The sequence below is a fragment of the Engraulis encrasicolus genome, chromosome 11 (genome assembly GCF_034702125.1).
Source record: "Engraulis encrasicolus isolate BLACKSEA-1 chromosome 11, IST_EnEncr_1.0, whole genome shotgun sequence".
In the NCBI taxonomy this organism is placed as follows: domain Eukaryota; kingdom Metazoa; phylum Chordata; class Actinopteri; order Clupeiformes; family Engraulidae; genus Engraulis; species Engraulis encrasicolus.
In genome coordinates, this window is record NC_085867.1 from 20,234,489 (window position 1) to 20,378,667 (window position 144,179).

At 42.4% G+C, this 144,179-nt stretch overlaps 8 protein-coding genes across 9 annotated transcripts in view; 4 read left to right on the forward strand and 4 right to left on the reverse strand.

Moving 5' to 3' along the window:
• LOC134458061 (sodium- and chloride-dependent GABA transporter ine-like) overlaps positions 1-3,838 on the forward strand; it is a 30,258-nt gene extending 26,420 nt beyond the window's left edge. The window contains exons 13-14 of the mRNA XM_063210164.1: positions 2,287-2,457; positions 3,366-3,838. Coding sequence (XP_063066234.1) covers positions 2,287-2,457; positions 3,366-3,419 — 225 coding nt within the window. The 3' untranslated portion in view covers positions 3,420-3,838. The remainder of the gene's footprint in view (positions 1-2,286; positions 2,458-3,365) is intronic.
• A 6,404-nt stretch (positions 3,839-10,242) lies between these two features.
• vsig8a (V-set and immunoglobulin domain containing 8a) lies at positions 10,243-23,249 on the reverse strand. Of its 2 annotated transcripts, XM_063211246.1 has the most exons (9): positions 23,101-23,242; positions 22,739-22,867; positions 21,591-21,675; positions 20,824-20,993; positions 19,872-20,076; positions 18,978-19,130; positions 17,969-18,091; positions 12,884-13,019; positions 10,243-11,475 (listed from the first exon to the last, which is right to left on the reverse strand). In XM_063211246.1, exons 3-9 carry the CDS (start codon positions 21,655-21,657, stop codon positions 11,307-11,309), a joined length of 1,023 nt encoding a protein of 340 aa, XP_063067316.1. In that variant the 5' UTR covers positions 21,658-21,675; positions 22,739-22,867; positions 23,101-23,242; the 3' UTR covers positions 10,243-11,306. The 2 variants fall into 2 exon arrangements, with proteins under 2 accessions (XP_063067316.1, XP_063067317.1); XM_063211247.1 differs by lacking the exon at positions 22,739-22,867 and having other exon boundaries at positions 23,189-23,249.
• Positions 23,250-23,832: 583 nt separating this feature from the next.
• On the forward strand, positions 23,833-33,198 carry prkab1a (protein kinase, AMP-activated, beta 1 non-catalytic subunit, a). The gene is made up of 8 exons (XM_063210165.1): positions 23,833-23,949; positions 25,092-25,402; positions 27,682-27,851; positions 29,245-29,338; positions 29,581-29,695; positions 30,088-30,221; positions 31,350-31,418; positions 31,807-33,198. The coding sequence occupies exons 2-8, from the start codon at positions 25,253-25,255 to the stop codon at positions 31,882-31,884; spliced, it is 810 nt and encodes a 269-aa protein (XP_063066235.1). The 5' UTR covers positions 23,833-23,949; positions 25,092-25,252; the 3' UTR covers positions 31,885-33,198.
• A 3,872-nt stretch (positions 33,199-37,070) lies between these two features.
• On the forward strand, positions 37,071-41,280 carry LOC134458080 (phospholipase A2, minor isoenzyme-like). Its single transcript, XM_063210188.1, has 4 exons — positions 37,071-37,119; positions 38,759-38,906; positions 39,679-39,812; positions 40,782-41,280. The coding sequence occupies exons 1-4, from the start codon at positions 37,071-37,073 to the stop codon at positions 40,901-40,903; spliced, it is 453 nt and encodes a 150-aa protein (XP_063066258.1). The 3' UTR covers positions 40,904-41,280.
• Positions 41,281-41,875: 595 nt separating this feature from the next.
• Positions 41,876-71,001, reverse strand: LOC134458063 (sodium- and chloride-dependent GABA transporter 2-like). The gene is made up of 13 exons (XM_063210166.1): positions 70,821-71,001; positions 57,612-57,746; positions 57,043-57,253; positions 55,018-55,150; positions 54,169-54,303; positions 53,510-53,610; positions 52,600-52,724; positions 52,165-52,277; positions 51,637-51,777; positions 51,174-51,273; positions 50,874-50,974; positions 43,011-43,181; positions 41,876-42,520 (listed from the first exon to the last, which is right to left on the reverse strand). Exons 1-13 carry the CDS (start codon positions 70,969-70,971, stop codon positions 42,434-42,436), a joined length of 1,704 nt encoding a protein of 567 aa, XP_063066236.1. The 5' UTR covers positions 70,972-71,001; the 3' UTR covers positions 41,876-42,433.
• A 964-nt stretch (positions 71,002-71,965) lies between these two features.
• LOC134458703 (sodium- and chloride-dependent GABA transporter 2-like) lies at positions 71,966-96,812 on the reverse strand. Its single transcript, XM_063211132.1, has 13 exons — positions 96,662-96,812; positions 92,973-93,107; positions 82,834-83,044; positions 82,088-82,220; positions 81,651-81,785; positions 80,096-80,196; positions 78,782-78,906; positions 77,080-77,192; positions 76,760-76,900; positions 76,274-76,373; positions 75,904-76,004; positions 74,675-74,845; positions 71,966-72,433 (listed from the first exon to the last, which is right to left on the reverse strand). Exons 1-13 carry the CDS (start codon positions 96,810-96,812, stop codon positions 72,347-72,349), a joined length of 1,704 nt encoding a protein of 567 aa, XP_063067202.1. The 3' UTR covers positions 71,966-72,346.
• Positions 96,813-105,589: 8,777 nt separating this feature from the next.
• Positions 105,590-132,470, forward strand: jmy (junction mediating and regulatory protein, p53 cofactor). The gene is made up of 11 exons (XM_063210168.1): positions 105,590-107,193; positions 113,512-113,685; positions 117,368-117,518; positions 119,236-119,405; positions 120,360-120,525; positions 121,687-121,874; positions 122,592-122,678; positions 123,190-123,276; positions 124,561-124,698; positions 125,269-125,641; positions 126,520-132,470. Exons 1-11 carry the CDS (start codon positions 106,330-106,332, stop codon positions 126,825-126,827), a joined length of 2,706 nt encoding a protein of 901 aa, XP_063066238.1. The 5' UTR covers positions 105,590-106,329; the 3' UTR covers positions 126,828-132,470.
• Positions 132,471-132,575: 105 nt separating this feature from the next.
• Positions 132,576-144,179, reverse strand: part of LOC134458704 (homer protein homolog 1-like) — a gene marked incomplete at its 5' end in the record, with an annotated part of 16,966 nt that continues 5,362 nt past the window's right edge. The window contains 4 exons of the mRNA XM_063211133.1: positions 132,576-135,112; positions 135,553-135,633; positions 136,151-136,261; positions 138,356-138,515. Coding sequence (XP_063067203.1) covers positions 134,921-135,112; positions 135,553-135,633; positions 136,151-136,261; positions 138,356-138,515 — 544 coding nt within the window. The remainder of the gene's footprint in view (positions 135,113-135,552; positions 135,634-136,150; positions 136,262-138,355; positions 138,516-144,179) is intronic.

Sequence of the window (144,179 nt, forward strand, 5' to 3'; positions counted from 1 at the left end):
AAGTTGGGACAGGGCCAATAAAATGCTTTTTATATTGGATAAGACTAAGCACAACACAAGGGATGAGACTGAACAGTTAAATACTTTGACTGATGGTATAATTTCATTCAAAAATGTGATATTTTGATGTGCGAGACATGATTTCAGCAGCTTAACTGTTAGGTGTGTTCTTCAACTCGTTTACCTTTTTGTGATGCTTAACATGTGGCATATCCTGACTGCAAGAAAACAATATTGTGACCTGTTTACTCTTATGATGGAACAACACTGTTGGAACATAGTAGAGATTGAAATTTGCCACCATTATGGGGCAATATCTAGAGGCGGTGCTCCAAAATATAATGCCTTGGTAGCTATGTATGCTGTTTAAAGTTTGTATATATCATTCAGCATTCATTTAAATGCTCTACATGAGCAAGCAGACCATAACCAAGGCACATCTGCAACTCCTTACCACTAAATCAAGCTGAAGTATTCATTTTCTATATAACCTGGAGGAGGGTGCATGACTCCATGATTTTAAAAAAGGATGACATATTTTCCATTCTGTAATCAGAGGACAGTTTCACATGTCTCCTAGGTCCATCTAGAATGAGCTTTTCCGCATGCAACACTGTTTAATGTCTGCATCATGTGCATTAATCAAGTGTTGTGTTTATGGTCATTTTTTTGAGAGCTGTCATTGTTGGAGTGTCATAGTTTGCTTATTGACGACGAGCATGTCATGATCTCATAACTTGTGCAATGATTACACAGAACTCTATATTACGGAAATAAGCTTATATCTCAGCAATTTTGATAATTCAATCTTTCTGTGTAATAGATAGGTAATAAGTCCCTCAAAATCTTCGCTGCTGAGTGCCACAGCATCTCTGTGATGGTATTTTATATGTGTATTCATATTGGCAGTCAATATAGTTCCTTTTAAAATATTCTTCCTTGTGTTATTTTGAGTTATCCAACTATCACAACATATTATGCCCTGTCCCAACTTTTTTGAGATTTGTTGCATGGGTCAAATTTTAAATGATCACATAATTACCACAAAACAAAAATTCTGCTTGACTGATATGCTGTCTGTACATAATGCTCTACCTTATTAACATATTGGATGTTTTAAAAAATACCAGCATTTTGATTTTATTCACAAAATACAAAGTGTCCCAACTTTTTTGGAATCCGCTTGTACACTGGCACTTTTAATGTGATTAATTGTATAAACCATTATTACTTTACCTGTTGTAAACAGTCAAGTAATCTCATGACATAGAAACGGCTTAAATATTTAAAATTACTATATTAGGTGGTTTAGAATGTGAATATAAACCAAAGTAGAAATGCAATCAGAGAGTGCAGACCTCCGCCAAGTAAGCTGTTTGATAAAACATTTACGTAACTTATGTTACACCTTGTTTTTGTGGAGTTAGAACCTGGAATGTCAAAATTCACCCTATTCAGCAATGGTATGCATTATATATTACTACTTCCGCCAAGAAGGTAATGTAAATGGGGACTTCAGATTTGAATAGTTTGTTTCTTTCTTATTTTTTTTCTTTTTTACTATTGTCCGTCTTTGTTGTTAAACCTATGTTTTGTTTATTGTATTGTTTTATTAAAAAAGAAAGGTAAATGCAAATATATTTAAAAGAAAGAAGAAGAAGTAAAAAATGAAAGACAAAAAATTAGGTCCCCCATAAGGGGGGGTGGTGGTTTGGGTTTAGAAAAAAAAAAAAAAAAAAAAGAAAAAAAAGAAAAAAAAAGAAGGTAATGTTTTCGGTTGCGTTGGTTTGTCTGTCTGTTTGTCTGTCTGTCACAAAAAACGTATGAATGGATTTGGATTAAACTTGGTGGAGTTGTTGGAAATGACCTAAGGAACAAGTGATTAAATTCTGGTGGTGATACGGATCACAAACCGGAACGAACCAGTACTTTCTAAATATTCTTCACCATTGCTAGCGTACAAATCTAGACGCCCCTACCCTAGTGACCGCAAATTGAACTGTGGTAGAGGGCGAATGTTGACATTCCAGTTTCCAACTCCACAAAAAGAAGGCAGAAAGACTTAAAACAAAAATCGGGTGTAACATAGTCAAATGTTCTAACACACAGCTTCCTTGGCGGAGGTCTGCACTCTCAGAGTGCGTTCCAGTTTGTATATATTATTAAGTTGTTATTGCCTGTCCTGTTATAACACATGTTCATTCACCTTGTGTATGTGTAGGTAGGTTTTTTTTAACTCATAACTCTGTGTGTGTTGTGTGGTTGTGCGTGTGTGTGTTCTTACAGATATCATTGGTGGTAACTTTGGCGTTTCACACCCCGTACTTTGGTACAGGAGAATATCCCTACTGGAGCAGGGCCGTGGGCTTGCTGCTCATTGTGCTCATGCTTATGTGGGTCCCCATCGCGTATATGCACGAACTCTGTTCCCCATCACATCCCCACGTCCCCATACATGTACGTATGTCTTGCACTTTTGTTACGATGTGCTTCGTGCTGCGGTATGTTGTGGTGTGGAGGAGAGCTGTAGTGTGCTGTGCTGTGCTGTGTTGTGTTGTGTGGTGAGTGCGATGTGTGTTCACCTGGTTGAATTGAGCAGGTAAAACCTCACCATTTGGAACATGTGGCACTGCACTGTATCAAAAATACTGGATAAGAGAAAGATAACGCAAACCACGCCCACTCAATGCAAAAGCGTGGGCTCAAGTTGGGTCTCCTAAGGGGGCGTGGTCCCCTCCTTCTTCTTCTATTTTTGAGGGGTTTGCTCAAGACGTCAAGTCAAGTCAAGTCAAGTCAAGACGTGCGCTACCGCCATCTACAGCGCTAAGGGGACTTGATTTATTCTCAACCTCAGGACTCCGAAGGTCTCCTAACCGAAGGTCTCCTAAAGGGGCGTTCACCCGACATAAAGTGGATACCGGAAAAGAAATAAAATGACGCTTCTTGTTAGATCCACTTTCTTTGACTGTATAACGCAGTTGTTCCCAAACTGGGGGTCGGGACCCTAAGGGGGGTCGCCAAGGTACTGAAGGGGGTTCGCGGACAAAAGGGACATTGCATAAAAGCGGGAAATCATTAACAGCTAACAGATGTATTTGCTGTTCTGTGGATTTCTAGTGACATTAACGGACAAATTATTAATGGAAAATGTAGCAATATTAATGGACAAAAAAAATTGCCTTGCAATCTAAATTTGCTAGGCGAAGACTATGGTGGGAGGATGGCAGTCGCGAAAATATTCTTTAGTCCAATAGGGGGTCCCCGGACTACTGAAAAGGTTTGAGAACCCCTGGTATAACTCATCAATGTAGTCCGCCCATCACTGCTGAACAGACAGGTATTCTCTACTCTCCCCTTTGCTATAGAGTGCAACGCCAGCTGAAGGTGAAAACCGAGTGGAGATGGAGGAGGTCAAATAACGACGCCAGGGGCCGCATGGCAGCCGGAGCTGATCATTCGAATCGTTCACCTGGGGACAGGGCTCAAGTGAGACCAAAAAAAAACAGCCCCAGCATTTTTGACATAGACCAGCTCCTCACACAGACACCCGTGCCAAATGCCACAAATACCTTAATTATTTTGGGCTCTGTCCAAAATATCCACATATGTACCTGTATAACCAAGACCTCTGACAACTATCAACTGACACACAAGATATTTAGGATGGACAGATTTATTTTTTTTACATAATCACACATTAACTTTTTGTAAGTGGCTGTGGAGAACGTATAGGCCCACTAAGTAGCAGTAGAAGTAATTCAACAGGTCACTATTCAACACTATTGCTTAGTTGGGTGTCCAAAAAAAGAATACACATCTTAAATCATTGAAAAGTAGGGTTTTTCGGTAACACTTTATTTTAGGGATACATCTATTAGCACTAATACATACAATATTAATGCCTGTGTAAGTAACTTGTAAGGCATGTACTAAGCAAAATAAGACAGTTGTTAAGCATGTATTCACAAATGTCTTGTTCATGCACAATTAGGGATTTATTACTAATATAACCTTAGTAAGGACCAGTAAGCCTATATTTCTATTTATTAGTAAGTAGTAAGTGGCAGAATACAATGTGTATAAGCTCCCGACACACTGTGTGAACAAACCCTGAACAGTGTGAAAACAGATGCGGAATAAGGGTCCCTATTCTAAAGTGATGCATTGGTCAGCCCAGATGGCTCAGGGCCTCCGCACTACCAAAGTCCCCCTCGTTACCTAGGGCCCCCACACCACCCAGGCCCGCACTACCTAGCACCCCCGATCTACAAAGTGTAAGGGTATATCAAATCTTTTATACCTGCCCAGTTGAGTCTTCTAGTTTAATTTTATTCATGACAATGTAAAGAAGGTAACAGGAGGTTTTATATAGCAAGGATTGAACGTACACTTGTCAATGGCGGTGGGTTGGTGAGATGTAATTTTCATTTCATGTACCACTGAGTTTTAATTGTAAAAACCCCCAAAATAAATGCAAAACATTAGAATAATAGTTTTGAAGCAAAACTAAACTATTATTTTGTGATAATTAAGTTAATGTTTGAGAACATTAGCTTCAAGAAGTGCAGTGCATGATGGGTACGCAATCTAGGCCAACAGACAACCTACTCAGCTCTGAGCCTACGTCCTTAGCTCCTCCCCTCAGTCGTGAAATTTAGTTGCTATCCAAACAATTTGCCATGTACGTAACAACAGAAATATTATCATTGCTGCATTGGCCATGCATTGCATTTCTCACTAAGGGCGTACCCATCATGCACTGCACTTCTTGGAGCTAAGTTTCTCAAACATTAACTTATCACAAAGGAATAGCTTAGTTTCGCTTCCAAACGATTACCCATCGTTATATTCTGCATTTATTGTAGGGTTTTTACAATTAAAACTAATTGGTGAATGAAAAAATGACATCTCACCACCCACCGTCATTGAGAAGTTTACGTCCAATCCTTGCTATATAACACTTCCAATTACACATTGGCAGCATATTGAGTGGAATAAGTGAGATCTACATGTCTGATGAGACATATGCAAAATTTGAAATATTCTTACACTTTGCTTCCCGGGGGGTGTGGGGGGTAGAGTCGGGGCCCTAGGTAGTGCGGGGGCCCTAAGCCATCTGGGCTGAGCAATGCATCACTTTAGAATAGGGACCCTTATTCCACATCTGTTTTCACTCTGTTCAGGGTTTGTTCACACAGTGTACCAGGACCTTATACACGTTGTATTCTGGCCCTCACTGCTTACTCATAAATAGAAATCTAGGTCTACTAGGTCCTTACTAAGGTTATATTGGTAATAAATCCCTTATTGTGCATGAACAAGACATTTGCGAATAAATGTCTAACAACTGTCTGATTTTGCTTAGTACATGCCTTACAAGTTACTTACTAAGGCATTAATATTGTATGTATTATTGCTAATAGATGTATCCCTAAAATAAAGTGTTACCGTTTTTGTTTACATTTGTGTAACTTTCTGAAGTCTATAGAATTTACAGACATCAATTTAATCTTTTGTCACCAATTATTCTCAAACTAATGTCTGAGGTCTATGGCGAATGCACAACTATCTGTCATGTGATATTACCATATAAAATGCAGTATTATGCAAAAGCAGCTGTAAAGTAAGCATACCTCAACGATGGTCTATCCACCACTTTCATGCTATTCTCATTCATAGCCAACATCAGGGGAAGGTACAACTATATGTCATGTGATATTACCATATAAAATGCAGTATTACGCAAAATCAGCTGTAAAGTAAGCATACCTCAGCAAAAAAAATCCTTCCACACCTAAATCTCATCTATTGCACATTTAGGTTTTTTTTTTACTCATAAAATGTTCTACTTATAAAATGAAATGAAGATTTTTTTCATAAAATGGAGTTTTTATTAACAAAACTAATATGTGTATTTTATATGATCGTTATTTTTTTAATGATGTACTCCATCTCCCAATGTTTTAAACCAGGGTTTTAAACCCACCCAGACATTTTGTAAACTGACCCCTCGCACATACACAAGTCATTTTTGAAGTATGCCATCTTTGTCCTTCAACTGTCTGTGTTGAAGGTGGACCAATGGGCCGCCCCCTCTAAACTGTGGGCGGGGCCTTCAGAAAAACAAACAGACAAACAAACAAAATGAATGCCGGCCCACCAGGAAAATGCCCAGTATGCCAGATTACCAGTCCAGCCCTGTTCTTAACAAAGTCTGGAGTCTATTCTATTTCAGCAGTTTGAAAGAAGGATGTCTCCGTGGATTTTGTGCGCAAAATCCAGACTTAACTACATGTAAGCAATTGCTTTAACCAATTTTGAAATGTTTGTCTTTGCATTATAATAAAGATACTATTTGCATTACTGCCTGTATCACTCATTCACAACTGTGTTGTTTGTCCTAACATTTGAAAGGTGTAGTACTTTCATGCATCTATCTTAAGAATCGTAACTACATCATAACAATGTTGCAATGACATTACCAATAGTCTTAGGTAACAGTGAAAGACATGGTTATTACCAGTTTGGTAACAATAAGGTAACAACAGAGGCTTTGCATGAAAGGGTTCTGACTTTCAATTAATCAATTGGCTTCAGAAGTCACTCCTTTAAAAGCCATAACCCTCCTAAATTAAATTGCATGTACAAAAATGAAGTTCTGTCGGGACCATTACAGTCAAGAAACTAAAAAGAAAAAAGACATTTAAAATGCAATTTCTTTATTGAATAGTTATGAATTAGATTTGGCGGTATGGCCAGTCCTCTGATTTCCATGAGCACCATGGAAAGGAGAGATTCAGGGGAGAGCAGCAGTGTAGTTAATGCTCTCCCAATGTACAGTTAGGAGATCAAACAATTTCCCCATGAACAGAGAGGGCAACATGACAAGAAGTAGCCCGTGCCATGTCATAGGCCTACACGACAAGGTGGAGTTGGGGAGGTGGTGGGTTACGAAGAAGCGAGCAGCCACAGTTGGAAACAAAACAGAGACCTTTTAAAAGGCGCCAAATTTGAAATGAGGAGGGACGGGAGGAGAGTTGATTAGCTGATCTAGAACACCTGAGACAGATAACAAAGAGCAGCTCTTGACTAAGGTGCTGTTTCCACGTAGCAGGATATTTTTTTAGCAGGGTGTTTTTTTCTCCTGCTACGTGGAAACGCAACATGTGGATAAAAAAAATCCTCCATTGTAACAAATGCGTTTCAGACCCCTAAACAGGATATTTTTTCTCCTGCTATTTTCTTCTCCTGCACCTGGATTTTTAAATATCTGCTACGTGGAAACGGAAGGCCAAAACCAATGCAAAACCAATACAAGCAGGAGAAAAAAATATCCACATATAAAAATATCCAGCTACGTGGAAACGGCACCTAAGGTGCTGTTTCCACGTAGCAGGATATTTTTTTAGCAGGGTATTTTTTTCTCCTGCTACGTGGAAATGCAACATGTGGATAAAAAAAATCCTCCATTGTAACAAATGCATTTCAGACCCCTAAACAGGATATTTTTTTCTCCTGCACCTGGATTTTTAAATATCTGCTACGTGGAAACGGAAGGCCAAAACCAATGCAAAACCAATACAAGCAGGAGAAAAAAATATCCACATATAAAAATATCCAGCTACGTGGAAACGGCACCTAACATGGCCTGGCTAGCACGCTCCATTTGTTGCACCCAAGAAAGATTCAATGAATCTTTCAGTCACTGAATGAATGCAGAAAGGGCACATTTTTGCAAGACAAAAGTTTTGTCGCCAGCAGAAAATAATGTCAAAAATAAGCAGATAATCACTTTAAAAACACAAATACCCAGATCCCTTCAAGTGCTGAATCACTTTCACCTCTTTACTAAATCAGAATTTACCATATAGGGTTTACTTATATAGGTTGGTCATTAAAGGGGCATACACAGTCATGAAAAAATGCTGTTTAAATAAACGCGCTGTGAGAATGCCAGCAGTTGACACAAATATGTGTACGGTATGTAAAACGATTTTTCATATGAGAAGTGTTGCCACCACACTCGTTGCGGACCGAGCTGTCAAAAGTTGCATTTTGGGTTTTTTTTTAACAATGGACCGTGGAAGGGGTCGCGAGAGTCATCGTTCACCTACTGATCACTCAAATAAGCATCGGCTGACTCAGGACAGTGATTAATTCAACTTTTAATCCTACCAAGAGCCCCTTTAAATCACCTTCCTCCAAAGTGCCTCAGCTCTGAACCAACCAAACACCAATGACACATTATAGTGTATAGGGTCATTAGGAAAATATTTGGAGGATATTTAGCACCCCCTGCTGTTTACCTCACATAAATACACTCAGTCACAGGAGAGGAACGGAAATACAAGTAGTGTACACAATATTCAGAAAAACTCTGACATTTTATTCAGTCGTGTAAAAGGCATTTACAATAAATGCAGCTATATACAAATAACGAAACATCACAAAAGATATCACAAAACATAACTAAATGACACACAAAAACATATTCACATAATGCATTCACAGCTACAAGTTTTCAGACACACGATTACAAACACAATGAGGTTGTCTTGTTCACAGCAAACTCACAACACCCCTTCCACATATTGTCATAAGCATACTCAACTGTGTGTAATTCTTCATTCGTGGTAATATTTTTCACAATCTCTTTCAAAGGCAGAAAGTGTGCCAAATACATAGGACCTTAGTTTTTGGTGTTCACAGTTCATAGTTATCTTGCAATAGGGTCTGCTAGTATTGTGTGTGTGTGTGTGTGTGTGTGTGTGTGTGTGTGTGTGCAGGCGCGGAGTGGCCGTCGGGAGATCGGGGACTTGTCCCGGTGGGCCGCGGCCGTGAAATGTAATAATGCGGCCGCACCGCGCTTTTGACCGGCCCTGAAGTCTAAATATTATACTTTTAAGCACTGACTTCCCACTTTCCACTTCTATGCATTTCAATGTAGCTGACTAGCCAGTATTTATACCGTATACCAGACGGCAATACCTCACTGACGGTGTCAAACAGTAAATTGGCCACACCCCTTCTCTACTGATAATTTTCATACACCGTAGATCGCGGAAGTTTACAAGATCTTAGTAACGCAGTTTCGTTTTCAGTATCTGAAGAACCTGTGATATGTATATTGGTTACCAAAGGATGGAAATATTAATAAATTATGATTTATTTTCCGATTTCCACACGACTGTTACAGTTTACAGTCTTTCCAGTCCACATTTACTTGCTCTGTGGTTATTGACTTGGGTTACGAACAGACTCCACCAAGTGGTAAGGAAGAGAACTGCACCTAACAGAAGCAATGGGTTTTGTTTTGATTTGTTAGACCTACCAGTATATCTCCTTATAGTCGAAATATTATTATTATCATACATATATTTATATGTGGTACATTTAGGATGTAGCCTATGTCTGAAGAAATGGAACCAAATAATTACCACACAAGATTCTGATGTGACCAGTGCTGGGTGTGTAGGATAAGCTGTGGATTAAAGTAGAGTGATTGCAAGAAACAAAGACATTTGCTGCGACGAAGACAGCGTTTTAAGGTAGGCCTACACCGTTTGGTTATACATTTTGTTGACTTATGGTTGTGGTTTAAAGTAGCTAGGTTTGGCTTATTTGCTGCATGGTGGGTTTATTTCACAATGTAGACAGACTTTTTGTAAGCTATAGGCTACTATACGAAGTTTATACCTATTTTGTAAGCCTACTCTTCTAAAAATCCCCACACTCAAAACTTTGTGCCCATGCTCATCCTGTCTTCCTTAAACGATATTTCAATTTCAAACTGTCAAAATGACATTGGAGTGCACATTTGCATGGAACAGTAGCGTGATGTAGCCTAACCTATAGGCCTATGAATGCTTTGGACTGTGATGATGGCTCCAGTGGTGTAGTCTACTTTTTGAAGTGGGTATACTGTATATTTGAGCATTTTTTGATGTGTGTATAGTCTACTGTATATATTTGTGCTATTGTAAATAATGGATCAATCAATTTTAAGTATACTGTAATCCCTGAAATTTTGAAATGGGTGCGTACCTGCGTTTTACATAGACTACACCACTGGCTGTGCATTTCATCAAGGTGTCTCCACTTCAGGTTGATATTTTGACAACACTAATGTCCACATGTAGTACGACTGCAGATTTCGTGGCTTTTGTCTTTTTGGTTAGGAAACCATGTTGTTCGCTTTGTTATTTTTTTATTTTTTTATTTTTTTTTTTAAAGAGGGCCGCCAAGGGGAAAATTCTCCCGGTGGGAAAAGGTGGGCCACTCCGCCCCTGTGTGTGTGTGTGTGTGTGTGTGTGTGTGTGTGTGTGTGTGTGTGTGTGTGTGTGTGTGTGTGTGTGTGTGTGTGTGTGTGTGTGTGTGTGTAAATAAACCCTCCAAGGACATGTATATTTTGCGTGTGTACATGCACATATGTGCATGTGTATCTTTGTTTGTGTACATGCACATATGACTGTATGCGTGTATGTGTATGTCTATGTGTGCACGTGTGTGCGTTTGTATGGGTGTGTGCATGTGTGTGTTTGTGTGTGTGCGCGCACGTGCGTGCGTGCGTGCCTGTGCATGTGTGCCTATCTGTGTGTGTGTGTCTTTCACTCCGACCTTCACTATGCCTGTAACAGGTGGCCTACTACTATGGCAAGCTGTGCTGTGGTACATGAGCTGTAGGTCTGACTGACACTGTGACTGTGAGGAGGCTGGAGTGATGCCCTTGAGCACACATACATCAATTATTGTTATACTGTACACCAGGGCTTACGTTTTTTGCTTGCCGGCCACTGCCGGTCACTAGCCATCCAGCTATTCTACTAGCCACATATTTTTTTATGTATTTTTACATATTTTTTTAAATCATGACCTCAGAAGATGAGGTGCTTAAAGCAAGAAGATGAGTGCATGGGTTTCTACATGGAAATAAAACAAACACATAGAAACTGAGTAACTGAGCTTTTTCTTGAACTTAGACACAAACAATTGACACAGAAGGGGCGAAATGCAGAATATACACTATTCTGATATGTCATACCATAGAATAAGCTACCTGCCAAATTGGCCAGTGACACTGAAATTGTACCTGCTGTACACGTATGCCTATTTGAAAAGTCTGAGATCCCATTCATTGGCCTGCAGTGTGTGGCATGGCCGATCCCACACGGCTCAGGCCAGAGACATTTACATTTATTTCTTTGTATAGAGGTTCAAGGGGCATGGCTCCACAAGCAATATGGTGGAGACGTTTACGTGTCAGAACAGTGGGCCAGTATGCATACTGTGTGCTGTATGTCTAAGGCTCAGACGGCGTAGCCAAAGCGGCTGTCGTACTCGTACTTGTTGGCCGAGTAGCTGGTGCTGGAGGAGGATGGGAACTGAGAGGCCCCCTCCACTGGACTGTAGCCCACGCCCCTGTTACGACTGGACATGCGGCTGGCTGGACGGCTCTCTGGGGGCGGGACATCCTCTCTGGAGCAGGAGAAATCATAGGCCACCATTATTAGTAATAGTTTTGGGGTTTTTTGGTCCTTTTGACTTTATTTATGATAGGACAGTGCAGGTGCTGACAGGAAGCGAGTAGGGAGAGAGAGACGGGGAAGAGCCGGCAAAGGATCCGGCCCGGGAAGCGAACCCGGGTCAGCCGCATGGCAGACGAGTGCCCTACTGTTTGGCCATGACAGGGCCCAGTAGTAATAGTTTAGTGCTATTGTTTGTTTGTCTGTGTGTGTGTGTTTTTCAGGACTTATTGGATTTAGTGTCAACATTATTGGCAATGATTGCTAAAACAAAGTGAAGCAATATACAAATTGTGGAGGGCCTATAGACCAATGATTCTTAACTGGTGGGTCGGGACCCAAAAGTGGGTCGCGGGGGGTCCTAGGTGGGTCATGGGGCTGTGGTGTAAAAATGTATGAATTGACCCTTTTATTGCCCGTCACAAAATTGAAACAAGATGCGGTATTGAATACATGACAGTGATGTTGAAGAGAGACTAAAACATAAATACTCCTCTCCACTAGGGTTCCATGCACAGCTCCAAGGTGCTGGTAGATGCAGGAATGTTCAATACTTCAAAGGAAAGAAGTCTACCGCACACATTCTTGACTTTATGCTCGTTTTATTAGAGCGAACAACGCGTTTCGCCTCAGTGCGTCATCAGGCTCGCTCAGGTATATGATATACCTGAGCGAGCCTGATGACGCACTGAGGCGAAACGCGTTGTTCGCTCTAATAAAACGAGCATAAAGTCAAGAATGTGTGCGGTAGACTTCTTTCCTTTGAAGACTCCTCTCCACTAGTTGATAGGCATGTTGTATAAAAGCATACAATGCAAATGCAGATGCATTTTATCAAATGCTTGGCTATATTGTTGATATTTATTTGAAGCTTCTGAGGGCGCGACAAAATATTGGGTCACAATGTAATAACGATGGAAAATTGTGGGTCCTCAGACTATTCCAGTTAAAAACCACTGCTAGAGACTATTCAGGCATGACCAGTTGCACAGAGTTAAAGGGGGTCGTGGATGAATAAAGTCTGGTATGTTTGTTAATTTATTGTTAAATGCCTATCTGTATTTTGGACCTGTCCCCACTAGCCTGGTGAACCAGCGCCACCCGCTGGACGGCAAAATGTTTTGTCTACGGGTGGGTCTGGCCTCGCATAATGATTCAATAAAGCCAGAATGCCATGAATCTGGCAAACCAATTACAACGCAAAGATGTGTTTTGAATCAAAGCGGGCAGGGTTTTGAGGGAAGGTTGTTCTCATCAACAATCTTCGGATGTATTATGCATCGAGGCCAGACTAAATTAGACATCCACATTTAGTCTGGTTTATCAGGCTATGTCCCCACCACTCTTCACCAATGCCTCACCTGATATCATTGGACACCTCCTTCTCGAATCTGGGCTGTCGCCTGAACACCAGCAGCCAGATGACGATGGCGATGATGATGACCAGCAGGAGGACCCCCACCACAGTCCCTGCCACCACGCCAGCCTTATTGGGAGCTGCAGAAAGAAACTGCGGTCAGGATTTACAGTCGGGGGGAACAGTTAAACCATTCAAACCAGAGGACAGCCCCCCTCCTCACTTTATTTAGCTTGAAGACTTAGCACCCAGTCGCTATTATACTTTTAGAGTCCAGCGTGTTATATGACATTTATCGAGTAATGAAATCATACAATCAGGTTGAAACTTGTCAGAAAAAGTAAGTGTGCTTGGAATGTTGTAGGGTGTGATATTTAATACTGCTCTTTGGTCTGGGGATCCCAGATTAATTAGAAGTGCAACGAATTTTAGGCATTTAAGATTGATGGATGGCAATGCATAATATTTGTTTTAAAAAGACAGTATCAGTATTATATCAGAGTATAACCAAGCCACAGTTGACAAGGCTATTGTAAGTCTGCAAACTGCTTAAAAGATGGGGGGTCAGGGAGCATTGTATTTGACATACAAACACCACCCCGCCCACCGGGAGGAGATAGGCATCAGACACTGTAGGTCGCAGACAAGGAGACTAACTGGCCACACAAGAGATAAGGGTGAGGCAGTTGACTACACAAAACAAACTCAGCCAGATGACAAGAAAGATGAGACTTTACAGTTCTGTATTAACAACAAATTCCCATGAAACATACTGAATGCTAGAGAGGGGAAGGATTGAGAGTATCTAGTATTAGTGGGTACTGTAGCATGAGTCAGTCAAACGTGTCATTTAATATTATGAGTCAATGTACTACTTGATATCATCTAGTAATAGCGACTACTATAGCAGTTAAAGGGACACTGTGTGAGATTTTTAGTTATTTATTTCCAGAATTCATGCTGCCCATTCACTAAAGTTACCTTTTTCATGAATACTTACCACCAGCATCAAATTCTAAGTATTCAATATGACTGGGAAAATTGCACTTTTCATACATGAAAAGGGGGATCTTCTCCATGGTCCGCCATTTTGAATTTCCAAAAATAGCCAATTTTAGCTGCAAAAATGACTGTACTTGGACCATACTAGAAAATATTTGTTTATTACTTAGTAAACTTTCATGTAAAGATCAAATTTGGCAATAGGCAGCCCAGTTTCAATGAGTAGCATAGTTGCAGTACCTTTTTTGACCATTTCCTGCACAGTGTCCCTTTAAACATGTCCTTTTGTCACACTTCAAGCACATGTAGAATTATGAGTCATTGGCCTACAGATTCTGAAATCAAATCAACTGGTGTACTAAATGGTCACCAAAATAATAGTAATAATCTCTGCCAAGGATATTATATTTTTGGTCGTTTTGATTTGTCTGTCTGTTTGCGTGTCTGTTTTTCAGCAAGGTAACTCAAAAAGTAATGAACGGATTTTGCTGAAACTTGGAGTTGTTGGAAATGACTAAAGGAACAAGTGATTAAATTTTGGTGGTTATCCGGATCACGGTCCCTTTCCAGGAATTAAAAAAAAAATCTTCACCATTGCGGGACAGGCCAAATTTTGACATTCCAGTTTCTACCTCCACAAAAATAAGGCAGAAAGACTTGAAAAAAAATAGGGTGTAACATAGTTAAATGTTCTTTCAAACAGATTCCTTGGTGGAGGTCTACAGTCTCTGAGTGAATTTATAGTTTTAGTTGTGTTCTTTTACTTTTATAAAATCGAACTATGCATCTCATATGTCATGTATGTCATATCTCAACAATCGAATCAACTCATTCACTTTTGGAAGCCAACATTACCAAGATTGACACTGAGGCATCGGAATCAACAGATTGGTATAGAGTTCTACATGTTTTCATTCAATCTACAATGAGTCATTTTTACTATACTGGAAATATTGAATCAGGCTGGCTTGCCAACCTCTGCAGAAAAGAAGACAGCTGTTACTGAATAGGCATATTGATGATTTCAATACAGATAGTCATCTTGAGTCAAAAAAGTGTACTGTATGTGCCACTGCGATGGGAGACTTTAAAACACCGTAAGATTAGTCAGCACTGCAATATGCAATGAGGTGAAACGCTAACACAAACACAGATATGATATCTTTGTAGCACACCATGTGACTACTGCTTGTGTGTACAGTAGACAGTAGGCGCGTACGAGTTCACGTCAACGCATACATGCGCATGTAGACAGCAATGCACCCTGGATGAAAATGCTGCATGACGGTTAGATTTCCTGTCAAACTTCGAAATTTCGTCGATGTTGCGTTGACGAGGTGACATATCACATGGTGTCAAACTATCGCGGGATGCATGCGACTGCAGTCAGATCTTGCAACCTCTGCAGTTGCTTATCCCCTTCAACGCTCGTCGGCGGACTGCCTCCGAGGTCACGCACCCATGAACTGGTTGGTCAACAACTCACTCACGTGTGTATATGGGTCTTGTCTCACACCTCTACACAAGTTTGCGCAGGTCCCCACTTCAGCTCCTCCTCACTACCTGTCCCCCCACTCCTCACACGTGGTGTGTTAGTAGAGCAAACCGGTGCGAGCTCATAGTCTCGTTCATATTTGTGGCCGACTGTAAATGCGCTGTATTTAATAACACCCACATCGTGACAACAAGTTCTCGCTCACGTGCCTTTCGCAACATCGACGCTCGCAACAAACTCGTACGCGCCTATTTGTTTGTTTTGGCACAGAGCCTCGCCCATTCACATCCTTGAAAACGTATCAGCATTGACATAAGAGTCTGTGATGTCTGTATGTGTGTTCTGATGCACGCTGTGTATTTCACAGGAGCACGTGCAAACCTATCAAGTGCAGCACACAGTATTTGTTTATGCCATGAATGTGTGTTGGTAGCCTGATTCTCGCCAGACTATTGTGTATTTCCGTTCCGCTTGGTGAGCTCACATGAGGGTCTGGAGAGTCTTCGGATTCACCCTGCTCTAGAATCAAAATGCTGTAGAACCGATCAGGATTTTCAGAGATTGAAACATAGTGGAGAATGGAAAAATAAGGGAAATGCTGCAATTGTTGCAGACAAGGAATGGATATCGACATAATACGAAGTTTGTATGCTTACAATTTGAAACGGTGATGACATTTAACCCCTTAGCGCAGCACTATGGCTCTCTGTAATGCCATAGCAATGTTGTTATGATGTACTTAAGCATTTTCAGCAAGTGAAAAGGGTCGCCGGCGACCCCTGCTGCAGTAAGAGGTTAAAACAGAGTCAAACGGCCATAAACAGCATTGTAATGAAGGGTGTCGTAATGGCAGCATGAAAGAGATGGAACTTTTCACGACGACATTCTGGCTAAAAACTCGCCCTGGCCGCTTCCCTGCTTTGCTTAAGGACCAAAATTATAATATAAAAATGGAAATAATATAAAAACACCAGAGGACTGGAATGTGGCAGTGTCCTTTAATTACTTTCAAGCGTGGGGAAACACATTAAAAATCGCAACAAAAATCGCACCTTTCACTTCATGCCGCAACAAAATCGCAACAACACAGTAAGAAGCTCTGCAACTTTTATCGCGATTTTCTGGAAATCCTCGTGCACCATCTGGCAATTCCGACCGCGATTTTTTGAGAAAATGCCCGCGATTTCCTGGTGGGACTGAACAATGGCCGCTCGCATGGACTCACTCATCATCATAGACAATGATTCTGTCATTTCGACTGTATTTTTGAATCTGTGAATAGTTATTACATTGAAAATGTCAGATAAGTGTTTCCCCAGTCACACACAAAGATTTATAAAATCATGCCTTCGCAAAGCTACGTCCATAAATAGTCAATGGGGCACCTAAGTCTCCGCCCCTTCCGGGCGGCTCATGGGGCTGGGAACGCAACAACTTTTGACTGTGCTGTAATGGACTGATCAAAGCTATTTTTCGATCCACCTCGCGGATCCCAGCCGATCACACATATGCTTTGCCTCAGAATTAATAACAACCAATGGTGTGCTTTTTGACTTCACTTGGCAAGCGATTTTTGAGTTGTGTGCGTGCAAAAATATGTAATTATTTGGACTGCACAACAGACGTCGCATGTCTGACGTGCAGCCACTTAAGCCGCGGTGCAGCGGTAGGGTTGACTGTGCCTCGGTTCACGTCAAATATGTGAGGCGCACGTGTAGTCTCGAACACAGTTTTGCACAAAAGCTAAAATAACGTTTCTTGCGTGTCGAAAATGAGTGGTCTTACGACGCAAATCCAAACCTTTCAAATCCACTGCCATCATATGTGAAATCCGGAGCACATGCCAAACGGGATGAGGATTTAGCTTGACTTGCTCCATTGACTCTCATTCAAAATGTTGAGAGCTCCAGCCCCACGGATCGGAAGTAGAAGGGCGTGACTTAGGTGCCCCATTAGAGAAAGACATATCGCAAACTCCGCCCACCCAATGCAAAAGAGTGTGCTCAAATTCGGTCTCCTATGGGGGCGTTGTCCCCTCCTTCTTCTTCTCTTTTTGTGGCTTTTGGTGGCAGCTTGCACAAGATGTGCACTACCGCCATCTACAGCGCTAAGGGAACTCCATTTATTCTCAACCTCAAGACTCCAAAGGTCTCCTAACCGTAGGTCTCCTAAAGGGGCGTTCACCTGACGTGAAATGGATCCGGAAATGAACGAGCCTGATGTATCTTTCTGTACTCAAGAACATCTTTGTCATGTCTATGGCGTACAGGTAGCTCCAGATGAACGTTTGTGGAAGGCGACTGGCGAGCGTCAGGTTAGTGTGTTGGTGGGTATGCTACGTCTGTGTGTGTGTGTGTGTGTGTGTGTGTGTGTGTGTGTGTGTGTGTGTGTGTGTGTGTGTGTGTGTGTGTGTGTGTGTGTGTGTGTGTGTGTGCGCGCGCGCGCGCGTGTGTGCGAGTGTGATGTGAGTGCATGTGTATGACAAGATGTGTGTAATGCACACAGTAGTGTATATTTTACAGTATACTGTTTATTGTCATTTGTGAATTTTTGTCTGTGCCCTGGCAGTTGTGTGGTTTGGTATGCACTTACGCTTGAGGGCTCTCAGGTTGATCTTGCAGCGTCCTTTGCCCACGCTGTTGCTGACCTCACAGGTGTAGATGCCCGTGAAGGCCTCAGAGTGATTGCTGATCTTCAGCTCCCCTGTCAGAGTGTCTGAACCACACACAACACATGCTGTCCTGTCAGGGAGTCTGAGTCACACACAGAGGCACAGGTACTGGGGCCTATACTGCAAAGCATGGTTAAGTTAAGAGGCAAATCATCTAATAGAAGAGCCTGGAGTCCTCATTTTCCTACGAAACGCTCTTGTATTAGATGATTTACCTCTTGAATAACCTTAACCTATCCTGAACCAGCTTTGTAGGCCCCTGATGTACACACACACACACACGCGCACACAGGTGCATACATAGACATGCACATACACACATACAGTCATATGTGCATGTACACAAGCAAAGATACACATGCTCCATGTCCTTGGAGGGTTTTTTTACACACACACACACACACACACACACACACACACACACACACACACACACACACACACACACACACACACACACACACACACACACACACACACACACACACACACACACACACACACACACACACACACACAACTTGCGGCCTGTCTTCAGAATATAAAAGAAAACCCATTTTGCCCCCAGAGCTTTTACACGGCCCGCTTACAGCTTGCACTGCCTGTATATTCACATTACTCTGTAATATTTTTATATGCGCAGTTTTCTTCTTTGCACAATTCTAACTTGATTTGTGTCCTCTCTTGTGTTGTATTTTGGTTTGTGACATGTACAGTACTGTAATGTAATATACTACAGTATAGCAAAGCAAAGCATTCTCCAAAGCACCAAGGCCCACTTTGAAATGTGAAAATAATCTGGGACCGACCAAACTATATAGCCCAATGTAACATACCGGTAATATAATAGGACTGAAATACAGTATAGTATATTACAGCATTAACGGCAGCATGTGATCACAGTCTTTGACCACTAGAGGGTGCACTCACCCTCCGTGGCCTCCGGGGGTGTGGGCCCTCCGATCTCCCTCTTCCACTGGTAGGACATAGGAGTGGAGCCCTGGAGGGACCTGCAGCGTAGTGTCACGGGCCGCCCAACCGCCTCTCCCCCCTCCACTGAACACTTAGGCGGAGACGGACGCTCTGTATGAGAGACAGAGAGAGAGAGAGAGAGAGAGAGAGTGAGAGAGAAATGGTAAATATCTGGAGAAACAACATTTTTTTCACTAAAGGACAATGTTTCAGGGAGTTTGACATTTTTGGAGAAGTCAATAAATGTCAAATTTGAACCCGAAGTGTAGCACTATGTAAAATGCAAAGGTTATTAACTTCCCAGCAATAAAACATGAGAACTCCTCTGTCATTGTTTCCTCTGCAAGTCAACTGGCAAAAGACTGGCTGTGCCTTTTTTTTACACTAATTGTTCATGAAAGGGACATAGACATAAAATAGGAACTGAACAAAATGTCACATAACAAGACACAATGTAGCCTATGTATAGTGCTGGGACCTCATGTACAAAACATGCTTACGCACAAAAAAGCTCCAAAAGTAGCTTTTCGCGCAAATGTTCAGATGCACTAAGACTGCAATGAAAACTTGAAAAAGTGCATGTGTACTACGTACATTTCATGTGAAGTTCATACCACATGACTCAACATGAAAACCTTTTAAATTTCAGGTGCATATTTATCTTTTCAGATTTTTCACATACACAAAGATTCAAAAAATATACGCCTTAAGTCTTAATACATGAGGCCCAAGGTCAATGTCCTGGACAAGAGAAAACTCAGACAGATTCAGATTCATTTATTTATTCTCCAAAGCTGGCTGGTTGTACCTGTACATTACAGTAACTTCAGAGGGAACATGACATGGCCTTACCCATGACCACCAGGGAGAGTTTGCGTGTGTCCACCCCTGGCGACTTCTTCACCTTGCACTGGTAGACTCCACTGTGGCCGCCCGACACCGAGGAGATCGACAGGGAGGCGTCGCCATTGGACGGGTTTCCCGCCGCAAAGTCCAAGCCCTTCATCAGGTCAGGGTTGCCATGGATGTACTTCCTCCCACTAGTGTAGGAAATGACCTGAGAGACAGAGAGAGAGAGAGAGAGAGAGAGAGAGAGTTAAAGAGGTGAAAATCATTTTGCTTTACATCCAATGTCTGGTAAATGTGTCTTCATTACACAAATTGCTGCCACTGTGAGCATTAGTGTTTACCCAGTGTTACACTAGAAGAGACAACAACATAACTATTGTGAGGTTTACAGAAACACAACAAACCACACCTGTAATTACAAGGAGACAGGAAACAGCATAATGCACTTAAGAATGCATTGCGGCTTTTAAGAGCTTAGCCTGTTTATTTACCCAGATAGACGTACAAAGTATAAACATCACCACCCTCATATGTCCCAGGTTTCCCTGTGTTTCACTACCATAATAGTTCTAGGAAGTACAAGTGGTTACATGCCTAATTGCTTATGCAGGGTATGTTTGTAACTTTTTATTCACATATGAACACGTCCAGACACAAGGCCTCTTTTCCTCTCTGCTTTTTTGTTTGCATGCACTCTCTGATCAGCACCATGACCAGTAGAATTCAGTCTTTCACCATTATGTACCATATGCATTGTGCACGGTTGTATTTGTAATAGTATAAATGTGTGCATAAATGTTGCGTTGTTCTATGTTGTTATTTTGAATGTGGAGTGCAAGACAAATTCCTCTTGGTGCAATAAAGGTTTCATCCATCTATCCGTCCATCCATCCATCCATCCATCCATCCATCTATCTGGAAGTCATGTAGTCATATCAGGATAGGGAATGCTTACAGGCTGGTCTTTCTGGGTCGTGTCGGGGCTGACAATGGACCATTCGATGTCCAGCTCCCCAGTATCCAGGGGCCCTGGTGAGTAGGTGCACCCCAGAGTCACTGCATCCCCCTGGGCCATCTGCAGAGTCTGGGGTCCTGAGGAGGTGATCTCCATTGCCACGGAAACATCTGAGCATCACCCCAAACAATAAACAGGAAAACATTATGTCATAAAGGAAATAAGCGGTTAAGCGGAATACTCACGCACAATCGTCACATGATTCTGAATATTTGGTTTGTAAATACCCAGGGGACACTTCCTGGTAAAGATTGACAGGGCTGTGTTTAGAAACCTGCATGACTTCTTCAAACATTATAGAGAGTCTAAAAAAGGCTGAATTCCTCGAAGCACTGCATTTACGCCTGGCTGCTGAGGTGGCAATCTATTCCATCTCTGCAATCTTGTCATATTTCTTTAGAAGTCACAGTGGACAAATGCTGTGAGGCATTTTAGACAGTCCTAGTGAAGTTGTTGAATTGGGTGTGGTATCTTGGACCGAGTGGAAAACCTACTAGCATTAAAGGCATTTGGATTGGTAGTTGTTTTCTGAGACCATATAGGAGACATCTCTTTTAAAAGGCTTACAATGTATTGAGCCAGTCTTGAAACTACTGTCCTCGACTGTGAGCACCACCAAGGCTAAAGCGCAGACATCCCCTCTTCTAAGCTTAACATTTACTATTTGGGTGGGTCAGACACAGAATAAATATAAATATTGTCATTACCTTTGCAGAGTGACACCAGGTAGCCAAACAGTATGACTGCGGCAGCAGCAGAGGGATGTCCATTCATTACTGCTCCCAAGAACAACTGTGCAGAAGTGCAGTCCAGACTGAGGTCAGTCACATAACACTTAAATCATTCCACATTTTAAATTGTACATGAAGTGCCCCAACTTAAACATATATGTTTATGAAACAAGTTGTCCATCAAACCTCTACTCATTCTCAAACTGTGAAAAAGACAGTTAGGTGTAATTGTCTCTGTTTTGCGTGTACTGTAATGTAATGGATATTAACCACGTCACCTGGCGGTGGCACTGACAATGTCCCTTGATCATTTCAATTTCAATTTCAAATTCAATTTTTTTAAGGATAGCTCCTTGAGGAACCATTTTCGTTTCCAAGGAGGTCCAACAAACAAGTGAAGAAGACATGGAGGCATGATGCGTAAGCAAGACATGGAGTCCTGAACAGCTTGTGGAACCCTCATATCTGAGACATGGGGGCTCTGTAATGGTCTATGACTCAGTCTTTGTCTATATGTTAAACACACAGCAGACATGAAAGTCAATAGGGGCAAAACAAAGCTGCAACGGCATCTCTATCTAAATAGGTTTGAGGTTGATGTAGCGAAGTTTGAGGGTGATGTAGTGAAATTAACAGAACAACCACAATACACTAAAATGTTTCATTTTTGCAGTCAATAATGTAGGCATAATTAAAGACATCTTGAAACCGAAATAATTTGTATCTGTCAAGATGGAGGGGCAAGGACAACAGGGAATGTGTGAGTTTCACTGCCTATCAATACCTGCTACAGCTATACTTCAGAACAAGCCCCTATGTTTACTGATTTTCTTTGTCCATTACTTAAAACCATAAGTTTGGACACTTTGCAAACACTTCAATTTTAAATACAAATGCAAATAAAAATACCAATACAAAGTTTGCTTTGGTTTGGTTAGTTGGTTAGTTGGTTAGTAGGAGGTACCTTCCTCCTTCACTGAAACAGAATAAATGTCATAATTCTCTCTATGGCAGCCTAGTCATTCTCAACATTGTACAATGTTTGTGACTCAGCCATGAAGCAAGCCATTACTATCAGTTACCATTAAACTCGTCCTGCTATGCGACACTAAGCACACACTCACCTTTCCTCTGTATCCTCTTAATGGATCCTACAAAATGGAAGCCCTGTATGCCCCTTCAATCTTCGACACCACACTTTCATATGGTCTCTATAGTTCGCAGGCAGTGTGTTTGTGGAAAATGGTAATGTTCTTCTCATGTGTCACAATTAGTCCAAGTCGACGACCAACAAACAAACAAACAAACAAACAAACAAACAAATAAACAAACAAATAAACAAAAAAAGAACAAAACAAAAACTGAAAGCTATCAAAAAAGATGAGCCAATTCAGTCCAGTTCAAAGCCCCCATATATACATGAACTCTAAAGCTCATGTGTGAGTTGTGGTGGGAGTCTGAGGTGTGGCATATAGTAACAGCCTACCTGCCTGCTGCCAGCCTGCCTGCCTGTCTGTAGCCTACCGTACACCTGCTGGTATCCTCTAAGGATGTGTGTTCCCACAGCAACTCACCCACGCCGCGACTTGGGGACAAAGAGGTACCTCTGGTGTCGAATGAAGAGGAGGAAGCAGAGTCACAGTGACCCGCTCCACTCTTAACAAACAGGTCTCAGGTGACCAAGAACGAGTTATTCCGCCCGCCCTGGAAACAAACACAAAAAAAACAAAGGATAAGGGAAGTGATTAGCATAACTAGTGAAGTTAGTAGCCAATTAGGGTAGGGGTACAGTCGTTCAAATTAGTTTCAGTGTCATTAAGACATTTGGAGTGCTTGGTGTTGGATGGCTACGAAAAGGTGACTGTAGAAGGTCACAAACCCTGGAGGAAATAAAGGAATGAATAAAATTTAAATGAATTAATGAATGAATAAATTATCACTCATAAAGGTAAAAAAAAAAAAAAAAACCTTTGGTTTCTTCAACAAGGATGCCCTAGATATAGGGCCTAATATTTCCATTTTCTCCTTCTGAAATGGTCAAAGAGTGATGAATAATGATGATTATGATAGGTCTGTGATATGAAAAAACAAATCAAAATAGATGTAATACAGAAATTCTCACTTGAAAAGTGAATTCTCCATTTTTTAATCATTATTATTTATTTTTTTCGAAGTGACTGCTTCATGTGTGAAGAGGAGGAGCAGCCAGTACGTGTGAAGATGAGAAGGCGGGGCTGATCGTGACGTCACGTGATGGCAAACATGAAAATCTGACGGAAGATTACACGGAGTGGCACGCACAGAAAATAAACACAAGTTAGGATTCAACAAACCGGTAAGCAAAACTAAAAAAAATTCAAGCTATATCAGAAATTAGTATACCGTGCATATATGGGCATATATTGTTGCATGGCAAGGAAGCTGGAGGAAATGACTGCCACTAACAGCAACAGTAACAGATACGTCAACAAAGCTAAGCCCCGTTATGCTAGCAAGTTAGCACGACAGTGTACGCGTTATCCACCACAGCTAATTTTCCTGCCTGTTAGTTTTGTTCTGTCACACAATTATCATACACCACGCAAATACATAAAACCATACAGGTTATGTCAGGACATGAGCAGCGCTCGTGCAGTTTGTGGACAAGGCTAGCCCTCCTGGTAATGAGCTAACAAGCGACACATCTTAGCTAACGCTGCACGATGAGCTATGCGACCCTAAGTTAAGATTTTTTGTTGATGAGCTTGACTGATGGCTTTTTATTAATAATTTTCCAGTTTCAATAATACCCAACGTCGCCGTCTTAGATACATGACCGGAACCTCAGAGGCATGCACGAAACTTGTGATAAATGTCAATGTTTGTCCGCAAAGCGTAACCTAAAAGTGACCCCTAAGTTAGAGTAGCCTTCTTTGAAGTTTCCTCGTGTAGTGTAGCAGACCTTCAGCAGTGTTTGTTTTTCCAGTAGTGGTTTCCCCCGAAGGAAGGCAGGCCATTGCCGCTGTACGTCTAGCCACACGTTCTCAGATAGTACAGTTCTAAAACGCCAGTTATGCATCAAAAGTTGGAAGTTGCAAAGTAGTGCCCCGGGCCATCACAGCATCCTCCAATAGCAAATCATCAACACACACAAGCCAAACTGTTAGCAAATATTACACGATGACATACCTGCTACAAACCTTTGCCATTTCAATCTTAGGGCTAGAAATTGTCCATTTCAATTATCATTAGTCCTCCTAATCCTGATGTACTGCTCTTGTTTATTTTCTTTTAACGCAACCCTTTCGTAGTATTATTGCTGTTCTTGTTGTTTTAATTACTGTCATACCTGTCATCATGGTTCTCAACATCTCAAATTCTGTATATCTCATTTGTGAACTCAACTCAAGACTTTGGATCAAGTTCAAATGTCTTAGATAAACACATGTGACTCGACTTAACCAAACATTTTGTGTTTCCTTTTCCCCTGGCACGCAGCTGTGTGAGCACCACAGGTGCCGCACTCACCCTCCCTCCGCCTCCCTCCGTTAGGTGTTGAGCAGCAGTCTCCGGGCTCTCTCGCCCCTCTCCTCTTGCCTCTGTGTGTGACCTGCGTTGTGAGGCAGGCCGGCCGGGCAGGCAAACGGAGCAGCGGCATCATGGGAAACACCAGCAGCGAGAGAGCGGGCATGGGGCAGGGCGAGAAGACCCACAGGCGGGACAGCAGGGGTGCCAAGGAGGGGGACAGGCCCAAGATCCTTATGGACAGCCCCGAGGACGCAGACATCTTCCACGGGGAGGACATGAAGGCAAGGCACCCACCTCACACCGGGTTTGGGTTAGGGTTAGGGCAGTGTTTCCCAGCCTTTTTTGCATTGCGTACCCCCATAAGCCTTTTTGTTGTGCCATGAGTAACCATTTACTCAGGCTTTACATATCTTCCTCTATCTCTATCCCAATGCAATGGGACTATGCTCCATAGGTTTATTATTATATATATAAAAAATTGAAGTACCCTCTGCAGTGTGCTTGCGTACCTCTAGTGGTGAGCCTACCCCTGGTTGGGAAACCAGGGGTACATTAGGGCTGGGTGATGAGGCAAACAATATATCTGTCCAATGTCCATAGTGACAGGCAGCTGTCAATTCACGATGAGGACTAAGCAATGCAGTTGCAAATCAATATAGCTTTTTATTTGCTAGACTGAATAGAATCAGATGGCCATGTGTCAGTGTCACATGTGCGTGTGTCAGTGTCAGTGTGCTACTGAGGAACTGAGGAACTGTACATGTACACGCCTAATACACAGTATACCGAGCATGAGTTTTTAGATATGATTTAGTACTGTTAATGGGTGGTTGACGTTTAAGGCTGTAACACACTTAAAGGAGGAAGCATATTTAAATTCCTGACAAAATGGGTGGAAAAATTGGAAAAAGAAAAAAGAAAAAAATGGGATTTCAGTGGTTCGTGGAATTTCGCCTAATTTTTTGCCATTTTTGGTAAAATGTGTCCTGTGGTGTGACATCATTGGTGTGACATTTCTGTAAGATAAAATAAAATGATTAATATTCTGCACAAACATACCGCCAATGCTCTTTCTGCTATTTTTCCTTTAACCCCCCCCCCACACACACACACACACACACACACTACTACCCACCCGCACCCCCAACCCCACCCACACACGCCTATGTATTGTACAGGCAGACAACTGTGATTTCACTGTATTACTTGTAATAATTGTGTGAATGTGACAAATGAATCTCCTGGTATCCTTATATCCTTGCATGATGCATGAAAAATAAGCAAGGATTGAGTAACACAATGCCTAAGCATGTCACACCATAGTACATGAAGTCACACCACAAGAAATTCACTGCATTGTGGCCATTTTAATCCTTTTGTATTCTAGACTGACCTCCGAGCTCATGCTAACTAGATAATGATATTGTATTTAACCTTAATATGTGTTTCCACTCATAAAAAAACGTTTTTTTTTCCTTCCATAAGAGCAGTCACACCATGGCACACCATAAATGAACCTAAGCATTGTGTGACAGAATCATTGCAATATGTAGACTTATTAAGAGGTTAATAGTCACCTTAAACTTCCACACCACTCTCCAATAACTGAGGTATAACTGGTTAGGAGCCTGCCTTTAAGACCCTTGTAGTTGGCGTTGCAGCTGCCCATCCACAAACCTGACTTACATGTACACCCGCAGGACGCAATTTGTGTTACGAAATTGAGTTTTTTCACATTCATATTTTTAATATAAGGTTAATATTTATGCAATCATGCCAAATGCTTTATAAATGATTCAAAATGTTGTTGGTTTATTTTATAGCTGTATATATTCCAGGTTGTATTAATGTCACAGTTACACCACAGGACATTTGACATCTAGACCTTTCCATAAATCTGAACAAAAATGTTTCTTCTCATCTAAGACTAATATGAAACATGATGTACCACATCTTCTTTCATTTACATTTGTTTTCAAGAGGAAAAATATCAATTTTGTAGGTTTTTAACTAATGTTACGTAAAAACAGGGCATCATGTCAACCACCCTAATACTATTAATAGTAATAATAATGATGAATTGTTATGCGTGTACATGTCACTGTCAATGAATAGTTTGTGATTGGCGGATTTGATCCATTTTTCCATGTGTTAGCAGCATTTAGTTGAGCGAGACAATCCCAGTGCATTCTCATTGTTGTTTTGTGGCTTGTACTCACTTCGTGGTACCTTGTATATTGCTGTGTTCCCAGAGAGTGAGACTACATTCATCACCAAGCGCATACTTACAGGGCTGAACATGTGTAGGCCTACATCTCATGGAAAACTGTCACATGAAATATAATAATCAGTTATACGGTACTACTATACTCTCACATGTGGATCAAGCAGTGTACACTTAACTGTAGGGTATAGCTATAGACTTCCAACACAAACACTCTCTCTCTCTCTCTCTCTCGCTCTGTCTCACTCTCTCTCTCTCACACACTCTCACTCTCACTCTCTCGCAGCCACACTTCCTTCCCTCCCATTAAGAATTTGCCCTGCTTGGTTTGTGCAGGCTCCAATGGAGAAGGACGAGTTCTTTGCCTGGCAGCAGGACTTGGAGGCCAATGTCAAGGGCCCGGTGGAGGACCGGCCCACCGTCTTCCGCTGGACCGGCATGGGCAAGGAGGTGTTCGTGGCCGGCTCCTTCAACAACTGGACCAACAAGATCCCCCTGACCAGGAGGTGGCCCTTTTTATGTTGTCCCTGTTTCAATGCCTTGTCCCTGTCCTGTATGGTGGTGGTCCGTGAGAAACGCCAATGACACCCAGCTGTGTTTTGGTTGGATGCGTCATACCAAGACATTCTCTGTTGTATAAGGTCTCTCTCTCTCTCTCTCTCTCTCTCTCTCTCTCTCTCTCTCTCTCTCTCTCTCTCTCTCTCTCTCTCTCTCTCTCTCTCTCTCTCTCTCTCTCTCTCTCTCTCTCTCTCTCTCTCTCTCTCTCTCTCTCTCTGTCAGCAAAGGTGTACAGTAGGCGTACTGTACACACAGGTCCCACTATATGGGTACATTGAGTATTGACAGGCAGGGGGACACTGTATTCTGCACAAGTTGTTCTCTTTAGTGAGGAAGGTGCGTTGGACATTTAGAACGGTGGGCCATGACATTCAGGAAACAAACCCAATGATGGGATAATGAGGCATTTAGACTAGTAGGTGAAGTTGTCAAGTCAGCGCTTGTGGGAGTTCAGTGTGGAGAACCCTGCATTAATTAATTGTCCATTATTTTAGATTGAAAAGCACTGCATCCTTCCGCTGATTCTTTAAATGGCAATATATTTGTACTTTGGAATTGGGAGAAGTATTTTCCCCTTATTTTACACAGCCATACAGTAGATCTGTACATTTTAAATCAACTGGTAATTGTAATTTTGCTGTTATTCTCCAGAGATGTATTTATTATGTGAATGACGAAAGGCCATTGTTGTACATTATGTAGATGAATAAATGTAGATATGGAGTAGATGAAAACAAACAAGGCACACAACAGTTAGGACAGCCAGGAAAGTGTTGAGTGTTAGGTTCTGCTAAGTGTGTGTGCGTGTGTGTGTGTGTGTGTGTGTGTGTGTGTGTGTGTGTGTGTGTGTGTGTGTGTGTGTGTGTGTGTGTGTGTGTGTGTGTGTGTGTGTGTGTGTGTGTGTGTGTGTGTGTGTGTGTGTGTGTGTGTGTGCGTACTCAATATGGACAAAAGTTACTCAAAAGTTAATTAGTGTGTAATATCAATGTACAGCTTGAGGCATCAGTGCTCACTTGAGGCTCTACTTTGATGAGAGACAGAATGCCACTTCTCTCCTGCAGTACATGCAACGTGTGTGTGTGTGTGTGTGTGTGTGTGTGTGTGTGTGTGTGTGTGTGTGTGTGTGTGTTAGAAACAGTGAGGGAGAGAGTGAGAAAGAGGAAGTGAGATCTGTCTTGGGCTGAATGTATGCAAGAGTCAGCTATATAGTCAATGGAATGGCTATATAGTGGAATGTTGTGTATTATTTGTGTGTAATGTCTTATGTATGTATGCTACTTGACACCTTAATTTCCCCTTGGGATTAATAAACGGTACTCTACTCTACTCTGTTTTTTCCAGTCAGAACAACTTTGTAGCTATAGTGGACCTGCCTGAGGGAGAGCACCAGTATAAATTCTACGTTGACGGCAATTGGATCCACGACCCAACAGAGGTAGGTTGTGTGTGTTTGCGTCTGTGTCTGTGATTTCTGTATGCATGCATGTCAAAAGATGACTGTGTGCGTTTGTGCTAGTGAACATGCATGCATGTAGGTGTTTGAATTACATGAAGGGTGTATTGACGTGTAATTGGCAGTTGTCCATACTCAGTGTGTTTGTGTGTTGCATGACTGTGATATTCACTCAGTCACCCTAACTGTGTCTTTTGTGTGTTTGCTCTGTTATCCCGTCCCAGCCGGTAGTGACCAATCAAATGGGGAGTGTTAACAACATCATCCAGGTGAAGAAGACGGACTTTGAGGTCTTTGATGCCCTCATGGTGGACTCCCAAAAATGCTCAGATATGTCAGGTAGGTTAAGATGGCGCTCACATGCACACCCTTAATTCCCGTCGTTCCTCTTAATCTCATCCTCACTATTAGGGACATACACCACCACCACCATCAAGCTTGCTCTCTCTCTCTCTCTCTCTCTCTCTCTCTCTCTCTCTCTCTCTCTCTCTCTCTCTCTCTCTCTCTCTCTCTCTCTCTCTCTCTCTCTCTCTCTCTCTCTCTCTCATACATACTATCTCATTCAGAAATATAAAGTCAGCCTAAGAGACCCATCACTCCCTCACTCTCTCTCACACACACACATAAACTCTTTTATACACACTTAGCGGGTGCCATGCCTCTATCAGAGTTGTTATAATGGTTTGGTTCAAAGACATGTGATGTGACATCTGTATGTGTTTCCTTTCCAGACCTCTCCAGCTCTCCCCCTGGTCCGTACCACCAGGACGCCTACACTCCCAAGCAGGACGAGAAGTTCAAGTCTCCGCCCATCCTGCCCCCTCACCTGCTGCAGGTCATCCTCAACAAGGACACGGGCATCTCGGTGGGTACAGTGGCGTCACCCTTTCGCCAAAGTTTTTCTTAGTAGAGTAAGATGATTCAACCCTGTGCATTTCCTGGATCCATGTGATGTCATGTGAACACCCCTGCAGTCAGGAAACCTTTGGAGGCTTTAGGTTGAGAATAAATGGAGTTCCCTTGGCACTGTAGATGGCGGTAGGGCACATCTCATGCAAGTCGTCACCAAATGCCACAGAAAGAGAAGAAGAATAAGAGGACAACGTCCTCTGAGCAGGCCAAACTTGAGCACACTCATTTGCATTGGGTGGGCGGAGTTTGAATCCACTTACTCTACTCTACTCTACTCTCTTTACTTTCACTGTACTGCAGTGCCCTAGAAAGGCAAAGTGCAGTAATTCCATATTTTGATTCCATATTTGGATTCAGTTTATACTGAAAGTGGTCTTTATAACATCTTCTTTATCTTGTGGCAAAGTCTGACTGCTGACAACTGTGAAATCATGAAAACCTTGTTCTTGACAAAAGGCCCCTTTTAACAAGTTAAAGGAGCACTCACTGCCAATTTCAATATGCTGTCGTATTGCTCACGCTACCCGGTGATGGTGCATTTTTTGGCTCAGCCCTTACCGAGATATGAGCTATTCTAATGGGGGCAGGTGTTTGTTTACATTTAAAAAAAATCTTAACATAGGCCTACTCCAAATATTTTCCAAAAAGGTATCGCTGTTTGATAGTTGTCTGCTGATGTTGCTAAACCTTTTGGATGTTTTTGGTATAAATCAAGATGGTTTTTTTTAATGTAAACAAACACCTGCCCCCATTACAATGACCAGGATCTTGGAAAAGGCTGGAAAAAAAACATCTTGGGTACTGACAAAACCAGGGTAGTGTGAGCATTACAACTGCATGTTGAAATTGGCTGAAGTTACCCTTTAACATTTACCATTGACGACCAAAATGGCAAATACATTACTGTACTGTACTGTATAATAAAAAAAAGAATGCTTAAGTGGGAAACATTTTTGTAACTATACAAGACTTCATCCAAGTCTTTATTTGAAGTACATGTTAAATGTGGTGTGTGTATTGTTAAAAATGCAGTGATAATAAGTGCATAAACTTTAGTCATTTGCTGTTGCCTTGGTTACAGTGTGACCCAGCCTTGCTCCCAGAACCCAATCACGTCATGCTGAACCACCTCTATGCACTATCCATAAAGGTAAGATGCACCAATCCACATAACCACTGTTTTCACTAACCCTCTGAGTCTACACTGCCAATATTTACTGTTAAAATACAATGCTTAAAAAATACCAAAGGGATTCCTTATCACACAAATACTAAACGTTGAACATCTCTGTTGACTGACTGTGCCTGTGGTCCAACTGCTGCAATAACTTAGTGTTACATCACTGATCGTAGTCACCCTGTGTTTTATTATGTTTCATAGTGGCACTCTTTAATTTCCCTGTTAAAGGCTGAGCTGATGTGACTAACATGCTAAGAAAAAAAGAAAGCATTTTATTTGAGTGAAAAAAGATAATCTCTCTCTAGCTTGGTTGTAATAATATGACTAATATTATTTTTCATAATTGTGTTTGTTGTAGGATGGAGTGATGGTACTGAGCGCCACGCATCGTTACAAGAAGAAGTACGTCACCACACTCCTCTACAAGCCCATTTGAGACGCCACACTCCCTACTGAACAAAACTTCTCTTTTTTTCTGTCTGCTTTTCTAACTCTCTCTCTCTCTCTCTCTCTCTCTCTCTCTCTCTCTCTCTCTCTCTCTCTCTCTCTCTCTCTCTCTCTCTCGCTCATGAAGCAAGTTACTGTCCGTGTAGTGCACAAGTGATCTGCTGTACAAACAGGAAGACAGACAGATACACGAGCCAATCAAGATAGCATTTTGAATTCTTCACTCAGTGCAGCTGCTCCACTTCACAGTAGTCCAGGATTAACCCTTGAATTACCCATGTTCGATCTGGGCTGGGTTGCGCTTAATATTGGCTACATCTACCCTGCCTTGTAATCCATTCCAGATTTGGCCTGGGTTTTATAAACTCAAGGCAGAACCCCATTCTCAAAGGCATTGTTGCTAACTAATTAGCAACTTAGTACAGTAGGTTGCAATGCAATTTCTCATTACCAACCAACTTTAAGTGTCTAAGATGGTTAGCAACTACGCTGTCGAGAAACTCCTCCAGATCAGAGCTAACTGGACTGGAGGATCTTGGTGCCCTCATGTATCTCACACGTCACACCTGTGTCAGTACAGGTCCATATAGCAAATGGATCATGGTTACTGTACTTGTATGCAATAGTTGCTACGTTTACATGACGTTTTTAATTCCGAATGAATAATTCCGAATGAAATTGTTCCATCGAGTTCCCTTTGATCTTTCATTAAATTCCGAATTTGAAGTGTTTACATGACGGTTTCAAAGCGGAATTAAGATTTATTCTGTATTAAAGTGAGTTCATTTGGAATTAAATGTCCCATGTAAACGTAACCACTAGAGTTCTGTATCTGAAATTATCATGATTGACGCATGTGGGATTGAAAGACAAGTCCTCTGCAGTGTTAAGTTTGTGACATCCCTTACACTCCCTTTTAAGAAAACTATATGTTTCTTTTAAGAGAAGGCCTATTGTGTTTCTGGCTCGGTCTTAGGTTTCACCGTATCTCACCAGACTAAGTAGAACTTGAATGTGCGATGGCGTTTTTACTGCTTTTTTTCCTCCCCAACAAAGCTTCTTGTGTTACAATTTTGTTTGAGAGTGTAGTGAATGGACGCGCCAGGACAATAGAGTCACTCAAAAAGCTTTTGAGTTAAAGGTTTATTCATCATACAATATGATTCTCACTTTACTCTCTCCGCTTGCCAAAGTCCACACAAAGGCCTACAAGTATCCTGGGCATAGGCACTTTGAATCTGTTTGAGCATTTTACTCTTCACATATTATACACGTATACAGAAATGCGTTTGTGTTTTTTTTTTTTTTTTTAGTTTGCTTTTGTTAGTGTTTTTTGCTTTTATGAGTGTATGTGTGGCCCGTTTTGCACCTGAGAAAGTGGAAGGACCAGTCCTGTTACGACAAAGAGTGGGGACACTGAAGGCAATGTGGGTGAGTTGGGGGCAGTGTGCTGTGTATGAGAAGATTGTGTACAAAAGATACAGGTCCAGTGAGTGTATTTTTCATGCTGTGTGCCAGATTTATATCCTAATAAAATATTAAGTTTTAGTACACAAGGGACCTTGAGTGTTTTTGTTTGTTTGTTTGTTTGTCTGTTTGTTTGTTTGGTGGAGGTTTGTGTGTGGGGTGGGTGGTTCTTGCTCTGACTATGAATAAGAAATTGTAAGCTATCCCAGCTGTGTGATTGGACCGACATTGTTTTGAGCGATAAAAATAATATGTTAAGAAAATTAGAGGTAACACAATTTATTTCACGATCACCTTCTGTAAAGTCTTGGGCAGCCGTGGCGTAGCGGTTAAGGAGATGGGCTTTAGATCAGAGGGTTGCAGGTTCAAATCCCACCTTTAGCACTCCCCACTACACTCCATGGCTGAGGTCCCCTTCAGCAAGGCACCTAACCCCACACTGCTCCAGGGACTGTAAACCAATACCCCTGTCCTTAAAAATATGGTAAGTCGTGAGTGTAAGTCGCTTTGAATATAAAAAGCGTCAGCTAATTGCAATGTAATAGTAATAATGTAATAACATAATAATGTAACATGAGTGCGAATTCATACTTAGCCCTACAGTATGCAAAATTGTACACACACAGGATATTAATTGAAAAGTATCATCTGGCTTTGTATGATGGAAAAGCATTGAAACTCAATCAGTAGATCTTGATGGACACCCTGATACAGTAGATCTTGAATAACATTAGTTGAATGAAATGCGCTCATTGTAGAGTACTTTGTACAAACCCCAACTCCGATGAAGTTGGGACGTTTGGTAAACAGTGAATAAAATCAAAATGATATCATTTTCAAAACATTCAATCTATTCATTAGATGGAGAATAGTGAAAAGACAACATATTAAGTGTTAAATATAAGTTGATAAATCCAACACGTCTCAAAAGAGTTGGGACGGGGACAATAAATGGCAGCAAATGTCGAGGAAGACTAAAAGCAAAACAAAAGACAACACTTAACAGTTAAATACATTAACCGATGAGATGATTTTATATAAAAAACAGTGTTAATTCCTATCTTGGACATGATTTCACCAGCTTAAATGGTGGGTGTATTCCTTGTCATGTTTTGCAATGTTTTCCTTTCTGTAGTGCTTACAGTGTGACAGGTCTTGACCAAAAACCCACCATTTTATCACCTGCTGGTCCTTATGATGGAGCCAAACTGTTAAAACATAGTAGAGAATGCAATTTGACCTTACTATGTGGCAGTAATCGAAGATCTCCCTTCAAAATATAATGCATGAGTGGCTTTTCATGCTGTTTAAAACCCATTTATACCATTCAGCACTGTATTTAACACTTCAGATGAGTGAGAACATCTTAACCAATGCACTACTGCACCCGCATGCCATCATGGAGGCTGACCTTTGAAGCTAGCACTAACACAAGTTGGATGGTCCATTTTTACTGTAGCACAGGATGTGCAATGCTCTATTATTGTCAAAAAGAATGGACTTCTACAACTTCTGCTGACTTCTGTAAGCAAAGGACAGTTTCCCATGTCTTCTGGGTCTATTTCAAGTGAGCTCAGGTGCTTAGGAGAATGTTACACCCCTGTATCATTTTCATGCATTAAGCATTCTTAATATGGTAAATTTTCAATAGCTCTAGCACTCCAGGAATTAGAGTGAGACTACAGCCAATATATATTTCATGATGTCATGAACCTATACAATGATTTTATGAACAAAAATATGTCTTATATACACTCAATCGTGGTAAATCAAAGGGAATTCAAAAATGTATGTAATAACTATGGTAATTATTCCCTTTGCATCTTTAATTCTGAGTGACTCAGCCTCTCTGTGATGATCTTATACCTGGACACCTATATTGTCCGTCAGTACAATTCATTTTGAAATGTTCTTCTTTGTTGTTTTATCTTATTTGGATGTTTACTAAATTTCACTGATCCCCGTCCCAACTCTTTTGAGACGTGTTGGATTTATCAAATTACAAATGAGTACATATGTCCCCCAAAACAATATTTTTTCTCGGTTTTAACACTTAATATGTTGTCTTTTCACTATTCTCCATCTAATGAATATATTGAATGTTTTGAAAATGATAGCATTTTGATTTTATTCACTGTTTACCAAACGTCCCAACTTCATCGGAGTTGGGGTTTGTAGATCAGAGTAACTATTGATCCCAAGGAACCTAAGGTATCCACCAGCAGCATACACAAATTATGATGTATGTACATTGCACAACAATTTAATAGCACACAAAATGACACACAGAAAGAGATTGTCATAGGTGACTGGACCGTATCACCAACCCCTCACACCTAGCTCTACTCTTCTCCTTTATGGAGGCCGCTGATCGGTCAAATCCCACCCCCCACCCTCTGCGCCTTTTATCACTTACCTATGTCTGCTAATCAACCCCCCCTCCCATTATTGCACAGACAGACTCTTATGTGAATGTTCAATATATGTTAAGGAATTTGTATGTGTGTACACCTACATTTCCTTCGAGATTGATACATTTTACTGTACTCTACTCTACTTAACTCAACAAATTAAACAAATACTTGCACTCTTTCCGACATTAGGCAGATCAAACATCCATTATCTGCACTACAAACAATATTACCTTGTGAGTGAGGAAAGAAAAAACAACAATCCTCAGTGCACAAGCAAAGCAAAAAGTTGCAAAGTGTTCAGATGAGGTGCCATAGGCGGTTCTGGAAGGGGGGCCAGGGTGGGCCACGGCCCCTGTAGAATTGCTCCTGGCCCCTGTTTGCGGCCCCTGTACTTAAGTCAGTGATCTTTTTTTCTTTTTTTAACTGAAATATCTAAATACAAAATGCAACGTATAAAATAGTATTTTACACCTGGTTTTTTTTTTCATTAAATGTGCCCTCCTAAAAACACATTGGGCCAACCTCACCCCCCTTGACAATTTTGGTCTAGAACCGCCACTGTGAGCTGCCTTCTGTAGTGACCTAACAGAATGCCCAGTGTTGTAGTGCACTGAGTTCACTTCTGCCTCTTCCACTGCTGGTGTTCTGTTGGGCCTACAACTCGACACAGCGTGACTCGGTCGCCACTTTTTGCTCTTCAATTGAGCTGCCTGTGCCGTGCCCAATCGAAGAGCAAAAAGTGGCGGCGGAGTCGTGCTGTCTCGAGCTGTAGGCCTACCAGAAAACTGGCAGTGGAAAAGAGGCATAAGTAGCATTCAGGAAGTTACTGTGTGGTCACAGGTTCAAGTGTAGGGCTGAATTGCACACTAAGTCCTTGATTTCACATCAACTCATTGCTTTTACTTTTATTTTCCCTTTTCAGTTTGTCTGCCTGTGTTTTTGATTGATTTGATTGACATTACGCTAGTGTCAGAACAGCACAGGCACTAGACAGTGGGAATACAAAACACAAGGTTTGTTGTAGACTAGTAACGCCAGGGAGGGAAAAAAAGGAACTCAATCAATGCCCATAGTTGGCCCACTTTTGATGGGGTGAGTCTAAGTGTCTAAAATTGGCTTCAGGTACGGAAATGGAAAACCGTGGGAGTTTCGCAGCGATTACACACATGCACAATGCACAGCATGTGTAGGCTCCTAGGCCTTATCACGGCCAGCCCAAGGCTGTGCAAGGGAATAAAAGGGAGGCCTGCAGCAGACGTGCTCTGTGACTCCCACCGGCACCTCTCTAGACAACATGAACTCTCTCTCCGCCATCCTCCTCCTCGCCTGTGGGCTCTGCTTTGGTGAGTGTGACATGCATGACTGGCACGCGCACACACACACACACACACACACACACACACACACACACACACACACACACAAACTTGGTTGTGACAACTCAGGTTTTGGAACGACACACCTCCTCTGAGGAACGATATGGTTACAGTATGATTGCAGTTACTTACTCTTCGTTACCATTAACTGTGCTACCTTGTGCAGCATTTTACTATAGCTCTTTGGCTAAATTTAGACCCTCATGTGTTCTGTGACTGGTTGGTTATCTGTATCTGTGTTCACAGTGTTACATCACTGCTGATGCAACAACACCTGCCTAAGAACCACACCATAGTTGAGTAGCCTAGTCATCAGTTTATGATTCCATCGGGCCCTGGGTCTGACAACAAGAAAGGGCCGGGCCCCCTCAATGGGTGTTGCGGGTTTGCAAAATGAATCAGGGTTTTAGGCCAGATGTGAGAGTCTACAGTATGTTGTTGGTGCTTTGGGGGAAGTCCCCCCAGAAAATGTGAAAATGCAGTTGTTAAAAGTGTGATCTTAAAGGGACACTGTGTGAGATTTTTAGTTGTTTATTTCCAGAATTCATGCTCATGCCCATTCACTGATGTTACCTTTTTCATGAATATTTACCACCAGCATCAACTTCTAAGTATCCATTATGACTGGAAAAATTGCACTTTTCATACATGAAAAGGGGGATCTTCTCCATGGTCCGCCATTTTGAATTTCCAAAAATAGCAATTTTTAGCTGCAAAAATGACTGTACTTAGACCATACTATAAAATGTGTGTTTAATACTTAGTAAACTTTCATGTAAAGATCAAATTTGGCAATAGGCAGCCCAATTTCAATAAGCAGCATAGTTGCAGTACCTTTTTTGACCACTTCCTGCACAGTGTCCCTTTAATGCGATGTGATAATGCAAATATAGAAGCTTGGGCTTTAGGGCCCCCTTGACTCTTGGGCCCCTAGGCTTGGGCCTGGTAGGCCCGTGCAGTAATCGTTGTATTGATTCGTTGTCATCAATAGTTTTGACGTTCACCTTCAGATATTAACCTGATTTTAAATAGAGAGATGAAGAGTGCAGTGAATATTCCTCTAAAGTACATTTCACATTTGAGATTTTAATCATTTCCTTTTCCACACTGTGTTCGTTGTTCGTTGTTTGTGTTTGCGTTGATTTTGTATTTTAGGAAGTGCTTATCTTGAAACTTTTTAACAACAGACAGAAAAGTACTGTTTTATCTTGTATTGTTTTTAAACTCTCCTTTAGAGTGTTTGCCAGTGACTGCAGAGCCATGTATTTGAACAATGTGATTTTGTGTGTTTGGAAAACCCCCCCAAAAAATTAGACAAATCAAATTATTCTGTAACACTAGTTGAATGAACACTGATGAAATAGCGCCATTGCATCATTGAGTATTTCATAACATTCATTCTTGAAATCTATTCTCTCTCCACTTCTTTGTCTATCTCTCTCTGTCTTATTCCTTAACATACATTCTTATTTTCAATTCTCGTCCTTGATCTCACTTTTACACTATATATTTCTCTCTCTCTCTCTCTCTCTCTCTCTCTCTCTCTCTCTCTCTCTCTCTCTCTCTCTCTCTCTCTCTCTCTCTCTCTCTCTCTCTCTCTCCACAGCCCAGGCCATGGACTACAGGGCTCTGTGGCAGTTCAGGGACATGATCATCTGTGCCAACCCCACCAGCTGGCCCATCCTGGAGTACGCTGACTACGGCTGCTACTGCGGCAAGGGCGGCTCTGGCACCCCCGTCGACGACCTGGACAGGTCAGCATTATGCATTATCATCATCTCCCTGGGGCCAAGAGTCAATCACAATAGAACAGCAGCAATGATCTCTGTCAATGCAATGCAATTTCATTACCAAGAGGGTCAAATGGGGGGGGGGAAATCGTAATACAGTATTTTCAGAGAGCCACATAAAATAAGACAGGGGGAAAACAATGGGACTACCGTATATTCAGTTTCATGTCAGTTCCTGGGCCACAGGACATTTTAAATGGGCTGTATCTGGCCTGCACTGCTAATTGTATATTCCTGATCCATCCAAACCCTACCCCATCTCTCTCTCCACACTCACTTCCTGTCAGCCTTCCCTATTCCTATCTGAAATAGAGGCCCAAAAACCCAAAAATAAATCTTTAAAATGTTCACAACTAGAAACTCTTTTGCATAACATGACCTGCATGAATGAGAATCTTCACTTAGTGCATTGTGCAGTGAACCAAAGAGTGAATACTTTGGTTGGAGACCTACAGCACACTATTATTATTCACAAGTGACTAGACGAATGAATAACTAGACAGCTGGTCTTAGATAGACAAGGTTGCAGGTTCAAAGCCCATTCCATCCATTGCTGAGGTGCCCTTGAGCAAAACTCCTAACCTCACATTGCTCCAAGGACTGTAACCAATACTCTCTACCTAAACAAGTCACTTTGGATAAAAACACCAGCTATAAGTCTAATGAGATGAAATGGGGGGAAATAGTCTTCTTCAACAACAACACCTAACCAATTTGCCCACTATTCTATGTGCAGATGCTGCGAGGTGCATGACGCTTGCTACGGCGATGCCATGCAGCACGATTCCTGTTGGCCCATCTTCGACAACCCCTACACCGAGATCTATGCCTTCACCTGCGACAAGCCCAGCAACACCGTCACCTGCCCAGGTAACATGCCCCTCAGGCCAAGGGCGCTGGACCGAGTTTTAAAGTGGTGGTGCAGGTTTTTTTCTTCATTCTTTATTTCTTAAGTGTTGCAGCTTCTGCCCGCCACTCATTTGTTTGCAGTAAAAGTTGAGAAAGCCCCATTTAGGGAGTTCAAAAGTGGGGATGCAAATGCACCACTGCATCCCCCTTTCCGGCACCCATGCTTCATGCTTCATTCTTACAAACACAGTATAAATGTGTAACTCACTGTCTGGTAGTCAGTAGGCTTAATTGATTGGGTTTCACCTGCCCAAGTAACAGGCAGACAACAGTCAAGGGAAAGTCAAAGTGCACGTTATTGTCAATCAAATATGAAAGTTGCGTTTCACCAGCCAGCAAATGTGCAATGTATGTAGCCCCATAAAGCACGCTGTTCTACCAGTGGACCCCTGTAATAGCCATTGGAAAGTTAACTGGCATAGTGTTACACTCCTATGATATAACACAGGGCCTTTAGTAATGTACTATGACTTGGTCATTGCCATTATGGCAACAGCAAATTTATAATACGGTGTTTCAACTAGGACACACGGACACATACAGTACCTTCATTTCATGACATGTTTAAAGTGTGTGTGTGTGTGTGTGTGTGTGTGTGTGTGTGTGTGTGTGTGTGTGTGTGTGTGTGATTATTGTCAATGTCTTATTTATATGTTTAGTTTAACTGCACATTGGAGACTGGTCAAACGCAATTTCAAACTTCTGTGCTAACCCTGTTACATAGATTTTTGACAATAAAGTACACTTGACTTGACTTGACATAACTTAAGGTGAAATAGTATCTGGATTAGTTTGCTATCTGTGTGTGTGTGTGTGTGTGTGTGTGTGTGTGTGTGTGTGTGTGTGTGTGTGTGTGTGTGTGTGTGTGTGTGTGTGTCTGCTGATTTCTACTTTATACTCATCCTGCTTATCTGTGTTCCTTCTCTCTAGCTGACAAGAACAACGAGTGTGAGCAGTTCATCTGTGAGTGCGACAGGAAGGCCGCTGAGTGTTTCTCCACCGCTGGCTACAATCCCGAACACGAGCACCTGCCCAGCGATCAGTGCCAGTAAACACACTCGACAGACACACTCGAGCGTACGAACATGCACACACAAGCACACACACACACTCACACAGGACACATGGATACACCAGCACACTCGCCAAACCAAACAACCTGGACTGGAAGCACGAGTTGGATCAACATCAGCGGAGATCATCTGGACGTACACCAGCACAACTGTGTTGCCACAGCAACTGAGAACACTCAGTGCCCTGCTGTTTTCATACAGTAGATAATCATGACTGTTAGTGAACTGTTAGTAAAGACTGTGATATCTTAGAGGCACCAAAAACATGTTATACTTGTAAAACTCAGTATACTGCCGCAAAGTAGTTTGTTGCTATCTTTCCATATTGTCCAGAGTGCTTGGCTGTCAGCGTGCGTTTTGTCAACTCCACCGGTCAACATTGGTCCCTGTTGTGACTGAATCTGTGTATTTCTCATGGATTAATAAACAACAGACAGTGCAAAGCTCTGCTGTGCGTATTTGTGTTTTATCTCGTTGAATTAAAAAATATAAATAACAGTATATCCACAGCATGTGATATTTTACATTCGGGTTGTGTGTGAAATACACTACAGTTAAATGTTTTAAGTTCTAAAGAGTACAAAAAGTAGCAAATGGAACTTATTTAATGATGTATGCATGATGTATGTATACATGAGCGACATATATTTAGGTTCACATTTCATTGAAATTAAAAATGTATCATTTTTATTTAATGTTATAAATTTAAATCTTCCCCATTGGAATAACATTGTGACAATAAACCCCATTGGATGTGACAACCAACGCTGCAATGGGTTGGTTGTCACATTTGTGCAAGGTGCCTTTGACAACCCGTATTCTTGAAGAGAATGGATTCTGTGAGGTCGATACTGTATCTGGCACATGAAGCATTGAAGCTGTATAGAAAAGGTCTTCTTGCAATACTGTTTTTCCTGAAATTAGATTTCAGTAAAAAAAATGACAACCAACCCAAGTCTCCCCCTATTTGATATTTAAAATGCATTTTACTGAAATAAGTCAATAGTCTCTGAAACAATGACAATTTGGCTTCTTCTGAAATCCAACTCCACACTTAAGTTGATCCAACTGCTAAGTTGAGTGTTCAAAAGTCACAACAATATTGCATAATGTCACAAAATACATAAATATAGTACTGTGGATTGGTTATCGTGGAATGATAACCATTTCATTTGATTTTAATATATAAAAGGGTATTCGTGAGAGTGGAAGATGAAATAAAGAGGATCAATTTAGCTGCCAAACCATTCAGTGTGTGTGTGTGTGTGTGTGTGTGTGTGTGTGTGTCTGTGTCTGTGTCTGTGTCTGTGTGTGCATGTGTTTGTGTGTGTGCGCACACGTGTGTGTGTGTGTGTGTGTGTGTGTGTGTGTGTGTGTGTGTGTGTGTGTGTGTGTGTGTGTGTGTTATGAGATTGAATGTGTGCACTGTGCAGGTTTGTGTCTGCGCATGCGTGTGCGTGCGTGCGTGCGTGTGTGTGTGCGTGCGTGCGTGTGGCATGCTGGCTGCTGTCAGATGCTACTCAAAGGAACAGACTGCCTCTGGTGTTTGGGAGGGTCAATAACAGACAGCTCAGGAACTACGGATGCTCTTAGACGCTGTGGAAACGGAGGAAAGACAACAGGGAGAGAAATGGAGTTTAAAAGCAAAATATGGCAAACTACTCCCATTTTGAGATCAATTGTGTTCACTGCATAATACACACAGCACACAGAACAAAATGTCATATTATTATCTCTTTTAAAAAGCAGGGGATGTTAAGTGTGCGTGTGTGCGTGTGCGTGTGCGTGTGTGTCAGGGGTGGAACTTCAATTTTTTTTCCCCCACCGGTCACTGTGGCAGGTAGATTTTAAAATGAGTGAGTTGAAGGTGAGTTGAAAAATGTACCCATCAGCCCTGATGTGCCCTGTGTGTGTGTGTGTGTGTGTGTGTGTGTGTGTGTGTGTGTGTGTGTGTGTGTGTGTGTGTGTGTGTGTGTGTGTGTGTGTGTGTGTGTGTGTGTGTGTGTGTGTGTGCGTACTGTTCACGAGAGTGTGTTTCAGAGGTGTTCAGTGTGACGTGTCAGTGTGTCTGTCTATGCATGTTCACCTGTATCAGTGTGCCCTTCCGGAGGTAGAGCTCGTGTAGGGCCCCCAGAGGGATCCAGACCATGGAGGCCAGTGTGAACATCCAGCCCAGGACCTGAGCCCACACCGGGTACTCGTAGCTCTTCCCATACCGTGGGGGTGAGTACTGGACAAAGCTAGTGATCAGTATCACCTGTTGGACAGACTTGGTTACTTCTGTGGTTATCAGTGTATTAACAGAGATAAGATGTTCACAAGCAAAATTCATGAATCATAAAGTTGCCAGACAAGCGTAACAACCTAGTTGACCGAGGAGGTCTGTGTACTGTACATGTTGAAAAGGTTTATTTGACACAAAATAAGAGAGCATTAGACTGCCACAAGGTAATGTGCCATCAATAAAACACTTCTGCTTGTAAAAAGTGACACTTTTTAAGCCCGCTCATAGCGGCTAGGTTCTTGTTTGCGTCTGTGTAATTGCCATGGCATGTCTGTCGTTTGTTATTTTTCATGTAGCGTCCCCCTGCACTCATACACTACATTACCCAGCATACACCACACTGATAGCCACACCGGCAAGCTAATTGCATGTTTCCCCATTGAACTGGCAGCAGCATCTGCTCGGTGAGTTTGAATATAGCAACACACACTACAAACCACAAACACAGTTTTACCGTTAAATGCAGTTTAATCTTAACACCCTAGCGAACAGTAAGAGGCCCACTGATTCTGCTTCACTCTTCATCCCTTTGCAATATTAGTTTCTGCCGAACACACACTTGTTGCTACTCACATCAACACTGATTTCTCCCTGGTCCGTCTGGCATGGATTCCCCGTAGGAAGCGCGCACCTCGGGTGAGCTGTGTTTTTAAGTTCCACCTTGGACTAGGGAAAGTTTACTCGTAGTAGGGGTGAGTGTTTTGTCTTACGTGATGTTTATGTGATTTATGTTTACTGTGGGGATGGGAAATGTAATTAGGAATATTTACTGATGTTTGTTATGTATTTTAATGGTGATAGAAATGTTTACATTTTTAATATTCACTTTGAATATTGTTTTTGTTTTGTTTATGAATTTGGGTTAATGGACTCGTCCAATCTTTTCCAATTGCATTCTCATTGGTAGACTAAGCTCAGCAGGTATTTGGCCAATCATGTGATAATCATTTCTCCTATCTCAGTCAATAATTGAATTCCTAGCTTTTGTGTTTCAGCCAATCATTGTACTTTGTTTATTTTGAGCTTAGCCAATCAGAGGGTAATTGGAGGGGTATTTAGAGGGTTTGGTTTTGTTTCTTTTCAGTCTGGAACTGGCTCTGAGAGAGGTGAGATCTTTGTCACTCTGAACTCTGAACTGTGAATGTAAAGCATTGTTGCTGCAACTTGTCGTGAGGTTGCCTCCAGTTCTGTTTATTGTATTTATCTTTAGTTATGCCTATGATGGCCCGTTTTGTTTTCCTTTTTGAAAGTCTTTTGTTTTGCATTTTGAGCACTTCTCGGCACTGTAAATAAATCCTCACGATCATTCACTTTTAAAACCTCGTTCTCGTCTGACTCATTTGGTGGTGACGCTTAGTGGAAGTGGAGCGGCAACGTAACACTTTTCACATTTGGTGTCAGAAAGCGGGTTCCTAACGCTCTCCTGGTGGAGCATTGGAGAAAGCGCACCACCATTGGGTCATGTATCGGCGCCTTGTGAGGCAAACTACGATGATGATCCAGCCAGCTGATGTGAGTGAAGAAGGAGCCACCGGAGGGAAGCAAGAGGTCGCTCCAGAGGAGGACCTACAGATGCCAAACCTGCAGGCGGAGGAGCCACAGATGCGAGACCTGCAGGCCCTCTACCAGCTCATCCAGAAGTCATTCGAGACCCAGCAGAAAGAAGCCATGAAGCAGGAGCAGCGGTGGCGCAATGTGCAGGTCCAGATGAACCAGTTTCGAGACGACCTGGAGGAGGGGCGAAGGGCTGCCAGTGATGGAGGTCGGCGCCGGGCTGAGCAGGGTGAGAACCAGAGGGGCGAGGCTGAAGGACCCCAGCACCCAGCAGAAGACCCACCAGCGCCAGAGGACCGACAAGCAGACCAGCACACCCCAGCAGCGCCGCGCGGGCCAGCAACAGATCCACCAGTAACCACGCCAGTAGCCTGGACAAGAGCAGCTGTTCCAAAGTTAGAAGAAAGTGATGACATCGAACAATATCTCACCACGTTTGAGAGACTGGCAACGGCTTACAGGTGGCCACGAACAGAGTGGGCGGTGTACCTGATACCTTACCTGACAGGCCGGGCACGCGCTGCATACGTAGCAATGGACGTCGGTGAAGCGATGGACTACAGCAAAGTCAAGGCAGCCATCCTCATGAAATACGACATTAATGAAGAGATCTACAGGGAGAGGTTCCGGGAGCCAGACATCGTCCAAGGGGAGACACCCAGGGAGCTCTACCATCGACTGAAAGACCTCTACAAGAAATGGATCAAGCCAGCAGGGAAGACGTTGGAGGACGTCGGGGAAATCATCGTGCTGGAGCAGTATCTTCGTTCCCTGGCCCCTGATGTACGTGTGTGGGTGAAGGAGCACAAGCCAACAACAGGCCAGCAAGCTGCAGAGTGGGTGGAGGCGTTCCTGTCGGCCAGACGTGGACCCAAGAACTTCAGGTTCCAGAGGACCAACCGACCGCCACCTGGAGGTAAACCTGGGGGGTTGGGTAGTGGAGTTGGTCCTAGTACATCTGGGCAGAGTAGGCCTACAGACACCAACACTCGCACTGTTACTCCTTCTGCACAGCCTAGAACATACACAACACCTAGCGCACATGCTAAGCCACCCGCAACATCCACAAATGCACCTACTAGAGTCCCTTTTGTATGCCATTTTTGTGGCCAGGCAGGCCACATAGCCAGAAATTGCCCCGTTAGAGTAGCCAAGGGGACAGGAATGGTTGGGCTACCTAGACCTGGGGGGGAGCAGGTAGAATGCTTGGGGAAAGTGCAGACCACCCCTGTTGTTGTTAATGGTCAGTCTACAGTAGCTTTGCTGGATACTGGTAGCACCCAAACTCTGGTACAGCCCCATCTAGTGGATGCCCATGAGGCCTTGGGAGAACGGAAACTGAGGGTTTGCTGTGTAAATGGCGATGAACATACTTACCCTGTTGCAGAGGTCTGTGTGGAGGTTGGAGGTCAGGCCTATAGGCTTGCGGCGGGGGTAGTGAAGGGGTTAAGCCATCCTGTGGTGTTGGGCCAGGATGTGCTGATACTTCCTGAACTGGTGAAGGCCTCGAAGCCGGTTAGCCTGGTGGTGACCAGAGCCCAAGCGAAGGGTGGTCAAGGGGAAACCCCTGAACAGGCTGTGAACAAAAACCTCCTAGACCACATGCCATACAGCAACACTGACATTGAACCCCCAAAGCAGCCCAAAGTTCTGAAAACCCGCAGGCAGAAGCGGAGAGAGAAACTATTGGGAACCGTGCAAAACATTCCACTAGAGGGGGCGGGCCAAGAGTTACCGGGAGCTGGATTGTGGGAGTTACCCAGTGATTTTGCTACTTTACAAAAAGATGATGTTACGTTGGAAGATGTTTTTAAGAAAGTTACTGAAATTGATAGAGTTGAAACTGGTGTTGCCAAAGAGTTGACTGGAGAGTACTATTTTGTGAGGGGGGGTCTGCTCTATCACCAACCAGAGGATGGCAGAGTAGAGCAGCTTGTGGTACCAAAGAGTCTGAGAGCTAAAGTGCTAGCATTGAGTCATGATATTCCGTGGGCGGGACATCTAGGTAGCGTGAAGACCCTTGAGAGAGTAGCCGCACGTTTTCACTGGCCAGGGTTGTACGTAGATGTTCAGCAGCACTGCAGGAGTTGTCCCACATGTCAGCTAGCAAGCAGCCACAAGGTCAAACCCTCACCACTGATGTCACTACCCATCATAGGCACACCATTCCACCGCATAGCAGTTGACATTGTAGGACCACTTGAACGCACACGGTCAGGCCACAGATTCATACTGGTAGTATGTGACTATGCAACGCGATACCCCGAGGCGTTCCCTTTGCGCAAAGTCACTGCAGGCGCCATTGCACGCACACTACTACAGTTGTTTTCCCGGGTAGGCCTACCACAGGAAGTGCTTACTGACCAAGGCACAGCCTTTCTGTCCAAAACACTCAAACAGATGTACAGTTTGTTAGGCATTAAGAGTATTAGGACCACTCCCTACCACCCCCAGACCGACGGGTTGGTAGAGAGATACAACCGCACGCTGAAGAGTATGCTGCGGAAGTTCGTTGCTGCAAATGCGAAGGACTGGGACCAGTGGCTGCCCTATCTTCTATTTGCGTACCGGGAGGTGCCGCAAGCCTCCACTGGATTTTCCCCCTTTGAACTTTTGTACGGACGCCAGGTGAGGGGGCCGCTTGACCTCCTGAGAGAAGCCTGGGAGAGTCCTCAACCAGCAGGGGGCAGCAGCGTCGTCAGCTACGTCCTGCACATGCGTGACAGGATGGAGGAGCTTGCAGAACTGGTGAAGGACAACATGCAGCAGGCCCAGCAGACACAGACCAAGTGGTACGACCAGAGAGCCAGGCAGCGGACTCTGCGGCCGGGCCAAAAGGTTCTCCTACTCCTGCCAACTTCAGAGAACAAGCTCTTGGCCAAGTGGCAGGGGCCCTACCAGGTGTGTCGACAGATGGGTCCAGTGACTTATGAGATTGAAATGCCAGAGCGACGAAAGCCAAAGCAGACATTCCATGTCAACCTGTTGAAGGAGTGGCACGAACGAGACCAACCACTCAGCCACCAGCTGCTGGTTCGAGCGGTGGAGGAGGAGGATGACTCCTCTGAGCAGTTCTTCCCGTCCAGAGCTGCGCCAGCGGAGCTGGACTGCAGCCACCTCACCGAACAGCAGCAGCAGGAGTTGCAGGCCGTCATCCCAGAGGGCCTGTTTCAGGACCAGCCGGGGCGGACGTCCCGGGTGGAGCACGACATCGCGTTGAAAGACTCCAAGCCAGTGAGACAGCGGATGTATCGCATCCCAGAGCGCCTGCAGCCCGCACTCCAGGAGGAGTTGGACGTGATTCAGCGCCTGGGGGTAATCGAGAGGTCGAGCAGCAGTTGGAGCAGTACGGTGGTCCTGGTTCCCAAAAAGGATGGGACCATCCGCTTCTGCATCGACTTTCGTCAGGTGAATGCACAATCGCAGTTCGATGCCTACCCCATGCCGAGGCTGGAGGACCTCATCGAGCGGCTGGGGAAGGCTCGATACATCACCACTTTGGATTTATGCAAAGGATACTGGCAGGTGCCAATGGCTGAAGGAGCTAGGCCATACACTGCCTTCAGAACCCCTCAGGGGTTGTTCCAGTTTACAGTGATGCCCTTTGGTCTCCAGGGGGCGCCGGCAACTTTCCAGAGGCTGATGGACCAGGTCCTGGAGGGCACTGGTGCCTTTGCAGCAGCCTACCTGGATGATATTGCTATCTACAGCGCCACCTGGGAGTAGCACTTGGAGCACTTGCGGGAGGTGCTGCACCGGTTGCACCAGGCAGGCCTCACCATCCAGCCCAAGAAGTGTGCTCTTGCTCAGCAGGAGGTGCACTACCTGGGGCATGTGTTGGGCAGTGGGGTCATTCGTCCGCAGAAGGACAAAGTGGCCGCCGTCCGAGACTGTGCCAGACCGCAGACCAAGAAGGATGTACGCTCGTTCCTGGGTCTTGCGGGATGGTACAGGCGTTTCATCCCCAACTTTGCCACTCGAGCTGCACCTCTCACGGACCTGACTAGGAAGTCGGGGTCGAACTCTGTGCTGTGGGAGGAGGTGCATGAGAAGGCGTTCGTCGACCTGAAGGGGGCGTTGCTCTGCGAACCTGTCTTGCAGAGTCCGGACTTCGACAAGCACTTTACTGTGCAAACCGATGCCTCTGGGGTAGGGCTTGGGGCAGTCCTGCTTCAGGGGGAGGCAGAGGATCAGAGACCTGTGGCTTACATAAGCCGAAAACTCTTCCCACGTGAGTCCAGGTACTCGGTCGTGGAGTTAGAGTGCCTGGCGGTCAAGTGGGCGTTGGACACTTTCAAATATTACTTGTTGGGGAGGGAGTTCACCCTTGAAACTGACCACAGAGCTCTGCAGTGGTTGGGAAAGATGAAGGACTCAAATGCACGTGTGACGAGATGGTTTTTGTCAATGCAACCATTTAGGTTTGAGGTGAAGTACAGGGCCGGCGTAGTAAATCCGGTGGCAGACTTTCTGTCTCGTCCCGCCGGGGCCGAGCCATCAGAGGGGGAAGGAAATGTAAAAAGTGACACTTTTTAAGCCCGCTCATAGCGGCTAGGTTCTTGTTTGCGTCTGTGTAATTGCCATGGCATGTCTGTCGTTTGTTATTTTTCATGTAGCGTCCCCCTGCACTCATACACTACATTACCCAGCATACACCACACTGATAGCCACACCGGCAAGCTAATTGCATGTTTCCCCATTGAACCGGCAGCAGCATCTGCTCGGTGAGTTTGAATATAGCAACACACACTACAAACCACAAACACAGTTTTACCGTTAAATGCAGTTTAATCTTAACACCAGTGACCAGTAAGAGGCCAACTGATTCTGCTTCACTCTTCATCCCTGTGCAATATTAGTTTCTGCCGAACTCACATTTGTTGCTACTCACATCAACACTGATTTCTCCCTGGTCCGTCTGGCATGGATTCCCCGTAGGAAGCGCGCACCTCGGGTGAGCTGTGTTTTTAAGTTCCACCTTGGACTAGGGAAAGTTTACTCGTAGTAGGGGTGAGTGTTTTGTCTTACGTGATGTTTATGTGATTTATGTTTACTGTGGGGATGGGAAATGTAATTAGGAATATTTACTGATGTTTGTTATGTATTTTAATGGTGATAGAAATGTTTACATTTTTAATATTCACTTTGAATATTGTTTTTGTTTTGTTTATGAATTTGGGTTAATGGACTCGTCCAATCTTTTCCAATTGCATTCTCATTGGTAGACTAAGCTCAGCAGGTATTTGGCCAATCATGTGATAATCATTTCTCCTATCTCAGTCAATAATTGAATTCCTAGCTTTTGTGTTTCAGCCAATCATTGTACTTTGTTTATTTTGAGCTTAGCCAATCAGAGGGTAATTGGAGGGGTATTTAGAGGGTTTGGTTTTGTTTCTTTTCAGTCTGGAACTGGCTCTGAGAGAGGTGAGATCTTTGTCACTCTGAACTCTGAACTGTGAATGTAAAGCATTGTTGCTGCAACTTGTCGTGAGGTTGCCTCCAGTTCTGTTTACTGTATTTATCTTTAGTTATGCCTATGATGGCCCGTTTTGTTTTCCTTTTTGAAAGTCTTTTGTTTTGCATTTTGAGCACTTCTCGGCACTGTAAATAAATCCTCACGATCATTCACTTTTAAAACCTCGTTCTCGTCTGACTCATTTGGTGGTGACGCTTAGTGGAAGTGGAGCGGCAACGTAACACTTTTCACACTGCTGCTATTAAAACATGTTCCCTTTCTAGGATGTCATACCAAAGAGAAATCTTTGGTTATACCAGAGACGATCTAAATGCATTAGAATTAAAGAATCTTTGGTTATACTACATTCTAGATTCCACATTCTAAATTGAAAGCAGTTCATGTGTTGAGTGCATTACGTATGTGCACTGAGACACTTACACAGGGGCCCAAGGCAAGACACTGATGGAGCCCCCCATACAACCTGCCAAGGTCATAAATAGGGCCCCCGCCACTAAAAAAGGAGGACCTTGGCATCCCCCCTTATCTTCGCCCCTGCTAGGTTGACTAGAATGTAGTGTGAATCTATGAATATAGTTCCATCTGTGCCTCAGTCATGGATTTAAATAATAAGAAAGGTAAGACACTGGACTCACAAAGAGCAGGACTGGGGTGATGACCAGCCAGCAGGCCTTAAAGAACAGAGGAGGGGGCCTGCCCGTAATCCTCTGCACAAGCACAGAGAAGCGACGGATCCCTGCGTGAACACAACATTTTAAGTTCAAGATTTTTGCACAGAAAAAAAGTGTACAGTATCTGTCAGTCTCGCATAAGAATATGGATATTACAGAGGCACATCACATGCAATGTCATGGTATTTTCAGCAAAAACTGCAGCTGAATGTATGTTGTCTCCGAATGTAATAACATAAAATAAAATAACGCTATACTCTTTACCAAAGATCCATATGACGACGGCCACCTCTGAAAAAGCCACTGTCAAAACTGACATAGAGGCCGTGAAGTGGTCCATCAGATTAAACAAATACACTCCTCCCTGTAAAAGATGAGTAGCAACAGAAATTCAAAAGAAGATGAAACAACAGCACATATCCATGGATGCCGTTTTTTAATTATCAACACTATAAACGATTAGCTAATAATAATAATAATAATAATAATAATAATAATAATAATAATAATAATAATAATAACAAGAAGAAGACATGATACATTTCTGTTAAAAAGTTCTTGCAAAATTATTTGGAGGTTTTTGCATCTACGTACAGTATATCAAAGGGTTTTTTTTTTTGGTATTATTGTTTAATGTGAAATATTTAAGAGTGGCCTGGTTTACTGACAGGTCACAGAAGTTCCTTTGTGTCCTGTCCACCCCCTAGCCCCCCTGTCCCCTCCTCACCTGTGTGACACACAAGATGTTAAGTAGAAACCCAGGTATGCAGACCAGGGCCACCAGCACTTCCTTGCGTCTGACAGAAGGGGGCAGCATCGCACCGAAACTATCTTTCACAAATGTCACCGCCACCTCTATGAGAGGAAACTGAGGAAAAAAAAACAATACAGTCAGGACAATTTACAGAAATGTGTTGATTTTTTTATGCCCTCTTAGGGTTATAGTTTGAAAGTAGCTCCAGAAAACATGTGAGACCTAAGGTAAATATTGATGTAAAATCAATTTCGCACATTAAATGGTGAGCTACAGAGAATTTTATTTAAATGTATGTGTATGTGTGTGTGTGTGTGTGTGTGTGTGTGTGTGTGTGTGTGTGTGTGTGTGTGTGTGTGTGTGTGTGTGTGTGTGTGTGTGTGTGTGTGTGTGTGTGTGTGTGTGTGTATGTGTGCATGCGTATGTGTGTGCGTATGTGTGTGCGTATGTGTGTGTGTGTGTGTGTGCATGCGTGCGGGTGTGTATGTGTGTGTGTGTCACCTGACTACCCAGACAGAGGAGGAAGAGCATGAAGAAAAACATAACAGCCCAAAGCTGTGCTACAGGCATGAGGGTGAGAATTTCTGGATAAACAATGAATGCCAATCCAGGTCCTGTGATAGACACATGAAGACATGCATTGCAATCACTAATTGGTTATGGCTTTCAATGCATTTCAGTATTGGGGGGGGGGGGGGACTTTATTTTATCAGGACAGTGTGAAAGGAGACGGGAGACGAATGGGAAAGAAAGATGCGAGAGGATGACCTTGAGCTGGTATTGAACCCGGGCCTCTCAAGTAAGAGTACAATCCTTAACTGTTTGAGCCACGGCCAAGGCCCACTATTGATTTTAATGTCTTTCTAGCTTTAAAAAAAATCACTAATGAATCAGAAGGCTTGTCTGCTGTGCACATGGTGCCTGGTGTGACTTTACCTGCCACTGCAATGTCTTCCACAGGAAGGTGGCGCAGGTGGGCCAAGTAGCCAATAGCAGAGAAGATGACGAGGCCAGCAAAGATACTGGTGGCTGAGTTAGCAACACACACTACAACACAATCCCTGCAAGACAAAACAAGTGCAATCAGAGATAGACAATGTGTGTGTGTGTGTGTGTGTGTGTCTGCGTGCGTGCGTGTGTGCGTGCGTGCGTGTGTATATGTGAGTGTGTGTGTATATGTGAGTGTGTGTGTATATGTGAGTGTGTGTGTACGCGTGCACGCTCGTGCATGCACTTTAGATTTACAGGAAATGCAATGTTGTGTAATGAATTATTTTCCATGAAGGGAGGTCACTGATCCTTGAAAGTTTGGCAAAAACACGTCCCACTAGAACTGCCTTTTTATTTTTTAAATCATTTTCATTTTCATGAACAAAAAGTCCAGGTCATAATCAAGGGGTATGTTACACACATTTGTTTTTAAGGTTTAATAGTACTTTCATTATATTTCAGTAATGTACACCTTTCCATTCCCAAAAGTCGTTTTTAATGGTGTCTGACGGTGTTGACAAAAACAAGAAAGAAATAAGAATCTATTTGATGAAAAAAAGTAAAATATGGGAAGGTTGTTACGATAAGCTGCTTCACAGAATATACTTTGATATTTTGGATTTTGAAGTATTTTTTTTGTCTTTCAAAATTAATTGCTGTTTTAGCCACATTCTCAAGAATCAGTGTAGAGCTGCTACATAGGTAGCACAATCAAATGAAATGTCTGATGTACTGTATATGGTCAAAAAAATACTTTCTTTACAAATTATGGAGACTGAAAATAATAACATCATCAGCATATTCTCACAAAGGTGGGCCTATTTCCAGTCGATCAGTTTGCGACTAATGCTCTCACCTGAGGATGTCGCTGAACTTGTTGTAGCTAGCCATGGAAACCATTACACCAAAGCCAACTCCGGTGGAGAAGAGAATCAGAGATGCTGCATCGATCCAAATCTAGCAGGAAAGGTTTTGAGTTAATAGTGAGTTTGGAGTGATTGCTTATAATGCATACACTAATACTCCTCAAATAGAGAATATACCATTATTGAAGAAGGCACAGCTATGAAAACTTTTTAAATAGTACATTTACCCGTCTACAGTGCACATGTTTAGAGGCTTTGTGTCTAATCAGCATTCACAAGAACGTGTTTTAGTTGTTACTTTACCTGTAAGCTCAAGTGTAAACACAACCTTGTGTCCTTACAGGAAGCTATCTACACATTGACGCAGACACAATGACGCAGACTGTGGAAACATAGCTAACGGATGACCAGTGTGACCTGACAAATGTGGTTGAAAGTCCAGTTTGTGTGTGACATTTCTGAAGAAGTGGCATTGTGCTGTGGTTGGCCAGAGCCGAGATTGAGTCCGGCTCATACTATTTCCCACTCATTCCTGTTCTGTCTATCCCCCAGTCAATTCTAATCTCGATGCTATGTTAAAAGTTAACATGAAATGATGAAATGCGGGAAAAATCACTGGTGTAGTGATTGCATAATGCGTTGGCAGCACCTGGACTTCTCGGAGTCTGTGCCACTGTGGCGTGAGGAAGAAGAGGATGCCATCGGTAGCTCCGGGCAGACGCACGTTGTTGATGAGCAGAGACAGCAGCACAACATACGGGAACAGAGACGTGAAGTACACCACCTGGAGAATACACACAGAATTATCACAGGTGACAAGGACCAAGACTGGAGTGCGTCTAAGTTCCCACGGCCCAATGGTACCACAGCCCAATGGTACCACAGCCCAATGGTTCCACCCAAAACCTTTTCCTAATTCCCAACTTCATTTGAATCATGCCTAAATCTAAGTCAGTAAACACAAACAATATCCAGACAATAACTCGAAACCACAATGTAATGACCACTAACTATGCTCCACTCATAATAGTAGAGATTGACCTCCAAAAACCTTTCTTTAACCATAACGGCAGTGGAATCACGCCTAAACCAAAGTCAGTAAATGCCTACAATATAACACAAGAAGATACTTAGTACCTCTGTGGGAGCTATTGGCCTAACATTAATGTTAAAAGTCTTTGTGATATGAGACCAATGGGCTGTGGGAACATAGGGCTACCCACCAAGATCTGGATTTGTAATACAGCAAACAGAAAGCAAATATCCTGGGCCTAGAGCAAAACCTTCAGGTCACTTATTGAAGTGTTGCCATTAAAAAAGGTTCAGTATCACTTAATTCATTAATTCATTAATTTCACGTTAGAATGAAGCAATTCATGTCATGATACTGATCTGAAATATATGTTTACATATGTTAGCACTATATGCTAAATTTGCAAGTTCATTGCACACTTCCAAACATTATGATTTTGCTGTAAAGGCATTACATAGCACGGACCTTTCCAGTTAATTGCAATCCCTTGAAGAGGCAGAGGTACTCTGTTAGCCAAGCTAGAACAATTAGGCCAACTAGCTGCCACTGAATATTCCCCACCATGTCGATCCCCTCACTGATCCCCAGCAACCGGTAGCTGAAAGAGAGGATGAGGATTGCTTAAATCAAGTAATGTATTACAGTATTTCTCAATTGGTTTTGTACATTTCTCGAATCTCTCTCGCAATTTGCAAAACATAATATTCATTCTCAAAACAGCTTTAACAAATGGCAAAACACGGTGGATAACCTGCAAAACCGAGTCTCATGCTCAAAACCCTTATTTGTCTTTCAAAACCAAGTTTTTTGTGTAAATGAACGTATCAGCGCCAGCAGAATGGTCAGTCATTGTGTCATAGTGTATGGACAAGCTAGTCAAATCAATTTCTCATGTTGTCAATTGAATAGTACACTCTTGAGGATCTTTTCTGAAGCGAAATGTTGTTTAGATTGGATGGGAAATGTTGTAAATTCAGTTTTATATTACATTGATCAGATAAGATTGAGATAGTTTCATGCATTCAGTGACACAGCTTTTTGAGTGATATGACAAAAGCAATTGATAATGTACGAAATCACTCGGAATTGTACACAGCCATGGCATGGTGGACGAGAGCATTTGCTATATGCCGAAAACAATGAGAAACTGATTTGACAATGTGCACAGGTAACACCAGGAAGTCACAATTGAACAAAGACTTTTGAGAATCATTATTCTGTTGTGAGAAATGTACAAAACCAATTGAGAAAAACTGTAAGTGCCGACTTCATACTGATCAGTTTCCAATTAGGACATTTGGACAGGTATTCTACATGTCAGGGCCGTCTAATATGAGAGTTACGTCATTTCCATAGACCAGGGCTATTCAAATGGCGGGTCTGGGGCCAGATGCGGCCCTTAGACAGCAAGGTTCTGGCACCCTACAAGCCCCTTGAAATACAGAAACGTTTTTCAGAATTTAGAGATAAAAGTATGAGTACCGTATCGAGCTGAAACGGGACACAGGATGTTAAAATGCAGGAAATTGCATCTATGAAATGCAAAACTTTCTGGGGAAGGAACCCCCAGAACCCCAAACCCCCCGGGGCCGCTCATTTTTCCGACGCACCATTGGTCCGATGCGTCAATGTTCCGAACATTTCCCATTGATCCTACAGCACTTAGTCTCAGATAACTTTTTACCAATTAAATGAAACCCTTTGTCCCGACAGTCCAATGTTCCGACCAAAAGCTGCTTTAGATCACCGTCATCTCTGAAGCCTACGCAGTGGTCATGCTGCTGTCTGTGACAGGTTAGGTTTGGGGAAAGTTTTGGTCAAGGCACAAATTTAAAAATCAGAAACATTGCAATATCCTACTGACAGGTTAGGGTTAGGAATGGTTTTGGGTAGGGCACAATTGTAAAACTTGGCAACATTGCATTAATGACAGGTTATGTTTAGGGGTGGTTTTGGTAAGGGCACAGCAAGACCGACTCAGACGGCATCTACGTGCTCGTCGCAGCGCATGCAGCTGAAGTCTACTTGGCACCGGGAAAAGCAGGACCTAGGCTACGACCTGGGATGATGACCAACCCCAAACAGCCATTGGTCGGAACATTGAGCTGTCGGAGCAAAGGGTTTCATTTGATTATTTCGAGTTAGTGGGCTGTAGGATTAATGGGAAATTTTCGGAATATTGACGAATCGGACCAAAGGGGTGTCGGAAAAATGACATGCTACCAAACCCCCCACCTCAACCAAGTGTACCGTATTATTTTCATTCACAGTCGACAACCATGATACATACATAGTTTGGCCCTTTTACTGGGAGGAATTTGAAAAACTATGTGAAAAAATCTACGTGAATCGCATCCCCAACCGACTCCCTTGCCCCCAGTTGTCACAACTCTCTCATTAGACGGCTCTGGTTTGGAACCGTTTGGAATATGTGGCACTGAATTTTAGCATCTGCATAGGTCTACATGTTTCCCATCAAGGAGACTTTACTTGAAGAACTGCTGGCTTGGAGAGCTCAGGTGAGTGGCGTTGCTGTAGTCACTTGTGGAGCAGTTTTCTGCGACATTCCAGGTGGCGTTGCAATATGTCCAGGGTAGTGGGTTGCTGAACGAGCTTAGCAGGTAGAAGAGAGTCCAGCCCACAATTGTGTTGAAGTAGATGCATGTCAGGTACGACATTATTACTGGAGCAAAACCTAATCCTGAGAGTAGACAAATGGAATTGTAGTGTCTTATGAATACAATAAAGTGCTTGATTTTGTGAATATTACATATAAATACTAATGTACAATTAGTACATTACATACTAATTACATAGTAATTTGTTTTTAACAGGCAGTATAATGTATTATTGGACTGACAACACTACATATGTTAAAAAAAGGTGATGCTGCAATGTTGGTATGAATGGTCTATACTGGCTGGACTGTAAGACTAGATGGTTGACAGTAGTATTTCAGGTATTGTGTTGTATAAAACTAAAATGTTCAATCATCTTAAGCTAGATCATACAGTAACTGAAAAAAAAACCCACAAGTGCTCCCTCAGTGCATGCCTTACCTTTCATAAGCGGGCATATCAGGGCAAATGCCTTGGTTGTGCCCCTTTGGGTGGATTGGCCTAGAACAAACTCCAGGAAGACCATGGGGATGACAACCAGGACCACCATGGTAACATAGGGGATAAGGAAGGCTCCTGGGGAGAAAAGGAACGCTGGACTGTAGATCACAGGGTAGCAGGTTCAATACCACCCTTACCAACTACAGGTCCTGGCCATACAAGTAGAATCTCATGGAAAAGTTTATTTATTTCCATAATTCCATCAATAATGTTTAACTTTCATGGCTTGTAGATGCATTGCCCACATTTTGAACTATTCCAATCATTCATTTGTTTTTGTTTTTTTGTTTTTTTTACTTTTTTCGGAGCTGGAAGGCCAAAATAAGTAAAAAATAAACAAATGAATGATTAAGTTCAAAATGTGGGCAATGCATCTACAAGCCATTAAAGTTGAAACCATGAATTGAGAAATTCGCATTATTGGAATATTGTAATAAAATAACAATTTTCTTCAGAAAAAAAGAAAGAAATTTGGGTCACATCAAATCAGTTGAAATTTGGTACTTTCTCCATATCATGTGAACGTTCAATACTTTGTCAGGACTGTCTTTGTCTTAATCACTGCCATGATGCGTTTGACATTGAAGTCAATGGCAGAGGCATTGCATGGGCATTATGGAAGCCCAGATATCCTTGATGCTTTGCTGTCAGCTGTTATTTGTTTGGTCTGGTGACCCACACTTCACTCTTCAATAAACCCTGTAGATTTCCCTGCCACGTTTTGGTGCTTTGGTGGTATGGATATTCTAACTCACCAGAAATATAACACCTCATTCATTTACTCATGTTTATAGAGTATATCTGCTCATCAGTTGTCCCACACCTCTCTTAGTGTACAGGGGTGTTTATGTTGCAGTTTATGCTGTAAAAAAAAACATCTTGATTCATTCCCAAAAACATCCAAACGGTTATGCAACATCAGCAGACAACTAGCAAACAGGGATACCTTTTGGGAAAATATTTGGCGAAGGCCTATGTTAAGATTGTAAAAAAATGTCAACAAAAGCTGCCCCCATTAGAATAGCTCATAGGGCTGAGCCAAAAAATGCAGCATCACCGGGTACTGACAAGTCAAGGGTAGCGTGACCAATACAACAGCATATTGTAATTGGCTGAAGTGGAGTACCCTTTTCAATCTTTAAGACCTATCTAAAAGAAAAAGAAAAAACTTTTCACAAATCAAAAATCTGGGCTCAACCCCACAGCTCATTCAATATCAGTCAAACTGGATTTACTTCATTTATTGACTCATCTTTAGAACAGCCAATAACTGCTCAACAGGGTTGGTTTTTGTTTTTGTTTTTTTGGTTTTTGTTGGGTCTTTTTTTTAGGGGGGGGGAGGGTGTCTTTGCTGTGGTCTTTTATGTTGGTTATTTATGGTGCATACAACTAGAGTTGATGTCATGCATGATCTCATATTGCACAGTTAATTGTGGGATTGTAAGGCAAGCTTTTTTGTCATAATTTGCAGTTATCTGACAATCAAGGGTTAATACTACAAATGCCTCTCTGTCGTGCCGAAAAGCGAGTCCCTGCCAGAACACGAGTGCCTTCATTGAAACCAATGGAAACCAATGACCAATTTTTCAGATATGTTTTACCCATTTTTGCAGTCAAATCCGACACAATTTAAGATGGAAAGCCCATCAATGAAGCATCTACATTCCCTCTGGAAGTAGGCTATTACAAAGAGCTGGTTACAATTTCAGCATTATTTCCATAAAATAATCGAAGAATTTTCATAACAAATGTTACGGTTTCATTCAAATAGCTCACATTAAGTGGAGGACGAGTAATGTTTCATAAGCATATTTTTAGTTCATAAATTATGTAATTCATTCTGCAAAAAATAGAATAGTTTTCTCTCAAAAAATGTCGTTGGTTTCAATGAGCACTCGTGTTCTGGCAGGGACTCGCTTTTCGGCACGACACCTGAAGGTATGACCGGGTATCCTCTAAAATCTTGAAGACCTAGGCCTATAGTCTACTTGCCAGCCCATAGGGCCCCATAGTGAACCCGGAAATGTTTGGTACCCCAAAGTTTTTTGATGGAAATGTATAGTATAGGTCCCCAGTACATAGAAACTGCCGGATGCTACTTTGTAAATGTTGAGCATTTTTTTTAAATTAGCATAATTAGCATACATTTGCATAATCGCCTTTATGGCCTTATTAAAGGATCAGTTTGACCAATCTACTCAATCTTCAGTGTTGGGCAAGCTACTTGTAAAATGTAGTGAGCTAAGCTATCAACTACTCAACCATAAAATTAAGCTTCACTACACTAAAGCTACCACCATCAGAAATGTAGTGAGCTAAGCTACAAAAATGTGCGGAAATGTAGTTCACTACACCAAAAGCTACATTGTCCCGACCATTGAGAGTAAATAGAATTCTATTTACTCTCAATGGTCCCGACATAATGTCAGCTTGATAAAATAACAGATAGGCCTACTTTCATTAAAAAAAAACGTTATTGATCTCACTATACTTTATTGATATTTATTATACATTCAGTAGCCTATGTTTCAAATATCATTATAGGCCACAGGCGTAGGGTGACCCCAATAAGTCCAAGGGGGGACATGGATATGTTTCTGAGGGACGGTATGGGGCACTCCCTGGCATGTGCACCGAAGTTACAAGTATATCCCACCTCTGACATGCAGGTGGGTCTTGGAACCCCTGTGTGACTGCCTAGATCTCAGGAAAGATAGTCAACATTTTTTCTTCGAGTAACATTGCGGGACAAAATATAGCTTTTGTGGAAGCTACATCGCTACTTGAGACAAAAAATAGCTTCACTACAGGGAAGTTACTTAATAAATAAAGTAGTGAAGCTACGACCAAGCTACTGGGGAATGTAGTTAAACTAGTAGCTTCGCTACAAGTAGCTAAGCTACTGCCCATCACTGTCAATCTTGGTGTGGTTTTGGGGGTTTTGGGGGATGCTGAAGTCATTTGTGACATTTATAAATGCCTATCAGATTAAACATTCCTCTTAGTGTCAAGGGTAGACACATTTTATGCCTTGATGAGCTGATTTTAGCAACATTTTGGGTAATTTACATACCATAAACCTTACCTATTTCAATTATTTCTACCCATGGCCCTGCTATATGAATTACATGAGCTAACTTACATATATAGCTAAAGACACAGAATTAAGGTAGAGACTTGAGGTGCTGTAGTACAGCATATGTGGAAAGTGAGTGAGGTTCTTATTTTCAGGACTTTACTTTATGCAATCATATGTGTGGTTTGTGCTAACTTCAGTTAGGTATTTTATTTTATTGGAGGGGGGTGGGGCACTATTGTATGTCATTTGATTGAATTTTAAATGGGGAAGAAATGTCATTTTGCTAACTGCCATGGCAAAGATGACGACTTTTAAATAACTGGACCCACTGGTATAGCTATCATATTAAAAAACAGCAAAGAGTCTGGTGACACAGCTCTTTACAAGACCTTGTTGAGTATTACTGCCAAACGTGGTGCAGCATCAACCTCCGCAACATGTCACAAATTGTATAGCCTACCTCTACATCTCATAATGTACAAAAACGAAAGTCAGAGTCAGGTCATAGCCAGGTAGGAAAATTAAATGTTTGACCACCAACAGCAGGGTTCCAATATTCAAAACAATGTATGCTCCGTTGAGAGATGTGTAAGCTAACGCAGCTATTGACCCCCATACTGCGTATAGTCAACCCATACAAGGCCTCTGGCCCGGACAGGGTGGGAGAGTGTTGAAAGAATGCTCCATCCAGCTAAGTGGTATTCTCACCAGGCTTTTTCAGCATATCCTGGACTCTGGCTGTGCCCCTGACCAATGGAAGTCAACTGCTAAAGATATCCAGGACTACAGACCAGTGGCATTAACATCTGTGCTGTGCAAGTGTATTGGAGAGAGTGATGTGTGGCCTTCTTTCCTGTATGGTATCAGACCAGCTGGACCCACACCAGTTCGCCTAAAGGGAATGCTGTGGTGTGGAGAATCCAAGCCTCTTACTTCTGGACAGAGTAGCCAGGAAACTGGACTCAATAAACCCACACACCAGGATCCTGTTGCATTCAACACTGTGCATATTGACACACTCCTCCAGCAGCTCTACAACCTTCAGATCCACCCAGCACTTACCCAGTGTATTAAATGTTTTCTTCTGGACAGACCACAAGCAGGTATTTTTCAATGGCGTGTCTTCAAAAATCGCCTTGAACTCTGGACTTCCTCAAGGTTGTGTTTTATCACCAATCCTCTTCTCTCTGTGTGTACACAAACTACATTGTGTGTCATAGGGAAGCTATGACACTTTTTAAATGTGCTCATGACATTGCCTTAGTGGCACATAAGTCTGACCCTGATGCTCCAACTGCAACCTGAGCGAAACTTTTGTAGAACTTTCCTTTGAGCTGAATGTCTCAAAGACAAAGGAGCCGGGGCAGAGACAAGACATCAACTCTGTTCCAGCCACTCTCCATCCAAGGGCTTACAGTGGAGTAAGTGGACGTTTTTAGGTACCTAGGCACCGAAATGGACAGCTCCCTGTCTTTCTCACAGCACGTGGACTCAATATTTTAAAAAAGCACAGCAACACCTTCACCTACTCAGTAAACTCAGGACATTTCAAGTCAACAAGGACATACAGTTATTAGTAACATTTTATACCTAGACACTCACTTAAGAACCTTGGCATGAGGTACAGTGACATACTTTTGAAATGCAGCTGTACATGATTGTCAGATCAAATGCCGTGATTCACAACAATGGTCATCAGTCATACTGAGACCTGGGATGATGCAGACCCTCATTTCATGCATTAGCTCATTAGGTCAACTGGCCTGGAGGAGCTCATAGTGGCTGCATATGGAGGTATTACCTCAATCTTAAATGGACCGGCTCACGGACCGTCTATGGACAGATTGCTTTATCACCCCAGCATTCATAGCTCACAGAATTGGCTCATTCAAATACATTGTCTTCAACAGATGCTACCAGATGCTTCTGGTCATCACCTTTATGCAAGTTGGATCACACCTGTTTGAAATGCAGCATATCCCTGATGCTGCCATGTAGGATTTTCTTGCTGGAATGATGTTTAACGTCACTCATATGGTGCAACAACACTGAGTGCAGATATGGAGACCAGACATGCATAAGGCGAGATAACGGAGTTGGAGATAAAAGTTATCTCAACAACCTCTGATCAGGTTTTCTGTGTGGACTCAGTCATGTGTAATCTGTAGTTCCAATTTGTCCCAGTCACTGAGTGAGATGTATACAGAAACACTGGATAAAACAATGAAGCCCAAGATACACAAAGAGGATGGGGAGGGACAATGGAAGTTGGATGCTGACAAGACTGGGCTCAAATTGTGAGTGTTATGAGAAAACTCTCACCCACTCACTACAGACTCCACAACCCTCCACCATATTATCAGTGGGCAGGTGGCAGATGAAAAGGTCAATCTGCAAGATGCAGTGGAAATTGGACAAAGGCATGAACACGTTGTTTTCTTCTTCATTCCCTGGTGGGATTTCATGCAACCACCTCAAATAAAGTTGCGATGATGAAAGTAAAGACAAGAGGGTTTAAAGTTGACAGAAAGTTCATATATGCATGGTTTGCTCAGCTGATGGCATGAACCCAGAGAAAAGTTGTCTACAGTCTTCAATCATTGATGAAAATGGATCCCTAAGGAAAGGCAACAAGTCTACCATTGTCCAGCGTATTGGTGTTCTTCTCAGCTATCCTCACCTCATCCTTATGTGTTGCAATATACCCACCCAATAACAAAAGGTTCCAATAATCAAGGGGATGATGGTGAAGAAGAGACTATAACAGATGAAGACAGTGACAATGATGATGATGATGGCTCCATAGAGAAGCTGCTATACAGTGTAATAGTTACGGATGCTGGCTAGCACCTATTTGATAGAGAACAATTTGCCATAATTGCACCCTTGACACATGTTGTTCCAATAAAATTTGTAATGTATGCTCTAAGAAATTGTATTACTATTATTACTTTGTTTATTGCTATTTTATTATCTTAGTTTAATTTGCTTTTTCTCTATTGTGATTTTTTTTTTCTTCCGTACAGTGGCTTTGGGCATTTTGAATGGCACTCGACCTGCATTATCAGTTATTATCTATTCATGGTAATTTTGACCCCAGAAGAAATAAACATATCCCCAAACATACAGAAAGAGTTGTATAGGCTATTCAAAATTAGCTTTGCTTGAATGTTTAGGACTGTATAACATACGCGTATTAGTTTGGTACCAGCAGAGATACATTGTCAATCAAAAGAGCCTTTGGAATATCATAGAATATCATTGGATCATAGGAACATCATAGGATTTCAACTATGCTTGAAGTAGTATGCACATAATGAAGAAAAGGTTTATGTTGCTCCCATGGAACATGTTTGGGTGTATATGGTGTAATGTATTGTCCATTAATTCTTTCCATGCTGACTTTTTTTTCAATTGTTCATTTTGTTGGAGAGAGAGAGAGAGAGAGAGAGAGAGAGAGAGAGAGAGAGAGAGAGAGAGAGAGAGAGAGAGATCTGACTTTGGTTAAATGTAAGTGTGTGCTCTGTATGGTGAATATACTGTACATGTGCAATGATGTGTGTAATGTCTGTGTTTTTTTCTGTATTTATGTATATATGCTGGACTGGACACCTTAATTTCCCTCGGGATTAATAAATGGTACTACTCTATCTACTCTACTTTTTCAGAGGTCAATGGCGCATGTAATTCACTGAATTTGAAATAGAACTGAAATTGTCAGTAAAAAGTATAGTTGGGAAAGTGTACTGTTCTAAAACTTTTAATTGGTAGTGTATATTGGATGAAGGACTACTCCTTTCTCTCATTTGCCATGTTCATCTACATGAGGGTCAAAACAGTCTCTCTTCAGGAACTGGTTTCTCTTCATTCATGGCCTTATCAGTCAGTCTCCTGAAATACAGGAAACACATGCCACTTATGCGGTATGTTCCTCCCACATACTTGGCCTGAGGTGATTTTGCGACTTATTTTATGGTATGTTGTTCCTATGACATTTGCCTGATGATTAACATCTGACAGGTGAGGTGGCCTCATGTGGATCTCATGCATTCTGTACATGTTGATCCTAAGGGCACTAGCTGACATTCCCTCTGTGAAAATGATTCATAGCATGGTACTGTGTTTGTTTTTGAACCAAAGCTGTCTTGTCACCCCGGTGCACTGTCATCCAAGTTTTTTTTTCGTGATTGGAGTCACAATAGCCTATTCATCTACCATAGTTGTGTGGATGGTTATACTACAAGAGGCAGTCCAAATGATCAGTTAATGCACAATGCGACTATAGATTGTGCACATTTTGATAGGCCTACCTTGTGGTGCCATAAGTGCTTATATAATATAATAGGATGCAGTTGGTGAATTGTGTCAACATTCTATTGCTGTTGTAGTAACCATCAACCAAAGGTTTGCCTTTAATTAGTTTTGGCCTTTGCCCACATCATTAGAATTGTTAGGGTTCAGGGCCCTAAATAGAGCAAAATGTTCTAAAAAAACAAACAAACAAAAAAACATAAAAACATAGCTAATAAATCGCTTATTTTCATGTATTTCAAATTATTTAAACAGACTAGAACAAATATTTGCAAAATATGGATGTTCCATTTATGTTTTATACACCTAACACAATGTGGGGTCAAATTGACCCCAAGGAACACGGATGTAGCCTACCCAAAATGCGTACAGCATTTAAGAAAAATATTTTTGTGGAAATGTCCCTTTCGTCACATTTACCCCATCTATTTAGGAAAAGTCATCAAATATGAAGCAAAAGAACTATGTACTTAACATATTTTTCAGACGTTAAACATTGATTGGGGTCAAATAGACCCCAAGTATAACAGGAGGGTTAATTCTATGTCTTTGGCAATAGATATAGCTCATCTACTTCATATAGGCCTAGTAGGGCCATGGGTAGAAATAATTGAAATAGGTCAGGTTTATGGTATGTAAATTACCCAAAAACGTTGCTAAAATCAGCTCATCAAGGCATAAAATGTGTCTACCCTTGACACTAAAAGGAATTCTGAATCTGATAGGCATTTATAAATGTCACAAATGACTTAAGCATCCTCGACTTAAGCATCCTCCAAAACCCCCAAAACCACACCAAGGTTGCGTACATTGGTCAAACTGATCCTTTAATAAGGCCATAAAGGTGATTATGCAAATGTATGCTAATTATGCTAATAAAAAAATTGCTCAACATTTACAAAGTAGCATCCGGCAGTTTCTATGTACTGGGGACCTATACTATACATTTCCATCAAAAAACTTTGGGGTAGCCTACCAAACATTTCCGGGTCCCCTCTCATGGCAAGTAGACTACTACCTCAAATCTACAAGATAAAGCAAAAACAAAATGCATTTATGGCAGGCACGTGCACTCCAATACGGCAGGGGAGGCTGTGCCTCACCTGTCTCTTCTAGACTTCATGAGAATGATGAGATGCAGTAAATGTGAATAATAGTAACAATAATAACTACTGTTTTCGAGCATAATTACCATAACTACCATTTGTGCAGTATTTAAACAGTTTCAATCATTTTCAATCATTTTTGTGGCCAAAACCGCACTATTTTCCCACCTCCTGCTCCGAATACACTGAATTTGGGCCAACTCCCGAGTTGGCCTCACCGCAGATTGCGCAATCCCTCAGTAACAAGCTTCAGCGCATGCGCCATTTTGCTCGTTCTGTGTATGCAATTCGTAATATTGTATTAAACGTTTTTGTACACTTAATAGAAATATGTATGGTGTGCCCTCTTTTTCCTGATATTTGTTTTCACTATTTTCTACGTGTGATTATCATTTCTTTACTCTGAGTGCTTTGGCATAACCCCATTGAAAAATAGAGTAGTGCGGCGAGCAACACATTGGCCTCACCCTCATTCTGCCGTTGAGTCTAGCTTTGTCAGTGACGTCATAGCGCCACTATCAGAGAATATGCTAGCTTGTTCACGTTGACTGCTACCATGGAAGTGGATTTCATAACGAAACTAAGATCATTCTCAAAGTTGGATTTCCAAGGGAAACAAGACGTGATAAAGAATGGACGACCGACACCAGAGCTGAGGAAATTGATTCAGGGGATTGGACAGAATATTATTTGATTATTCACAGTGAGTGGTACAACCGAAAAGACTGGCTATGTGGAATGGGAGGCAACAGGCAAAACAACGTTAGCAGTTTGCTAGCTGGATTGGATATGTCAAACCGTGAGAATATTATTGCGAGAAGCCCTGTAATCAAGACAGCATTTCAAGGTAAGGAAATTTGATTATTACATTTGCCCGCCGTGGCGTTGACTTGGGTCTAAGTTTTATTTGATTTTGTCAAGATGAAGGAAGAGTTGTTTGAAAAATAGTTCGGTTGCATTGGTTTTACAGTAGCTATGTTTCACATATGCATTTCAGGCGTAATCTTAACCTGCAACTAGTGAGAATGTTTTGAATGACATAGCAATGGCTACATGTCTCAAAGAATAATTCATCACGAGTGATTTTGGCAACAGAACGAACTAGGGGTTGTGGGTTCCTGGATTTTGGTTTGGTTTGCGGCTGTGTGTTCACTTTGCCAGTCCCAGTATGCCCAATGATAACGTTGCTTGCTATCCTAACGAGGCAGTTTAAAATGATAATAATCAAACGCTGTATAATACACGCTTTGAGGTTCGGCTCGTCTGACATTCTTTGAAATGTCCATCCTCGAGATGAACGACTGTGGAATATTTCAGCGTCATTGTCTATTGTTTAGCCTATTTAGGTTGAGTTTGGGTCCGCAGTGGTATGATGTGGATGAGTGGGATAGTTGACGGTTCTCAGGAGGAGTGTCCTCAAATGACGCACCATGTCGTGCCTATTTTCTGTCTACTCTAGTCTTTTCTACCGGAGGTGGTAGCTGTCCATGACCACGGCCACGTCTGGCTTCATTATCTATCTTATCATTATCACAGGCTACCAGAAGGATCATCCCGGTGGGGTGATATTCTGTTGTTGAATGCACAGTGTGAATTGTTGCTGTGTAACCTATTACAACGCAAGCATCGGATCTGTATTTTCGAGTGGTGGAGTGAAAGGAACGCTGATAAGCAGACCTCAAAATTCACCATAAGAGCATTTTTGTCCAAAATGCTCGTGTGGCTTGGGGTTATCAGCGTCCCCTCTTTCAAAGACCAGAAAACACTGAGAATTGCCTTGTATCTTGACGGCCTATAAAAATACAGTATAATCCTGGACACATATCGCGTCTGATCTGAATGTGGTGTCCACCTTTCTAACAGACATATTGGTGTAGGGAGGAGGAGTAGGCCTAGCAGGCCTAGTAGCGCAGCCTGTGCAGTAGGTAGCCTAGGTAGAACTAAACGTGACTCTGCCGCCAGTTATATGGTGAACTTGACTCAAACTTGTTAAATGGCACTGCCCCACCGTTGTTTACCTACGCCCCCTGCGCCAACGCCGAGTCTGGACCACTGAATCCTGTGTGTGTGTGTGTGTGTGTGTGTGTGTGTGTGTGTGTGTGTGTGTGTGAGTGAGAGAGAGAGATATCTAATAGCATTTTCTCTAAATGCAGTATGTTTTAATATGTAGGCCTACCTTATGTTCAGAAAGCGACATCTGAAACTTACCTTAACTTAAGGTATTTGGCAATTATTGATATATATTTGAAAATCCGATATTGGAAAAGTCACTGCCTCACCAGCCATAAAGCTGACCGCACGTTACTGATTTATGGTGACACAATATCATGTAGGCCTAATAACATGACGAATGTGTTGAGTCAAATGGCTGCGTTTGGAACAGCTGCACACAAGAGAACTTAAGTTTCACTTATTTATTGACAATTTAAATAACGGCTCCATGGGCGCCGCCATTATCACCCTACTTCGAGTAGTGCGAATCCCCCGACTTCACTAGTTGGAGCTTCCACTTCGACTGCCGTTCCAGAGCATTTTTCGTAGTAGGAGGTTGGATAAGTGCGACCTCCTACTAGTTTGGATTGTGTCTGGAATGGGCCATTACTAGCTAATGATATCAGTCTGTGAACATTTGAGTGTAGATTACTACCATTTAGAGGAGCACTATGCTAATTTCGTACCTTAATGAGCCATCTTATCCCCCTGTCCAGCCTGGGTGGAGGGGGGTGCTAAAAGTGCCCGCATCAACTTTGATGTTGTATTATTCCTTGACGATTTACGCTATGACTGCAGAACTGACTTTTTCTAAAATTCAGTTGGTAATTTGATAGCTTGTGAAAACCCTGTGAACATTTAGTGGTCCGAAGCACATAGGCTACTCACTAAAATTGATGTGCATCACCTAAATGGAATGGAAAATATGGTGACATTTTGGGCAATACAATCAGACATTGACGTTATAATTAGGCTACGTCATAATGTAGGCCTACTTTTTTTCTGTAGTCTTTCTTTTCTCCCTCCCTGACTATTACAGTGCGTATAGGCTACATGCAGTTCAGTATCCCGAATATGATCGGGATATTAAGTATCCCGAATTTGCGTTTGCGCATATAAACACTTCAGTATCCCGAATAAGCCCTTATTCGGGATACTGAGAAATCGGGATATGCTAGGTGGAGTTTTCCGAAAGAAGCCGAGATACTGACGCATGTATACACCTTATCCCGAATACAGGGGCTTCCCATGGAACGCTGTTGCTGGTATCCAGGCTACACGCATTTGAAGAGAATTCTATAACGTCCAAGAATGTAGACTGGGATATAACGTTCTGTGCGCATATAAACACCTTATCCCGAATATGATCATAACCGGGATAAGCCTCATATTCGGGATACTGAACTGCATGTAAACGCACTCAGTTTTACGTCTTGAAATGTCCATGCGGGCATTATGTGCATTTATGTAAGCTACTTGACCTTAATTTCCCCCTGGGAATCAATAAAGTTACTCTACTAGCCTACAAAATAATGACAAAAATTATGTTATTCGTAGATTTTTGGATGTAGGTCATCTCCTGCAAATTTGGTGACCATATGCCATTCCGTTCATAAATGATGCGGGCTGTAACAATAGCCTAAATACAAGGCTACACTTGCCTCAAGTGTTCATTACACCCTAACAACCTTCAACATGTTGCTCTTTCCCACACTGACCATATCTCTGTCCACACAGTGTCTCTGCTAAGTTGACCCTGACATTCCTGAGTGTTCCTTCTGTGACCAGAATGTGGGAACTATGATGCATTATGTTTTGGGAGGGCACCTCAATTAAGGAATTCTGGACTGAAGTTCTAGGCCTATATGTCTTTTATCAGAATTGCTTGACATCGATATACCCCACAACCTATTATTCCTTCTTCATGAGGAGCAATCCCTCACTCTCAATCAACGTAAATTACTAATGGCAGGATTCACTGCAACAAAAAAGCCATTTTAAAGCTGGTAAATCTGTTCCTCCCTATTTTGAAAGACTACTGGCTCACTTCCTATCCGTATGTACTATCACTGGAGTGCACAACTGCATGTCTCAACAAAGCTAAGCAGGCATGGTCAAGCATGTTATGTTCAAGTAGAGACCAGGGCCCTTGATCCCCCCCGCCCAATTCCCTTTTTATTTGGTCTCATTTTGGTTTTCATTTCACTTAGCCTACTAAAACAAACTCTCTCTCTCTCTCTCTCTCTCTCTCTCTCTCTCTCTCTCTCTCTCTCTCTCTCTCTCTGAACTTGTGAAAGAGGTATAGAGGTATCCCTCAGCCTGTGTTGCTGTTACCTTTGCTTTTTATTTCTACGTCTACATCTACGTCTTTGATAATCTCACACCCTGTTTGATCATCTGGGTATATAGCCCAGTCATCACCAGAATCAAATGTCAGAACCATGTATGTATTCTCAATGTCCCAACATTTTGTAATTTGTAATGTTTGTGCTGGACACCTTGTTACTTTCATCTTTCAACATTTTGGTGTCCAAGCTGTATAATTTAACAATAATAAGTCTGAAGTTGTAAATTCACAGCCATTTTTAACCTCTATCGAAATGGACCTCAACATCAAATTCAAATAGGATTCAAATAATCAAGCAGCATGTTGTTGCTCACCCCCTCCGTTGCGGTAACAAATGAAAGGGAATCGCCACACATTGCCACTGCCGACCGCGTATCCCACGGATGCCAGGACGAACTCGGCGCGGCGAGCCCAGACCTCCCTGCGTTGAGACGGAGCCTTCTCCAGCTTGGCTGTTCCATCCATGGCAAACCTCCTTTGCAGCCTGCCCACGTGTCCTCCTGACACACTGGCCTATGGGCCACATTCCTGCATAAGTCCTTGGAGTCATTACAGCCAGCCTCCAGGATGTAGAGAGGCACCACCCACATACCACACAAAGGAAACACAACCCTCATACTACACCCCACAGAGTTGGAGGGCTTGGTTCCAAGACATCAAAAGACTCTATTGTCATTGATTGATCGATTGATTGAAAAACATCTTAGATCTTGAATGACTTTATTGGAGATAGTGCAGTGAGTGCAAGAGAGAGCTGCGGTTTGGGAAATAATCCAGGCCGGACTCGAACCTATAGGTCACGGCAGCCAGGTTGTTAGTGGAATGCGGTGGACACCCTTTGTTCAACATTCAGAGACCTTCCCCCAACATGACTGACAGTTTATCTGGGAACTTCAGTGAAGGGGGCTTTGCTCTCTTCAGGAATTTTCATCTGGTAATGTGAAGGTAATGTTTAGAATGAAGAGTCCACACACACGACACACATGCGTGCGCGCACAAGCGCCCAGGCCGTACACACACACACAGGTTCATTTACATTACCAATGAGATCAGTACACCTGCCACAGGTGAACTTTGGTCATTGTGCTGCATCTCAAAATATGATAATTCCCAAACGTGCTAAATGATTTTCTAAGGTAGGCTACCCTTTCAAAGAACAAGATTCAGCTATCTTAGCTCATACACAAAACTGTGTTTGACTCACAACTGAGGTGTAGAAACAAACTGTATGGTTTTGAACCTAAAAGCAATTACAGTTGTTTATATTGTAAAAGACATTGTTGTTTATAATGTAAAAGACATTGTATTTAAATGATAGATATGATGATTGGTCATACACAACGCAGGAAAGTAAAAAGTAAAAGAATCAGTCACAGGTCAGAAAAGTATACTTTAGCATTTTATTGCTTATTAAAAAGTAAATGTTAGCACTTACGTGTGTGTGTGTGTGTGTGTGGGTGTGTGGGTGTGTGGGTGTGTGGGTGTGTACTGCACTGCACCAATCTACCTGCGTGAGGCCACTGCTATTGGAGCACACCAACAAGGGTGGGCCCTTGCTCCATGTGGGGCCCAAATCCTGGACTGCACATGTTTTGACCCCTTTTGCTGGGGTAGTTTTGTTGTTACTGGTAAAAGTGTAAAACATTTCCCCACTGACATGTTAGGGTTAGGGACTGTTTTGGTTTGGGCACAGTTTAGCATTCTTTAGCTATTGTTAATATGAATGGAAGGCCCCCACAAAGATAGGAGGGGCCCCTATTCTCCTGTCTCTGAAAGGGCTCCACAAGGGCCCCACAAAAGATATAAAGGTTGGGCTGTGTGTGTGGCATGCTGGTTGCTGTCAGATGCTGCTCAGGGGAACACACTCCCCCTGTTGTTTGGGAGGGTCAGTAACAGACAGCTCAGGAACTACAGATGCTCTGAGTCGCTGTGGAAACAGAGGGAAGACCAGGAAGAAAGAAATTAAACTGCTGCATCTTGGTTCAATGCACAGGTGTGCAAACAATGCATTTGTTTAATTGATATACACATTTCAACGTCACAAGGGAAGAACAGAACAAAGATTCTTTTAATTCTGGTTATACTTTAAAAATCAGACAGGGCTCTACTGGGACAAAAAAAAAACCAGTCCAAGCATTCGTAGCAGAGGCCCAAACTCTGCACCACTATCTATTTTGAAAGCCAATCCCTGTAAATGGTGCTCCAGTGGGACAAAAAAAATAACAGCATTGACCCGCCATGGAGGACTGACAATCCACCAGGAAAATGCCCTGTATGCAAGCTTGACCACCAAGCCTGAAATCAGGTGATGACCATCAGGTGTGTTTCATGCAGAGGTGCTGCATATGTGTGGCATGTGTATTTCTCAAAAAGTGAAGTGTCCTAACCTTGCTAGGACTAATAACGCCCATTTGTATCCAATTATTATGGTAATTACGATAAGAACTAGTTATTGGACAATCTTTGGTGAAATCCGCAAAAAAAAATGGGCGTTACTCGTCCTAGCAAGGCTTGAACACTTCACATTGAGAAATGCCCTGTGTGCTTTATTTATTTTATTTATTTGTATTAAAGGATCCCCATTAGCTTATGCCGTAGCAGTTCGCTAGTCTTCCTGGGGTCCTAATTCCAAATACATGTAACACATCACATTTCAGATTAATAACAATACAGATAGACATGCCTTGCAAAAAATAAAGAGTTTTTCAAAGATTCAAGTAAAAAAATACAAGAAGATCTCAAAAGGTCAGCAACAAGTCTAGCAAACTGTTATAAAATGCAATGCTGCCACATTGCTGAAAGTTCTCCTTCACACATTTAAAACAATAAAAAAACTGACCTTACAACTTAAGATGACACCTATATCAACCATTCAAAAGATACCTTTTTATTTTCCTTTTAAAGGTTTTTTTGCCCGTGTCTTCACGGATATACAATGGCAATTCGTTCCATGTCTTAATTGCTGTATAAAGCACAGTTCTTTTCATTGAATTCGTTTTAGGATTTGGTAGCAAAATGTCACCCTTGCCTGCTTTCCTGGTGGCATATTTGTGAGCCGTGTTACAAAACACTACTTGCTGGATCAAAGACTCAGGTCTGCGTTTTTATTGCTTCATTAAGACATGTCGCTGTGCTTAAGGCCAGTCTCTTCTCCACGCTGAGCCATGACAGCGCAGTGTGCATCTTATGGATGCCAGTTCTAGGTGAACATCCAAGGACAAGTCTGGCAGCTCTGTTCTGAACGACTTGTAGTTTTGCAGTAATCTAGATGAGATAAAATGAAAGATTTCCAGACTTGCTCTTGGATTTTAAATGGCACATATGGTGCACATTGTCTAGTAAAGTGACTACCACTGCCCATTTTTTGAATGATTCTGTCTATATGCTGTGACCAAGATAGATGGTTGTCAATGACCATGCCCAGCAATTTCAGCTTTTCCACTTGTTCAATGGGTTCTTTGGCCACATATAATTCTAACTTTGGCTTGGTAGCCAGTTTGTGTCTAGACCCAAATAAAATACTCTTAGTTTTGGATATATTCAAGACCAGCTTATTCACAGTAATCCATTCATACACCCGTTCCAATTCTTTGGATATTACCTCCCCAAGATCACTAGTGTTGGCAGCACAATACATTGTTGAATCCTCAGCATACATTACCAGAATGTTTTACTACAGAGGGCAAATCATTGGTAAATAATAAATATAGAGTAGAGTAACGGTCCAAGACAACTTCCTTGAGGCACACCACAAGTTATGTTATTGATATTAGATAAGCTGCCATTGTAGCAAACTCTTTGTGTTCTAGCACAGAGATAGCTCCTAATCAGGGAAATGGCATTCTGTGTGAAGCCATAGGATATAAGCTTTCCAGTCAACAACTCTAATCTATTACATCAAAAGCAGCACTGAAATCTAACATAACAGCAGCCACTACCTTAGAGTTATCGATTTCCCTAAACCAGTCATCTGTCATTTGAGTTAGGGCAGTGCAAGTTGAATATCCTTTCCTATATGCATGTTGGTATTTGGTGGTTAATCTATTAAAATCAAAGTAATTCTGTATCTGAATATAAATTGTCCTTTCCATAATTTTACTCAGTACAGGTAGTATACGTATAGGGCGACTGTTAGGTCCACTGAACGTTGATCTGGTGTCTTGTTCACCTGTATCAGTGTGCCCTTCCGGAGGTAGAGCTCGTGCAGGGCCCCCAGAGGGATCCAGACCATGGAGGCCAGTGTGAACATCCAGCCCAGGACCTGAGCCCACACCGGGTACTCATAGCTCTTCCCATACCGAGGGGGCGAGTACTGGACAAATCTAGAGATCAGAATCACCTGTGCAAGAATGTGAGCAAAAGCATTATTTACTTTTATTGGTTGTACTGTTTACAATGTTTACTTCTTGATCAGTGAGAGATACGGTTTATTACAGGAAAGGTATTTTTGCTGCATGTCCTGAAAATAATTGTTTGGACCAAATGTTGGCAATCCATCAAGGCAATACTTCTGCTTAAAGGACCAGTTCAGTCAAATTCAATATGCTGTTGTACTGTTCACGCTACCCTTGACTTGTTAGTGCCCGGTGATGCCACATTTTTCGGCTAAGCCCTTTCCGAGATATGAGCTATTATAATGGGGGCAGTGTTTGTTTACATTTTTAAAAATTTAACAAAGGCCTACTCCAAATATTTTCCCAAAAGGCACCTATGTTTGCTAGTGGTCTGCTGATGTTGTATAACCTTTCGGATGTTTTTGGGAATAAATAAAAATGTTTTTTTGAAATGTAAACAAAGCGCTGCCCCCATTACAATGACCAAGATCTCGGAAAAGGCTGAAGAAGAAGATAAAAAAACCCTCAGGTTCTGACAAGTCCAGGGTAGTGTGAGCATTACAACTGCATGTTGAAATTGACTGAGCTGGTCCTTTAAAGCACTGGAGGTTATTTAAGGCTACAAGGCAAAATTCATGTTTCATTCACAATCTATTCATTTAGTGTGTACATACTACAATGGAAGAAATGAAAGGCCTAAATTGTAGACTTCATTCTATAATGTAGGCTTAATTTCCTCTAGGCTATGTAATGTTTTAGAAGTTAATTTCCAGAATGTTCGCTGCGCATTTGAAGTTGTTATCTTTTCCATTTACCACCACCAAGTTCTAAGTACTTGGAAATGTACATTTTTCATACATGAGTTGGTGGATCTTCTCAATGTCCGCCATTTTGAATTACCAGTAATAGACATCTTTGACTGCAAAACTTTACTGTAAATTGGGCATTATTAGTAAATATTCAGGAGAGGATCACCTTTGTGAATGGGCATGCATTTTGAAAATAAACGACCAAAATTACATACGGTAAATTTAAATGATAAAGGGTAACGGATCACACTCACAAAGAGGAGGACTGGGGTGATGACCAGCCAACAGGCCTTGAAAAACAGAGGAGGAGGCCCGCCCGTAATCCTCTGTACAAGCACAGAGAAGCGCCGTATCCCTTCAGGCACACAAATGATAAAGCAAAACCACATACACTGTACAGCTGGAAATGATCTACCAAGGAAACTGGTAAGGCTTTATGTTATGGACACACAGACAGTACATTTAGATATGAACTAAGCTAGTACATGATAATAGAGGATTCAATCAAGTGTTAACAAAATGTGTATAGGCCTGCTTGTCTGTTTTGGATAATAGTATGGATATATAGCAGAACAAGCATGCCATGACACCAGCAAAATGTAAATGAGTAACACAACTCTTTACCAAAAATCCATATGACGACCACTGCTTCTGTAAAAGCCACAGTTAAAACGGACAGAGAAACTGTGAAGTGGTCCATCAGATAAAACAAATACACTCCTCCCTGTAAAAGATGAGAACAACAAACAAATCTGTGAAACAAAATTTCATTTTTCTGAAATTTGCCAATACATTAAATTGTAAAGGCCTGGCATTGATAATGATTTTCGTATCACACTGCCAAACCTATCTAATTAGAGCTGATCTGATTACAAGACTTATCGAACTTATTTCAATTTTAGTAAATTTCTCACAAGTTCATTTCGAGGATTTCACATCTGGGTTGATTTTCTCGAAAAGATAGTAGCACGTTAGCATTTGGGGATTGACTTGCCAATGGGAAATTGCATTGCAAGCAACAAAGCAATTAACATAGTTAGCAACTATGTATGCGCTAATATGAAATACACAGGTTTTAGAGTGGCCTTAATTTATTTGGCTTCCCCTCACCTGTGTGACATGCAACAGGTTAATGAGGAACCCAGGTACGCAGATCAAGGCCACCAGCACTTCCTTGCGTCTGGCAGAAGGGGGCAGCATCGCACCAAAACTATCTTTCACACACGTCACCGCCACCTCTACGAGAGGAAACTGAGAAGACAGGACAAGTGTGTTTCTGAAGTTTTTCTGCTCACCATTTGGACAAATACCATCAGAAAAGAAATGAAAAGAAGAAATAGTGGCGAGTGGCCATATAGTAGCCTAACACTTAGGCCTACTGAGTAATTTATGGTTAAAATATTAAACATTAAATCATGTGTGTGTCTCACCTGACTACCAGTGCCTAGAAGGAAGAGCATTAAGAAAAACAGAACAGCCCAAAGCTGTGCTACAGGCATGAGGGTGAGAATTTCTGGGTAAACAATGAATGCCAATCCAGGCCCTGTGATAGACAGAAGACACATGAAGACAGTATATCACAATCACTAAACAATTTATGCCTTTCAATTTGCGATGCATTTCTACGTCTTGATTTGACAAAAACCAACAAAGGTCTGCGTCTGCGCCTACAGTTTAGACCCGTGTATTGCTTGGTGCATCCACTCCCAAAAAGTAGTAGCGAAGGCTATGGTAGTAGGCTAATCACTCGAGATAATGGAAAAAGGAGGCACACACAAGGCTTGTGTGAAAAATGTATATTGTTGCCGAAAATTTACAACAGAAGTCAGAGGTTAACTGGAGCAAGAGACGTGTCGGACCAAGTCCATTTCTGCCTGGATAGATAGATAGATTAGCCTAAAGATAGATTATTCTGCCATTTTGAATTGTAAAATAGGCCTACGCTATTTTCTCTCTCATTTTGACCAACTGTCTGGAAACTTGGTAGGCCTACATGTAGGATCTTAGGGCCAAGCCGAATCAAAACCTCAAAGGGTTGTTTGATATTCACAATCTTTTGGCTGATAGCCATTTCAAATTAGCAGCTACAGTAAGACACCACACAGGTAGGCACCGGGTGGCGCCGCCGCATGCTATTCCGGCATATCGCTATTCTGACATAGGCCTACTGCAAATGACAAATCGCACCTGACTCCTTCAGACTTTCTATACAAGCGCTGGCTGCCATTAATTATGGCAGGTAAACATGTAATCTTTTCTATATTTACCCCGATAGACATGTAGTGGGTGGCCAAAACCGGGACATATTTGTGTCCCGACAGAGTTTGCTCGGGACCTACAACTCCAAACCGGGACTGTCCCGGTTTGATATGAACATATTATCCAATATGCCTTGTTACCTTTTATTATTTAATGTTGCTTCTGTTACCTTGTGTTGGTCAGTGTTGCAACTGTACACTGCACCTTGATGTCAAGTTTAGGCCTACTTTCTGCTACTTTTTAATGCATCGTCCTCTTCTTTACTATGTGTAGGACAATGCTACCAGTGTTGCAACTGTACACTGTGCCTTACCCTGTTCTTTAAATTGCTCCATGTAATTCGCTTTGAACAAAGGCGTACTGTAATGTAAATATGAACTAAACTGCCGTCACATTCCTAACCCATAGCGTTCAATATGATACTGGTCCACCTTTTGCTGTTATTACTGCTTCAATTCATCTTGGAGGGCAGTCCACAAGGTTGAGGAGTTTTTTAATTCTTTTTTGACCTTTCTTACAAAAGCACATTGGTTAGGTCACACACTGATGTTAGTCAAGAAGACCTGGCTCTCAGTCTCCGCTCATCCCAAAGGTGTTGTATTGGGTTCAGGTTTTAGGACTCTTTTGGAAGAGGCAGGGGCACACTCCAAACTGTTTCCACATTGTAATTACATGCTCCCAATGTTGGGGGAACAGTTTGGAGCATGCCTCTTCCTCTTCCAACATGAAAGACGTGGATGACAGATTATGGGATGGGATGAACTTGACTGGCCTGCAGAGTCCTAGCCTGTTGTTTCTTTTGTTGTAGGCCTATACAGCTAGAATAGTCTCTGGTGTGTTGTAAATGCTGCTTAGAACCTGGTGAGACTGTACCTGCCGCAGCAATGTCTTTCACAGGAAGCTTGCGCAGCTGGGCCAAGTAGCCAATAGCAGAGAAGATGACCAAGCCAGCAAAGATACTAGTGGCTGCATTAGCAACAGACACGATGAGAGAGTCCCTACAAGGCAAGTCAGTACAGTCAAGTTAATTTTTTTGGTCTGTGAAATTGATACATTACCACCATGAATGTTGAGCAGCCATGGACAAATGGTTATGGACTTGAGATTAGGGTGGCAGTGCCAGAGAATGTTGAATACTACCAACGTGTGTGTGTCCGTGCGTGGGCATGAGAGCACATGATTTTTAAAATAAAGGAATGCAATCAAATTTGGCCTAGTGGTTGAGGAGATGGACTTCAGATTCAACATGATCTCTCAGAATTCCGTGGCATATACACGGACCTTTGGGACACAAAATCTGTGTCAATTTCACAGATTCTGCCAAAATTCTGTGCTATCAGTCACGGAAGTGTTTTCTGTGATGGACTCATGGAACTGCTTTCTCTGTGTTCCCACAGGTCTATGTTCCCACAGGCTTGTGTTTTCTCGTGATTTTTCCCATTTCTAAGATTTTTTTTTTCAAAAAACATTTCTTACTGACAGGCAAGAACTTTCTTAGGGTTGGGGATTGTTTTGATCTGGGCACAGCTATTCTTTCATTTAGTACATGAATAACCATCAACCAACTGAAAAATGTATTTCTCAAAAACATGTCTTTACTGACGGGGTTAGGGATTGTTTTGGTCAGGGCACAACTTAAATTGCTATAGCATTCTTTTGTTTAATATTAGCATTTGGTATCTATTTTCTAATGATAGACTTAACATAGTGCAATACAGAAAACACGCCTGAGAGTCCATCACAGAACACACTTCCGTGTCCAGGGGCACAGAGTTTTGACAAATTTTTGTGTCCCAAAGATCTGTGTCCATTCCACAGAATTCTGTGAGATCAGGGAGTCAGATCAGGGGTTGCACTATCCTTCCACTATCTATCACATTCCATGGCTGAGTTGCCCTTGAATAAGACATCTAACCCCATACTGCTCCAGGGACTGTAAACTATACCCTGTACTTACTTAAAATAACTAAGTTGCTTTGGATAAAAGTGTCAGCTTAGTGAAGTGTAATGGCATATAAATGCAAGACCACACAGTATATGGGTTAATATTCTAGTCTTTCGTGTCCTATCACTGCACATCAATATCAAATAAATGGATTTAATAAAATATATAATTATAAAACAAATATCAACAGTATAACTAAGGTATGCCTATTTCAATATCATTGTGGTTGATTTACCACTTACCTGAGGATGTCGCTGAATTTGTTGTAGCTAGCCATGGAAACCATAACTCCAAAGCCAACTCCAGTGGAGTAAAGGATCAGACAGGCCGCATCAAGCCAAATCTGATAGGAAGGATGAGGTGGAATTGCAGTTGTTACACACACACACAAACATTCCTCATGTAGAAAAAAAGACAGTTTTCATTTAAAATGTATTCTTGACACTATTTAAAAATTGGCCTAAATTCTAAAATCAGTCTTAATTGCACAAACTATATTTAGTGGTTTGGGAAGTCTGATCGGCATTCATACAGATGTACATTAGCTGTTTGTTTATGGTATCATGCAATAACCTTAAATCAACTTCAGTTAAAAAAAAAATCTACACAAAGCCAGTATCTTAGGGAATCATCTACACATTAACAGTGAGATGTTGGAATAGCTAACTGATGGGCAGCATAACCTGAAAACTATAGGTGAAAGTCCAGAGTTTGTGAAGTCATATGGGATACAGTGGTCCACCACTGACACAAACATAGGATTTGTAATAGAAGATTTTAATTGCAAAATTAATTGCACTTTATTATTGGAAATGGCTGCTCAGATGTTCTTTCACATACGTATGTGTGAATTCTTGCCATTCAAATTTGTTGGTAACATACTTTTTAAACGTATAAACACATAAAATGCATTTGCAGAGCAATGCCCAATACAAAAATGTAAATTTCCCAAAATGTCCCAAAATGGATAGAAGTCATTTTGCAACAAAGCTCGTCTCCCTCCTATGGTCTTCCCAAAAAGTTAGAAATCCAGTGCACAGCTCTTGGCAGGTTCTATGTGGTGACCTCGGGGTTATACACTTGAAGAGCTCTTTTCCAAAATTAGATAAATCCAAGAATGTTGAGAATTGTACATTTTTGTATTGGACATTCCATTGAATTGCATTGCAAAATGCATTTTTATAGAGGTATAAAAAGTATGTTCTCAAAACAATTGAATGGCAAGAATTCACACATAGATGATAGGACCTCTTAACAGTCAATTCCAATATTAAAATGCAAAAAGTCAAAAATGGTGGATATAGCGTTTTGGAAAAGAGCTCTTCACTTTAAAAGTTAGTCTTTTGGAGCAGATGGGATCGCCAGGGATCCGACTCACTGTTTGCTGCTTAACTTCACAACATTATGACATCAAAAAGACATGGTTGTTACCCTTTTATAGATGCTCTTCATGAAAGGGTTAAAAATAGGCCAACAGACCCTGCTTGACAAAACAGACTTAAGTTTTCTCATATCGTACAACACGTAAGGGGACAGGACATAATAAAGTATGTAAAGTCAAACAGTGTGCTGTGTTCCATCTTTAAACTCCAGTATTCTTGATTGTTTTTGTTGTTCTCTTGTTCAGACAAACAAAGATTTGGACTGAGTCCTGCTAGTAACCAAGCATTCCAAACACACACACGCACACACACATACACACACACACACACACACACACACACACCAGTCAATTAATGTTGAATCTTCACTGTCGAATAAGGTCAAGAAAAGGAAAAAAAAAACATAATGCACCACCTGCACTTCTTGGAGTCTGTGCCACTGTGGCGTGAGGAAGAAGAGGATGCCATCGGTAGCTCCGGGCAGACGCACGTTGTTGATGAGCAGAGACAGCAGCACAACATACGGGAACAGAGACGTGAAGTACACCACCTGGAGAATACACACAAATAGATGGATGGATTTATAGTAGGTCCAACTGACAGCAGCTACTTGATGTAATGGACAGAGGATTTGTTGTGTGTAATTCATGTAATATGAGAGGGTTTTTTAAATATAAATAATAAAAATAGGGTATAGTGCATCGGACAGAAAGACACAGTAGTAGCTTGCAGTGAACTAGTGGGGAAATTTCCCAGAAGTCAGTCAAAAATTGCCGTTACTCGTCCGAGCAAGGCTAGGACACTTTACTTTGAGAAATAGTCACTGTGTAAAATGCATGACACAACACTGACCTTTCCAGTGAAATGTAATCCCTTGAAGAGGCAGAGGTACACTGTTAGCCAGGCTAGCAAAAGTAGGCCAGCTAGCTCCCATCGGATACTCCCCATCATGTCGATCCCTTCACTGATCCCCAGCAACCGGTAGCTATAAGAGAGAAGAATGGCCATTCTATCAACACTCTTGACTATGTGCTTGTGAGTTAGAAGTGTTTTTCAAAAACATTTAGTCATTTACAACTACAGAGTTGTCCACATTGTTGCCTTATGATAAGTGGATTAGAAACTTTTTTCTTTTTTTTTTGCTTTAATTTCACATTAACGGTGCACCGTGTAGGATGGTGGCTAGATTAGGTATTGCATCTATGCTGAATATTTAAACTGTGCTGCCATTGTCTAATGTAATTTTTTTTGAATATTTACTCAATAATAAACTAATATTTACTAGTATGGCCAAAGTATAAGTTTTACAGATAAAAATGTCTATTGCTAGAAATTCAAAATGGCGGACCATGGATAAGACCCCCCTTTTTATGTATGAAAAGTGCAATTCTTCCAGTCATAATGAATACTTAAAATTTGCTAGTGTCTGTGAGTATTCATGGATGGGCAGCATGAATTTTGGAAATAAACTACTAAAAATATTACACAGTGCACCTTTAAGTTCCCCACTATGCAACATTTCCCGCTCTGGAACACTCTCTGTGACAACTCCACAATTACTTGCCATCTAGTAACTGAAACACTAAATTGAACTTTACTCAAAGAACTGCTGGCTTGGAGAGCTCAGGTGAGTGGCGTTGCTGTAGTCGCTGATGGAGCAGTTTTCTGCAACGTTCCAGGTGGCGTTGCAATATGTCCAGGGTAGTGGGTTGCTGAACGAGCTTAGCAGGTAGAAGAGAGTCCAGCTCACGGTGGTGCTGAAGTAGATGCATGTCAGGTACGACATTATTACTGGAGCAAAACCTAATCCTGAGTGTAGACAAACACGCATTTATACACATGGATAGTTATAACTGGTCAAACTAGTAAAATAATCATTGGGGCATATTTCATTATGGATTTAAAGGGGTATGCCACTATTTTGGGGCTTAATACAGTTAAAATCTTTGGCTGGAGTTTATAAAGGTGGTAAAGTGTCTTATTTTTCATGTAAGCCGTTGTCTTGTTTTAAGACAAGTTAAAAGAGGGAGTATGTCGCTAAGCTAGTGAAAGTCAATTGATCCGTGTAGATAAACCAGAGCCAACGATTTTAACTGTATTAAGCCCCAAAATAGTGGCATACCCCTTTAAAAACGTTGGTTTTGCTCATATACTGAAACAAACGTGTTAGATATTAAGTTGCCTTTGAAGGAAAATTCCAGCAGATTCCAACTAAATGTCTCATTCCCCGGAAGAAGCTTCACGCTCTAAAAAATGATGGGTTATTTGTCAACTCAAGTGCTGAGTAACCACTGTTGGGTAAAAGGGTTGGGTTACTTCAACTCAATATTGCTACAGTGCGGCACATCTATGCTACTCCTAATGGGGTTATTAGTTAGGGGACACAATAACCCAACCCACTAGTCAGGTGGGTTTCTCGAATCCGAACAAAATTAGCCTTCGGACCAAGTAAGTCTGAATGAAGTTCGACACAACAACTAACCAACAACTATGATTTCTCGAATCCCTCAGACCAACGTGGTCCGATGTAGGTACGAAGTAAGTCCGATGAAATTCCAACCAAGTAAGTTCAGACTGTCTCGCCTCCTACCACACTGCCTGTCAAATGCAGTAATTACATCTCTATCAAAAGTCCACAAATCTTTGATAAACACAATCATGTCCCCGAATTCACCCCTTTGACTTTTATCAAATGCGACATCACCCTCAATTCATCATGCATTATTTTTTTTACTTAGGTTTTGTATAGGCCTAATGTAATATTGTATAACTACGACTAATTTGGAAGCACAGTTGGTGGGTGAGTGGTTAAAGTGTCGGAATATCATACATGTTTTGCCGTGTCCTTGTTGGTGGCGTGAGTTCAATCCACAGTGAATAATGTAGCCTAGCCTATAATAACCACTCATCACATCTTTTTTGCCAGAACAGCAAGCAAAGTCATTCTCACACTCATAGACAACGCAACACTTTCAACAGGTCATGGCCACGCATATCGGACAGTAAATGCTGCTTGAAATGATAACTGAAATTACGATCTAGAATTAATAAAACATATCAGGATGTTTATGTCATATTCCAGTCTGCACGTCTTTATGAGCAACGTAAGCTAAGGTGGAACTGCCATTATTAAGCGCATAGGCCTACGACTTTGTTGCGAGCGTCGACGTTGCGCAAGGCACGTCAGCGAGAACTTGTTGTCACGATGTGGGTGTTATTAAATACAGCGCATTTGCAGTCGGCCACAAATATGAACGAGACGATGAGCTCGCACCGGTTTGCTCTACTAACACACCACGTGTGAGGAGTGGGGGGACAGGCAGTGAGGAGGAGCTGAAGTGGGGACCTGCGCAAACTTGTGTAGAGGTGTGAGACAAGACCCATATACACACGTGAGTGAGTTGTTGACCAACCAGTTCATGGGCGCGTGACCTCAGAGGCAGTCCGCCAACAAGCGTTGAAGGGGATAAGCAACTGCAGAGGTTGCAAGATCTGACTGCAGCCGCATTCATCCCGCGATAGTTTTACACCATGTGACATGTCACCCAGTGTTGGGGGTAACGCGTTACTAAGTAACGTCGTTACGTAATTTAATTACTTTTGGCACTAACGTAGGAACGTAACGCATTACTCTTCAAATGTCAGTAATTTAATTACAGTTACTGCGCTGCCGTAACGGTCGTTACTCGTTATAAATTTCAGCCTTGAAATCATCTTAAGGTCTGCTGTTATTAGTAGTTCTAGATGCGCGAAGAGCTCTGTCTGGGCTGTTTTCCCCAGCCCTTCTCGAGCTCTCGGAAGTGGGTGTGTGAGAGCGCGCGCACGGGGACTGCTGTTCCTTCCTCGTGCATGCAGGGTCTTTCACTGGGACTTTCATGAGCCCATTGCGCTGTGATGTGGTTAACCTATACTACAATACTTGGAGTTCCACCACAATTTTTTTTCTAACCTTTTAATTTACGCCATAGAGGGAAAGTGAAAGTGATTCGCTGCGCAGTTAAATCTACAGTCATTCCGAGTTCATCGTTACGCAAATGCATTCTAAAACAGCTGTACCCCATATCGCAAATGCCATAGCCTCTTTTGTGCTCACTGATGACCGTTAAATAGGCTACACGTCAAAAAAAAACTATTTGGGTAGCTCCGTCAGCAGCAGCAGCCAGCACGAGTCAAGTAATTGGGAATAATAACGTGAGAACAACAGAGCAAGCAACACCATGGCGTTGAGGCCGCCACGTTCTTCAGGCTATTCAAATGTGCCTGATCAAACCGTCTTCCAGCACGAACGGATTCTGCATTCGGCAGAATCTTTAGTAATAATGTTGACACATATGCAATGCAATGAGCAGGAAACTGAAAGGCTTTGGAGTAGCCTAAGCTGCAACATCTAGGAGAGCATGTAAGCAGAGTGTCCTACCTACAACATTTCTGTTTGGTATGGCCACCTCACCTTACTCAATCTGTTTTTAATCTGTGAGACCAAAAGTAATTTTAATGCTGACATGACAATAAAAAGACAATATTCTATTCTATGGTGTAATGTTAGACTAGATTCAAATGTATTGACACTGTTATAAGCAGGCCTACAGGGCAATCATGAAATGCATTTTAGATGTGAGAATGACAAAAGGCCTATATGAGGGATTCCATAGAGGTAGGCCTACAGTTTGCACAGATTAAAATATTAGGCCATTTACACAGCCGGCCTACAACCTTGGGAAGCAGGTGTATTATGAGGTGTGCTGGTTAAAATCCCTTTTCCCGCGAAAAGTAAAGTAAAGTAATAAGTAACAAGTTACTTTTTAAATTTAGTAATAAGTAAAGTAATTCAGTTACAATTGAACGCAGTAACTAAAGTAAAGTAACTAACTACTTTTAAAAAGTAACTTACCCAACACCTCGTCAACGCAACGTCGACGAAATTTCGAAGTTTGACAGGAAATCTAACCGTCATGCAGCATTTTCCATCCAGGGTGCATTGCTGTCTAAATGCGCATGCATGCGTTGACACATGTCGAATGCACCTAATGCCTTTGTAGCCTACATAAAGACGCACAGGAAGGGAAGGATGGATGAAGTAGTAGTCCTATGGAAGGGACCGTCAATGTCTGTAAACATGGCACATTCAAAGTCCTTCAACGTCAGCAAAGACCTGTCAACACAATCATATCCCCAAAATCCACCCCATTAAATCCAGTAACCAAATGTCGGCCTACACATCACTATCGGCATCAATGACTGAAGAGCAATGGGCACTGAATGGTAAGGGACTGTTCGTAATTTACCGGGGGGGGAGGGCTGGTGCGTAGGGGGGGGAGGGCCATGATGAAAAAAAATTAGGTGGAGGGGAGGGCCATGGGAAAAAAAATCGGAGTTAGGGGGAGGGCCATGGGAAAAAAAAACCGAATTTATTTTATTTTATTTTTATTTATTTTTTTAAATAATAATAAAAAATGCTCTGAAACACATCGCTTTGCGATGCAAGGTCCCGGTGCACTGAAGCGTGTATCTGTAGTCAAAAACTATCAGGTGCAGCTACTGTAGATTGCCCGTGCTGACTCTCTTTCACTGTAGGCCTATTGCTAGTGCTACGGGAACATTGAGCATCATAGAAAATGCCCGTGAGCAAATAACTAGCTGAGGTGAACTATATGGGCTAAACAGTTTGGGAAGTTTTGACAACGAATTGGATGGGCATTTCCAGAGGAATTTTGGAGAGGTGTTGTAGTCAACTGGTGGTCACAGCTTCTGGTAAGTCATGATTTTATTTATTGGCACCGCCGTGTGCTTTACATCTGTGTTCAAAAAACTTTTAGACCCCAACCAGACCGGAATGAACAGTAGGCCTACCTAGGCCTAGACGTAGAAAATACTTTGGTAGAACGGTGCAGTGACGCGGGAGATTTTGTTTTGTTTAGCTTGTGGTGTCAAGGTAGTAAGGTATTAACGGCGATGTGTTGGCCATGCATCATATACGGTCTTGAAACCATTGGAGGAGCTAACTTGTTGTGAAGAGAAGTCTCGTCACTTTGGTGAACAAAAACGGACCAACTAAGCAAGGAATTGTGTAGCCTACATTTAAAGCGTGACGGGAGAAGGGAATGTCACCAAAGTTGTGCATCGTGTCAGGTAAGAAGTGACTTTTGTTTCTTGCTGTGGAGATTGGATTCGTAGAAGCGTGTATTGGTATGCTAGGTCTTGCCTGTTGCTGGTGAAGTAGTCTAGCTTAGCCTCGGAGTTGGCTATGGGGTGAATCTGAAGGAGAGCACAGCTGGTGTGCCTGGCTTGTCTATCATCAGTTGTCAAAGTTTAATTGCCGCGGTGTGTAATGGCTGTGCTATTGTTGGATGTTTTGGAATGTTGTACTGGTTCTGTTTTGGCAATTTGTTCCATTTTGCTGATTTGACCACCATAGCACCACCTATTAATGCGTCTTAAATATGGCCTACGTTAAATGCAAACTAAAGGTGGATTTACACTCTCCCTGTACCAGCAATGGTTCGAGCTGCTTGGCGCTTAGCCTACTTCTTGCTCCGATCACATCCCGGACTCTTTGGCCGTCAAAGTGTAATCACATTCGGGAAGGTAGAGCTATGCCTGTGTGTGTGTGCGTGCGTGCTTTTATGCGCGGTCTGGGAGACAGGACAGGGGTCCTGATCGAGATGCACCTTGAGATCCACAGTCGCAATTGCAAGAAAATCTAAATTATTTGAAAGCCCGGTCACCTCTCACGAGTGCATCGCATAGCCTAGTCAAAGCATTTCTTCTAATTTCACACATTGCACACTGCCCATGCTGAGACAAACTGTCAAGGCAGCGCGATTTGCTCTTGAACACGCCCTCACCTCCACATCAGGTGCGCGTTTCCCTTCCGCAAGAAGAACTTAAATTAATAATGTCAAAGTGAGATGTTTAACAAAAAGGTAAATCTACCCATCCTTGTTTAGGCTACATAAAACATGAGGAAGTTATTCAGATGTGATTCGCCATTCCTCACCCTAAAATTGATTAGAACGCAGGAAATTGCATCTAAAAAACAGATTTTTTTTCACAGCACCCCCTGGTCAAAACCAGTTCCTGCGTCCCTGGCTTCGCTACTGTGCTGAACATGTAAAACGTACTTTGTGAAAGGCGCTGCTTGTCGAGCAGGGAAATATTGAAGCTGCGGTGGGGAAACTCTCTCCACTTTGTAGTTTAGTAACAACTCGGACATTGGTATTGAAATGGAAGTTTTTATTATTATCATTATTATTACTTAACACGTAAAAACAATAGTGAAGGCAATTTGTCTTGGTGACAGTGGAGTTAAAAGGCATCCCATGCAGCCGCAGAGGTAGATTCTAGCGGCTTCTCATAGGTATCCACTGATATCGATAGCACATAATAGTGCAGACAACCGCCCTTGATGTAGGCTACTCTGACTGTTCTCATGATGGTTGTTCATCTACCAATTTTACATATTATTATTTTTTTACCTGTAGGGGGAGGGCCATGGGAAAACAAAATTGAAGTGGGGGGAGGGCCATGGGGAAAAAATTGAGGTGGAGGGGGGGGGCATGATTTTTTTTTTCGACCGGACTTCCAGCGCACCAGCCCTCCCCCCCCGGTAAATAACGTACAGTCCCTAAGCGCGAAGGCATAATCGCGGCTGCATTTTCAGTGTCTATGACAAGATTTCAATTCCCTCAGTAAGATAAATTAAGCACTGTCGCGTCAGACTAGGTCTGCGGCGGTTTGTTTTAAATTTTAATTCTTAATTTCACTGGGAAAAAACATTGGGAAAAAACAACAGGGAAAAAAAGGGTGTTGGTGCATAGTAATCGCCGATTGGCTAGTTGAGGAACGCGAGGCAGCCTAATTAGTTGAAGCTGAGGCGGCTGATCAGCGTCAGCTGTCCGCGGTTCAAGTAATTTGGTTTCGGCGGCAAAACTTGAGCACAGGTGCGCAATCAACTGGGGAAGTTTCAGTCTGAAAAGGCACAGCCTGAGAGGCACACGCAGGTTGGTTTGCTAGCTCAAAACTTGCGAACCACTGTGCAAAAGACATCTGAAAGTTGAGGGGAAGCCGGTAAGCGCTGTTTTATTACTTTCTTGGTAGCGTTTGTAGCAAGCCATAATGTTGTGTTCCAGGCTTGATTGTTGACGTAAATATGTAGTGATTCTTTCACTTCCACTGTTGCAAATCTTTGTGATTGTAAACTAAATAGACTGGGCACAAGTAATGTCTGACTTTGGTGTTTGATTCGGAAACGGCTTGGCTCCGAGACTTGCGTGCATTTGGCAGTTTATAGTGGGATCACTTATGGATAAAAATTGAATGTATTTATTTTTGGTTAATCTTATTTATAACTGTCTTAAAATCAGTATGGCATATATTTATAGTCTGGGTTGTAATGTTGCAAAGTCTATTTTGATAAATTATTTATTTTTGATAAATTATTTATTAACAGCATATTTGCACATTTGCTTGCATTTGCACAAACATTTTGCATATTTATTACCCGTGACTAATTTCTGTTTTCATTTTCTGTCATCTGTCTGTACGTCTCCCTCTAGGTTTTTTACCTAGGGGAAAGGCAGACCTACAAGCCCTGATTGTTTCCTTGAACCAAATCTGTTTCTCTCAACTGGAGAATAATCACTGAACTTTAATAAAAAGAAAAAAAAAAAGAGGAAATCAAAAAGGAAAAACTGTTGTCTTGTCAAATCCCTCTGAGTGGAATCCTGCACCTTACACCTCAACCAGATGTCATCCTTTTCTAGTTGGGGAAAACGGCACAGGGGTCAGCCAAACCAAAAAGCTTGAAACAAGCAAAAACTGAAAAACCAACCAACAAATCAAAACTAAACCGACAACTTGACAAGCACAGTTGCCTACTCCTCTGCGCAACTGTTTATCCACCCTCTCTCTGTGTGCGTAAAGTGGTTGTTCCACTCGTGCTGTTGTGCGCGCGTGTGGAACTGTGGAATCTGAGAGTCTTTGCCTCGCAGTCACACAGTCACATTAAGGCCAAGTAACTAACTACTTTTCTCCTGCATTTTACAAAGACACAAAACGATGGCCCAATTTACACACAGAGAGAAATAAGGACACGATGCGCTGTGTTGTTTTCTGATCCCCCTGACTGTTCTACATGACGGACACTTTGTGCGCCATGGGCCATGGCGCTATTTGGAGTGTGCTCACTGCTGAAACGACGTTTGTTTTAACAGTAGCCTATTGGCCGGCTGCTTGTGACAGGCTCGTATTAAAATACTAGTAGAATTGAAATGAACAGAAGAATATGAATACTATGAAATAAGAGCTAACGCGAAGAAGTGTCCAGTTCTTGTCATGACGCTTGCCTTTCCGAGTGCCTTTCCATTACGCACTAGGCTATTCCAACAGGCTATGCAGTTGCATAATGTCCATTTTTGAACTTGTAGCCTATGATGTAGTTTGGAGTTCTTGTAGACTAAGGCATAGCATACAATTGCTACGTGTACATGATGCTTTTGAATCGGATCTAATAGATCGGATTTAAGTAGATCGGATTAAGAGTTATTTTGCAACGTGTATACATGGCAATTTCACTTAAATGCGATTAAACGTCTGGGGAAAATAAAGCATTGCGATTGGACTGAGGACGCACGTGCTGAGTGAGCCAAATAAGGCGTGGGGGCGTGGTCGCCAAACCTCCGGGGAACTACTGGGACACAAGCTTATCTTCAGCCCGAAAATGAATTCCCTCAGTGGACTCAAGGCTGGTAAAATCCCCTTTGGGTCTGGTTCTTTCAAATGCTAGTTAGCACCCTCCTAGCTTAGAAAAACGAACTGGTGAAAGGGTGATGTGGAGTAACTTTGTTGTGCTTAATTACTTCGTGGGGCACTTTTACATCAATATATGGAAGCCACAACATTTATAGTCGCTTAGGGACTTTAAATTAAGCAAAACTTTCATGTGAAAATCAACAGGAAGTGCCGCCATCTTTTTCTCACTGACAAAGAGCACGGGCTCTTGGCGCCATCGTGTGGTCAACGAGCATGCGTGGAACGACCGGATTTATTGTAATTCTGATTAAAAGGTTACATGACAGAGGAACGTGTTTAATCGGATTTAAAAGAGGAATAAGCCACCCACTTTAATCGGACTTAAGTTTAAATCGGAATAAACTTAAATCCTGTTCGGTAAGTGTTTACATGATGTTTTTAAAGTGGAATTAAGTTTTAATGAGATTTAAAGTGAGTTAAATCGGATTTAAATGCCTCATGTAAACGTACCAATTGCAAGGAAAACGAGAAGGATCACCGCACACTGGTGGCCTTTTTTTAATTAGCGAACGCATTTCGTAATAACAACTAGCCTACATGTAGCCTATTTCCATGTAGCCTATGTTTATTGGAGTTTAATCAAAATATACTATTAATTCTGTCATGTGTGGAGATAGGTGAGTGGTGAAATATTTTGCATTCATGCCAGATGCTGCTTTTGGTGTGATTTCAAATTCCGATGATAATCAAACAGGGTTCTTTGGTGTCGCTTTGATTGATCGGAGCTCGTGAAGCACGATTGTGGAATATGGAATTTCCTACTATATTTGGACAATATTTTTCCATATTTGAACACTGTGTTGGTGTGTTTTTTTACAGCCCTCTTCGTAACATGACTAGATATTTGGTGTAAGAGGCTTGTGCACTTGGTGGCATTAATCGATCGATGTTGCTTGAACTCTGCCTGAACCCGCCCAAAACCACGAGCAAGAGTGACGTGCTTCCCAAAACAAAGGTGAACTAGCTAACCATGCTATTCGTTCCAAATCCGACAGTAGTACTGACGAACAGCCCCTACTTCGTTTTGCAGCAACACCTGAGTCGTTCGCTTCAGCACCGGACAAACGACTAAATACATTACTTGTAAACATTGGGACTTTGTAAGTCCGAACGAAGTGTTCCAGAAACAATTTTGTCGTACCTGAGTCGTTAGTTGCTAAGTAAGTTAGCAACTAAGCTTTCGAGAAACTAGCCCCTGGTTAACTGTACCCATCACAGTGTTTACCCTGCTATGTAATTACAGTTCTCTCCAGAAAACGTCTTTTACGGCTTTATGTGACAGGACAGTAGTGAGAGTTGGACAGGAAGCGAATTGGAAGAGAGACAGGAAGGGGTCGGCAAAGGACCCTGGCCGGGAATCGAATCTGGGTCAGCCGCATGGCAGGTGAGGGCCCTACCGGTTGGCCACAGCAGGGCCTCTAATGTGTTTCTCACCATTATTTTTAGGCTATTTGACCGGATGTTGCTGAAAGAAATCAGACATTCATTATTTGTGCTGCGCTACTGTGGGTAAGTCACTGTTTTGTCTTAATTGCAATAGTTTGGCTACCGTTAGAGCATCCCTAAACGCCTGACCCAATTGAGTTTCATTGGTCCAGTGATTTGCTCTCATAATAGCCTTTTATAAACACTTCCTTACAAGAAGCTATTTATTTTAGAGGCAGTCTAAAGTGTCCTGTGTCTCGCAATGCCATCATGTTACAATTTTGTAATTGAATGTCACATTGTGTGTTTTTCTGTTCATTTAGAGGCAGAGAGATGTTTGAGGAGGCTTGATTTTGTACCAAGCAGGCGCAGGCAGACAAATAAAAACAAAAACCCTGGAAAAACACAGCCACACAATGCACACATCACAGCAAATTGAATGAGAGAATATAAGGATGCAATAAGATCTTTAATAGTGTTAGTCTTAGAATGCCTGTCTCACCTTTCATCAAGGGGCATATCAGGGCAAATGCCTGGGTTGTGCCCCTTTGGGTGGACTGGCCCAGGACAAACTCCAGGAAGACCATGGGGACGGCACAGAGGAAAAGCGCCATAACATAGGGGATCAGGAAGGCTCCTGGGGAGAAAGGGAAAGTGGCTTTTTGTTTTACCACTAAGATCCAGTGATCTTAAAGGACCTTGAAAGCATATCAGATTGAAATTGTCTGATCAATTCTAGCAGCAAATTAAGTTGGTAAACAATGTTTTTTACATACTTTGAGGGTGCTGATTCTGAATATTGTGGTCACCAAGATGACTTCTGGGTTTTAAACCTTATAATTTGCATATTAAAATGAGATGAACTATTTTTTAAATGATGTAGGCTATTATTATTTCTAAACTAATTAGGTAAACAACATCACTCTTGGAAAAAATGGTTCTATATAGAACCAAAAAAGGTTCTATCACATGCTTCATATACAGTATGGCACCCCTAAAAGGTTCTACTTGTATATAGTCGCACAATTTCTACATGGGAAACATCCTTCTATGAAGGAAGTTCTTTTGTCCTCACGAACCACGTCAGATCTCACAGGTAGGTTAGGCTACTTAGATTATTGGACCGTTTATAGGTAAATAGAGAGTGTTCAGAACTCTTAACAAAATCCAAAAAACAGCCGCGCCCTTTCTCTGTGAATTACGCTTTAACTTATAACGGCCTATCGAGACAAATAAAACATATTGTTGACGCACACTGGCACATCTTGGCGACAGATCCCTCTCTGAAGAAAACATTGTCTACACGCCCTCTATTTACCTATAAACGGTCCAATAATCTAAGTAACCTACTTGTAAGATCTGACGTGGTCCGTGAGGACAAAAGAACTTCCTTCATAAAAGGATGTTTCCCATGTACAAATTGTGCGGCTTGCCCGCATATACTAAAAACCAATTCATTCACAAATCATCAAACAGGAAAAAGGTATAAAATCGACTCTTTAATTATGTGCACTTCTACAAAGGTGATTTACCTTTTACAATGTCCATGTCAGATGTCATATGTGGGTAAGACCATAAGATCATTAAAAACTAGATTAAGTGAACATAATTCAGCCACCAGAAGAGGTGACATAACGTCACCAGTTGCCAGACACTTCATGGAAAAAAAAACATACTGTTCAAGAATTAAATTGTATTGTATAGTTACCTGCTTCTTTCTGCCCCCCCCTCTCCCCGGTTCATGTACAATGTCTGTCTACACTGCTTATAGCCATATGAGGTTTTTTTGTTCTATGCCTTGATATTGTAATGTTTGCAATGTGGAGCTATGGAATCTTTTTTTTCTCCTCACCCTTACCCAATGTTGTCTAACACTTGTCTAAAACCAAGATTTGTGAAGGTGGATGCGCGCAGTGCGCAGTCGTCCCAGGTGTACTAAACTTTGTATTAGTTTTTGCTGCTACTAAGTATTGTACCCGAAACACAATTTCGTTGCCTTTTTGACAATGACAATAAACTCTTGATTGATTGATTGATTGATTGATTGTATTGAACAAGTACACACACCACGGAGGGGAGGCAACTTGGACAAGATGCTTCTTCAAAGTGAAGCATTCTGGATGTACCATTTTCAGACAATGTCCCCGAAAGGCATGAATGAGGACTTTGAACTAACTTGTTTTCTGTAACTGGCTAAGCTACTTTTTCAAGTAAGTCAAGCTGTTTTTTGATGTTTGCTCCCTTCTCCATCTTTTGAGTTACTGTTGTTGGTTGAAGTGTCTGTTATGCTCCTACAGGTGGCGCAAAGAGCGCTCCACTTAATGAACGGCGTAAAAAGCTTGATGTGGTGGGGTGTCTGCTGCACCATCTCTAATGAGCAATTAGAAACAGGTGACAAGGAGGTCGTTCCTTTAAAAGACTTCAGGAAATAGACTGAATCTGTGACACTGAAGAAGGCTCTGTGCAGCCGAAACGTCTGTCATATCAGTCCCTGCAATGTTAAAATAAAAAGAAAACAACAAGAAAGAAGAAAAACTGAGTGTGATCCATTTCCTAACTACTAGATTACTTCAGAGACGCACCAACAAGACGGAAGAGCGCGGTGTGTGGAAAATAACCTCGTAATTAATAATGTATCCCTCTGTTCTTGTTTAGTCAAGCCAGACTGTTGAGGCAGAAGTTAACTACTTTTGCCGCCCAGACTGTACATTGCAAACCTTTTTAAACCACCATCTGAAGCAAGATGCTCCAAACCCAATAGTGAAGGTCTATGTGCCTATAACATCAGAATAGGTATGTGTCCCCCTCTCTGTGTGTGTGTCCAAGGAGCTGATGGGACTGAAGAGTGCAGATAAGGCCGGTTCATCTCCAGCTGCCAGGGGCTCTCTTCTCTCAACTTCCAGGTTTTCTGCCAGCTAACATGACCAATTAGATTAATTTTAAATAAACAATTGAACGTGAAGTCGCTGCACGTATGTTGGGTTTTTTTTATACCTGAAAGAGAGGTTTTTTTTGTTAAATTGTGCACATTTTCCGCTAGGCCACAACGTTAGAAGACACAAGACAATTTAATGGCAGTGCTCCACTAATTACCGGTGTGTGGGGCCGGTCTGAGCCAAAAAATGCCCTGGACGTTTTGTTCTCCCAGTCCAGCCCTGGTTTCACAGATCTTTTATCTTACAATAAGCAACTCGTTTTTTACCACCAAAACTATCAAAAACTGTATGAATTCAGTCATTTTACTTTCTAAAGTGATAAAATTAGTAGTCATGTGTTATCCATGTATGTCTTACTGATACAGGAATACAACTACTCAAAAAATCTTTGATTATTGCTAATATTAACCCCTTAGCGCAGCACTATGGCTCTCTGTAATGTCATGGCAATGTTGTTATGTTGTAGTTAAGCATTTTCAGCAAGTGAATAGGGTCGCAGGCGACTCCTGCTGCAGTAAGAGGCTACATAAGTCAACAATAGTGAAATATGTGTTGTTCCGTTCAAAGAGATCCGAAGAGATTTACACTAGGATAAAGACAACATGTCAACTTAGTTCTCCTTTCAATGTAGGCCTATAAAGTAATATTACAGATGTGTGTGTGTGTGTGTGTGTGTGTGTGTGTGTGTGTGTGTGTGTGTGTGTGTGTGTATGTGTGTGTGTGTGTTTGTGCGCGCGAGTACAAGTACGAGTATGAGTATGACAGTGGTGTAGTCTACTTTTTTATGGTGGGTATACTGTATATTTGAGATTTGTTTTGAAGTGGGTATACTGTATATATTTGCGCCATTCAAAACAATGGATCAATCAATTTTAAGTGGGTATACTGAAATCCCTGAAATTTAGAAGTGGGTATACTCTGTATACCCGCGTTCTACGTAGACTACACCACTGGAGTACGAGTACGAGTGTGAGTGCAAGCATGCGCGTGTGCATTGAAAAACAACATTGTTGTTGTGTGTGTGTGTCTGTGTGTGTGCGTATGCATGTGTGTGTTAGAGGCATAAAGCCCAGAATGCACGTCTTGCATGTGTGACAAGTGTTCCTGATTTTCCTATTCTTATTGGAGGATAAATACTGGAAATAATGATTTTATCAGAGCGTCACAGTTTCCTTGTATGACTTGTGTATATGAAGAAAGTGACAATAAAAGCTGACTTGATTTGATAATCAAGGACCACGTTTGAGTTGCTCACCTCCTCCGTTGCGGTAACAAATATAAGGGAATCGCCACACATTGCCACTGCCGACTGCGTATCCCAAATTTGCCAGGACAAACTCGGCGCGGCGAGCCCAGACCTCCCTGCGTTGAGACGGAGCGTTCTCCACCTTGGCTGTTCCGTCCATGGCAAACCTCCTTTGCCGCCTGCCCACATGCAGCCTACACCTCCACTGACACACTGTCCCGGCCTGTCACACTCAGTGTTGCCAGATGGGTCTGACCAAATCCCGCCCAAAAGGTTCTCAAAAACCGCCAAAATGCGCTAAATTCCGCCCAAATTCAACAAATTACATTGACTTCTATGGGCCCAAAACGGCTTAAAAAACCGCCAAATGGCCAATTTTTCCTGTTTTTGCCCGCCGACACTCATCCCAAGTAGCCCAATTGGGCGGGCACCCGCCCAATCTGGCAACACTGGTCACACTTATCTGCAAGAGTGAGGTGTCAGAGTTGCCACCCAAAAGGATCAGAGAAGCACAGCACAGCACAGCACAGCACAGCCCTATCACATGACACCTCAACCCAACCTCCAGAAATTAGAGTGCCCGCATCCATTACCTTGAAAAGGTACCTCAGGACTTACCTGTTGCACCTTTATCATTGCCAACGCACTTTGTTGAAAGACTGCTGAGCATTGTGGAGTATGAGAAGCACGCACGCACGCGCGTGCACACACACACACACACACACACACACACACACACACACACACACACACACACACACACACACACACAGAGAGAGAGAGAGAGAGGCATTCTCATATCAGGCCAAATTTAGTTGAGTCTACTCTGTGTGGACAGAGAAAAAAAGGTAATTGCAGTGGGAAAGAACAACATGTTGAAGGTTGTTGTTAGGATGTAATGGACATTCCTCGAGGCCAGTTTCATTGTATTTCACATGCTATTTATTGAGGTACATTCATAAAGTACATTTATCAGCTCGCTGATTCTTGAGAATGTGGTTAAACAGGTAAAAGGTGATGAATTAACTGAAAAGTTTATGGAGCGCTCCTCTAAGGAGAGAAACACACACACATGTACACACACACACACACACACACACACACACACACACACACACACACACACACACACACACACAGGCCGTAACCAGACATGTTCAAAATACAGAGGTCAAATACTGCGTGCTGTGCTGCATACTGTACATTTAGAATGCTTCGAACACTTCAGTCACACTCTTAAGTTTGTTTTCATTAATCACTACCTTGAGGATACACGGGGGTGGTGTATATAGACTGAATTTATCATTGTTGATCATATATCGGTTTTCATCAATAGATACATTTAACATTACTGGAAAAAAAAATACAGAGGACATGACCTCTGTGTCCTCAATGGTAGTTACAGCCATGCAAACACACACACACAATCTCCTATCCAGCGGTTTCTTTACATTTCCAATAATATCAGACATCACTTGGTGAACTTTGGTATGTCATGCCTCATCTAAAAAATAATAAAAACAGTGTGGAGTGTGGACCTTCCCAAGGCGAAATGGTTTTCCATGTTACATTTGGTACAGAACAAGACTTAAAGGTGCACTGTGTAGGATGGTGGACAAAGTAAGTAATGCACTGTGCTGCTCATTGAAACTGTGCTGCCTATTACCAACTTTAATATTTTCATGGATATTTACTAAGTAACAAACTAATACAGTATTAGTATGATCAAAGAACAGTAAGTTTTGCAGCTAAAAATGTCTATTTTTTGACATTCAAAATGGCGGACATGGAGAAGAACCCCCTTTTCTTGTATGAAAAGTGCCATTTTCCCCGTCATAATGAACACTACAAATATTATACAGTGCACCTTTAAGCATGCCGGCTCTGTTTAAAAATAAATCATCCTTATTTTATTGATTATTAAAAAGAAAATGTTTACATTATAACACAAGGTGACAGTTCCACTTTAAAGACTGGAATTGTTCCAGCCTCCACTCCATATTGATCAAGTTCCCTTAGGCCTACTTTGATCGGCAGGTGACTTAAAATAACTATAAGGGCATTTGGATAGTAGACTATTCCTAAGAACTTCAACAGAAGTGAATGGTTTTAAGCCATTAGGCCTACTGTTTGTTCCCTTTTAAACGGAACACATCTCCTCAGAATAGTCTCAAAGTTTAAACCATGCATGGAAATATAACTGAGCACATAGGCTACTCCAAAAATATTACATTGAAATCAGGAAAATGGCAACAAAAAAAAACTTATTTGAAGGTACCTCAACATGGTAGGCTAAGTGCTATAATTGAGCACCTTTGACACAGTATCATGCAACAGAACTCAATCAAGCTCGGCGAACCCCAGAACACCAAATGCAGCACTGCAGTCGCCATAAACAGCATAGTGTTTCAAAGATAAAATTGTGCATTGGTCAGGACTTTACACCTCCTCATAAAACTCCCTGTCAAAATTTCAGGCAAAGCATGCAAAACATGTCAGATATATACTAAGACATCAGTATCCATAGTTTTTCCCGCTATAAATCTTTTTGTCCATAGTTTACAGTAGGGGTGATGTCACCGAAGCATCACCCCCAGAGCTTTTTGTTTGTTTGTTTGTTTTGATTTGTCTTCTTTTAAAAGTTCAAAGTACGGTCCCCAATCAAGTCCAATATCTCTCCTAGTGGTGGAGGACGGCCCCACCTAGTGGCTGGAAACAGACATGGCGGCGCTTGGCTCCAGAGGAGGGAGAGAGGAGTGCAGGAGAGTGGTGGAAGGGGGACGTGGTGGTGGCTGCAGGGGTTTAGCAACCACAGCTATGGCAGGGAGGGAGGGACAGCGTGACCAACCGTGACTTCACTTCAGATCACATTCTCAAACAGTTGCATAAAAGTCATGATGTTGTCATAGGGGGACAAAAGCAACGGGAAGAGTTAATGTGGTAAAGATACTGTAGGTGTGTGATTGTGTGTATGAAATAGTGTGTATTCATGTATGTGTATTTGTGTGTGCGTTTGAGAGAGAGAGAGAGAGAGAGAGAGAGAGAGAGAGAGAGAGAGAGAGAGAGAGAGAGAGAGAGAGATGGGAAAAAATTAGGGAAAAAATGGACAGACAGCAAAGGAAATGAGGGGAAGCAGTGTGTTGTTTGAGTAGAGTAGAGAGTAGAGTATCATTAAGTAATCCCAGGGGGAAATTCAGTGTCAAGTAGCATACATAAATACAAAAAGACATTACACACACAAGACATTAAATAGATTGTTACACATATATTAACCACATAGCTCACTCTTACGTACATTCAGCCCAAGACAGATGTCTTCCTTGTTCTCGTGGCAGCACAGTGCCGGTAGTTTGTGAGAACAAACCTGCCAATATTCTGTTAAATACATAATAAAGCCTATAAATGCCTATTAATGCCTATTAAGCCTATAAATGCTTTCTTTCAAAATACATGAAGCTACAAGCTAAGTAACAATCAATCAATGCAATAGTTAAACACTCGCGGTACAATAGGCCTACCTGCAGTCTGACTAATAGCCTGTAGTTCTCCACTGAATGTAAACACACATCGGCAGACTTGAAGTAGCTTGGACTTTCTGCACTTAAAGGGTAACTTCAGCCAATTTCAACATGCAGTTCTAATGCTCACACTGCCATGGACTTGTCAGTACCTGGGATTTTTTTTTCTTCAGCCTTTTCCAAGATCCTGGCCATTGTAATGGGGGCAGGTGTTTGTTTACATTTTTTTTAAATCTCGATTTATTCCCAAAAACATCCAAAAGGTTATGGAACATCAGCAGACAACTAGCAAACAGAGATACCTTTTGGGAAAATATTTGGAGTAGGCCTATGTTTAAGATTTTTAAAATGCAAAAAAAAAGCTGCCCCCATTAGAATAGCTCATATCTCGGAAAGGGCTGAGCCAAAAAATGCAGCATCACCGGGTACTGACAAGTCAAGGGTAGCGTGACCAATACAACAGCATATTGAAATCGGCAGGACTGCTCCTTTAAGAACAGACTGGGTACATGTCAAATAATAATACCAGTAGGGGAAGAAAGGAGTCACCAGAGCATCTTCAGATGTGGAAAATAACTTGTTTTATTGGGCAAGCGCCAAGACTAACGTTTCGACGTTCACACGTCCTCTTCAGAGTCAATGATACCAGTAGGCTACATTGCCTTTGCAGTTTGTGTGAAAATACTAAGCTAACTGAGCTAGAAAGCGACATTGCTTAATAATGGCTGCAGTATTGTAATGAGGTGAAGGAAATTGCGCTGTTTCAAATGTGGCTCGCGACATGAGACCTTGTGCGCAGATCCATAACAGCAAAGCTGGTTTGTGACCAGACCCAAGCGGCAATTGATGTGCGCAGTTGCAGAACTCTAATTTGCACTTTACCATACTAAATGCACGTTTGTTAAAAGCGAAAGTTATAAGCGTAATGAAGTTTGACATGCCCTACTTGCCACCTGCATTCTATTCTCCGCTTAAGGCCTATTTCACACCAGAGCGGGGAAGCGGAGCAGGACGAAAGCGGTTTTTTTTTACCGGCGATGGCGAAAATACATGGAAACATATCTGTCCTTCCACACCAAACGGTGGTAGTGGCGCGTGGGCCGGCTTCTATCCGCGCTGCATTTGGAAAATAGAACTCGAGAGGATTTTGGACGGCAGCGGCCGGCGGTGTCAAATGAATGGCAAAGTAGCAAACTAGCTTTGGCTGTGGGGGGATTTATTGACCCGTTTACTGTTTGTAAACAGATATGACCTAATTTGGCTGCGTGCGCATCGTTGGAGCAGAATCAACCATGCACCGTTCATTTGTAGAAAGGAGTCAGAAGTTTTTTCCGAAAAAAGAAAACGGATGGTCATGGATATGCAGTGGGTACCACAGACAAGGGTATTCCTGATGTCCTCAGTCCAGTCAGTAGTATTTATTATCTTGTAACAACAGATATCTCATATGCTTCTGGAACAGTCTTTTCCCTCTCGAAATAGCATAACAAGTGTACTTTTTGGAATCTCTATTTTTTATCAACGTACACACTTCAGGACGGCAGATCTTCTTTCTTTAGGCTCTGCACTGTCTGTTCGTGTGTGTGTTCTGCCAGTTTTACATACAGCCTCCCCACTTTCCTATTTTACCCATGCCTGCAGTTCACAGAGGGGCCGCTGTCGAGAGAGCAGCCCATTCATTCTGAATGGAGTCTGCACTCCTCCGTTGGCGCCCCTAGAGTGCAGTACCACCTGGAAGAGTGGAGTCTCTTGTAATACCCTTAAAACCTCTCTGGCGTATTTGAGTCAAGGATGCGCACGCATTCAGTTAGGACGTCGTTTCTGAATGGGTCAATAACACGAGTGGCCATGCACGCCGATGTTGTCCGTGTGAGAGTCAGAGTAGAACTCACTGTCCGAAACTTACCAGAAAGACCTCAGTCATCTCGCTTGCGTTCCGCTACATTCTAGAGTGAATCTGGCTGAACTGTCATTCGTCGAAATTCAGCTCGTAAAGACAGGCATGCCTATCCACCCACGTGATTCTCATTCTTCACTCCGCCATCATTCACTGAAATTTGGAACGCCCCAATTTAACTACACAGCATTCATTCTCTGCTCACTTGTCTCCAGAAATTTGCTTTCTCTCTCGCACCCACCACCTCCCTATTCACCTCCCTTTTGTCGCTGTTGGGTCGATTTGTCAGGCGTCCTGCCCTAACTTCCTCCCTAGTTCACCTTACTCCCTTGCTCTCTGACCATCTTCGTGGTGTCTGCTCAGATTTCGCTCACATATGCTGGCGCAGAAACTGCCCGAGCTCTCAGTTTCGTCCTGTACTCCCGAGCTTCAGAATGTCTGCCGCGTAGATGTTTCTCAGTTGCGGCAGTACTTCAGCACCACGGCCAGTGATCTTGCCCAATACACTGCGTAATCCAACTATCTCAGCTTCTCGAGTGCAGTGGTCTACGCGGACCCCGTGAGGCATTTTGATCGGTCCACCACGTGGACAGGACAGCCTTTCTCCTGTGAGAGCCGCACAATCTCGAGAAGTCCGTTCTCAAGCCAGAACGAAGATTTATGCGTACATGTGTAACGGAGGCTAACTGGCACAGAGTTGGCGTGGAACATTGGTAAACCTCCCTCCGATAGCTTCATACACTCTTGTGCCGTTGGGCCGAGAGACTAGTCTCTTGGCCCAGCGGTATCGTACTGTGTCTCCCATTGCCGAACCGTTGTAGTTGACGAGGTCGCACGTTCGATCCCCGAGGGGGGTGAACAGGTGCAAGATGACCTCCGTCACAGTGGTGCCGCTGACCCAGGATGGGAGTGAGGTTTAAGGGGGAGAGTGTAGCGGAGGCTAACTAGCACAGAGTTGGCGTGGAACGTTGGTAAACCTCCCTCAGATAGCTTCATACAGTCTCGTGCCGTTGGGCCGAGGGACTAGTCTCTTGGCCCAGCGGTATTGTACTGTGTCTCCCATTGCCGAACCGTTGTAGTTGACGAGGTCGCACGTTCGATCCCCGAGGGGGGTGAACAGGTGCAAGATGACCTCCGTCACACATGATTAATCCAAATTTCAGACAGTGAACTAATGAAATATGAGTAGTGAAGCTACAGTATAAATAAAACACCTAAAATATATTTTAGAACCTTTTTTGGTGGGAAATGCAGTTTGGTTGGTCAAGTGACTCCTATGCAAATACAAATATTAACTTATTCATATTATTTATCATTATCATTTTAACTTGAATTACATGTTGTGAAATCCATGTGGTTTCGTTAACCTAACAACATAGGCCTACCTGTACCTGATTTTAAGAAAAAGACTGTATTGAAAAGGGGCTGGATCAGGTATACAACAAACACCACAGGCTGTCCGGCCAGAACAGTATGAAGATGTCCAATGAAGTCAGACACACACAGATGGGAATGCAAACCGTGAAACCGTGGTAAACCGTGGTTTTACTAGAAAGTAAAATAGAAAATACAGACAAGACATGAGAAACATTTACATAATAAAAATGCAATATGCAAAAATACACATACAGAGTATATACAATATGCGAAGTACACATTTAAAATATATACAATACATATACAATGAGGAAACTGAGGATAGCTGCCTACAGCAGCTATCTTACCAAGGGGGAGGGGGAACATGAGGGTGACTGCCTACAGCAGACATCCTAAGCAGGGGGAATGAAGAGGGGACATGACACAGCTACCTACAATAGCTGTGTGGACTGGGGCATGGGTATGTGCCTGCCTAAAGCAGACACACAGAGCATGCGTTAAACAGACATGAGTGATGCAAGCGCTACTCCACCACAGTAGCACATTACTGACCCAATGCACTCTCTGGCAGAACCGCGACATGGAGAAATGAGCACATACTATGCAGCTACTAGTCAATGCAAACTGTACAGTAAACACAATACAATACAGACATGACATAACATAGTAACAACACAGTAGCAACTCACTCTCAAAGACGCACGGCAAGAGTACATGAGTGGACGCTGGGATCCTGAAACGTCCAAGATGATGAGAATGAGAGTTGGATCCCAAGTGACTGCTGAACATGGAGTCCCCGTGTGATGAGTGGTCTGTGGTGACCTCTTGTCCTGGCCCTATATGTACACGGCAGCACAGCGGGGTGCCGAGCCAGGGGGTGTGCCTGTTGCAGCAACACAGTCAAGGGCCAGGAGTGGAAAATCACCGGTGTACAGGTCAAGCAGAGAGAGCAGAGCAGTAGAGGGAGGGGGACAGGTAGCCCACCAGCAACGGGGGATGGGCAGCTGCTAAGTTGTGAGGAGAGGCCTGACTGTTGAGGGCTCAGGAGCTCAGGCCTCACAATTCTTAACAATAAAATGGTGTGTGAGTGATCAAAATATGCCTACTCAAATTCCTTTTCCATATGAAAGTGGCCTGGATGTGAATTAAACTCCCGGAGTGAAAACGGCCCACTCCGGCCTGATAGATACCCTTTTAGATGTCCAGAATAATTGATTACCTAATACGGCAATATTTATGATCAGGGGGTGACACGACACAAACAGAGATTGCATTAAACTAAAGTCTTTAAACATTATTTCAAAATTAGTCCGTCCGCGGCACCTCCGCAGAAGACTGGCCCAGCTTCGCCTCTACTGACGGAGATTGATCTGTCACTGAACGACTACAGACCCATTAGCACTCACTCCCATCATGATGAAGTGCTTTGAGAGACTGGTAAAGGCCCATCTAACAACCACCCTCCCCACCACTCTGGACCCATAGACCCATACTACTATGACCACTGATTGTACTTCTGGTGCTCTCTCTGTGTGTGTGTGTGTGTGTGTGTGTGTGTGTGTGTGTGTGTGTGTGTGTGTGTGTGTGTGTGTGTGTGTGTGTGTGTGTGTGTGTGTATTATGTCAGTATTCTTATTGCACACTGTGTGTGTGTGTGTGTGTGTGTGTGTGTGTGTGTGTGTGTGTGTGTGAGAGAGAGAGAGAGATTATTGTCAATGTTTTATTGAAATGTTTTTAGTTAAACTGCACATTAGAGGCTGTTCAAACGCAATTTCAAACTTCTGTGCTAACCCTGTTACATAGATTTTTGACAATAAAGTACACTTGATTTGACTGGACTTGACTTGATCTAGTAGGAACTGTTAGCACAAAGCACTGTTTGTCAGGAGACCCTTGCACCCTAGTGGTGAAGGACTGAATTGGCATGAAGTTCTCTGCCAACACTACTTACATTTTAGCTTTGGAGAAAAGTCTTATTTTCAAAAATAAAAACTCGTATTTATTTCATAATGTCTTTCTTGTTTTGAAGTCCCATTGTTCAGCAGCCGGACAAGTCAAGGCAACAAATTCAATCGTGTCCATTGTCCTTCGACACTGAACGTGGCCACGCACACTGCATGACGCACGTGTAGATGTTTACGCCGCCGATGTGTTACGTCATCAACAGAGACTCCACAGACCACTGTGTTGTTCAGTAGAGATGCTGCACTGTCCATCGAAAATTTGAGGAGTACTGGTATTTGCTACGAAATAAACGGACTGTAGGCATAAAGTGGCGTCGTTGAAGATCCCTTTTCAAGAACTGCTAAGTTACGGGTTGTGTCGCTAAATGGTTCGTGGACAGAAGGCAGATAAAGCATCATTCCCCTTCGCCTCGGACTCAGATTTTACAGCACAGTCTGCACTCGTGTGCTTGTAAACAGACCCTCACACGTGACAATGGGAGTTCTGACTCTGTGTTGTTCGTGGAGTACAAAAGGGCTAACGCAGAGCCCTCAAATATTAAGTTAAAGGGCGGAATAAGAGAACTATGGCGGAATTAAGTTATCGGACAGAGGAAGAATTGTATGTCGAATAGGAAAAAATAACCAAGTTGAAGACCAGGTGCGTGTTTTTTTCCCTGTGCGTCTGAAGGATTTCTTATTTACGGTTGCCATTTGATAGGCAGCTAATGTAGCCAGCTAGCACATCGACGTCCCGTTAAATTGTCCATAGACAGAGGAAGTCATATCAACAAGCTAACCGTTCATCTTTTCTAGTGTAATTTGTTGATCAGTTGTAGAGTCTGAGACAGTTGCTTCCCACGCTTGTGGCAATAATCATTTTGTCACCGTTGTAAAACTCCATCATAGTTTCAGCTAGATTGTAGCTAGTAGCCTTTTCGCTATGTCTTTCGCCATGGAGGATCCTGTCGAGTCCGGTTGGGTATCTGTGCGGCCGAATGTGTTTGACGAAAAGGAGAAACACAAATTCATTTTTATTGTCGCTTGGAATGACATTGAAGGAAAGTTTGCCATTACATGCCATGACCGAACGGTGCAGAAAAGGACTGCTCGAGATTCTTTCATGGAAGCTGCCAAACGGGAATTTGAGTCCGAGAAGGCTGCAGTCGATGAAACAGGGGCTGAAAATAAACAGCATCTCTCAACGGATCGAACGGAAATTTTCATTCCCAAGTCGCCAGGGCAGAGCCCAGTGAAGGGGCCTACTGTGGATCGAACTAAGAGCCAGTCGGTGGAAACTAGGCCAAAAGGCCAGACTAAAGCAAAAGTATCTCATGAGGGCTCTACAGTTTCTGACATCGAGCTCCTCGAGCCATCTAGTTTGACCGGTGATAGTCGATCTTCACCCGACGAGACGGAAGGTTTGGGGGATTTGGACCGTTTTGTGCGACAGGATTCCAGCTGGGCCGGCCTGTTCTCATTCCAAGACTTCAGAGCGGTCCACCTCCAACTCTGCGCCGTCAACTCGGACTTGGAGCCATGTCTTCCCACTTTCCCGGAGGAACTTTCAGGAATGTGGACCGTGTTATTCGGCGTCCCGGAGTTGACCGAGCGAGAGACGGAGACGCTGTGTTATCAGCTACAAGTCTACCTGGGCCATGCCCTGGACACCTGTGGATGGAAGATTCTCTCGCAGGTGCTTTTCACTGATGGAGGAGACCTGGAAGAGTACTATGAGAGCTTGAGTGAGCTCCGTCAAACGGGGTATGAGGATGGTCTTCAGAGAACCAAGAAGCGCCTACAAGAGGTACGTTGAATGTTTTTAATTATCCTTTGTGTGTTAAGACAAGACCGAAGCCCAATGTGTAATAACAGTCATTAATTGCCGTAGACATTACGCTGTTTTCACCAAACACACCACAAAGGCTGCCTTCACCTTGTATCCTCATTTCAAAGGACCAGCCAAAAAGTTGGTGGTGTCAAGATGTTTCTGACATAGCCTAATGCGCCTTTTATCTAGTCACTGAAGTTGTACTGGTTCTTGCAATGCCTCTTTAAACCACAAGCTGTGCTGTATTGTGTACAGTAGAAGAGAAGTTAATTGAAGTCTGTCTGGGATGGGAGTGGAAGAGTTACCATGTTGATGCATTCACAGAATTAGCTTCCAGAAATCCATAGATTCTTCCAAGGACATAAATGTTCACTGATTAGTATGCCTACACCGTTGGGTATTTCTCCACTGAGGCTAGATTCCTATACGATCCCATCATCAAGAAAAGCACAACCTGAAGAATGTCACAACTTCAGTTTTAACCATTTATCATGTGGGGAGGCAAAATAAAGTACAGAAAGTAAGATAGTGGTGGGGGAATAAGCCATTTTTTTTGTCATCGTCTCTGTGACGAGAACCAGGTCAGGTCTTGGTCTAGGCAGTTTTTCAAAGAGCTTCTATTCTGATGCACATGGGAAACAGGAAATACTACACAAGACAAGAGAAGACAAAGGGAGAACGTGAGAGCTATGAATATTGTATGCCCACACTGTATCATGATCTCATGTGGTATATTGGGATATTTGGCCAAGACAAATGGGCATTGCCAATGGCGTATGCAATCATAGAACTGGTAAAGGGAAACTCACGTTGATGACAAAACATCTTGAATCCTCTCTCTGTGTGAGAGTTATCTTTTTTAGTCTGTGTGAATTATCCGTCACTCCATTAACTGGAATAACGTGATTAGGTTGAGAAGGATGTTGTTGCTGCAATCATCGAAATGCAAACACTTAAACTGTGGCTGTGAAGTGTGTGAATATGTGTTTAAATGCAGTGCAGCATCAACATGGCACTCTTCCACTGAATCCCATCCCAGTGACTACTACAGCATCACTTGTGGCTAAACAGCAGTACTGCAAGCACCAGCTCTATTTCCCTGCACACACACAGTCTATCATTATACCAGCCTTATAGCCCTGTCTGCAGGAAAGCATTTGTAATCATCAGCCTTCCTTATTCCACAAGCCTCCACAAGCTGACTAGGCACCAACACCAGCTGATCATCGACTCAGAGCAAACGCTGTGACTGCAACACAGACTTTGACCATTGGGGATTGTAACAGCTTGCCAAAAAGCTGAGATAATCAAGCATTTAGCCATATCAACTTGGACATTTCCTTTTGAATGTGCTCCAAAAAGGCTTTAACCCCACTCAAATGTCACATTCTTTTTCTACACTAACTGCGTGTATCCTCATGTTCAGTATGTCATTTATTTTTATGCGTCCAGAGTTGATGAATAGCATTGGTACGAGACTTAGGCTATCCATCGATTTATTTATTCAGGCAGAACAATATTCATGGGAGTAGTTTCAGAGGTTATGTGGTATTTGACTGGTTTCAATTGCTTTTCATTTTGCATAAATAAGCATTGGGTGGTGGTAGGCATGTACTTGACATGCTGTTGTGCATGCATGATGTCACTAAAGATTATTTTGTAGCAGTGGGGGAGAAGCTATACATCTAATCAATACAACTGCCACAGCAGGAGGGATTTTGGTGTGAAATGTTGGTACACTGATCGACTCGTGTTAAGTCTTTTTATGTCTTTGGAAAATGAAATCCTTCTCCCTTCCTAGTACTTCAAGGCTATAAATCCATGCTCTTGTCCCCTCTAGTATCTCTAGGACTTTAATCCCCAGGCTACATCCCTATCCCTATCCCATCCTATCCCATCCCAGACTGCTCTCCCATGATGAGTCTGCTTCCCCTCCCCCACTCTGGCCTGACAGGCACCAGGGAATACTGTAGTAGAGCTCTCTCATTGCCCAGTCAGTGCTGACCCTTCTCTCTCTCTCTCTCTCTCTCTCTCACACTCGCTCGCTCGCTTGCTCGCTCTCTCCTGACATTTCTGATGTGTCCTGTCTAGGTGTGTTTAAAAAAAGGAAATCTAAGTAATTAAAGAAGTTATTAATTCATGATAAATGGCCAGGGGCTCCCCAGGGTTTCTAAGCACTGTAATCACTTGGACTACACTAAAATTAGCCATGTTGTTAATCAAAATTCACACTCGGGTCATTTCACGTGAAATCAGACACTTTGGGACCCGACCGACCCGGATATCAATCATACTTGGTGTGCCTTTTCAGTAGCAAGGTAGCACCCAAGAACTGCATTGGTTTGAATCTGACACTAATATTAAGGGAGAAACAGACTAGGAAAGGTTCACATGTGAGGGTAGGACACTATACATTCAGCCTTGAATATATCAGTCAGTGTTAGTCACAAAAAGATGCCTGTGGTGTTGTTTGAAAGCTCTTTTCTGGCTCTACATATTACACAATCACCTTGGAATACAACTACTCTCAGAATATGAATGATGATAAATTGAAAAATTAAAAATTGAATATCTAAAAAACTTATATTTTAAAATGGCCAGTTCCTTGTCCAAACGTAGCCGGTAATATCATGAGCAGCACCTAAAATACTGGTGTTCGGTTTGTTATTCATTTCAGAGAGAAGTTGACTCACAAATATGGCATCATACAGAACACTTACTAATAATATGGTAATACCATAGTAGCATCACATGACAAAACAAAAACAAAACAAAAATGGTCAGTGTCCATGGTCCCAGGTTTCAGAAACTAAGGCAGATGTCCATTTATACACACCAAATGATGATATGTGAATGTTTGAACATTCCTTCTCTGTGTACCTGTGCCATCTTCCCTTTACCGTACTTTAAAGAGATAATCAATGGCTACACTCTCATTTTGTACTCTACCAGTGCATTTGAAGCAGCAGCTGTGTCTTTTGTAGATAATGTATAAGTACGTCCCGTTGCAGTTACAGGTTCCACTACCAGAAGCACATCCTGATGATCCATGACAAGTCTATCTGGTCTGAAGGGAAAAGTGAAGGATGGAGATGGCCCATGAGGATGCAGGAAGTTCAGTTTCACCTCTCCAGTGCTCGGCATACATTCCTCAGCACATGCTAGCCACCAGTTGCCATCATATACAGCTACAACATACCCTTTGATGCTTGAAAATGTAACAAATTCCTTTACTGAGCTCACTCTTTCAACTCTGCCTTCTCTGAATGCTGAAAATGGCCTAACTTCCACTGTGTCCATTGAAAATGGGCAGAAGCTGTGTAGTTTTTGAGTACCTGGAATAGTTCTTGCAGATTCAAACCTTTTCAACAGGTTCTAAGCTTCATGATGGTACATCTCTGTTGTGTCAAACTGGCAATGGATGTTCTTGACATTATCCTTGACAAAACAGTTGGTATGGCGTTACAATTTAATTGTCAATAGGACGTTGCAGACTTGCTCGTGCAGCAAGCCATTTAACTGTCCCTCCAACGCCATCACATGGACCTTTGCCATGTGATGTGGCAAAAAAGTTCCACTCTGCAGGTATGTGAAAATCTGCCTCGTGGTGGCACAAATTTGTTGTGTTTTTAAGGTTCTTATATTGTGCAGCACAGCCATCAGAAAAAATATAGGATCTTCTTTGGACGTTCTGTCATTGATGAAGTGTCACTGAGCAAACTGAATTAGGAGCTTCGAAAACAGATGTACAGCAATTGTATCATGAATGTTGCAGTCTGAAATAACAAACTAACAGATTTTTTCCCAGTTTCAACTGATCTTGGTAGTAGCATACAAAATGGATGGATTGTGGCCTGCACTGGTTGTTCCAGTGAAATGATTGAATAGCATCTTGAATTACAAAACTATAGTTTTAAAAACGTTCCTGGTTCAAGGGAGTCAGTCAAGGATAATGTCAAGAACATCCATTGCCAGTTTGACACAACAGAGATGTACCATCATGAAGCTGAGAACCTGTTGAAAAGGTTTGAATCTGCAAGAACTATTCCAGGTACTCAAAAACTACACAGCTTCTACCCATTGTCAAAGGACACAGTGGAAGTTAGGCCATTTTCAGCATTCAGAGAAGGCAGAGTTGAAAGAGTGAGCTCAGTAAAGGAATGTGTTACATTTTCAAGCATCAAAGGGTATGTTGTAGCTGTATATGATGGCAACTGGTGGCTAGCATGTGCTGAGGAATGTATGCCGAGCACTGGAGAGGTGAAACTGAACTTCCTGCATCCTCATGGGCCATCTCCATCCTTCACTTTTCCCTTCAGACCAGATAGACTTGTCATGGATCATCAGGATGTGCTTCTGGTAGTGGAACCTGTAACTGCAACGGGACGTACTTATACATTATCTACAAAAGACACAGCTGTTGCTTCAAATTCACTGGTAGAGTACAAAATGAGAGTGTGGCCATTGATTATCTCTTTAAAGTACAGTAAAGGGAAGATGGCACAGGTACACAGAGAAGGAATGTTCAAACATTCACATATCATCATTTGGTGTGTATAAATGGACATCTGCCTTAGTTTCTGAAACCTGGGACCATGGACACTGACCATTTTTTTTTTGTTTTGTCATGTGATGCTACTATGGTATTACCATATTATTAGTAAGTGGTCTGTATGACGCCATATTTGTGAGTCAAATTCTCTCTGAAATGAATAACAAACCGAACACCAGCATTTTAGGTGCTGCTCATGACATTGCCGGCTACGTTTGGACAAGGAACTGGCCATTTTAAAATATAAGTTTTTTAGATATTCAATTTTTAATTTTTCAATTTATCATAATTCATATTCTGAGAGTAGTTGTATTCCAAGGTGATTGTGTAATATGTAAGCTTAGAGCCAGAAAAGAGCTTTCAAACAACACCACAGGCATCTTTTTGTGACTAACACTGACTGATATATTCAAGGCTGAATGTATAGTGTCCTACCCTCACATGTGAACCTTTCCTAGTCTGTTTCTCCCTTAATATTAGTGTCAGATTCAAACCAATGCAGTTCTGGGGTGCTACCTTGCTACTGAAAAGGCACACCAAGTATGATCGAAATCCGGGTCGGTCGGGTCCCAAAGTGTCTGATTTCACGTGAAATGACCCACTCTGATCAGCCATTGAATCTCTACATCTCTCTAAACCGTAATGATCAGGATGTAAGTATTTTTGTAAATCTCAAGCAATGTCATAGCAACATCACATAGCATTGTAAATAAATATTGTTTGAAGTGCCTGTCTTGTGCGGATCTGATTAATGGCATGTGTGATGATTACAGTTAGAAGTCTTCATAGTCATACAAGGTAAAGTGAGGTGTTGTGTGAAGTTGAAGTGGGAATAATAAGACTAGAAATGGGGCAGTAAGTTACCTTATCTCTAGGCACAATAGTCTCTGAAGGAATAATTACAATAGGAACAAAAGTTGATGAGAACAATAAGTTTATAGGAGAAGAAGACTCTGAATGATGTGGTATACTGCATTGAGCAAAGTCAACAAACCTGATGGGGCATGTCTCAGATGAAAGATCGACGGTTTGCATCCCTTCAGTGTTTCTTTGTGAGTAATAGAACAGACATCAATGGCAGCTGCAAATTATAAACACTCACAGAAAAAAAACACGGACGCAGACACACACACACACGTTGCTAACCGTTAAGCCCACGGGCTATGATGAGCAGGTGGGGTGTAAAATGACGACTCATGCAAAGGAGCACCCGGGAGGGAACAAAAGGGTTGTGTTGCTGTGCTGCTGAGTCAGAGGGGGTTTGGGGTGTTTCTTTCTCTCCGTCTCCAACATCTCCAACCGCTTTATTAGTTGTTGATAGAGCGTTGGCTTAACAAACGGGATATTGGCACCGTTTACTGTATATTATCGACCTCTCTGCGCACAGGATACTGCTATGACAGTCATTTTTATTTATTTATTGCCAATGGTATTTTTTGGTTAGAGCTAGCATCATTATAATGGGGTAGAGATACTTTATCACGCAATGTGTGGAGTGTATATCGGAATACTATTAAATGCATGAATAGGCCAAGAGCCCCCCAAAAAAAGTCAGTGCTACTACGCTCAATGATAGGCGATTAAAAAGGACAGGATATAAACTACAGTAGGCGGGCCCAGGCAGACTCCCCTAAGTCCCCATTTAGCCAAAACAGGTCAGGCGAACAAGCTGTTTTGCATGATGTGTAGTATGTAAATACAGTCTAACATGTGTGTGTGTGTTTGTGTGTGGCCCATCCCAGCTGCTGGACAAGCAGCGCAGCACGGAGAGCATGGTGGAGCTGCTGGACCTGTATGCACAGCAGGACGAGGCGTACGGCGAGCTGGTGGAGTCCACGACCGAGCTGTACCACTACCTGCTGCAGCCCTTCAGAGACATGAGGGAGCTGGCCATGCTGCGCAGACAGCAGATCAAGGTGAGGACGAGGACGAGGAGGAGGAGGAGCACACCACTGAGCCAGAGATTCTTTAAGTATAGAGATATGCCAACATAATAGGTTTCTATGGGCACCTAACGCGACCAGGTTCCGGTCTGCCTAAAGGGCCGTGTCATAATGCTCCTACAATGAATAGAACAGTCCTTAGGTCTGCCTAGGTCTGCCTAAGGGGGGGCATAATAGAACCAGGAAACAATGGGCCAATGGAACCTCTCTCTCTCTACTCTCTCTGACTGAGCCATCACACACACCAACCATCACCTCCATTTACACTAGTGTTTCTCAATGGGGGGCTCTTCAGCTGCCCAGGGGGGCGTTTGGGAACCCTCGGGGGTGGTTGGGAAAGGCAAAGCTGAGGTGGGGACTAAAGTTGGAAATGGCTTGCATTAGTCTATTTTGTTTTTACTAATAAGGGCATTTGTTCAAAAAAGGTTGAGAATCACTGATTTATGCGAGCTCTATCACCAGCATTTTGAATGAAAAGCAGTTTAACTATAATCACCAACATTACAAACAAAAATCATTAACTATACCAAGCAATCACCAACATTTATAAACAAAGCATCAAAAACCATAACGTCGTGCACACAATGCCAAACTTTGTAATAGTCATCACAAAGCAGCAAGCTGCTGTACCACTACCTGCTGCAGCGGCTCAGAGATGCCACGCGAGGGAGGCAGCCATGCTGCACAGTCAGCAGATCAAGGTAGCCGTCGCTCCATATTGGACACTAGTGCTGGGTGATATGGGGAAAAAAAAAATATATATATATCATGATATGGATTACTTTATATCAGTGTTTCCCAACCTTTTTTGTCTCGTGTACCCCCTAAGCCTTTTCTTTGTTCCATGAGTACCCCTTAACTCATGTTCTATATCGCTTTCTCTATCCCAGTGTGACTATGTTACATTACATTACATTATGCTATTACTATGTTCCATGCATTTGATAAAATTACATTTCTCCAAGTACCCCCTGCAGTCTGCTTGCGTACCCCTAGTGGTACACGTACCCCTGGTTGGGAAACACTGCTTTATATAACGATAACGACACGTATGATGATATACCACAATTACTTTCTCTTTATTGTGTCGGGTCACACAACCACATGTCTTTAAAATAGATCTTTTTATTCTTCTTTTTACAGTTATATGAACTTAGAGCGCGCATAATGACAGCACAAAATGATATTAAATTATATTCAATTGTACGTATATTAGCTGTAATAATGGATAAAATTAGTTTATCATGATCGAGGAGAAAGGTCACGATAGACACTTCTCTATCACGATAGCGATATATATAGTCATATCACCCAGCCCTATAGGACACACGGATAACAAATAAAGTAGTGATTCTCAACAGGGGCTCTAAGGCCCTTTGGGGGCATTGACAGGGAGACAGTTGAGCGGGGCGGGGCTTATACACTGATCACCATTCAAACTATACAAATGTCTCACTGAGGAAGAGATGTTTTCACCCAGCACATGCAGTTTTCAAGTGTTGGTCTGTTATTTTACAGGCCCCAGGAGGACGTCTCAGGGTTGTATTGCCTGATAATCCAGATTATACTATCTCGCACCTCACGAGCCCCCCACAATCTACAGCTCTCTGTCTCTTGTCACCCCTGCTCACTGCTCTGCGCTGTTCACCGTCAGGTTCATCCAGGGACAAGAGAAATGGCAGTGAAATAGCTTTGTAGTGTTGCTATGGAGGTTTTTTTTTGGCAGAATTTGTTTTAAAATGTATATTTTGTTTTTTGTTTTTTTCTGTTTTTGGGGGGTTGATTTGTCTTTATTATGACAGGAGAGTGAAGAGGGGAACAAGACATGAGTGGAGGAGAGAGATGTGGTAGGGCTGACAAATTACCCAGACCAGTCTCGTACCTGGGTCCCCATTGCCAACAGTCCAAATGTGGTATGGATCATATGGCGCAATGCACCATAGCAACCACATTGCGGAATTTTTAACTTTATGTCAAAATATTTGACAACATGCACCATGCAAGTCATTTAATGAAATTGATCGAACAAACTGAACCTTCACCCATACTTTGGTTCTGTAAGTAAGAACATTGTATGCAGCTATAAGCTCTACTTTTGCCATCTTGAGGTAAATGTATTGATATGAAATGGAGTCCTTTCTACCACACCCCCTTGAAGGTTGCTCATCTTACAGCCTGGTCTCTGTATACGTTACCCAATTACAGAGAAGCACTCTGTTGTTTTAATCCCCCGCCCTTCCTGTCGCCCCCACAGTTAAAGGGACAGCTGTAAGATGGCGAGAAGTAGCATTGTCCAGACACCGTCAGACTTATCTTGCTAAGCTCTGGTCATATGGTCAATGAGCATTTCCTAAACGGGACCACTGCATGCTTTCTGAATGACTGGTGTCGGGTGACGTAACTGATGGCTGCAGCACAATGAAACACATATGCGGCAGGAAGGCAGGTAGTGAATGGACATATGTGTGAGAGGTGTCCAACAACATACACACACACACACACACACACACACACACACACACACACACACACACACACACACACACACACACATACACACACACACATGTTGGGCTGATATATAATGCAGCAACACTGCCGGTGACCCCCACTAACCACAGTCCTCTATCCACCAACCTCCCTTGTCACAGTTACCCATTTAGTCTACCCGGCCACACACACACACACACACACACACACACACACACACACACACACACACACACACACACACACACACACACACACACACACACACACACACACACACACACACACACACACACACACACACACACAGTGAAGAAGAGTCTTTGAAGCAGTGCAGACAGCTGGTAGGCCAGGCTTGGAGTCTCGGCTTCTCTCTTCAGGCATAACTTATTCATGAAGAGAACGAAAACAGGTTGGGCTGAACTTTTAGGTTTGGTTAAAAGAAGTATTCTGTATCAGTATGTTTGGGTGCACAGAGCCACAGACATGGTTATCAGTCAGTAAGCCTGCTCTCTGTGCACAGTGTCCCTTTAAGAAATATCCATTTTGCTTTTGCTGGGTTTTTGTTGTTGATGAGACATGACTCACAGTGGCAGTGGGACACACTGCTTAAAAATAAATGACTGATGCTCTCTGGTGACTTATTATGAAATACGATATGATTAGGCTGGGAATGCTGACGAATGCTCGATGTTCTTGTGGCCTTCGATGTTCAGTGTTTCAGTCGACACAGACATAAAAGTATATCATTTTGTGGAATATACTGAGTGATTAGTACTGTGCGCTGTGTCAAAAAACAAGTTGTTTTTTATGTTGATGTTGATTTTTTGTTGTTGTTGCATAGTTTTTGGGGGTTTTTTGTTTTGGTTTGGTTTTTCTTTTAATTTAATTGTAACTAGAGATGCTCCTGATCAGCTTTTTTGGGCCGATCATCACCAATCACACTGATGATCTCACCGATCATCACCAATCCCAGAAATAATTGGAATCTTTCATCCTTTTTTTTAGAACTTCAAAATGACACCAAAAATGCATTATATTCTATTATAATACTTTAATAGTGTGTAAGCTACCGTATGTATTAAGTGTGCTCCTATGCGTATGCACTTGTGCAAATAAACATGGTCATATTTTGCTTTCTTCTTTGTTTTTTTCTCTCCCCTAGATCTCCCTTGAGACCGAGTACTTGGGGCCCAGGCGTGTAGAGGGCCTGAAGCACGAAGACGAAGATTGGCAAAAGAAAGCCCACAGTGCCGCCCTCTCCATCCAGGACCTCACCGTCAAGTACTTCGAGACCACCGCTCGAGCACAAAAATGTAATTACTGAAACTACAGTGGCTGAAATAGCCATAGTCTTTTACACTGAACCTTCCCTCTAAGTACTGTGGTACTTTTAAATTGATGGGTTGGATACCGTAGTCAGTTGGGCTGCTTCAATTGTCTACCACCCCAGCAGCACAGAAATTACAGTGTTTTTAAATGCTTTGTCACACAGACGTCATTCAGAATAGATAGATCTACAAAGTGGTAGTGTTACATTTTCCCTACTGCTAAAACAATCAAAAGTGATGTTATATGCTTGGACATGGTGTGCTGCATACAGTACTGCAATACAGTACAAAGACTCATATAAACAGGGCTGATAGCATTCAGGCTCCATGCCTGATTTCAGGCTTGACAGAGTTTGCAAAAATAAAAACATTGTTAATAATTAGCCATTAGGTTATTCTTATCTCTTTATATCTAAAGTGTTACAGGTTCAGGGTTTTCTTCTACTATCAGGCTTGAATAATGGTCATACACAGGCTATGCTTGAATAATATGTCAAAATAGGCCTATGTTACGTCACTATGCAGTATCTTGTCGTCGTTAGAGCAGGGGATTTCACTATCACCCCTGTATAAAGCAACAAGTAGGTTTTTCAAGGCACCTCTTGCCACCAGGATTGCAATCCACATTCATAATGTACGTGTCAAGTCCTTTGCCATAACTCATAAAACGGACAGATAGGTAGTTAAGTGTCTGATTGGCTTCTGGTTCTGAGTTGAGAGGCCCCATTGTCTGCCGTGGCCTGCTGTGTTCCTCAGTGATGTACTGGAAGTGCATGGATATTTAGAAAACATGAAGTTACATGATAGTATTTGGGGGATACTTTGGTTTATATGCTTCTACATTTGAATGTTGTGAAAACATACACAAAAAGCTGTATAAATTCATCTATGTAAAATGGATAGAAGGCAAGCTCTTCTAACGTTGGATTGTGAATCTGATATGAATGTTGATAACGGTTTCCTATCGAACATCTGGAGATCCGCCCACGACGTGAAGCGGATTTTCCTGCTTGAGTTGAACTTTTTTCAACTCGATCTGCCCGGCGCGAAGAGGCATAAAATCCGCAATCCGCCTTGCGCTGATATTAGACGCGGAATCCGCTCATTTTCATTGACAAACAATGGAACACATCCGCCTCCTTTGGTAAAATCCGCGCCCGGTGTGTGTCCGCTGTGTGACTTCACATACACGTATCGTATCTAATACTGGCTACATAACTATTAGGGCACCTGTTGCAGAACTATCACAGCACTATACACACACACGCACACACGTTTACCCTGCAGCGAGCATGTTTGCGACCTTAGTGGTGTATGACGAGGGTGGATCAGCGGAAGATCATGTCTGTGTTGCTTCCTCCTGTGAGGTGTGTCCATGGGTACATTCCCCTCCTCCACCTGTGCTTGTAGCCACGCAGTTAGCTGACGCCCCGTCTCTGTCGAGAAAACAATTAAGTTTCCCCGCTGTCAGCCTAGCCATATAAACCTTTGGGGACTTTTCCCCATCCCGAATGAAAAATGCGAATGACCTTTGAATTGCGCTTTAGTGAGATATTGAATTAAACACCTGTCGTCAATGATGTCTTGGAACGTCCCCACAAGGCAACAAGTACAAGGGAGGATTGGAGTGAGGATAATGCAAAGAACCCTGTGTGTGTGTGCTGTGTGTTCATGTGTGTCCCATGTCCTCGCTGCTCCCCAGTGATGTACGAGCGCATGAAGGCGGACCAGCGCAAGTTCGGCAAGGCGGCGTGGACCTCGGCCGTGGAGCGCATGGAGAAGCTGCAGTACGCCGTCTCCAAGGAGACACTGCAGCTGATGAGGGCCAAGGAGATCTGCCTGGAGCAGAAGAAGCACGGCCTTTACGAGGAGGTACACTACACTACCCACAATGCCCACAATGCACTGCCAAACATGTACAGTCCGCAGCACTGTTTAAATCTCCTGTGTGCATTAAAAACATTAGCAAGCAATTCTGAGTCAGTCATTAAGACATTTTAATTTGGAGTGCCAGACATATTTTTCCCATTTTTGACTCTGGATGTACAATAACTTGGACTAAAGGGCACCCAAACCTAAGAAGCCTACTTACAATCGCGGTAAGAGGATAAGAGCACGCCATATGCTACAAACTCATTAACAAGCAATGTTGGGTTTGCACCCGTCTGCTAGTCTGGTGGGACGTGCCCACATATTGCTCTGAACTCTGAGGTACCACGATTAAGGTGTGGAAATGATTCACGAAAATAACTATATGAATAGAAAACCCCTCTCACAAGTTAGGTGGTTTACAACTTTAACTCTGCCTGGAGCAGGAGAAGCACAGCCTCCATGTTATACCATGCAGTGCATGTATAGTATAGTAAGTTATGTATAGTCCATGTATAGTATCCCACTATGCACTGCAAAGACTGTACCGTAAAGTCTGCTACACGCCTTATAACTCCTTTGTTCAACAGAAAAGTTCAGTTTGGACATGGACTGTCTCTGTGGGATGGGGTCATTTGTCTTTTAACCTTTCTCTGGCAACTCCTGATGTCTTTGCGTCTCTTTATTGCATTAACTACGCCATACCAGATGTTGCAAAGTCTTTCACACTGTCCTACTATTAAAGGATGGAAAACAAACGTTGAACAAAAAAACCTGTCTCCCATGTTATCTAGTTTACAACTTCAACTCAAACATTAGCATGATTTTTTTTCAATCTATTTTATTATTATTTTTATAGTTAAAAAAGAGAGGATCATTCACAATCATTTTACCTGTACAAATATGTGTGTGTGTGTCCACAAATTCCTTGACGGTTGTTGATTTCTCTCCTCTCAGATGCAGGCCCTTCAGGACGGGGAGGATGCCATTAGGCACCTTGACCACTTGGAGGCGCTGTACTACGAGCTCCAGCTGCAGCTCTATGAGGTCCAGTTTGAGATCCTCAAGTACGAGGAGCTGCTGCTGACCGCACAGCTGCAAAGTCTGCGCAGACAGCTGACAGGTACGATTACCACACAACGCCACCTCTCACCAGCTGAATTTACACTAGTTCCACCTTGCTGCACACATGGAGTCAGTTGGCAGACCTGCATTAATATGGCAAACGCTAGGTTAGTTCAACTGGGTTTCTGCCCTATTTCAGACCCATCTCCTGCCACCTCCTTGTCGTGAGTGTCATTCAGCAGACGCAAAATGAGTTTGCCCTGTGACACTATGGACAGGCCCGATGAAGTGTTGTTTGGCTGCTACTGTTTTTGCTCCTGCTTGTGCTGCTGTGTCTATGGATATCCTTGTGTAATTTCTGATACCCACATCCAATGACCACTACACAACCAGCATATAAAAGTAATAATAAGTGTGCCTATACATCACAAAATTGCACAGGTTTCCACGCAGGTAAGGATGGATTACTGCATGGATTACCAGGCCCAGGCCCAAGGGCCCAAGAGTCAAGGGGACTCTGAAGACCAAGCCTCTATATTTCCTTTTTCATATTGCGTTAAAATCACACTTTTAACAGCTCTATTTTCACAATTCGTCAACAACATAGGGTCTCTAACATCTGGCCTGAAACCCTGAATGCTTTTATTGACTAGCAACACCCATGGAGTGGGGCCTTTCTTGTTCTCTGGCCCAGGGGCCCATGGAGTCGTAATCCGTCCCTGGGTGCCAGTCCTCTGTTTGGGAAGTTTAAAAGCCTGCCATGTTTTCCATCTAACAGGGGTGATCTGTGTTGAGTGCTAATTTGACCTGCTGGCTGTCATAATTTGTGGCTTACAGTCTTTCTTTCTTTCTGTCTCTCTCTCTTTCTTTCTTTATTTCTTTATTTCTTTCTTGCTTTATCCAGAAACACGTTAGCTCACCAAAATAGCGTTTCCAATCCGTTTGACCTTGATATTCAGACCATCGTAACTAATACTTGTATCTTTGCCAATATGTCATGTAGTACTTTGGATCAGTGTTCATGGTTTGAACTGCATGTGACCTTCAGTCTTCCTCAGGCATGTGATTTGTCCATGAGTTATCAGCTTGAAAATGTGTGTGTAAATACAATGTAGTCCGTGTATCAGCCTTTTCCACTGATGAATATTAGACAATGTGGTGCCGATGTGTGCCGATTGACTTGGCTAAATATGTCCATGTTGTGCTGTGTTGCCTGCAGAGCGTCAGGATGAGGTGGTGTACTACGACGCGGTGGAGAGCCCGGACGCCATGCAGGCCACAGAGGACTCGGCAACGCCAGGCCCCGCCCCCAGAGACGACTTCACCAAACTGCAGCTGAAGACCCGGCAGCTGGAGGCCAGGAGAGGACGAATCACCGCCAAGAAAGCCTATCTCAGAAACAAGAAGGTAAACCACCGCCATTAAAGCCTATCTCAGAAACAAGAAGGTAAACCACCGCCATTAAAGCCTATCTCAGAAACAAGAAGGTAAACCACCGTCATTAAAGCCTATCTCAGAAACAAGAAGGTAAACCACTGCCAAGAAAGCCTATTTCAGAAACAAGAAGGTATATCACAGCAAAAAAATTCAATTTCAGAAACAAGATACAAGATGTATACATAACACATTGCATCCAAGAAAGCCTATCTCAGAAACAAGAAGGTAGGTGTGGGGCCAAATTATCATCAGGAAAGCCTATATCAGAAACAACAAGGAGGTTGGTTTGTGCTCAGTGTGTGCAGTGCATGTGTGGTAACTGTTAACCCGTCTCAGAAACGGCAAGGTAGACGTGTGTGTCTAAAAGGCTTGTCTCAGAAATGAGAGGGTACATGAAGCACCCCTATATTCTACAGCTGTTCTCTTTCTTCTCTTACTTTCCCTCTTCTCTTTCGTCTCTTCTCTTGCTAGTCTGCTTCTAGTCCATCAAAGCAACATGTTTTTGTTGTCCATGCAAGGTTTTGGCCAAGAGGTGGCAGTGTAGCTCTAAGTCAAAAGTCTTGGGTCAAATGAAGACGTGACTTTTTTTGAACCTACGTAGCCTTCTGACCAATGTCGTTGCACACTGTCAGATCTAAAACCTGAAAACAATTTTCAAAAATATTGCTTTTCTTCCTTTCTGCACAGGAAATTTGTATTGTCAACTACAACCAGAAGCTCCAGCAGCACAACAAAGAAGAGGTCAGCTACAGCACACAGCACGGCCTTTGCCAGGTTTGTCTTCATAGGGTTTCACTTATGATGAAGTTGTTATTGATTTCCTTGCATGCCAGTGGTTAATGTGGACCACTTACCCTCTTGCCTTTTTACATTCCCTACAGTACACTATCCCGCTTTAAACGACTCTCGGCAACTTTTCCCAGACAAATTAATCAGTTAAAGATCAATCAGCTAAATATTAGTCAGTTAAAGAACAGTTAAAGAACATTGTGACAAGATCATGTTCATTTATGGAAAAAAATCTGACTATACTTTCTCCAGTGAAAATGTCTTACTTTCTTCATTCTTAGCATCCAATTTGAAAAATATGGTCTGTGTTGAGGGGAAGGGTGAAGTTGTTATGATAAATGATTATTATTTGTATGTATTTTACTTTACTGCAGCATCCATTTACTTGGGGACGCTAAGTTGGCATCCATTGATGCAAAGCAATGCATAGTGTATCTGTAAAAGGGATTGACATGTTGCCTTACCATGACCTTGTTCTCCTTTTAACCCCCTGAAGCACCAAGATGAGGAAGATGAGCTCAGGAATACGAGAGTCAAGCAGGAGAGGCAGAAGACCTTGGAACGCCTGCGCAGCTTCAAACAGGTACAGAAATCAGCCACACATACCACCCTGACAGGGCTTAACGTTAACGTTTTTTGCTCACCGGCCACTGTGGCTAGTCACTTTCCTGAGCCTTCTAGCCACAGTTTTGTTGTCAGTTTTTTTTTCTTTAGAATATTCTTGCATATAAATCCAACAATTTATCCAACTACTGATATTTGTCAAAGTACATAGTGAGACTGAAATTATCACCAGCCACAGCCAGATTTGACCAGCATTTGGCCTGTTGGCAGGTGCCAATATCAAGCCCTGCACCCTAATGTAAAAACAACACACTGTCCACACGACTCTTTTCCTGTTCATCAAATTAAACATGGAAGTTCTCTCTCGTGCGCGCGAGCGTACACCCAATCAAACTTTTCTAGCAGCACATTATGAAAATATGCGCACAGCTACGGGGTATGAGAAAAAGTGGTTCATCAAAATAATAATATCTTGGCACGAGAGTTTCTACATGGCTCATATACATACTAAAAGAAGAGCTGCACAAATTTGTACATGGGAGCTTTCTGGAGTGCAAATGACATCTGACCTTATACAGCTGCACACCAGACAGGCTGTTGAGCATCTGGATTAAATTGCTGTAGCAGTAGAGATGCTTCGTTAATCCCAAAGGAAATTAAGGAATGCCGAGCGGATGCTTTAAATTTATCTCGCTGTGCACTGGATTTAAATGCAGATCCAGACACTTTAGCACTTGCTGTTGCACCGTATTAGCTCAGCTGTAAGACAACTTATTCAATTGGTGTTTTTGTGAATTTAAGGTACTGGAGTGAATTTGACAGTACTGGAGACATTGAGAATGGACTAGCTCCGAAACGTCTGTCTCTCCAGTTAACCTTAGACTTCTGTTGTATATTTTCGGCTTCAATACACTTTTTCACACAAGTCTTGTGTGCGCCTCCTTTTTTCCTTTATCTTGAGTGATTACTACTTTTTGGGAGTGCTCGCACCAAGCAATACACGAGTATCAAGTTCAAGGCGCAGCGCAGACGCCGACCTTTGTTGGTCTTTTGTCATTCACAACTGTGTGCAAACAAGTGCACATACAGTACATCCTGCAGAATTATCTGAACACTACGCACGATACTGGAGGTATCATCTCTGGGTTAGAGATGTCCAATGAGGTTGTGTTTATTTTTCACGGTGAGATACCGCACGTAAAATGTATGTAAAATCGACATTCGGCAACTCGTTTGTTCAGACCAGTGCGGTAGCTGGTTCTTGAGTCAGATATTTTCTTACTGGTTGTTGTCCTGTACCCAGCGTTACCCCGGCCAGGTGACCCTGAAGTGCCAGAGGCTGCGTCAGGCCCATCAGGCCCGGAGGAAGGCGGGGGGCCCTCAGCCCCTCACCCCCACAGAGCCCCCTGCAGGCCTGGAGCTGAAGGCCACCAAGACACAGGTGAGTGGCTGCCACCTAATACTTTGGGATTTAGTGGAGTGGAGATGCTTAATTGATCACCAAGGAGATGAACATGCCTTGCAGTAGACACACACACACACACACACACACACGTACATCCACACATTCTTAATTGTTAATTTAAAAAGTGGTCTTGGGGGATCAGGGGCTTACAGGCAGATTTAGGCAGAAGGTGTGTGAATGTAGGTTTAAGGATTTAGGTCACCCTACGTCTTTATCCATGGCCAAAGTGCTCTTGAGCAGTGCCCCTAACCCCACATTTCTCCACAAACTGTATTCATTACCCTGTGCCTAAAATTACTTAGGGTCATTTTGAATGAAAGTGTAATGTAGAGTAGCCTTGGCTCAATGGTTAGAGCGCTCTCCTTTAGATCAGAAGGTTGCTGGTTCAAATCCCACCCTTAACAGCACATTCATCCATGGTTGAAGTGCCCTTGAGCAACCTAAGCCCACATTGCTCCAGGGCCAGTAACCAATACCCTGTACCGAAAATAACTGTGAATCGCTTTGGATTTTTTAAAAAGTTTAATGTAATGTAATGTATTGCAGGTGGCCTGCGTGCAGACGGACGACTGTGGTGCCTCCTCCCTGGTCCTTCCAGAAGCTTCCTCTCCTCCCTGCAGCGTCGGCTTCCTGTCCTTACCTGTGGTCAAGGACGCGGCCACCGCTCCCCTGTCACCTCTGTCCCCTCCCCCGCCACCGCCGCCACCACCCCCGCCATCATTCAGTGAGGACGTAGGAAGCAGGGAGGCCAAAGATGGAGCAGGAGGCCAGGTGAAGACCAAGGAGTCTTCGTCAGGCGGCGACTCCCTCCCCTCTCTGGGGCCCGTCACCGGCCGCTACTTTGACAGCAGCCAGCTCCTCAACGCTCGCCGCAAACTCAGGAAGACCACTTCCCTGGAGGCGTCCCATTGGAGGAGAGGTGAACGCATCTGTTTTGTTAGTAAATGCATCCATTTGGGCTTTTTGTTTACACTGAAACGGATTTCTAGCGCCCTAAAAAGGATCTTTTAAAAATTTTTTTTAAAAATGCACCTAATAGTGATGCACATGACATGTAAACGGGATCGAAATAGGCAAACGGGTAAAATAACCACATACATGTAACAAAACGCCCACATTTATGTAAGTAACCAAGGCCTTATATGCAGTCATGGTTACAGTTCTGTTATTTACGCATACACTTTCATGGAAAGACATCCTGCACACACATTTTGCTCCAAGACAGCACTGGAACCAAGAAAGGTGACATCTGCTGCAGTCAAATTCCAAGTACATGTGTACGTGGCCACATACATCCCATATGTACGTGGCTAATGATGGTGATTCTTATTGTGAACGAAGCACTGGAACCAAGAGAGGTGACATCTGCTGCAGTCAAATTCCAAGTACATGTGTACGTGGCCACATACATCCCATATGTACGTGGCTAATGATGGTGTACGTGGCCACATACATCCCATATGTACGTGGCTAATGATGGTGGCCACATACATCCCATATGTACGTGGCTAATGATGGTGATTCTTATTGTGAACGAAGCAGTGCGCAGACAGCCTCTTGAAATATGAAGCATTTCGCATCACTGTTTGCTTAAGCAAATAGCTGCTATACATGCTGTTTTTAAAGCCATCATTTTAACTTTTTTCACTATTTATGAAGTAACTCTTAATGAAGTAAGTTCTGTATATCTATGTTCTACATGCTCTCCCATCTGCTTCCTGCTAAACCTCTCCCAAGGTCCTTTACTTCCAGTTCATCTGCTAACGTCTCCATGTCCACGTCTTCTCCCCTCTGCAGAGAGCTCCCCTATGGACGAGGTGCTGGCCTCGCTGAAGCGGGGAAGCTTCCACCTGCGCAAGGCCGAGCTGCGCGTGCTGGCCCCCGACCCGAACATGGACGACAGCAGCAACATCCTGGCCCAGATCCGCAAGGGCGTCAAGCTGCGGAAGGTTCCGGACGGCAGCGGCACCCGGAGTGGCGCGGCGCTGGACAACTGCGACCCGCTGACGCGCAGCATCCACGAAGCCCTGCGCCGCATCAAGGAGGCCTCGCCAGAGTCCGAGTCCGAAGACGAGGGGATGCCCTGCGCCGACTGGGAAAGCTAGGGGGCTCACGCAATGCAACAGCAACACAATGCAATGCAAACATACAAAAACAAAACAAAAACACGAAGGTTATGTGTATAACCACGGTTCTGTACGTTTCGGATGACCGCCAGAGGTGTTGCTTTCATTACATGTGATGGACATCCATGTGCTGAAAGCGCCACGTCTGGCGGTCAGGAGACTGAAACGAAATAGAAACAAATACCCCTTCCCTTATCTCGAGGTATAGGGTAACAAAATGCACACCCTTTTTTCCCTACGTACAGATACCAGGGAAAGAAAGGACTCCACATAATTACTGTTTTAAAAAAACATGTATAGGCTTAAAAAATCATGTTACGCGTTTGATGTGATAACTTGCACACTTTTAACAGACCTGTTAACTTCCTCTTTCCTTCTCTCTTATGTCTGAAGATTCCAAAATGTTGTCAGGCTTGCAGGTCGCTGAGAGGTTAATAAATACAAATAAAAAAACAAGTGACTTACCTTTAACCAGTAAAGCCGGGTTCACACTGCAGGGTTTACATAGAGTTTCATAGATAGCAGATATTGAAGATTTCAGCTATGTTCACACTATGTGATATGTGCTGTTTTTTTATCAGGAAGGCCAGTGCACAAGCCAGAAGACTGATCCGTGACCTGGTTGTGCACACAATGAAGGGTCGTTTGTAGTTCACACAAGTAGTGTCGCTCATGATAAAAAATGTTCATGCAACTGTAAGTTGTTTTCACAACCTTAAAATAATGTTTCTAAAATCATTTCAGTGGATCATCAGCTTGCAACTGTGTGAAAGCCTAGAGCTGCATTGAAGTAAATTTGAAGGAGCCGACCATCTGTCTTTACTTTGAATGAAAGATGGTACCACTTTTAAGTTCTTGCCAGTATGAAAAGGAAAAAAAATAAAATAAAATATTATTGCTCAATGTTGCTTTAACAGAATACAGAACTTTCAGCTGTTTTCTGATAGGAGAAAAAGACATTGCGCAGTGATGCCTTGGGCCCTTTTGAAAATGCCACTTTTGATTGGCTGTTTTGCTAGGTCATGTATGATTTCTCTCCAGATATCTAGCAGGCTAGATATCTGATCCTGGATGTTGATGACCTCATTGGTCTCTAATGGCATCTGGTGGTAAATCATGACTTGAGTCTTGTTGTGGCTGATATTCTTATCCACCTCAAATCCAAGGCTTTTGTCTGCAAGTATCAGACATCGCAACCTTAAAGTGGTGGTGAAGATCCTGTGGTGTGGGCTTGGCTTAAAAAAGGAGACTGCACACACATTAATATTTTAACACATCAAAAAGCTTCTGATAAATTCCATTGATGACATTCAAAACATACAAATGTACAAAACATGTCAGTTGATGTTTTTGAACCCATGCACATCGACCTTTGAGAATGAACTGTACCCCGCTCTACGACACATTATTTTAGGTTTCATTTCATTTTTCACAAAGACAGAACACTTTAAAAGCATTCCCTCTTAAAATGCAGGGATCATGTTGATTTCACCATTAGGCCATCATTCATACGTTTGCAATACCAATATCTTCTTATTTCTAAAAATCACTTTTAAATAATACATTTTCTTCAATCTTGTTTTGCACAATCTGTTTTTACAAAGATTATGAAAATTACACAATGCAGTGAAAGCTCTCTTTATTTTTGATGTCCCTGGAAATGTTGCAGAGATTACAGAAATTACATTAATATTGCAAAATATATGAACTATTCAATGCACTTAACTGATGTCACTTACGTTGGCTGCTTTTTCAAATGTTCAGTTGTTATATTTTGGCGCGCCAGTGTGATGCTTTTTATGAAGCTTCAAATTACAGGCTGATCTCGGCCTTTCACTGTTACTGTCCACTCCAGACACACTTTAAAGAGGCACTACGCAAGTTAACAAATCATCTTCATGACACAGTTGATGGCTAAATCAATCCCTAGTTTATACATGAAGAACCGCTCTTTTATCACCTAGCTAAAATAATCAAATACGGTTTTGTCTTCAATGGCAAGGAGAAAGAATAACGAGTGCTGTATAGTCTTCTCTCCAGGTTGGAGGAGTGCATCTGGCTATTCCGGCGTCCTAGACTTCTGAATCATATCCAAAGTACTCTCCTTTGAGTCAAGGTAGTTGAAGTATTTATAAACCCTTTATTTTACATCGGGACAAACACTGTTAAAAACTTCAACCAGTTTCAGCTGTCTGGCCTTCATCAGGGCGTGGTTAACAAAATGTTTTGCCTTTTTTGCCCCAATTCCTTTTTCATGATGTTGGACGAATTGCCTATACATTCTGCTGAGCAGATACTGTTTTCCCCCGAAAGGATGATTGCCCATGTCTAGAGTCAAATTGTATGGAGAAGATTGAGGCAAAAAAACAAACAAACCCAAAAGCGCCTGACGGATGAATGACTGGAAATTATTTTAGCGTGGTGAGGTTTTTCTGTCAGGTACCAATAGCCTGACAAGTCACAGAACATTTAAGCTTATGGTAAACATTTTACAGCACTAATCCGCCGCAAACCAAAAGTTGCGTAGTGTCATCTTTTTAAAATGTGGTCTGATTTATGTGGATCTGGTCACATAAGTGAATGGAAAACTGATTTGGAGACGAAAGCTGTTTCAGTCAGCTGGGCAGGGCTGGGCAAGACAGGGCAAGGAAAGGCCTGGCCATGCCCAAACTGCCCGAGTCCGTAGTGTTGTGATGCCACCTGTGCACTGCACGCAAGCTGGAGGAATTTGTACCCCGTTTGCCTCTCAGTAAAAATCTGTCCGCAGATGAAAAGAAATCCAACATTCCTCTTGTGGCTAAACATAGGAAGCAACTGTCTGCTCTGAAATCCAATACACGATGGACATGATATACATTTAAAATATGTTTAAATTCCTCACATTACATTCCAGGGTGGCAGTGTCTCTGCTGCATTGCACATTACTTACTGTGGGCACCCACCCTGATGAAGCGTACATCGTCATGCTTAAAGTGTCGAACCCGCACAGTGTTGCGACAAATTCACACACATGACTCTCTACATAGGTTTTATTTATTTATTCCTTTTATTTATCCTTTGTTTTGATAAGGGTAGGCACGTTGAGAGAGATGTGTCTCTTTCCCAAGCGATCCTGGGCTGAGAAAAGCAGCACTTTGACAGGAAAAAGAAACAAAATGACGTTAACAAAATAACGTAAAAACTCACACATTTATAAATGTACAAAAAATACATGCCAATGTTGAAACAAGTGGGCTTTTTCAGTTCTCTGAACAACCTTTTTACGTGTGAAGCCAATTACCAGTGTCATGTTTTAGATAAGACCCAAGCATGCTGCATGTTTACTACAAGTAGATCCCTGTAGGTCACAAGCCATCAATGACCTTTTAGGAAACTGACACAGCAAATGGCATGACAGTTTTTTGATACACAATGATGTATCGAGAGCAGTTTGGTCAGAACCACAAAAGTATTGACATTTCAATGCTCTAACCCTAACGAGTGTATCCATCTCTATATTTCTAATGGAAGATGTGCGAAACAAAGCTCTCCTAAACTGCCACACTGTTGCGACTCCATCTTAAGTGGTTTTAAACAATAATGTTGACAAAATACCTGTTAGTCTTAACCCACCAACCCCCAACGCCAAAAAACCTGCTTTTCTCTGGGTAGTCGCGTAGTTAGTGCTGCTTTTTCCCTTTTGAAGATCGTTCACTCCCATTAACTAAACGGTCCGTAGTCCATCTATACTTAAAAGCATAGATGGTCGTCCCAATGCCAGACCAATATATAGGCAATGCCATTGGGAAGAGTGCCTTTATTTTCCGGGCCTATACGTTTTTAAGGCTATGTTCTTTCCTATTCCATCTTGTTCGTTTGTTTTTTGTTTTGTTTTTTATTAATTATAACACTACTGGGAACTGTAAAATCCGTTACTATGCCTGGCTATCTGATCTAGTAGCCAAAGCAACACACCTAGAGTTTCCATGTGACGAAGCAATGGATTACCGTACTGTACTGGACTCTACTTGCTTTTCTTTTTTATTTGTGTATTTTTCATGTTTGTGGTGTATTTATAGTATGTTATTCTCTTACCACCAAGTATAACCATGCTGACTCTTTTATCTCTTTTTGTTTTCTGGTATGTATGATCAAGTTGCTTTAGACAGGAAGGCAGCAGGAGTAATCACAATCCAATGCATTTTCTCGTATTCGTAGCCTGTGCAATTTCCCACTCTGACATCAGCTCAAGTCTGGGTGAAACGGCACTATGGTGATAAACAAAACGCTTAACGCTTAAGATCTGTGAAATCCTACTAGTCTTGAAACTTTTAAGTTCATGGACTTATAGCTGTTTGCACAGCCTCCTTCACCATTTCAATTTTTACTATCGTGTCCTGTAACGCTTCAGTATGGGCCAATGACAAAAATCACAAAAGTAGATCTGTCAAAGGAACATGAAATATGGAAATGTTAGAGATAACCACACTATACATTCTAAAAGAGTAAGACATGAAATATCAGACATGTGCATCAAGACGATGTGATTTTCCTATTTTCCTTTTTATTTTGCTGTTGTCTCTGCCTATGGCTTTTGCTGGTTCTCTTTTGCACAAATGTGGGGTTGGACCAAGGCTGTAGTCCATTTCAACTTCAGTTTTTCAGTACTGGCTTTGAACATGCATGTAGTTCTACCCTCTTTTAAACTTTAAAGTCATCCAACTGCCCTTTTTTTTAAAACAGTAAAGATTCCTGAGAACACAGAGTGACTCGATTTGGTCTTATGCGATTGGTTGACAGCTTGGGCATTAGCAAGTAGCAATTAAGAAAGGGAAATGGCAAAAGCACTTCAGCGGAGAAACTGCAATAGCAAAAAAGCAATGAAGGAAAGCAATAGGAAATAACATTCTTTATGTATTACATTGTCTTTCGTTTACTATTCTACCTTGATCATATTTATTTTTCTGTGTACATTATTTTTATGAATGAATTTGTCTTACTCCATTTCCCTGTAACCAGGCTAACAGAGTGAACTGACATGTACTGTATGGAACCAAAAAGAGAGAGATCCATTTCGATATGCCCCACTATTCAACACCATTGCCACTTTAAGAGTTCTGGGTGAACCATAGGAGGCATTATGTGTGTTTTGTGTCCTAGCCGTCTCGAGGCACAGATTCCTCAACCTCTTTTTGAGAGTTACAAACTTTCAAGTCAATGTTTGTCAGTGTGTCATATATCATGTGCTTGCTGGTTTTGAGAGGCGGTTTGTTTGTGAGGAGGTACAACCAGCTAGAGCTTAGAGCTCAGAGCTTGCTGCAGGACCAAAGGGGCAATCAAAAGCTCCTCTGGACTTGCTATGAGGTCAATCACAAAGCTAGCGTTCTTAACACCTTTAGCACCGTTGTTTCTCATTTTTTTGGTTTGCTTTCACGTTTTTTGTTGTTGGTTTTTTTGGTCCTGTTTTTCCCGCTTAACATGTATTCCACGTAAATCATCGGGAAACACTACAGCTACACTTTTTAACAAGCTAGTATATGTAAAATACTATATTATGAATACTGAAAAGCCTATGTTTTTTCATGTTTATTGTACTGTACTGAAAAATAAAAGTTCCAAGACTCCATAGCATGATGGCTTAAATTAAGGTTTTGTATCGCTTTGCCTTTTTCTCCCCATCACTGTGTTCATGTTACAGTTAACTGTTTGGAAATTGCATTCTCTCTACAGTCAATAAAATTGGTGAAAAATCCAATGTTTTATAAACTTTAATGGTACTGAAAAAGAAATCTTATCTAAAAGAAAATCTTAAGTATTCAAAAATGTGTTAATTGAGATACACATAGGGGGGCAACTGATCTCAATAATAGAGCATTGCTTTATAGACACAATTACAAAACCTTTATTTTTGTTTTTCAACTGAATTTATTAACATTTCCTACAAACTCATAATTGCAACTGTGTGTTCAAGTACATTGGTGTGATCAGTGCAGTCAACACTGAGACCCAAACATGATTTTCCCTTTTAAACGCACATAACTGATCACTGAAATGTCATGTGAAAGTCATATTACAACATGTCCATCAAATATGTATAAAACATAAGAGAATTAACTACAAGCCCTTAGAGTTTGTATATATGTATGCTATTTTGGTAATATAATCCAACAGTATCATTCATCATTGATCCAATATCACTTTTCAAAAAAATATAGAAAAAAATACTTTGACACATTTTGGAAAAGACAAGCATATCCAACACTGAAAAATGTCATAATGACACCAAGAGAATAATAATAAATATATAAATATACTATATAATTATAAGTAAATGATATACTGTATGCAATCATTTGTATGGCCACAAATACCCAGAAAAAAAACAATAAAAATTGATAATACAAGTACAGTACCTCAAGGAGACTTGGAAAAGAAAGTTAAGAAAAAAAACATCACTTATTTATATCACCTTGTACCAGTTTAATTCGGACAAGTGCACCATACAATCCAAAATATTCAGATGTTTAAAAACTGTAGAAAGAAACGACCATCAATATCCTATATTTACCGGTGGCAGACGCAGTAGCCCTGAAAGTACACAATATAGGAAGTAGAATACCTGATGAAAACAACGCATTCCCTTCCCACAGTCCTCCTCACTGGACTGCTACCAGTGTCTCCTCTCGATGTACGAACTAAACGGCAGGACACTTCTGCTGCTAAAACAATGAGCATCGCCGACCAAGGTCAAGAGTAATGCCTTTTGCATTTTGCACTGCTGTGTAACTGGTGCGCTACACCCAAAGGCTTATTTTTAAGTCTCAAGCTGTCCATTTCTTAAGTCATGACTGGCCAGAAGTCACCCACCCCGCCCCCCTTGGAAGAGTTGGGCTGGTATTTCCCAACTGACAGCTACAACTACATCTGAGGGGAAATGCTGCTTACCGGACCATATATTGCTGAAATTGTGAAAAATACAATTAGCGCCCCAATCAAGGTATCCCCGTTTGGACGTTTACCATATCACCGCTTTACTGTTAAAGGGGGAAGAGCATCAGTGAGTCTGGGTTGGTTTGGCATAGCCAGCCTGGGCTGAGGTGACCTCACCAGGACTCTTCTGGGGGTTTATTTGTTCTACTGGCATGACGGCAGCGGTACTCCTAAGATTTGGTGGACACAGAGATTCAGAGAGGCCAATAAAAGAGTGATGGTAAGGGTAGGAGCCAATGGAGGATTATGACATGGTAAGGGTGGGGGTGCGCAATTTCTAGTGACTCCGCTGGCCACAGGCAACATTAACCAATCAGTAAGTAACTTGCGGTACATGGCTCGTGGTGCAGGCACCTATGATTATAGGTATATACAGTAAACATACTATAATTATGTACAATTGGTATAAGAAATGGAACAATGCCAATTTTCACAGCCAAATGTGCTGTGGGGAAAAAGAAAGCCAAAACAATATTTCAGGATTTAGGAACAAGAGAACTGACATGAGTAGGACCCATTTGACTTCATTAGGAGGAGTCCTCCTTAATGTATGCAGACTAGCTAAGAGAAGACAGAGCACCACTGAGGGGATACATACAGGCGAAATGTGATAGAACCACGATCATTAGAATTTCCAGCTTAAATAATTGAGTTAAATAATTGTTAGACATTTTTTCTCTATGAACCAAGAAGTAAACAACTTTTTTTTTACCAATTTCTCTTCAGAGATGTAGCTCCTTTGAAAGTCTTGAAAAGTGTATGCACACATCGCATAAATGACCTATCCCTACAGATGTTCATCAACAGGAGTTGCTTTGCTGCACCTGGTGTTCAGTGTTTGGACCAAGAACAAGGAAAAAAACAAGGAAAACCCGGATTTGAGTGTTAACCGGCCTATTTCCCAATCCTACCCCGTCTCCATCTCTCTCTCCCACACACTTTTACTCTCCACTGTTCTGCACCATCTGTCAAAAAATGCCAATGATGTTCTGTGGAGAAATAATAAATAAATAAAACTATTTAAAAAGCTGCTCCTCTCTACAGTACACCATCTCTAGGAGCTGCCGGTGGATTCCAGTGGAGAGCACCTGAAAGTACAGTCATCATAGTCTGACCTCGATGAGCCTGGCCAGGCTGTCTCGCAGCTCGGTGAGCTCGTGGAGTTTGCTGTTGAGCTCCTGCAGCAGGGAGTGCAGGCTCTTCCGGAAGGCATCCTGCTGCAGCTGGTCGCTCTCCAGACGCTGCTGGAGCTTACGCACCTGGTCCTCCAGCTCCTGGTTACGAAACTCCGTTTCCTGGCGAGGGAGGAGAATGGGGGTAAGGTAAGGTGGGGTAGGGTACATTGAGTAGAGGGTGAAAATTGAGCACATCCCAGGAAAAGGTGCCGGACAAAGGCTGACTGAAGTTTTGGAGTGAGGAGTTCAGACACTTAAAATCCTTTTTTTTTTTGATTACATTTCAACCATTGTCTTCTTCAGATTTTCTCTCAGAGACAATGGTCGAAACATTATCCTGCCATGGAATACATTTTTTTAAGTGTGTGGAGTCTTCACTCTAACACGGAAGGTGTACATTGACCAACTAACATACAGTACACACACACAAATACATTCCGGTTTGCAGAGCTTCACAGTACAATAGTACACACACATTCAGGTTTTTTCGGAGACACACACACAGTGTGCGTATACAAGTATTCAGGTTCTGATATGTAGATTTTTGCTTGAAAGTTTACCTGAAGTTTCTCAGAAACGGTATCCCTTTGGGTCTGCAGGTGAGTGGAACTTTGTATTTTATCTCTCATTTGCTGTAGTTCCTGAGGAAAACAAACAACGTCACAAGATTGGGACATCATTCAGCAGACATTGTAATACATATCGTATTGTATAGTATTTTTTTAGGAAACAGCATTACATGAAAACGTGTCATATTTCATGTGAAACTGCATTACATTGAAATTATATCGGGGGTCGGAGGAGACGGCCTCAAGGGCCGTAAACAGCCCACGAGACATGAATATTCCCCACTTCTGAGGGAATAGAACAACGGGACGAAAGTGACAAGAGTTTTGGAAAACGGGAGGCGTTTTGGGTGACAGGAGCAACAGGAGAGAAGTCAAGCTTGATCAAACTTTATGGCATTGAGTAATACCACATTTCAGCAACAACCACAACGGCATGCGGGGATGCTTGCATCCTGCTTTGTCTCTGTCCTACTTTCACGCCTCTGCGGCTTGAAGCAGTCTAGCAACACTTTCTGGATTTCACGTCACTTAGTGTGTTCATACAGTAAATAATATGGGTGGAAAACTCAACAGGAGGGAGAATATGTACCTCTTCCTTGGACTTGAGCACTGCTTCCAGCTCCTCTATGGTCCAGTTCAGCTCTGTTCTCTGGATGGTGATCCCAGTGGATTGGCTGCTCGCACACTCCAGCTCTGTCACCTTAAGACACAAGTAGTAAGAGTATTCAAAGTTCTATGTTCTTTATTTGCCATTTGTGCCTGGACTAGCAGTCCAGGCACATAGGAACTCTTGTGTTCTGAGTCAATAAATAGAATTAAATAGAAAAAAGGAAAAAGTCAATAGACAAAAAAAAGTGATCCAAAAAATCTAAGAGATCAAAGAAACAAAGTAATCAAATGTTCTCAGCTTGTACGTGCAGTGCTTGTGTCTGAGCAGAGAGTTAGCTGGATGGAGTGGGTCTTTAATGATTCTCTCTGCTCTCTTCTGGTACATATATGGAGTCCACAAAGGGAAGTGCTGTGCCTATAATCCTCTCTGCAGTCTTGATTATTCGTTGCAGAGACTTCCTTTCAGCCTGCGTGGTGTTGCCATACAAGACAGTGATGCCTGTGGTGATGCTACTAGTCCTCTGTAGGCCTGGGTGAGAGGGCGGTGATTCAGTCCAGCCTTCCATTCAGTGCATACTCTTTGGATTTCTGATGACTATTAAAGGTGTAGAATTGTGGCCAGAGTAGGAATGGTAAATATAATGCTGATCATTGTAACTGTGCTGCCTAATGCCAAATTTGATCTTTTCGTACATATTTGCTCAGTAATAAGCTAGTTAACTGGTATGACCAAAGTAGGCCTACAGGAAGTTTTGCAGCTAAAAAAATGTCTATTTCTGGAAATTCAAAATGGCGGACATGAAGAGGATACCCCTTTTCATGTGAAAAAGTGCAATTTACAGTTTATAATGAAGAATACTGTACTTAGAATTTGATGGGCAGCATAAATTCTGGAAATACAGTAAACTACACAAAATATTACACAGTGTACATTTGAATCATCTTGACTGGTGGCATCTTGTTTTCAGTATGTCACCGGACTGTAAAAAGCCTGGCATGCCATTTTTCTTTCTCCCTGCCCCCTAAGCAATAGTGAATTGTTTGGTTCGGTGAACAAGTATGCGGCAGCAAAACTTTTACTGAATCGACCTGGGATGTCAGCCTCAGGGTATCACTATCAGACTTTACTTGTGCAGTCTTTCCTGTTGAACCGCCCACTGGTAGGCTGAGTTCATATAAACCCATGTGCAGTATATATAGCACCTTCCTAGGGACGCTGACAGCTTTGGCCGGGCCCAGGACAGATTAATCTTCACCCAATACATACAATGTAATGAGGACACAATTCTGGGCCCCTCGTTGTCCCTTGGCCCGGGACAACAGACCTGTATGTCCCCACTGGTTGTTGGCTTCCCTGCACCTTCCAGTGAGGACCCATTTACCCAGGTCATCTAAGTCAAAGGAGTTTTAAGCAACTATATATGGCACCGTCTCCAAAGGTGCCCAGGTACAGTAGACTGAGATGGCATGCCACAGCATCGTCCAGTAGGCATGCTGTCTTGCCTCACTCACTTGAGCAAGTTCTCAGCCTTCCTCTGAGATTATAATAGTACAGTACAGTATCTAATGACACACAGAGAGGATGTAGCAGCATATGCATGCTGTCTTGTGTGTCATACTTCAGCAGTCTCTTCCATGGTAGGCTGATGATATAATATGGATCCATCCAGTTCAGTCCAGTATCCAAAGGAACCTACGTATAATGGGGCTATGAGATACCATAGCCCCATACAATATGCGTGCTGCCTGTGTCATGCTCTTGTGCAGTCTTTCCCTCCCCATGGTATGCTGCTGAGATTATGATAGGAACCCAGTGCATTTCAATTAAGTCTCCTGGTAACCAGGTACACGGACCAGGTACAACATAATGAGGCCTCATATGCATGGATATTCTTATATCCACGACATGGGGATCACAGAAATCAATTGTTACGTCAACAAAAATCGGCATGCACTATGGAATCACTCGGCATGGCATTGGCTGATTAAGAGCAAATGTGGAATCATTTTCACACAATATCACACAGATTTCTTGAGGTTCTCGTAGTATCGTGTTATATGGCATCTTAACATCATTTGTGTTACATGACATACTGTAGCCTAAACCTGTCGTTCCCAACGCTTTTTTTTCCTCCCTACACCCCCTTTTTTATCTTAAAATATTTTAGAGTTGCCTCTCTCTCACCCTCTTGTGCAGTCTCTCTGCCTCCTCCTGGTAGGCGGCCAGTTGCTGCTTCCACTGTTTGACGTTGGCGGTGGACTCCAGCAGGGCCGCGGTGAGCTTGGCATTGTTGCCCTTCAGAGCGGCCCTCTCCGCCTCCCAGTGCTGCGGCACTGTGCAGATGCTGAAACCACACATGGAGCAATTAGCACATCCATCCATCCATCCAACTATTCATCCATCTATCCATCCATCCATCCATCCATCCATCCATCCATCCATCTATCCATCCATCATCCATCCATCCATCCATCCATCCATCCAACTATTAATACATGTATCCATCCATCCATCCATCCATCCATCCATCCAACTATTAATACATCTATCCATCCATCCATCTATTAATCAATTTTACCCTGATTTTTAGCCTGAGCTTTTTAGTTAAAATATGGGTATGTTAGAGCTGAATGAACACATTCTAATGCAAGATGAGGGTCCTAGCTTTTAAAAGTAACTTACTTCATGTTTTTATGTGCTTTGGAGGCTGAGACATTTAGGTTTTAACAGGCAGAGGGCACCTTTTTTCCCAAAAAGGGCTTAGGCATTCAGCAGGTGTTTTTGCTTTAGGCTAAGTTACAGTTTTTCTCGATTGGTTTGGCTAATTTCTTGAAACCGAGATGACATTTCTATACATTTTGGGTCATTTGGCTAAACATTCTTACACTTCTGTACATCAGTTCAGATAACTAGCAAAATGTCATATACCTCCCAAAACAGCTCATTCTTGCATCAGCACTAAACCTTCTCCCACATAAATAGTCAGTACCATAAAAATGGCATATATCCTTCTCAATTGGTTTGGCTCATTTGCATAGGGTACTTGTATATAGCCATCTGCCGAGATGTACTAAACATTTGAGACATGTACAAAGCATTTGAAATTTGATGAAAGCAATGACAAATGCCATTCTGTTGTGGAAAATTGTAAGTTGGTTTGGAGATTTGTCCGTGTTGTTTTGAGAATGTCATCTCAGTTTTGAGAAATTAGCCAAACCAATCGAGAAAAACTGTAATCCATCCATCTATCTACTGTGTCTATCTATAACTGTGTATTCCGCAGGGAGATGCTTTGCAGAATGATTTTGCACCAATCTGCCCGACCACATCCAAAATGCCCCTTCACTGGCCATGTTTAAGCAACACCTTAAGACACATCTCTTCCTGGAGGCTTATGGCTGCTAGTTCCACAAGCACTTTCACGCATTCACACACATGCTCACACACTGACGCGCACACACACTCACACTTTCCAACACAACACTCTGTGAAGCGTCCTTGGGTGTTTTGAAAAGCGCTATATAAAACGAAAGTATTATTATTATTATTATTATAAAAATCATAAGCTGAAGGTGCAGAGTAGAATATGCTGGGATTGGAACCACGCAAAGAGTGAGAACATTTATAAATCCATAAAAGGAAGGAAAAAGCAGAGGCACTCTGAGATCTGAGAAAAATATAAAAAAAGCCTTTAATTTAACATGGCAAAATCAGTTTAAAAGCACATTTTGCCATGTTAAATTAAAGGCTTTTTTATATTTTTCTCAAATCTCAGAGTGCCTCAGCTTTTTCCTTCCTTTTTTGGACCTACACCTCACCCGGTACAGATGAGCACCTGAGTAATATTACCCTGCAAAGTCTACTGAGCGCTTTAAGCCCTTTAGTGTCTTCTCATTTATAAATCCATATTAGCATGTCTGCATAGGGCATCAGTGGTCTAATGCTTAGGGAGTTGGTCTTGGAATAGCAAGGTTGCAGGTTCAAACCCCATATTATCCATGGCGGAAGTGCCATTGAGCAAGGCACTAAATCACACATTGCTCCATGGCTGTAAGCAATACCCTGTGCCTAAATAGCAATAAGTAACTGTAAAAGGCACTAAATCACACATTGCTCCATGGCTGTAAGCAATACCCTGTGCCTAAATAGCAATAAGTAACTGTAAAACGGTAAAAGCCTCAGCTAAGTGGAATGTCTTCTAAAGCCAATGTATCTTCTTGTACTTTACATCCATTATGGAAACACTGTGTTGATGAATCCACACAGAGTGGCCAAGAGTATTAGCTCAAAAATAGGCCCAACCCGGAACAAATTCATAACAAGCTGGATTTCTCAGAATATGTTCAGAATACCTTTAGGAACAACATACTAAAAGTCCCCGGGAATCCACCTTGAGCTTTCCGAGAAATTCAAGATGGCGTCCAAATTATATGATATTATAGTGTTAATGCAATAACTTCTGAACAGGTAAATGGATTGTCACAAAATTTTGTGTGCTAACACTTTAGACATACTAAATGATGTGATGTAATTTTGGAGGCCATCACTTTCAAGATGGCCGATATTCAAGATGGCCGATATTCAAGATGGCCGACATTTGTTTGTGCCATAATTTCCAAACGGTTGAACGGATTTCCACCAAATCTTGCATGCTAACACTCTATAATAGGTACATGATCTGCCAAAAATGTAGAGACCAACACCTTCAAGATGGCCGACTTACAAGATCATTTTTGTTCAGCCACGATGTACAAATGGTTGAATTTATTTGCACAAAACCATGGACTGCTAACAAATTAGGAGGCCAACACTTTCAACAAGGCCGACTTTCACAATGTTAAGTATGCCGCCACACTGTCACACTGATCCCTGGGAAATATTTCTACATGGCTACATTCATAATGCAAAAAAGGGCAGTGCTAGCAAGTTTTTAAGAGATCAGAGCTAATCAGAGGTGACACTGCATCGCAAGGACAAAGTCAAGACTATGGGGGACAAAAATAGCATCAATATCAGAGGACAAAACACTGTAGTGAATCCTACTCTCTTCTTCAACAGGATCACCTGTGTCCTTAAGACATGTTCTGACATGGAACAGTTCATGTCATATGAACTTGCTCCTAAACCACCATCCTTGTTTCATGATGGAGCCATGCGAAAGACAAACAAGAGTGCTCTAGGTTCTCTTCTGAAGTCATTTGGCCATGCACAACCCAACACCCCAGACAACTGCCAGTTTGTTCTAGATGGGGGTCATCTGTTGCAGTCTGTGGTGTGGCCACAACCATCTACTTATGAAGCTGTATGCAATTTCTATATTGCATACACACTAAAACACTATGGGGCTGGTACTGTTGTGTTTGATGGCTATCATGATCTCCACCAAGGCAGCAGAGCAGTTGCGAAGGGCAAAGAAGTCCACATCCAGTGATATCTTATTTGACCAGAACATGCAAACCACAACTACTCAGGCAGCATTCCTGGCAAATGGCAGCAATAAGGGGCATCTAATAGAGATGCTCAGGGACTTGATGAATGAGGCAGGTGTTCATGTAAATCAGGCACAAGCTGATGCAGATGCATTAATAGTCTCTACTGCTAGGTTTTTGGCAGAATCAGGCAAACCAGTTGTTGTTGTCGGAACTGACACGGACTTGCTGGTAATGCTGGTGGCTCAAGCAACCACAAACATGGATCTTTACATGATGTGTACCACGAACCCCATAACGGTGTATAGGGTTCATGACATTCAAAAGAGCATTGGATCCACCTGTAAATATTTGATGCCGTTGTATGCCATAACAGGGTGTGACACTGTGTCTGCTCTGTACCGCCAAGGCAAGCGTAAGGCATTTAATCTGGTGCATAAAAAGAAAGACTATGGTCTACGTGACACATTCACCAATTCTGCAAGCTCCCACCAGCAAGTGCAAAAAGAAGATGAAATTTTCCTCCTGAGGTTGTATGGAGCATCCAGTTGTGAGTACCTGGATGAATTCCGATACATTGCTTACAAAAAGGCTATCAGGAAAACGCCTCTGTTAGAGATGGGATTTATGGCTCTTTGACGGGATCCGGATCTTTCCTTCGTTACTTTCAAAGAGCCGTTCAAAAAACTGGCTCTTTTGGCTCTTTTTAAATTATTTATTCAGTGTTTAGAGTGTAATATTTTGACTCCACCTCAAGGTGATTTTGTTCAAACAACAACTGATTATTCTCCTGCTTCTAAAGACCGTTTTTGCCAAGACCATTTCATCAATATATGTACCATAAAACAATTAATCAAACAAGCAATCAATCAACCTCTCTATCTTTCCTCATCATCCTCATTATCATCATATTCTAGGGTATCTGGCTTTTCAGTTTCTCCCTCATCATTAAGCAACAATGGCATTAAAGCTGAAAAATGAACGAAATAACAGTCGAGTGGCTCCCCCAGCTGTGATCCGGTTCCCATCGTTCACTTCAGGGAGCCGTTCAAAAGAACCGGCTCGTTCCTGAACGACACATCTCTATCTGTCATCAACCTTCCAGTTGGCCACTTTGCCTCCAACAACTGCTGCAGCAAAGCAACATTCATTCAGAACATATCTTACTGTTCAAGGATGGATGGGAAGGTCCTTGAAGCCAACAGCTTGGGGATGGAAGTCAAATGAAATTTTGACTCCAATTGAAACTGACCGCCCCATTGCTCCTGACACTCTGCTCAACATGATCTCTTGTAGCTGCAGAGCAGATGGCTGTGGAGTGTCATGTGGCTGCAGGAAGATGGGGGTACCCTGCTCTGCCCTGTGTACAAACTGCAGTGGACAAACATGCAACAATGCAGCTTTAATGCCATCGTTGCTTAATGATGAGGGAGAAACTGAAAAGCCAGATACCCTAGAACAGTGGTTCTCAACTGGAACAGTTTTGGGACCCACCATTTTCTACTCTCATTCGGTCGCGACCCAATTTTTTTTGCGTTCAAGTCAATTCAATGCAATTCTCAAAATGTAACCAAGACTCGAATGACTGGTTGCACGCTATCTATCTCGCATAAACATTCAGATTGTATCTATGACGACAGATGACACAGAGTTCACTAGCCTATCAAAATAAAAGTTGTAAATTGTTGCAGGAAAAGTTTTTTTTTTTTTAATTACATTTTTTTTTACACCAAGGCTCCGCGACCCACCCATGACCCCTCCGCGACCCACTTTTGGGTCGCGACCCACCCGTCTCCACCCCTTCCGGGCGGCTTATGGGGCTGGCAACGGAAAAACTTTTGACTGGGCTGTAATGGACTGATCAAAGCTATTTTCCGACCCACCTCGCATTTCCCCGTCGATCACACATATGCTGTGCCTCAGAATTAATAACAACCAATGGTGTGCTTGTTGACTTCACTTGGCAAGCGATTTTTGAGTTGTGTGTGTGCAAAAATATGTAATTATTTGGACTACACAACAGACGTTGCATGTCCGACGTGCAGCCACTTAACCCACGGTGCAGCGGTAGGGTTGGCTGTGCCTCGGTTCACGTCAGATATGCGAGGCGCACGTGTAGTCTCCAACACAGTTTTGCACAAAAGCTAAAATAACGTTTCCTGCGTGCCGAAAATGAGTGGTCTTACGACGCAAATCCAAACCTTTCAAATTCACTGTCATCATATGTGAAATCCGGAGCACATGCCAAACGGGATGAGGATTTAGCTTGACTCGCTCCATTAACTCGCATTCAAAATTTTGAGAGCTCCAGCCCCATGGATCGGAAGTAGAAGGGCGTGACTTAGGTGCCCCATGAGGATGATGAGGAAAGATAGAGAGGTTGATTGATTGCTTGTTTGATTAATTGTTTTATGGTACATATATTGATGAAATGGTCTTGTTGAGTTATTTGATTTCATTTTATGTTGAAGTTGCAACATGTTGAAAATGTAACTTACCAATTTTATTCCTGTAAATACCTTCTTTATTTGAGAAACAGCTCAGTCACATTGCTTAAGTTGGATAGATTATCATTTCAA

Excerpts from the sequence above, each read along its gene's own strand:
- vsig8a (XM_063211247.1), bottom strand. The coding sequence starts at position 21,657 with ATGAATGGACATCCCTCTGCTGCTGCCGCAGTCATACTGTTTGGCTAC. Across the intron at positions 20,077-20,823 it reads CGACCCAGAAAGACCAGCCT|GTCATTTCCTACACTAGTGG; the intron begins GTAAGCATTCCC and ends TCTGTCTCTCAG. Across the intron at positions 11,476-12,883 it reads GAGGTGTCCAATGATATCAG|AGAGGATGTCCCGCCCCCAG; the intron begins GTGAGGCATTGG and ends CTCCTGCTCCAG.
- prkab1a (XM_063210165.1), top strand. The coding sequence starts at position 25,253 with ATGGGAAACACCAGCAGCGAGAGAGCGGGCATGGGGCAGGGCGAGAAG. Across the intron at positions 25,403-27,681 it reads TCCACGGGGAGGACATGAAG|GCTCCAATGGAGAAGGACGA; the intron begins GCAAGGCACCCA and ends TGGTTTGTGCAG. Across the intron at positions 29,339-29,580 it reads GGATCCACGACCCAACAGAG|CCGGTAGTGACCAATCAAAT; the intron begins GTAGGTTGTGTG and ends ATCCCGTCCCAG.
- LOC134458080 (XM_063210188.1), top strand. The coding sequence starts at position 37,071 with ATGAACTCTCTCTCCGCCATCCTCCTCCTCGCCTGTGGGCTCTGCTTT. Across the intron at positions 38,907-39,678 it reads CCCGTCGACGACCTGGACAG|ATGCTGCGAGGTGCATGACG; the intron begins GTCAGCATTATG and ends TTCTATGTGCAG. Across the intron at positions 39,813-40,781 it reads CAACACCGTCACCTGCCCAG|CTGACAAGAACAACGAGTGT; the intron begins GTAACATGCCCC and ends CCTTCTCTCTAG.
- LOC134458063 (XM_063210166.1), bottom strand. The coding sequence starts at position 70,971 with ATGGATGGAACAGCCAAGCTGGAGAAGGCTCCGTCTCAACGCAGGGAG. Across the intron at positions 57,747-70,820 it reads TTGTTACCGCAACGGAGGGG|GAGCCTTCCTTATCCCCTAT; the intron begins GTGAGCAACAAC and ends TTTTCTCCCCAG. Across the intron at positions 43,182-50,873 it reads TCACCCCAGTCCTGCTCTTT|GTGATACTGATCACTAGCTT; the intron begins GTGAGTCCAGTG and ends TCTGTCCAACAG.
- LOC134458703 (XM_063211132.1), bottom strand. The coding sequence starts at position 96,812 with ATGGACGGAACAGCCAAGGTGGAGAACGCTCCGTCTCAACGCAGGGAG. Across the intron at positions 81,786-82,087 it reads GATTACATTTCACTGGAAAG|GTGGTGTACTTCACGTCTCT; the intron begins GTCAGTGTTGTG and ends TGTATTCTCCAG. Across the intron at positions 76,005-76,273 it reads GGTCGTCATATGGATTTTTG|GGATACGGCGCTTCTCTGTG; the intron begins GTAAAGAGTTGT and ends GTGTGCCTGAAG.
- jmy (XM_063210168.1), top strand. The coding sequence starts at position 106,330 with ATGTCTTTCGCCATGGAGGATCCTGTCGAGTCCGGTTGGGTATCTGTG. Across the intron at positions 117,519-119,235 it reads CACCGCTCGAGCACAAAAAT|TGATGTACGAGCGCATGAAG; the intron begins GTAATTACTGAA and ends GCTGCTCCCCAG. Across the intron at positions 124,699-125,268 it reads TGAAGGCCACCAAGACACAG|GTGGCCTGCGTGCAGACGGA; the intron begins GTGAGTGGCTGC and ends AATGTATTGCAG.